Source organism: Geotrypetes seraphini, chromosome 8 (assembly GCF_902459505.1).
Source record: "Geotrypetes seraphini chromosome 8, aGeoSer1.1, whole genome shotgun sequence".
NCBI classification, from domain to species: Eukaryota; Metazoa; Chordata; class Amphibia; order Gymnophiona; family Dermophiidae; genus Geotrypetes; species Geotrypetes seraphini.
This window is the reverse complement of record NC_047091.1, coordinates 104,400,439-104,544,617: the sequence shown is the minus strand read 5'-3', so window position 1 is coordinate 104,544,617 and position 144,179 is coordinate 104,400,439. Positions and strand designations below refer to the sequence as shown.

At 44.8% G+C, this 144,179-nt stretch overlaps 2 protein-coding genes and 1 long non-coding RNA gene across 3 annotated transcripts; 1 reads left to right on the top strand and 2 right to left on the bottom strand.

Moving 5' to 3' along the window:
• Nucleotides 1-20,451: 20,451 nt before the first annotated feature.
• LOC117365864 lies at nucleotides 20,452-24,125 on the bottom strand. The gene is made up of 2 exons (XR_004540464.1): nucleotides 24,069-24,125; nucleotides 20,452-24,010 (listed from the first exon to the last, which is right to left on the bottom strand). It is a non-coding gene; the product is annotated as an uncharacterized LOC117365864 (long non-coding RNA).
• Nucleotides 24,126-24,453: 328 nt separating this feature from the next.
• On the bottom strand, nucleotides 24,454-44,367 carry LOC117364551 (40S ribosomal protein S27-like). The gene is made up of 4 exons (XM_033953840.1): nucleotides 44,211-44,367; nucleotides 40,544-40,652; nucleotides 28,120-28,230; nucleotides 24,454-24,682 (listed from the first exon to the last, which is right to left on the bottom strand). The coding sequence occupies exons 1-4, from the start codon at nucleotides 44,214-44,216 to the stop codon at nucleotides 24,654-24,656; spliced, it is 255 nt and encodes an 84-aa protein (XP_033809731.1). The 5' UTR covers nucleotides 44,217-44,367; the 3' UTR covers nucleotides 24,454-24,653.
• A 13,578-nt stretch (nucleotides 44,368-57,945) lies between these two features.
• On the top strand, nucleotides 57,946-131,881 carry RAB8A (RAB8A, member RAS oncogene family). Its single transcript, XM_033957274.1, is given in 9 exon segments — nucleotides 57,946-57,972; nucleotides 57,974-58,070; nucleotides 60,951-61,011; nucleotides 81,901-81,961; nucleotides 97,362-97,439; nucleotides 105,599-105,688; nucleotides 114,992-115,057; nucleotides 116,421-116,471; nucleotides 130,401-131,881. Coding segments are annotated over 9 exon segments (624 nt in total). The 3' UTR covers nucleotides 130,494-131,881.
• Nucleotides 131,882-144,179: the final 12,298 nt, after the last annotated feature.

The following is a 144,179-nucleotide window of genomic DNA, read 5'->3' as shown; positions in this document are numbered from 1 at the left end:
AGTCCAAGCATTTTTTGCCATTGAAACCTCCTAGACATCCTTCAGGGCAACAGCTGGCATCAACCAGCCTGCTTCCTCATGCTGCATAGCTCAGTTTCTACAAGCCTTTCTCAGGAGAGACACTCACTACATTCTCTTCCCTGAATATGAGCAGCAGCGACAGCAAATTATGACAGACTTATTTAAAGTGGCACATTTCCCTTCAGCACTAGGGGCCACCTGTCCCCACACTCTACTGTAACGCCAGATCAGTCTGCAACAAGACCCAAATAATAAAAGACCTACTCGGTGACTCTGATCCGGGTTTCGTGTGCATCACAAAATCATGGATCGGAAAAGATGATACTTTCACACAAAACGAACTCTGCCCCCCTGGCTACCATCGCCTTTTCTCACCCAGAATCAATCGGAAAGGAGGAGGCCTGGCTCTGCTTTACAAATCATTCTTCAATGTTCAGCTCCTTGAAAAGGGCAGCCATACCTCTCTAGAATTCTTACTAGCTTCAGTTAACGACAAGATCCACCCCCCACCCACTAGGCATCTTGCTTCTTTACCGCCCTCCTATCCCCTGGAATAAATCCTCAGAACTTGTCCTAGAGACTATAACAAGAGCCTTTCTAAAATTCCAGAGACTACTGATCATAGGAGATATTAACCTCCACCTTGACGATAACACCAGCAAGGACACAACTGAATTCAAAGACTTCCTTACCTCCCTAGGCTTCACCACTCCTTCACCCATACCTACCCATGATAAAGGACATACACTAGACATCATCAGCTTCCTCGACCTGACTGAGCAAAAAACTTCTGCCAAAGAGGCCCGCTGGGACCTTGTCCCATGGTCTGACTACCTTCTAGGCTCTTTCTGCCTCCCTATCTTCATGTTTCATTTAGGTACTCCACCCCGGCCCACAAAATCTATCACCTACCGCAAAAAAATCACGAGCGAATTGTTCTGGACCCAATTTCTTAACCAACTTCCCCCTTCTCCTAAATACGCAGACCCAGAGTCCAACTGGCATAATTGGGTTACCCTTTCCGGGACTACCTACCTCGCTCTGGCCCCTTTATCTACAAAATCTATCTCCCTCTCCCACAAAGCCCCCTGGTACCTTCCATACCACAGGGAACTAAAACAGAAATGTCGAGCCCTGGAACGGAAATGGAAAAAATCGAAATCCCCCTCAGACAAACAATCCTGGCGAGACAACATCAAGTACTATAACACAATACTAAAAAAAGCAAGAAAGAATTTCTATGGAGATAAAATCACCAGATCAAAAAATCAAAATAGCACTCTGTTCTACATCTGGCGAAACTTAACCTTAAAAAATGACTCCACCTCTCCCCTCTCCCCTCCATCCGCAAACGACTTAGCCAAATTTTTCAATGAAAAGATTTCCACCATAAGGAGCTCTTTCCCCTCAGCAGTCTCTTACAATTCTCTTCCTCCCAATGACTCAAACCCTATCCCAGCGGATAGATCCTGGACGACATTTGAACCCATATCTGAACCCCAGATCTCTAAACTCTGTCTCAGACTGAAATCCTGCAAATGCATCTTAGATCCCTTCCCATCCCACCTTTATGAAAACATTCCTGCACAGGCCATCTCCTCCCTTACGAGACTTATTAACTCTGCTCTACTATCAGGCTTGTTCTCCACAAAAATGGGCCACATTGCCTTGTCACCTATTCTGAAAAAAGCCGATCTCGACCTCTCCTTACCATCAAACTACCATCCCATAGCAAATATCCCTCTACTTACCAAACTTCTAGAAACCATAGTTGCTACCCAGCTCTCTTCCTATCTCGAGAGATTCTCCATTCTTCACCCCTACCAACATGGCTTCGGACCCAGCTTTAGCACTGAATCCCTCCTAGTTTCCCTAATTTGAAAGATACAACAACTATACTCACGTAACAAATTCGCTGTCCTATTACAATTTGATCTTTCTGCTGCTTTTGATGTCGTCCACCACGACATACTACTTTACCAACTTTCCGAGATTGGAATCGACTCCACCATCCTAATGTGGTTCTCAAACTTCTTACGCTCCCGCTCCTACACCGTCAACACAAATGGCACCATGTCCACTCCTTGGACTCCATCTTGCGGTGTCCCTCAAGGATCACCCCTTTCCCCTATTCTCTTTAACATCTACATGTCCTCCCTGAAACTCTTTCAACTATCCCCCCTGGAAACAATCTACACTTACGCAGATGACATCCTTGTCCTCCTTGAGACTGACCAGAACCTCATCAACCTCCACGAAAACATTACAGCTTGCATAATGAGACTCCGTGCCTGGTCCCTTTCGGTACAGATGAAACTAAACGAATCAAAAACAAAACTACTCTGGCTCGGCCCAAAATTCGAACACCTGCCCACCCTTTTCGCACTACCCACAGGCGATACACTCCAGCTCGAATTCTCATGCAAGGTCCTTGGTATCATTATCAATTCCTTTCTCTCCCTCAATGACCACCTCAACTCCTTGGCAAAATCATGCTTTTTCAGCCTCCACATGCTGAGGAAAGCTAGATTCTACTTCAGCCAACAACACTTTGCCATCCTGGTCCAATCCATCATCCTCTCCAAACTAGATTACTGCAACGCCATCTACTTAAATCTATCAAAAAAAAGTCTTCTAAGACTCCAGCTAATCCAGAATACTGCAGCCAAACTGATCTTCTCAAAATGCAAATCTGACCATGCCTCCCCACTCCTTGCCAAACTTCACTGGCTCCCAATAATCTCCAGAATCCATTTCAAATGTTCCTGCCTGGCTTTTAAGATCATTCATGGCATCCTCCCTCCTCTTATCCCACTGTCTTTCAACTCTTCCAGTCCCGACTCCTCCAGAACTGCCCAAAGGTATAAACTAGCCTTCCCCTCCCTACGCGGCATCCACTATGCAGGCAAACTGGGAAAATCCCTTCTCTTCAAAATCACAGGTCTTTGGAACAACCTCACCTCCCCGTTGCGGAACCTGAGCTCCCTTCAGTTATTCCGCAAACAACTGAAAACCTGGCTTTTCAGCAAATTGTAACTCTATCCTTCCTCCCCTTTTTTCTCCCCCCTTCTTCACATAAGTTCATGTAATCCTTTTTCTTCTTCTCTACCTACTTTTTTAAGTTCTTGTAAACCGTATCGAGCTCCATACTCATGGAGATGATGCGGTATATAAACTTACGGTTTAGATTAGATTAGATTGACAGCAGGCACATTAGTATTAGACCATCTGCTGGCAATGAGCCATTTACTGGAACCACAAGTTATACTATCCCCTTAATATGCAAGTGGTCTGCATTGCCTCTGACATCATAACTGATGTGTGTGCCTATTACCCAAGCTCCTATCATGATGCCTACATTCTGTTACAATCTGGAATCAATGACTGTTTTGAAAGTAGCAAGATCACTGGGAACTGGCTGCTAAGCTCACTACACCTTACAGTTACTAACCTAATCTTTCTCTCCCCATAGATGACTTCCTCCATTTGCAACAACTAGCTCTGTGGGCCTCTGGGATCAGCAACCCCCAGTAGATACCAGGACACACATACAGTCTCTTTTTCTCAACATAAGAACATAAGCTGTGCCTCTGCTGGGTAAGACCTGAGGTCCATCATGCCCAGCAGTCCGCTCATGCAGCGGCCCATCAAGTCCAAGACCTGTATACTAGCCCTCTATCTATACCCTTCTATCCCCTTTTCTTTCAGAAAATTGTCCAATCCCTTCTTGAACTCTAATACCGTACCCTGTCCTATCACTCCCTCTGGAAGCGCGTTCTAGGTGTCCACCACCCGTTGGGTGAAGAAGAACGTCCTAGCATTGGTTCTGAATCTGTCTCCTTTTAATTTTTCGGAATGCCCTCTCGTTCTTGTAGTTGACAAAAGTTTGAAGAATCTGTCCCTCTCCACTTTCTCTATGCCCTTTGTGATCTTATAAGTCTCTATCATATCCCCTCTAAGTCTCCGCTTCTCCAGCAAAAAAAGTCTGTCTCTCTAATCTTTCAGCGTATGAAAGGTTTTCCATACCTTTTATCAAACACGTAACTCTCTTCTGTACCCTCTCAAGTATCGCCATATCCTTCTTTAGGTACGGCGACCAATATTGGACGCAGTACTCCAGATGCAGGTGCACCATCGCCCGATAAGCACAGTTACTTACCGTAACAGGTGTTATCCAGGGACAGCAGGCAGATATTCTTTACGCATGGGTGACATCACCGACGGAGCCCACGGTACGGACCTTTTTACTAGAAAGTTCTAGTTGGCCGCACCGCGCGTGCGCGAGTGCCTTCCCGCCCGACGGAGGAGTGCGTGGTCCCCAGTTAGTATAAGCCAGCTAAGAAGCCAACCCGGGGAGGAGGGTGGGACGTAAGAATATCTGCCTGCTGTCCCTGGATAACACCTGTTACGGTAAGTAACTGTGCTTTATCCCAGGACAAGCAGGCAGCATATTCTTTACGCATGGGTGACCTCCAAGCTAACAAAGAGGGAGGAGGGATGGTTGGCCATTAGGAAAATAAATTCTGAAGTACAGATTGGCCGAAGTGCCCATCCCGTCTGGAGAAAGCATCCAGACAGTAGTGAGTAGTGAATGTGTGAACTGAGGACCAGGTGGCCGCCTTGCAGATTTCCTCAATGGGTGTGGAACGGAGGAAAGCAACAGAAGCGGCCATAGCTCTTACCCTGTGGGCCGTGACAGCACCGTCTAGTGACAGACCGGCCCGAGCGTAACAGAACGCGATGCAAGCTGCAAGCCAGTTGGATAGCGTCCGTTTAGAGACCGGTCGACCCAAACGATTCGGGTCGAAGGTCAGGAAGAGCTGAGGGGACAAGCGGTGAGCCCTTGTACGATCGAGATAGTAAGCTAGGGCACGCTTGCAGTCAAGACTGTGCAATGCCTGTTCTCCGGGATGTGAATGAGGCTTCGGGAAGAACACAGGCAAAACAATGGACTGGTTGAGGTGAAAGGCTGAGACCACCTTTGGAAGGAACTTTGGATGGGTGCGCAGAACCACCTTGTCATGGTGAAAAATAGTGAACGGTGGATCGGCAACCAGTGCATGAAGCTCACTAACCCTCCTGGCAGAGGTGATGGCAATGAGGAAAAGAACCTTCCATGTCAGAAATTTGAGCGAAGTTGTGGCAAGAGGCTCAAAGGGAGGTTTCATGAGGGCAGACAAAACCACATTCAGGTCCCAGACGACCGGAGGAGGCTTCAGAGGTGGTTTGACGTTGAAGAGGCCCCTCATGAATCGGGAAACCAGAGGGTGAGCCGTGAGAGGTTTTCCTAGGACAGGCTCATGGAATGCCGTGATGGCACTGAGATGGACTCTGATTGAGGTAGACTTGAGGCCTGCGTTGGACAGGGAGAGTAAGTAGTCCAGGACAGTTTCCACCGCTAAGGAGGTGGGATTGTGATGATGACGGAGGCACCAAGAGGAAAACCTGGTCCACTTCTGATGGTAACATTGGAGGGTGGCCGGCTTCCTGGAGGCGTCCAAAATGAGACGGACAGGCTGAGACAGATTTCCTGAAGAGGTCAGCCCGAGAGAAACCAAGCTGTCAGGTGGAGGGAAGACAGATTGGGATGTAGTAGAGACTGATGTTGCTGTGTAAGTAGAGTAGGAAACACAGGTAGAGGAATGGGCTCCCTGGAGCTGAGTTGAAGTAGAAGGGAGAACCAGTGTTGACGAGGCCACCGGGGAGCTATGAGGATCATGGTGGCTCCGTCCCTGCGGAGTTTGGATAAAGTCCGCAACATCAGAGGTAGAGGAGGAAAGGCATAGAGGAACCGATCCGTCCAGTCGAGAAGGAATGCATCCGGGGCCAGACGATGAGGAGAGAAGAGTCTGGAGCAGAACTGGGGCAGCTGATGGTTGTGAGGAGCTGCAAATAGGTCTATCTGCGGAGTGCCCCAGCGAGCAAAGATGGAGTGGAGCGTGGGAGGATCCAAAGTCCACTCGTGAGGTTGAAGGATGCGGCTGAGATTGTCGGCCAGGGAGTTCTGTTCGCCCTGGATGTAGACAGCCTTGAGGAAGAGACTGCGGGCCGTGGCCCAGGTCCAAATGCGAAGAGCCTCCTGACAAAGGAGGCGAGATCCGGTGCCGCCCTGTTTGTTGATGTAGTACATGGCAACTTGGTTGTCCGTGCACAGAAGCAGAACCTGAGGGCAAAGAAGGTGCTGGAAGGCCTTGAGAGCATAGAACATGGCTCGTAGTTCCAGGAAATTGATGTGATGGAGACGCTCCTGCGGGGTCCAAAGACCCTGGGTGCGAAGGTCTCCCAGGTGAGCTCCCCATGCATAAGGGGAGGCATCCGTGGTGATGATCATGGAATGCGGGGGCAGATGAAAAAGAAGGCCCCTGGAAAGATTTGAGGAGTCCAACCACCATTGTAGAGATCGCTGAAGAGACGATGTCACAGAGATGGGATGAGAAAGAAGATTCGAGGTCTGTGACCACTGGTTGGCCAGAGTCCATTGAGGTGTTCTGAGGTGGAGTCGTGCCAGGGGAAGCACATGTACCGTCGAGGCCATGTGGCCCAGGAGGACCATCATTTGTCTGGCAGAAATAGAGTGATGAAGGAGCACCTGACGACACAGGCGTAGCAGAGTTCGCTGACGATCGGAGGGGAGAAACGCCCTCATTAGTGTGGTGTCGAGAACCGCTCCGATGAACTGAAGTCGCTGTGTGGGAAGCAGATGCGACTTGGGGTAGTTGATCTCGAACCCCAGAAGATGGAGGAGAGAGATGGTATGATGAGTGGCTTGTAGCACAAGTGGAGACGTAGGTGCTTTCACTAACCAATCGTCCAAGTAGGGAAACACCTGGCGGTTGTGAGACCTGAGGAAGGCCGCCGCCACAATGAGGCATTTGGTGAACACTCTGGGAGATGATGCCAGGCCAAAAGGTAGCACCTTGTACTGATAATGGCGATGGTGCACCTGGAACCGTAGGTAGCGACGTGAGGATGGATTGATTGGGATGTGAGTGTAGGCCTCCTTGAGGTCCAGGGAACATAGCCAGTCGTTCCGAGAGAGATGAGGGTACAGCGTGGCAAGGGAGAGCATTCTGAACTTCTCCTTGACGAGACACTTGTTGAGGTCCCGGAGGTCGAGAATGGGACGCAGGTCTCCTGTCTTTTTTGGAACTAGAAAGTAACGGGAGTAGAATCCCCGGCCCCTTTGTTCCAGAGGTACTTCTTCGATGGCATTGAGTAGAAGGAGGGATTGGACCTCCCTCAGGAGGAGGGGGGTTTGAGTTGAAAGAGAAGCAGACTCTACGGGAGGATTGTCTGGTGGAAGAGTCTGGAAGTTGAGAGAGTAGCCGTGGCGGATGATGTTTAGGACCCACTGGTCCGATGTGATGACCTCCCAACGGCTGATGAAGATGCGGAGCCTGCCTCCGATTGGCTGAGGAAGAGGCAATGAGGGTGGAAGACTGGCTAAGCCCTGGAGAGAGGAGTCAAAAGGGCTGAGAAGGTTTGGCAGGAGGAAGAGCCTTGGCCGGTTGGTTAGACTGGGCACGAGCCTGGGCGTGCTGGTGTTGGCGGGCCCGCCTGGGTTGCTGTGGAGGTGGATTGAGCGGCCTAGCGGAGAACCTGCGCTGGTATGAGGTCTGTGGCCTGTAAGGGCGAGCAGGTGGAGCCTTTTTCTTAGGTTTAATGAGAGTGTCCCATCTGGTCTCATGGGCAGAGAGTTTTTGCGTGGTGGTATCCAGGGACTCTCCGAACAATTCATCACCAAGGCATGGGGCGTTGGCTAATCGGTCTTGATGGTTGACGTCCAGATCAGAGACCCTGAGCCAGGCTAGGCGGCGCATGGCCACGGCAATGGCAGATGCACGGGAGGTGAGCTCAAAAGAGTCGTAGATAGAGCGCACCATAAATTTTCTTAATTGAAGCAGGCTGGAGACATGCTGTTGGAAAAGTGGGACTTTATGCTCTGGCATGTACTTTTGCATGGCGGAGAGTTGCATTACCAGATGTTTGAGGTAGAATGAAAAATGGAACGAGTAGTTGTTTGCCCTGTTGGCAAGCATGGCATTCTGATAGAGCCGCTTGCCAAACTTGTCCATAGTTTTGCCCTCTCTGCCAGGAGGGGTGGAGGCATAGACACTAGAGCCCTGAGTCTTTTTTAAAGTGGACTCCACCAGGAGAGACTCATGAGGGAGTTGGGGTTTATCAAATCCTGGGATTGGTATAACCCTATAGAGGCTGTCTAATTTACGGGGAGCCCCAGGAACAGTCAACGGGTTCTCCCAATTTTTATAAAAAGTTTCCCGTAAGATATCATGCACGGGCAACTTTAGGAACTCTTTGGGAGGTTGATCAAAATCTAATGCCTCCAGGAAAGCTTGTGACTTCTTAGAGTCAGATTCCAGTGGCAAAGACAGAGCACCCGACAACTCCCTGAGAAATTTTGAGAAGGAAGATTGTTCAGGTTTAGATGCGGTATCGGGTGCCGAAGGCTCTTCGTCCGACGACAATGCATCCTCCTCGGTACCGGTGGGGGATTGTTCCCATAGGTCCGGGTCTCTGACATCGGTATGTGCGTGTCGAGAGACTGGAGTGGAAGGCTTGGCATGGTGAGTTTTAGACAAAGATTTGCCTGAGCGTACCGAGACGTTACCGGGTGATGTAGACCTGTGTCTGTCTCGGTCCCGAGAAGTACGGTGCCGATCAGAGTCGTGAGGAGACCGGTGCCCTGCCCGGTCCCGAGGAGGATCGGTCGTCGTCAAGGCCATAGCCTCGGCATGGGAGTGGAGATGCGGTGCCGAGAGAATGGGCATGGAGGAGTCCATAGGTACCGAGGGAGTGGATACCGGTTGGACGGTATGGGGCTCGGGCCGGTCTGGTACCGAGAGCAGCGGTGCCAAGATAGAGGGTAAGAGCTGCTTAAGTTGCTTGTGGAGTTGTTCCTGCAACTTGTCCTGGAGGATGGCCGCAATGCGGTCATCCAGGGGAGGCACCGGAACCACTTTTTTCTTCTTTGGTTCCATAGGTGCCGCTCTACACTCCGGCGATGAGGGGGCCGATGACGAGGCACTCACCGAAATCGGAGTGGAGCGTTTTTTGGCTCGGCGTGGAGCCGAAAGGACTGGTGTCGTCCCCGAAGAGAGAGGGCGCTCAAGGGTGGAAGGCTTCTTAGCCGGCTTACCTGGCGCCGGGGGCGCCGATGTCGACTCAGGCGGTGTCGAAGTGGTCGGTGTCGATTTCGACAGTGCCGCAGATGAAGAGGTCGAATCCATAGTCGGGCCGGTGCCGAAAAGTAGATTTTGTTGGATTTGACGATTCTTCAAAGTGCGTTTTTTAAGAGTGGCACAGCGGGTGCAGGAATCCGCCCGATGATCCGGTCCCAAGCACTGTAAGCACCAGTTGTGTGGATCAGTGAGGGAGATCGGGCGTGCACACCGCTGGCACTTCTTAAAACCGGGCTGCGGGGGCATGAATGGGAACACGGCCTCCGCAAAATCAAACCCCGAGGCCTGGATCGTGCTAACAGGCCCCGCCGGGGCAGGAACGAAAAATAAATCAAAAGAAAGAAATTTTTTTTTTTTTTTTTTTGTAATAGAAAGAAAAAAGCACCCGAAGGTGAAAAAATCGAAAAAAGAACGCGAGCGGGAAGGCAAAAAGGAGTATTTCAACGACGTTGAAAAACACACGTCTTCTTCGCTCCGCGGAAACGAAGAAACTGGGGACCACGCACTCCTCCGTCGGGCGGGAAGGCACTCGCGCACGCGCGGTGCGGCCAACTAGAACTTTCTAGTAAAAAGGTCCGTACCGTGGGCTCCGTCGGTGACGTCACCCATGCGTAAAGAATATGCTGCCTGCTTGTCCTGGGATAACAACAGTAACAGAGCCTAACTTTTCAGAACATGGCTGATGATGCCCACAGTCTACCCCAAGGGCCCAGCAGAAAAGAAATATAGTGAGGTGCACAGGAATACCAGGATTGTCATAAAGCAAACATTGGACATGTTAAAATCCTGCTTCAGATGCCTGGACAGGTCTGGTAAGGAATTTCTCTACATTCCTGGCAACCCATGTGACAGCTTCCAGGCTTGCTTCCTGCTCCACAACTTGCAATGAACCAAGCTTGCCTGAACTAGAGTCACTGATGCTGGCAAGCCAACAATGAGGAGGGGGAGGCTGGTCAACTCAGAATCCTTATAGCCCCACAGGCCTACCAGCAAGCAGTGGCAGCAAGGAACAAAAGTCATCAAGTGCATAAGTGAAAATATTTATTACAAGTACCCCTGTAAACAGAACAAACCAAACAGTGTTTTGAACAGTGTCAGTGGCGAATCGAGGGAGGGTGGACTGCCACAGACGTTGTCATGGCAGGGGGGCTAGAACCTCTCCTCTTCTCAACCCACCCATCTCTTCAAAATCTTCACCAGTAGTTGTTAACCCCAGCTTCAGCTTTCCTTCTGACGTCACTTCATCTGAAAGGAAGCTTCAGAATGAGAGGGCATAGGATGAAGTTAAGAGGTGATGAGACTCAGGAACACTTTGTTACAGAAAGAGTGGTAGATGTGTGGAATAGTCTCTCGCTAGAGGTGGTGAAGAAAAGACTGTGTCTGAATTCAAGAAAGCATGGGACAGGCATGTAGGATTTCTTGGAGGAGAGAGTGGATGCTGTGGATGGGCAGACTGGATTGTCCATTTGGCTTTTATCTGTCATGTTTCTAACTGTTGCAGCTTAGAGACAAGAAGCCAAAGCAGTGGTTCTCAAACCAGTTCCGAGGGACACAAAGCCAGTTGGGTTTACAAGATGTCCATACTGAATATTCATGAGATAAATTTGAATACACTGACTCCAATGTATGCAGTTATCTTACAAAATTCAAAAATAAGGACTGAAGATATATGTTAACATAACCACTTACAAAAACTTTCAAACTCCAGTAAAATACCTACGAAGGATGACACAATATTATTCACAAATAAAGGTAAAGAAGGAAAAAGCCTCAGATGTTACAGAGGCAACTGCCACCAATAACAACCAAAAGTAAGCAGAAACTGCATTTATAGCTTAGCTCTACTTTTACAACATCCTCACAGATGAGAGGTGCAGTGTGAGCAAGTTATGCCTGATATGCGTCATATTTTGGCGCTGAGACAGTTACGGTGATTATTTGGACTTTGCAGAGGATCCCATGAGCCTTGAAGCAGCGGCCAAGTTTGCCGCAAAACAATGGCCACTTTCAGGGGATCAAAAATTTTCTTCAGTTAAGCACTGCTATTTAAGTTTCATTTCTATCAGCATCATTATTATTGTGGTATACCAGTTCTATTTGCCGGGCAAAATGGTAGAAACGATTATAAAAAATAAAATTGTGGAACACATAGACAAGCATGATTTAATGAGATGGAGTCAGCATGGGCTCATCAGAGGGAGATCTTGCCTGACAAATTTGCTTGACTTCTTTGAAGGTGTAAATAAACATGTGGATAAAGGTGAGCCAGTTGATATAGTATATCTAGATTTTCAGAAAGATTTTGATAAAGTTCCTCATGAGAGGCTCCTGAGAAAATTAAAGTGTCATGGGATAGGTGGCAAAGTTCAGTTGTGGATTAGGAATTGGTTATCGGATAGAAAACAGAGGGTAGGGTTAAATGGTCATTTTCCTCAATGGAGGAGAGTAAACAGTGGAGTGCCGCAGGGGTCTGTACTGGGATCGGTGCTATTTAACTTATTTATAAATGATCTGGAAATTGGAATGATGAGTGAGGTGATTAAATTTGCAGATGACACTAAACTGTTCAAAGTTGTTAAAACGCTTGCGGATTGTGGAAAATTGCAGACGGATCTTAGGAAATTGGAAGACTGAGCGTCCAAATGGCAGATGAAATTTAATGTAGACAAATGCAAAGTGATGCACATTGGGAAGAATAACCTGAATCACAGTTACCGGATGCTAGGGTCTATCTTGGGGATTAGCACCAAAGTAAAGGATCTGGGCATCATCGTAGACAATACGATTAAATCTTCCGCCCAATGTGTGACGGTGGCCAAAAAAGCAAATAGGATGCTAGGAATTATTTAAAAAAGGGATGGTTAACAAGACTAAGAATGTTATAATGCCCCTGTATCGTTCCAAGGTGCGACCTCACCTGGAGTATTGCATTCAGGTCTCTTTATCTCAAGAAAGATATAGTGGCGCTAGAAAAAGTTAAAAGAGCGACCAAGATGGTAAAGGAGATAGAACTCCTCTCATAAGAGGAAAGACTAAAACGGTTAGAGCTCTTCAGCTTGGAAAAGAGACAGCTGAGGGGAGATATGATTGAAGTCTACAAAATCCTGAGTGGAGTAGAACAGGTACAATTTTCACTTTGTCAAAAATTACAAATACTAGGGGACACTCAATGAAGTTACAGGGAAATACTTTTAAAACCAATTGGAGGAATTTTTTTTTCACTCAGAGAATAAAGCTCTGGAACCCGTTGCCAGAGGTTGTGGTAAGAGCAGATAGCGTAGCTGATTTTAAGAAAGGTTTGGACATGTTCCTGGAGGAAAAGTCCATAGTCTGTAATTGAGAAAGATACGGGGGAAGCCACTGCTTGCCCTGTATAGGTAGCATGGAATATTGCTACACCTTGGGTTTTGGCAAGGTACTAGTGACCTGGATTGGCCTCCATGAGAACGGGTTACTGGGCTTGATGGACCATTGGTCTGACCCAGTAGGACTATTCTTATGTGTGCAAATTGGCATATTGTGATGAGGCTTTTTCTGCCTGTGAGGGTATTGCAAAAGTAGAACTATGCTTTAAATGCCATTTCTGTATACTTTATTCTGTTATCAGAGGCAGTTGTATCTGTAACTTCTGAGACTTTGTTCTTCTTTACCTTTCTTTGTGAATAATGCTGTGTCATCCTTAGTAGGTATTTTACTGGAGTTTGAAGTGTATTTGTAAATGGTTAATAATAATAATAATTTATTTCTTATATACCGCCAAAGCCATAGTAGTTCGAGGCGGTTTACAATGAAGAAGGGCTGGACAATCAGCGAAATGTTACAATGGAACAATCAGAGAAACTAGGTGCCAGAGAAAATTGGAGCAATTAGGGAAAATGGTACAATCCCCCCCCCCTCCCGACAAAACCCCGAACCGGCAAGAGGGATCCCAAGCCCTCCTGCTGAAGCCTCCCCCCCAGTCCCACCCCACTTCGTGAATACTGGAAGGAGAAAGTCCAGGCTCTCCTGCCGAAGATGGCACCCCGATTCCCCCCCTGTGAATACCGTCAGGAGGGATCCCAAGCCCTCCTGCCGACAGCGGCCTCCCAAACTGCCCCCCTTTTAAATTGAACATAGCAAGGATATCTCAACTGGAGCCTGGTCTGGACTCTGGACCATTTTCCCCCTAATTCCCGGAGCACCAGATTCATACCCTTTTAGATCCAGAATAGGCCAAAAGGACCCCTCTTTCTTGGGCACCACAAAATAAATGGAGTACCTCCCCATGCAAAACATTTGATGGGACACTAGAACCACTGCTTTGAGCTCCACCAACCTCTGAAGCATCTGATTAAATACCCGCTTCTTCCAAGTGGACTGACTAGGGGAAGAGAGAAAAAGATCTGGCATGCTCATCTCGAGCCACCTCCAGGACCCACTGATCTGTTCTGATCTCAGTCCACCCCCGATAAAACTGCCGTAATTGGGCTTCCACTTGAACAGGGGGAAGAACCCGCACACCGTCATTGTGCAGGTTGAGAGGAGGAGGAGACCCTTCCTCCCCCATGAAAGCACCAAAAGGACTGCATACGCTGCTAGAACTGAACTCGTGAGGAAGCACCCGCAGCAGTCTGCGAGGCTTACACCAGCCAAATTCATAAAGATGTCTGCGACCCAATCCTCCTCTATCAGACTGCCAAGGCTTGTCCTCTGGCACTGAGGCACCTTGGAATCACCTAAACTCTGCACCAGCTTGTCCAAGTCCTCGCCAAAGAGGAAGAACTCTTAAAGGGAAATTTGCTAAGTTTGGATTTGGAGGCGGAGTCCGCTGATCAACCTTGCAACCACAAAGTATGTCTTGAAGCCAACCCTAAGGCCATAGCTGAAATCATACAGGGCATCAGAAAGATACGAAGAACCAAGCTCAATATTAGCAACCTCCTGCTGCGCCAGAGCCCAGTCATTAGACTCCCTATCCAACACATGCTCAGCCCACCAGAATCAGTCTCTGGCTACCAGACCACCATATATTGCCACCTGGACTGCCAGAGCCGCTACATCAAAACTCTGCTTAAGAAAAGACTCCATTCTCCTGTCCTGGGGGTCCCTCAGAGCTGAACCCCACTCCACAGGAACAGTATACTGCTTAGTGATAGCCGAAATCACTGCAGCCACAACTGGTGGTTGAAAGAGTCTCTTATCAGTTCAGAAATTGGGTACAAGCGGGACATGGACCACACCACCCGAAATGGGCTGTCCGGGGTCTTCCACTGAGTGTGCATGATATCCCAGAGATCTTGATGCATGGGGAAGGAATGGGAAGCCATCTGAATCCCTTGAAGAAGATCCACCATACAAGGAGACTCTTTGGAATCATCCTCAAAATGCAACACAGAGGACACCTGAAGAATGAGCTCCTGCAGCTCCTCCTGGTGAAAAATGTGCACCACTGAAGTATCTTCCTCCGTGGGCAGCTCTGACACCCAGTCACCTGCATAATTCCCCCCTTCAAGGGTCCTGCAGGTCCCCAGAGAAACCCAGGTCATCCAGTGAAAAATCATCATCCAGGAAAGCTGTATCATCCAACGAGAGATGCTGGCGCTTAAGCGGATAGGGGGTGGAGGAAGGGCTGGCATTGAAGAAGACTCCCCAAACCAAGCTGAGACCATTGGGGGATTCAAGGGACCACCAGCCGCATGCAGGCAGTATGTCTTGTACATAGCCAGCAAAAATTTCAGGGAAACCCCTCCATGGGATGGAAGCATGCTCAAATGCAGATGAAGAGGCCTGCTGGACCTGTTCTTGCCTTTTTAATCTAGGCACTCAGATGAAGACTCAGCTAAAATGGCGGAATTTCTTGTCAAAGAGGAAAGGCCCACCAAAAAAGGCTCCCCTAAGGTCAAAATCATTGTTGAGGCCTGAAAAGAACCAGCCGCAATAAGAGAATCCCCAGAAACCCCTGACTCAATGCAAGGAAATCCAGAGTACACATGGCGGACAGGGAACCTTGGGCCTTCCCACTGGCAGAAGCCGCAACAACTGGGAATCCCAGGCCTTCCCACTGCTCATGGCCAACTTTCCCTTTGTCGCTGCAGGTAAATCCCTCCTGCTGGTATCCAAATGCTGATTCTGAAGGTTCCCCTTTGCGTGGCCATGAACAAAAAGAGCACATGCCGGCCATGTTGAGACCTCAGCGGGAGCACACTGCCAAAAAGTGCTCATTGTGAATCACCAGGCAGACTCAAATAAACTGCCGGTTAGCTAAAAGGGAGAAAAATTAATGAAAGAAAACTTCCCTTCAGACCAACATTAGAGAAAATCAATGGCTCTGCTTCAAATTTTTTTTTTAAATTAAACTTTAATGATTAAAGAAGCAGACCTCATTGGCTCTCCAAGCTGTAGTCTTTGCCCCCTGGAAAGGCATACAGCTGAGGCACCTCTAAATAAAAATTGAAGTGAGGGAATGGGGAAGAGACTCAGCCACTCGAGTGCGACACCCCCGAGGTTTAACGGGACTCCCGCAAGAACCAAGAATAAAAGGCCTTGCCTACCCTCTCCAAAGGTTCCTAAGGTAGAAAAACAGAAAGGACAGAACAGGCTTACCACTCCACCTGCTGGAGACTGAGAACAGACTGTTTCTATGAGGGACAGCACAGCCCACTTGTACTTTTAGAATTCAGTGTGCGCTCTGGCAGAGGAGTGTAAACCCATTCGTCTGTGCCAGTCTGGAGGGACGCTAAAGAAGTGGCCATTATTATACTGCCTTGGATGTCCATTTTCATATCTTTTATTGGAACTTGCCTCTGTCATTTGGCCTAAAACTTACGCTGGGCCAAAAATACTGCTTCACTCATGTTTGTGAGAAAATCTAGCTGGCTGTCCTCAGATACTAAACATCACCATCTGTGATAAATCTAGTTTTCTGGGATGAAAATGATTTCTAGACCTCTAAGCTTTGCTCCGTGACTTGAAGGGAAACCCAGGCAAGCCATAAAAGGTGTTCTACCCATAAGAAAATCTAGCCCAATGGGATTTGGGTCGTCAGTAACTGCCACCCCCTTTCCCACTTATTATGAAATTGAAGACCAGCTCAAGTCAGGCACTGCTAGCTTTATTTAAAATAATAATTATAATAGACAATACAGTATTGTACATTCATAAATGATTTTTGTTGAGACATTTTTATAGAGGATTTTAAAATCATTATAGCCACAGTTTCAATCATACAACCAAAAGAAACAATCAGCTGTGCTGAATTGCTGAGCTAGAGATAGAAATCTAAATATTAAAAATAAGAATTAATAATCTTGTTTCCCCCCCTCCTAGTTACCAACACCAGTATGTGCTGGTTCTCTAACACCCTACTGGTCCAATCAAGAACAGTGATGCTTCAGGGATTCAATAAATTGCTCCAGCAGGAGGGTAAGGGTTGTCAGAGAAACTAGCACTCTCTCTTCCCTACCAGTCGCCCTTTCATTTTTTTTTATTTGCAGGTAGCATAATTTGTATTGATTTCCCCCCCCCCCCATTTCTCTTTGATGCATGCAGTGTACTCTTTTAGGGCTCTGGAGGTCCTGGCAAGAGCAGGGTTCCTGTTTTCTTTACGCTGACCAAGCTTAACAGCTAGCTTAACTATTAAAAATAAAATAAATCATAAAACCAAATCAAACAAATGCAAACATGCCACATTAGAACTTCCATTAAGATATACTGTGGGAGTCAGAATTAACAGACTATTCATTCCCATCACATTTACACACGGGTAATATGCAGAGCTTTATATTTATGTAGTATCCAACAATATTCTCCAATCCCACAAAGAAAAGAGTTTAAACCAGAAAGGAAGCAACACTTGGCTTGCACCAGGAAGCCATTCATAGCCGCAGGCTGAATTAACCCTGGCTATTCAATACCTGGGCATGCATAGCTCCCAGCAATGAATACCTAGATTATGTGTGCTGACCTGGAAGTTAAACCAGTCTTTTTGCTGTCCTAGCTATATGCACTTACTTAACCAGTTAGCAGACTGAGCCATCACCTCTAACCAGCTAGGTAATTGTTCCGCACAAGCTTCACCCCCAGACCGCTCCTAACCTAGCCAGTTAGGAAAAGGTCGGTTAACCAAGTAGTGTTGCAGATATCACTACTAAGTGTCACTGAATATTGATGGCCGGCCAACTCGGCAGGGTTTAACCAGGCACGAGCCTCTCTTGCCCAGTTATACCCTTTTAAATACCAACCACAAAATATTTAGGGTCCGGTGTTCATCACAACTTCACACTGAACAAGTCAGAGATATTCAACCGGACATTGTTGCTTTGTATTCCCGCTGACTGCTGTGGAACTGTCTGTTGAGTGCCAGGGTGGAATCTGGGCAGAACCAGTTTTGTGGACACTGATAATTAATATTCATTGTCAATGACCAGGTAACTAGGTAAGTAGGACTGAGTAATAGTAGTCCTCTTTTCGCCCCGTTTGCTATGCAAGCACATCACCGACTATCGGCCCACATAACTTCCAGGTACTGTCACTGACCCACATAATCAGTGTTGATACCTGCTGCTGGATCAATATTGAGCCATTAGTAAATAGGTGAATTACAGTTTCTCTCTTCTGTGTTTACTGGAAATGAATTGTACAAAACCAGGACCTGAGTTTCTCTGAATGAGCTCCCTCTTCTCTCATTAGCATCCAGAAGCCACCATTATAGCCTCTTGCAGTGCTATTCTAAGCACAGCACAATGATATCAGCAATGGGAAAGCCATATGAGGTGACCACTTTAAGTATCCTCTTAAAGAGACAAGGAAAGGGGTTGTTGGTTTTTTGTTTTTTTTTTAGAAGCAGAGTACTTCTCCAACCACACCAAATTTCAGATCTTATACAAGTAGAAAGAAACATTCTGTATGCCTAAAATATACCACCTGGGATAATTTTCTAAAAGTCCTGTTCCATGAGTAAAACTTAAATCAAAAATTTCCAACAAAACTTTTTTAAAAAAAGAGGAATCAGGGCAGGCTAAGAAGACAATGACTTACAATTCTTTAAAGATTCATCCAATAGCACATGACTGGCTGACTGGGGACATCACATAGGGTTCAACTTATCTTTAAAACCTAGACTGCTCGATCTGAGAGGGCATGACAGGGGCCAGACTGCTATGCACCTACTGAAACTTAGTAGGTGCATAGTATCTTAGTCCTGTCAACCTTCCATTTTTTAAAATAATTCCTAGCATCTTTTTTGCTTTTTTTGGCTGCTGCCATACATTGGGCAGAAAGTTTCATTATATTGTCTACAATGATCTTTTTCTTGACCTCAAACCCTAAGGTGGACCCTAGCATCTGGTAACTGTGATTTGGGTTATTCTTCTCAATGTGCATCACTTTGCATTTGTCCACATTAAATTTCATCTGCTACTTGGATGCCCAATCTTCTAATTTCCTAAGGTCTGCTTGCAATCTTTCACAATCTGCATACATTTTAACAACTTTGAACAGTTTAGTGACATCTGCAAATTTAATCACTTCACTGTTCCAATTGCCAGATCATAAATAAGTTAAATAGCACCGGTCCCAGTACAGATCCCTGCGGAAACTCCACTGTTTACGCTCCTCCATTGAGAAAAATGACCATTTAACCCTACCCTCTATTTTCTATCTGATAACCAATTCCTAATCCGCAAATTAACTTTGCCACCTATCCCCTGACTCGCTACTTTTCTCAGGAGCTTCTCATGAGGAAATCTGTCAAAAGCTTTCTGAAAATCTAAATACACTACATCAACTGGCTCACCTTTATTCACACCTTCAAATAAGTCAAGGAAATTAGTGAGGCAAGATTTCCCTCGGTTGAACCCACGCTGACTCTGTCTCATTAAATCATATTTGTCCATGTGTTCCACAATTTTATTTTTTATAATTGTTTCTACCATTTTGCCCAGCACGGAAGTCAGGCTTACTGGTCTGTAATTTCCCAGATCTCCCCTGGAAACCTTTTTAAAAATTGGCATAACATTGGCCACCCACCAATCTTCAGGTACTACAGACGATCTTAGCAACAAGTTACAGATCACTAATAGCAGGTCAGCAATTTCATATTTGAGTTCTTTTAGTACCCTGGGATATATACCATCTGGGCCAGACAATTTATCACTTTTTAACTTGTCAATTTGGCTTAGTACATCTTCCAGATTTACCGAAATTTCTTTCAGTTCCTCTGCATCATTACCCTTGAAAACCATTTCCAGTTCAGGTATATCTCTTACATTTTCTTCCGTAAAGACCGAAGCAAAGAATTCATTCAGTCTCTCCGCTATGACCTTAGCCTCCCTGAGCGCCCCTTTTGTTCCTTGATCATCCAACGATCCCAAGGATTCCCTTACAGGTTTTCTGCTTCTGATATACCTAAAAATGTTATTAGGAGTTTTTGCTTCTTTGGCAAGTTTCTCTTCATATTCTCTATTAGCTTTTTATTATCAATGCGTTGCATCTAACGATTGTATTTCGCTGAATGTCCAGCTCTTTTTAGTGTAAATCTTTGGTTATGGCAGTATAAATGAATAAAATTATTATTGTGTTTGTGTCTCTTCTTATTTCTTCATTCAGATCCTTTTTCCATTCTTTAAAGGATGTTTTTTTGGCTCTAATAGCCTCTTTCACTTTACCTTTTAACCATGCCGGTTCTCGTTTCCTCTTCTTTCCGCCTTTGCTAATAAGTGGAATACATCTGGTCTGGGCTTCTACGATCATATTTTTAAATAACATCTACGCCTGGTTTACAGTCCTAACCTTTGCAACTGATCCTTTTAGTTTCTTTTTAACCATTGTCCTCATTTTATCATAGTCACCCTTTTGAAAATTAAATGCCTGTACATTAGATTTCTTTTGCAATGCCACTCTCAGTATCAACTCAATTTTGATCACATTATGATCACTGTTTCCCAGTGGACCCAAATCTAAAATAGCTCCCCCTCTTGTCAGTTCCTGGACTAGTTGCTCCAAAAAGAAGTCATTTATGATGATTAGGAATTTTACCTCCCTAGCACTTCCTGATGTAACATTTAACCAGTCCATGTTGGAGTAATTGAAATCACCCATTTTTATACTGTTGCCCAATTCTCCAGCTTTCCTAATCTCTGAAAACATTTCTTCATCTGTTTGCTCATTTTCTCCCAGGGGACGGTAGTATAACTCTACCTTTATATTCCTTCCCTTCACACGTGGAATTTCTATCCATATGGATTCCATACTGCTATCTGTCATGCAGAATGTTTATTTTATTTCAGTTCTCTCTTTTTTTTTTTTTTTTAATTCTTTATTTAATTTTCAATTACAATTTCCAAGCATACTCATCTTGAACAGAAAGATTGACAGAAATTAAACATACCAATAGTGTGAATCAAAATGACACTAAATCAAAATTAAAGAAATAACAGTATTTATATCATTCTGAAGTCCTCAATTGTAAGGGTCCAAGATTCAATCAAGTGACAAAGCTCAATAAAGAAATATTTAAGTCAAGGGAAAAAAATAAACACAACCTATAATGGTGGGAGTTTATCTTCATTTAGAGTTGTTATCACTTATTCTTTGTCAAGGCGTTTAAAAGACAAAAATCCAGTCAACTGGGATGGATCATTCAAAAACATATTTAAGGGATTTATATCTAATTATGCACTTGCAAGGGTAGCGTAGGAAAAAAAACTCCACCAATAGATGTTACTGCGGATCTCATCAACAAAAATTCTCACCTTCTTTTCCGAGTATCTTTAGAGACATCAGGAAACATCAATATTTTTTGTCCAAAAATTTTTTTAAATTTATTTTTACAGAATAACCTCATTATCCATTCTTTATCAGGAGCTAAAGCGACTGTTACTAATAATGTTGCTGGTTTCACAATTATTTCCTCTGAGGTTTCCAACAATTTGGAAACATCAAGAGGCTTGTCCTAATAGTTTTGTTCTTGATCTGGTTGTTCCTGGCTTTTCTTATCTGGAAGGTAATATACCCTAACAAAAGGGGGTAATGATTGTTCTGGAACATTCAGAACTTCCAGGAAATCTCTCTTCAACATATCTCAAAGAGTTGTCATAGGATTTTTAGGAAAATTTAATATCCGCAAGTTGTTAGAGTGATTATAATTTTCAAGAGTTTCTAATTTTCTCCCTATGTTGTTGCTATCTTTAACTTGTATCTCTTGAAAATGTTTTAATTGTTTTCAATTCTATAGTCATTTTTTGAGTTTCACTTTTACCTTAGTTAATTTTTTGTTTCAACTGTAATATTTCTTCTTTCTGCACTTTTAATTTTCCTTCTATCTCTTCAACCTGTGGGGAAAGAGTTTTCCCCAGGTTTGCAACTAAGTCCCAGATGTTCTCCAAAGTAACTTCAGGGGGTTTTACCAATAAGGGAAAATCTTGCAGTGCCTTTCCAGTCTTACCAGTTGCTGGTTTTGTGTCCAATACTCCTTGTACCAGCTCCTCCATTGATCTTCCGGCCACAGGTAGCTCCAAGGAAACAGGTTTCCCCGCTGAGTCCAAAGATAAGCCCTCAGATGGACAGTGAGCACTGCCTCTTTGGACATGCTCAAATCCTGTGGAGAGCTTGCTTGCTGTGGCTGTGGGGGCGGGACTCTGTGGTCTGGGCTCAAGAGTAGCATCAAGACCCAAATCGTCCGCTACGGCGTCACTCATCGCCGGCAGCAGATGATTCCCAGACAGCTCCAAACCTCCGGTAAGGCGCCGCAGAATTTCATTGATTGTGCTACTCGAAGGGATCTCAGGTTGTCGGGAGGCTCCACCAGTTCCTTTTCCCCTTCTTTTCAGCATAGTAAATAGCGATAGTAGTAGAAACGGCCATCTTGGATCTCTAGGATTTTCACAGTTCTCTCTTTAACATATAGCGCAACCCCCCTCCAGTTTGATCTATTCTCCTTGCGATATAATTTGTACCCAGGTAATACAGTGCCCCATTGATTGTCCTCCTTCCACCAGGTCTCTGAGATGCCTATTTTATCTACCTCATCATTCAGTGCTATATACGCTAACTCTCCTATTTTATTTCTTAGGCTTCTAGCATTTGTATAAATCTGCCATCATGTTTCTATTGGAGGCAGGATGCTGGAGAAGAGAAACCTTTCTTCTGACCTACCACAGCTATGGTGGTCATTTAGAAGTTATATTCCTGTTTTGGATGTCTGAAAGCCAGCATTTAGATGCCTATAGTGTGTGGACGTCCAAACCCCGATTTTATAAAGACAGAATATGGATGTCTAAAACTGCAGTACACCCATATGACAAGGGGGTGTAGTTTGGGCATATTTTATATGGGATTAGGGAGTGGCCAAAAGATGGATGTCCAACTCCACTTACTGAAGGGGAAAGGATGTTCATGTAGTTAAAAAAAAAAAAAAAAAAGGATGTTATTTAGTCGTGGTACTTAGCATGTCCAGGTTAAAAAAAGGTGCTCCGATTGAGCAGGTCTCCTCTGGAAGGAGCAAGGAAGTTTCAGTAGGTATTTTTCTGTCAATAGAGAGCTCACAATTAAATGTAATCAAAAACAACTACAGTTGGGATTTGAACAGGCAGCCTCTGGTTCTCTGCATTCTGCTGTAACTGTTCGGCTCCTCCCCTACACAGCTATCCTTGTGGCAGCATAGGAATGTTCATATTGTAACATATGCATAATCACTCAAAACACACACAAAAATTGTTTGAGGGGATAGATGATTTTACTGTTTGTTTGTTTTTTTTTGAGTGGATGCAGGTTTTTTTTCCTAGGTACAGGCAATGAATTCTCCTGAAGAAGCCACTGGTAAAACGGACTCCAGCTGGAACATCTACACTAAGATAACTGCTGCCTGGTACATTTACAAATTATGATGAACTTGTGGTATATTGCACATCAAACATTAAATATTGGATAGTGTGATGAACGTTTAACCACAAATATTATTGGGTGGAGTGGAGTGACCAATGATTATATTCAGCCTGTAAAAGATTACAACCAGAGAGAAGTATCTTATTATATGGTTGTTAAATCCTTGGCATCTGAGGTCCTTTCCCTCCTCCCATTCTTGGTTCACTCCTCTTTCATTTATATATAACTTTTTGAAACATTAATTCTTAGATCTTGTTTTGGAGTATTAAAGTGTGTGGATGCTGGTCTTTTTTTGGGTGTTTGGGTGATCGTGGTTTTTGATCAGTGTCTCCTCAAAACAAACGTTTGGTGCATATTGTAAAATGGAAGCTCTATGCTGCATGAAGCCAGCAAATGAAAGTCCATTTCTTGTGAATTTTAGAACAGGGTATATAATCAGCAGATCCTGTTCGATAATATGGACATCTTTATCCACTATACTGACTTGATGTCTCTTCTAAAATTCTGCACCATTATTTAAGCAGAGAATACATGCAGACGGATAGCAAGTTGCCAGCATGTGGCACCTATGTGCAGGTGGAGAAATTCCAGAACAGAATAAATAGTCTTTACGGTGCTTTCAAGCCAAGAACCCTCTTTACAAATAGCATTATCATGCATTATCCAGCACAAAGCACGCTGCATTAAATGCACTTTATAACAAATAATGGATAATGCTAAACATGTATAGATAGGGTCCAAAAACTGGATAATATATCCAGAAAACCTTCGTTATTGTGAAAATGATTAGCAATAATTCCCTCTGCTTTCCAAATTCATTTACAATGCAGTAATTCAAGTTAAGTGCTACACTTCTCCCTCGTTATTCGCGGGGATAGGGGCAGAACCGAACCGCGAATGGCGGAAAACCGCGAATATCCGGCTCTAAACTAAACTAAACTAAACCTTAGGTTTGTATACCGCACCATCTCCGCACCATCTCCGCACCCACCCCCGCCTCCATTCCGTCTTCCCCTGGCATCCCGGCCTTACCTGGTGGTCTAGCTGGTTTTCGGGGCAGGAGCGATCTTCCTATGCTCCTGCCTCGTGCAGATAGCCATTAGGAAATGGCTGTGGGGAGTTCCTGTAGTCTCTCGAGACTACGGGAAGATCACTCCTGCCCCGAAAACCAGCTAGACCACCAGGTAAGGCCAGGATCCCGGGGGGAAGACAAAAATATGGGGTTTCTTTTTCCCTCCTCCCCCCCAAAAAAAATCACGATTATGTGAAATTGCGAGTAGGGAAACCGCGACTGGGGAGGGGGAAGTGTATTTTGCATCCTTTTTTTCCTGAACATTGGCAAATCTACAGAAGATCATACTATAATTAAGACCTTTAGAAAAAACATGCAGTCAGGAGGGGTTTTTTTTTTGTCATTCCATAGGAAAGTAGTTTGTCCTAATCTCAGATGTTCAGGTCAAAACTTCAGTACGAAAGAAAGTAAAGATTAGGTTTGCACCCTTAGGGTGAGGAATAAATTGAAGACGCTCCTTTCCTTTTTTTTTTTGCTCTGCCGTCTCATTTCAAGGATAACTAATGCGGTTTTCTTCTGAAAGAACAGCCTGAAATGAAAGGAAAAACAAATTTTTATATTAAAATACATTTCTAGACCGCAATACCTTCCAGATCGATGCAGTTTATACATTATCAAGAGACTGTACACCACACGACAAAAAGAAATATTATCTTCCTTACTTTCCTAAGAATTTTACAAAAAGAGATGTCTAATAGTTTTCGGAAATGCATATATGAAATTGAAAAAGCAAACAAAATACGCAGTTGCGAATCCCATCTAGCAGCCTGATATGCAATTGTTCAATGCAAAAATTTATTGTAAAGACATCCTTGTTCTGAAGGGAACACAAACAATGAAGTTATCCTTAGTTGACGGACCGCCTTAAAAAATGTACATTGTTCTAGTAAGTAACCAGGTGCCTGACCATGTATGGTTTTATGACAGAGTCCCAAATTTAAACCAAACCCTGGCCAATAGGCAGCCAATGTCTATAGTATAGAGTAACATGATTTGATTTCTTTATATCAAAAACTAAATGCACAGCAGCATTCTGGATTTTGTGCAATGTATGCAAATTTGACTGAAAGAATAAACAAAACTGACAACCAACTCAGGTGCAGGGCCATCTGTAGACACCAGTGGCCAGCTGATGGATTAAAAAGTAGGCCCTTGGCACTAGATAATGGTGGGGAAGGGGGCGGGTACAAAATCCCTTGACTGTTGGGAGGTTAAGAAGCATGCATCCAGAACATTTGCCTGAGTTTTTATGCCATAGCATTGTAGTTGCACATTCCAGCTGCAGAGTAGAAGTTTTTTTAAAATATAGAACAGCATACCCAAAGTCACTTTCTTCTTTTTTTTTTTCTACTTGTACTTCTATGGGGGTTTCTTACCTGTTCAGCTATAGTGAACTAGGGACACAAGTCAAATGTTGCAACTGCTCTAAGTGATATGAACCAGGAATCTTATTTGCTGGGCACCAGCAATGCAGGGACCATGTCACTCCCCTTCTACAGAAAGCTCACTGGATTCCAATAGAACATGGGATCACCTACAAAATTCTTTTACTTAATTTTAAAACCAGAGCAAATAACCAACCTGAATTTATAAACAATTTACTTATTCCGTATAATCAAACTAGGACGTTAAGGTCCACAGCTCACAACCTTCTTACTATTCCCTCGCTGAAATATCAGTATAATGAGGGCTACAATTTTCACCGTTAGTGCCCCCTCTCTTTGGAACAGTATCTCAAATCACTTGTGCGAAATAACAAGTCTTGCCAATTTTAAGGCGAAGTTAAAGACATTTTTATTCCTCGATGCCTTTGTAACCTTCAGTTTCCCTTCCCTTTTCCTTGAATATTCCTTTTCTATCAATTGTGGTTCTAACCCTTCTTCCCTTTCGTTCCCGTTCGTCAATGTCTATAAAAATTTGTCATTTTCCCCGATTTGTCTTTGTTTATATTGTAAATTAATTTGGTGTAGGGTTTTGGCATTTTTGTACACCGCCTAGAAGGCTTGATCGGGACAGTAAGGGAATTTCTAAGTACCTATCTTATTTATAATTTTATTAGACCTAATGTATTTTATGTAAACCGCTTCGAACCTAACGGATTAGCGGTATATAAGAAATAAATTACATTACATTACATTACATTAGGCGGTATAAGAAATTTTAAATAAACTTGAAACTTGACAGGAACAGAGGACATGGATAGACTGGATAGGCCAAATTGTTTTATCTGCTGTCGTCTACAACCAACACTCGGATTCTATAAATGGCGCACAAATTTAGCTGCACACGTATCTTAGCCACTATCCTAAGATACATGTGCAACTACATTGGCTAATGAGCCAATTGGCATCAATAACTGGGCGCTATCAATTTACTGATGTTGGTACACCGACAAATGAGTGCAGGACAACTGCGCTCTGACAAATACGGGCCGACAATTGTGGCCCGTGAATCTGGAAGGCCCTGATTTGCTGAGACTCCTCAGGCCCCGTCCCTTGGGAAGGGCTTGAGGTGCCTCAAGCCCCTCCCAAGGGATGGGGCCTAAGAAGTCTCAGCAAATCAGGGCCTTCGTGTTAGGGTAAGGTTTATATCATGATTATGGTTCCCATAATCATGATATAAACCTTACCCTAACACTAGATAGCAAGTGAATATTTAAAAGTGTAGGGGGGGTCCCCCCCCTCAAAAGAGAGTTACTTTGTAACCCTCAAAAACACAAAATAGTATCCACCACTGCAATTGTTCATGCGTGCACTTGTCCCTGTGCGCAATTGTCCTGCGCTCATTTGATGGGTCACCACTGACGTTATTTGACAAAAATTTTGGATTTGTGCACGCATCTTGCTAAGCTCTATTCTATAAAGATCCATGTACAGATCTTATAATGTGTAACTCAAAAGGAGGCATGACCATGGGGCATGGGCAGGTCAGGGAGGTCTACTAAAGATGCATGCAGTATCAATGTTATGTAATTATGGAGATCCGTGCCTACATGCTATTCTGTACAAGGCATGCAACTCTATCTCCCTCTTCTCCACCACCACATCCAACAATTCTCCCTCACCCCCTCTGTACAGCATTTCTTTCTCTCTTCCCTCCTGCCCACCCGCAAGCCCAACAATTTTCCCTCTTTCTTCTTTTCCCCTTGTGCACCATCTCTCTCTCCCTCTGCTCTATATCCCAACAGTTCTCCTCTTCCCTCACCACCATGCAGAATTTCTCACTCCCTCCATGGCCAAAAAGTCTCCCTCTTTAACAGTCATTTAACGCATCAGAGGGAAGGCTTCCAGGTCAGTCGCCAGCAGCATGTAGGAATGCAGCCCGCAGCCTTTTGAAGAGAGATGCCGGTTAAGGGAAGAGCCAAGTGCAACCCTTAATTACTGAAGAGAGGAGAAGGTGGTACTTGAACATCTTGGAGGACCCTGAGCAGGTATACTCCATTAGGAATCTCGCAAGAACTATTTCCATTCCCGTGGAATTCCTGTAACCATGGAGGGATCCCTGTGGGATTCCTACCACCCTATTCATGTGCAGCTCTCTATTTTACACCAGTCAATATTTTATAAGAATCTATTTAGAAGTGAACATGGCCATATACGCAAGGCTGTAATGTCAATATACCAAACCTTCAACTTAGACTGACTTCAGTTCCTACTGATATTAGGCTTTTAAATTTTTGTCCTGAATCTAAAGTACTGGTAGATATCACCTATATTTCCCAGTATTTTAGATCCATGACAAATTTTAAAGTATTAAATGATAATTTTACCATACATTATAATGTAACTTTTTATTTTGAAGCTGGAATCAGTCAGTATATCTTTACCAACTCCACACAAAACTTCTTCCAACTCTGACTCCACAGCCCTGCATGTACATGTGAAAACGATTTTATAAAACTACCCCCTCTGTCTGTAGGAAGTGTACTGGCAAAAAAGTTCTCCTGCTGTGTCATCAGAGACTTACCCTCTGTGAGGCGGCACTTGCCTCCAGTTGGCTGACAGAGAATCGTGGAGCAGCCAACACATAGCACGACGCTTTGAGCATGGCTGAACACAGTTGTGATTTTATAACAGCCTGAAGACATGAAACAATGCAGTTAGCAAATGGTGTTTACACTGTTCTTTCTACAAGGGAACAGTGAGCTAGGCTGGTCATACTACATTCTCTTGAGTAAGGAACAAGGGGTGAGCAATCAGCTCTGGATTTTTCAAGACAAAGTGGATCTAGTCCTGATCCCACCCCACTGCATGCATGGATTACAGTCCTGTTTTTCTCCCCAGAACTCAAAATAAGACCATAAACAGCAGGATCAAAAAAATGAAGCCAGCCTCTAACCCTGCTTGGGAGTGACTTCCCTATCAGCTCTTTCTAAGGTAATCACACAATATGCAATACCTGATATGCTTGCAAACCTGCTGCATTTTTTCCTGTTTTTCTTAAGCGGGCGCAAATGCTAATGTCCCTTGCCCTCATGCACCAATAGGGTTTATGTTCAGGAAACCACCATGAACATTTGAATAACTTAATCAGTGAACCAGGTTAACCCTGTCTTTCTTGGTGAATCCAAACACCACACATGTGGTTTTCCCCAAGCCCATTTGGCCAGAATTAAGGGGTGTTAACTCTCTCAGCTGGATGCACCTTCAGCAAAATGTAAAGAAATGTGAACTGAAGCCCTGGTAGGTCTATATAGGTTTCTATATCTAAAGATTATGTTCTGGCATACCCTATGGGGAATTGTTTGATAAAGAGTGTTAAGCCCTTAACACGGACTAATAGGGTTCCCCACATGACAACATTAAATCATTCTGAGGAAATATACCTGTTAGTAAGCATTAAGGAATTTTTTCTGGAATAATGCATATCATGGACGTGAACATTATCCTACTAGTATGTCCTAGGTAGCATGCACTAAGCCACAAATTCTATACAAGGCGTCCTAAGCTTCACGTGCAATTTTCTGCACACAGCCAATTTGCACACACAATTTGTTTAACAAGCCAACTGGCATAGATAATTGGCAATTAACACCTAGTAGACACTAGAAGTGCCCAATTCTCAAATCGATTCACCAATTCACTTTGATGGAATTGATTCAATCAATTAGTTTTTAGAAAAAAATTGGACTTGCTATTTCATTAGCACTGGCGCCAGCCCCCTTGCTGCCAATCTATTTTGCAGAGGCCCGCTTAGGCTTTCTCTCGGTCAGAGCCTTTCCAGCTAAGGTAACTTCCTGTTTCGTGAAATAGGAAGTTACATCAAAAGGAAGGACTTCGGCAGAAGGAACACCTGAGCGGCCTGTCTGCGCAGATTGGTGGCAAGGTGAGCCCACATCTCCCTGGCTTTCTATATTGAGAACATTGGGCAGGACTTTCTGCCTAGAGCCCAGACCCATGCCAGTTCCTCAGCCCTCAAGGACTCTGAGGAGGCAAGGCCCGAAGCTCCCGCCTCCTTCCCCAGCTCTGTGTCACAAGGTACACGGACGCTCCTCCACAGGTAATTCAGCGCAATCATAAGAACAGCCTTACTGGGTCAGACCAATGGTCCATCAAGCCCAGTAGCCCATTCTCATACTGGTCAATCCAGGTCACTAGTACCTGGCCAAAACCCAAGGAGTAGAAATATTCCATGCTACCAATCCAGGGCAAGAAGTGGCTTCCCCCTGACTTTGTCAATAACAGCCATGGACTTTTCCTCCAGGAACTTGTCCAAAACTTTCTTAAAACCAGCTACGCTATCCGCTCTTACCACAACTTCTGGCAATGTGTTCCAGAACTTAACTATTCTCAGAGTGAAAAAAATTTCCTCCTATTGGTTTTAAAAGTATTTCCCTGTAACTTCATCGAGTGTCCCCTAGTCTTTGTAATTTTTGACAGAGTGAAAAATCAATCCACTTGTACCCGTTCTACTCCACTCAGGATTTTGTAGACTTCAATCATATATCCCCTCAGCCATCTCTTTTCCAAGCTGAAGAGCCCTAACCATTTTACTCTTTCCTCATACGAGAGGAGTACCATCCCCTTTATCATCTTGGTTGCTCTTCTGTGAATCTTTTCAAGAGCCACTATATCTTTCTTGAGATAAGGAGACCAGAATTGAATGCAATATCCAGAAGAGGTCGCACCATGGAGCGATACAGGGGCATTATAACATTCTTAGATGTTTGACAGATTAGGGGCTGTGGAGTCCATCCCTATCAATTTTAAGCAAAATCAAGGGGTTTGAGGCAGAATTTAAGCTTAGAAAAAAAAGATCGCTAAAAATCCAGGATGTCTACCGCCAGCGAATTTGCGCCAAAAATAAACAAATTTCAAATATATAAAAAAATAGTGACTTGGGGTTTGGAGGGGGGGGGGGAGACATGAATCCTACCCTCAGAATCCCTTAAAAACATGTTTTTCAGACCACCCCCGATGCTCCCATGTGAATGGGTCGAATGGTCATTGCCCTTCACTTCTCCTGTCCTAGGTGCTTCTGGTCTTCCAGGCACCGTTCTTATACCTCTTCTGTTCTTCAAACAGCCTTCCTGGTCTCTCAAACTGCCAAAGATCGTTTCAGCTTTTACCGGTCCCTCTGGTTGCCACCGGTCCCTCACTCTAGTCATCTCCGGTCACTCTGGTTGCCAGCCTTCCTGGTCCCCACTGGTCCTGGACACCACCACTCCCTATGGTACCTCAGATTCCTCCACTGGTTGCCACCGTCCAAGCCGGTCCCTCTGCCAGATTCTCCTTAGATCCTGGCCAATGCTCCCAGGGTCTCTCAGGCTGCTTCACCTGGGAGTCTTCTTGGTGACACTGGTCTCTCTGCTGGTCACCACCGATCAGCCGCCTGACCCCATTAGCCTTGAACTCTGCCAGCTCTTCCAGCTGCTTCTAGTGGGGCTACTACCAGTTCCTTATTCCTTGGCCTCTTGGGTCCCCACTACCTAGATCTTTCTTCACCGGTCCCTCCGCCTCTCATCAAGCCTGAGCCACTTCCTCAACTCCAGGCTCTTCCAGGCCCTCCAGCTACTCTTTAGCTCTTTCCTGCCGGTGTATAGGTCCCCGTGGACCCTCCCATCACTGGGCTTCCCTCTGCCGGTGTATAGGTCCCTGTAGAACAGGGATCTCAAAGTCCCTCCTTGAGGATCACAATCCAGTCGGGTTTTCAGGATTTCCCCAATGAATATGCATTGAAAGCAGTGCATGCACGTAGATCTCATGCATATTCATTGGGGAAATCCTGAAAACCCGACTGGATTGCGGCCCTCAAGAAGGAACTTTAAGACCCCTGCTGTAGAACCTCCCACCACAGGGCTTCTGTTCCCCGCTACAACAATCCCCCCTGTCAGGACTGGTCAGCCTGGTCACTCTACTCTGCTACACCTGGTGCCCTATCAATGCTGGTCAGCAGAAGCCTTCAGAGCTTATCTGGAATTAGACCAGAGGCCAGCATTCCTCCCCACAAGGATAACCCAACTCCTGAAAGAGCTTCTTACCTTCTGAGCTTGCTGCTGCCTTGGAACTGTCCTTTTCAGCACCACAATCCACTCAGGGTGAGTGGACAGCTCCCAGCAGCCCTTATGCAAACCATCTCTCCTCTTGATGCTCAGGCTCCCTCCACTGGCCAGTAACAGGTACTCTACCCTGTCACATCCCATAGGAAATAATGGAGATGTACTCACAGTCACTGAGGTGCCTTGTTTGTCAGCTGGAGGAAAATAATTTTCTGCCTCTGAAATGCTCCAAAAGGACCCAGCTTCAAGATCTTCGGACTGCCAGTCCGGTGAACCCCAACCGAAACCTCCGCATCCTTGGAACCTCTCCACGTGACCAGGGATGGGAAATGCAGCCTGCACCCTGAAACCCCGAGAGATGCACCTAGCCTGCACTTAAACCTCTGACAAGGTCAGAAGGCAAGCTAGCTCTCAGGGGGATGGACCCCGAGTTTGAAAAAGGTGTAACATAGCAGAATGGTGTAACATAGCAGGCCCACCAAAGTTTTTCTTTGAAGCTACAGTCCGGCTCCGCAGAAACTGCTTCCTTTACTCTGGCAGAAGACCACCACAATGGGGTCTCATGGCACCCAAGCCATTAAAAACGAACTTTAATTGAAAAAAATAAGAAAAAGATGCAAAGCAGATCAAAAAGACTTAAACCCTACTAGTCCGCACATATCAGGGTAGCACGGGAAGGTAGCAAATATATACCACAAAGCCAGGCGGAAGAAGTAGCCAGAGCTGGCTGAGAGACCAAAAGACCTCCTGTAAAGATTCAGAGAGAAGGTCTGTCAAAGCCACAAATTCAAATAGGCACAAGCTCGCAAGAGCATTTCCAGGCTCCCAAAACCCCAAAGGGATCCACAGATCCAGCACACAGTCCCTGATCTTCCATCCCGGGAAGTGCTGCATCTGTAAATAAGGGGTCAGCAAGCAAATGATATGCATCCGTATCCCCCAGATCAGGGTCAAGCAGCGCAAGCATAGCGGCGGGGTGAGTCTAAAATGTGTCCAAAGGAGTAATGGCACTGAGAGACGCCATGTAGGTGTACTGGGACTGCGCAGGGGTAAAAAAACAGTGGTCCGAAATCCAGAGCACAAAAATATAAAAAATGTTCCAAAGGTGGCTAAACTGATCTTTTCTGAGGCTGCGTAGGGTCCGCAGCCTGGCAGAGGGAATTACCAGCTTTGTTTAGCCTCAAAACACATGAAAGGCACCCCGCTGAACTATCTGAGCATTTGTTCACCTACTTCAGCAGAGGAAAGGTTAAGCCAGAAGCTGTGCCCTCCCCGCCCCATGACACATGGCGCCAAAATGCTCTAAAAGCACTAAAATTGCACAGTATTGGTAAGAATTTACAAGAGAGCCCAAGGACTTCATCCCAGCAAGTTTCCAGGCAAAACTTGCAGTTTTGAAGAAGCAGGGAACTTTAGAAAATAAAATCGAAAAAATACAAGATGGCCGCCATCACAAAATTCCCACCGAAATCATGATTTTTTCACATTTCCCAAACATAGCATCGGATGCACACTGGAAATGGTGGAGGCGCGACAACGCAGCCAGCACCCTGCAAGACACTGCCGAGTCTCCTAAGGGCGCCTAACAGCCTGCGCTTGACCCCTGATTAAGAGAAGGTGAGACTACCTCAAGGATGGCTCTGAGCTCCAGAGAAAACTATTCAGGCTGGCCAACAGGTACCCAGATGAATCTGCCTGTCAGTTACAGACCGAAGTCTGAATTCTCAAGCAGACAGAGCTTTAAAATTGCTCCAAGCACTAAATTACCTGAAAAAGGGATGAAATTAAATCAAATTAAATTAAAACAATAAAATGAGGAAAGCAGAACACACAACTGCATATATGCATGCAGAAAGAAAGGAAACAAACAAACAAAACAAAACACCCTGTAGAGGGTGCTAAACTGCACATTGAATTACTACAGAGGCAGAGTGAAACATCCAGAGTAGATTCCTTCTGCAGCCATGTGACTAAAGGGAAATAACCCTTGTGTCTAGAACAGGGCTGCCCAAGTTCGGTCCTCAAGATCTACTGGCAGGCCAGGTTTTCAGGATATCCACAATGAACATGCATGAGAGAGATTTGCATACCAAGAAGGCAGTTCAGGCAAATCTCTCTCATGCATATTCATTGTGGATATCTTGAAAACCTGGCCTGCCAGTAGATCTCGAGGACCGGACTTGGGCATCCCTGGTCTAGAATGTCTCACCTATTACACTGGAAAGTTGATTAGATTAAAAGTGAAAAGGAATAAAGAAAGAGTTACATTTGAGTGGATAACAGACAGAAAAGATAAAAATGGAAGAGAGCATTTTAAGAAAAAATGCCATACTAGAATAGCCATACTAGATCAGATCAAAATGTAAACCACATAGATACTCTCAATTCAATAAGTGGGCTAGTAAATTCTATAATAAACAGTATTGGTTTTGTGATTTAACCCCCCCTCCCGAAGAAAGAAGTCCCAATGAAGCCAGGAGAGGAGTCAGAGGAAAGAAACAGCAGGAGAGAGACAGCAGGAGAAAGCAAGGGGCAAGCAGCGAGTTAGCTCCACCCACCCCCCAACGTCATCCACCGTAACTTCCCCTTAAAAGGGGAGGGGCCAATGGCAATCGAGTAGAGGCTTGTGAAAGAAGCCAGGAGAGGAGACAGGGGAGAGACAGGAGAGAAACATCAGGGGAGAGAAGGCAAGAGAGTGCAAGGGGTAAGCGGTGAGAGTTAGCTCCGCCCACCTCAACATCATCCACTGGAGCTCCCCTTAAAAGGGGAGGGGCCAACGGCGCTCAGCTGTTCGGCAAGCAAAGGCGAGCATTAAAGGCACTCGCCTTAGCGAGAGTGCCTTTGCGAAGGGCCTTGAGAAGGGACAAGTCACTGCAAAGGAGAACAAAGGGCAACCACAGCAGACACAGAGGACACACAAACAAGCAAGGACAGCAGAGGGCAACCGTAGCAGACACAGAGGACAGCCACAGCAGACAGGCAAACAGGCAGCAAAGGAAGCAGCAGACAGAAGCAGGAAGTTGAACTACCCAGTTTTCTGCATAGCCCCTCTGGGAGGCGGTCTTATGTATGCACTCATGCGGGGAACTGGAGAGCCTGAAGAAACAAGTCAGACTCCTGGAGGGCAGAATACTGGAACTGGAAGCACTTCGAACAGTGGAGGAGGAGGACAGGGATGCACAGAACATCAAGACAGAGGAAACCATCGAGGAAGAAGTCCAGGAGTTAGAGAAGTTCATCGAGGAGGCATACAGGGAGGCCGTGGAAAATCACCAGCAACAGTGGAACTGCCGAGATACACATACAGAGAGTGAGGACCATCTGGAGGACGACCACAAGGAAGAAATGGGAGACACAGCAGCAAGATCTGGAAACAGCGGAGGGAACCCACAAGAAGATGAGTCCGGTGCAAGCCAACGCCAGGATGAGGGAAGATGAAGTGCATAGAGGACACGGACCTACGACTGGAGAGATGGACATACACCAGGGATACGGACCTGCAGCTAGAGAAATAAGAGAAGATGGAGAGGACAGAAATTGTCGTAGGAAACTCCATTATCAGACAAGTTGACAGCCACATTGCGGGAGGAAGACAAGATCGGCTGGTGACCTGTCTACCAGGAGCCAAGGTACAAGACATAGTGAGCCGCATTGACAGGATCATCAATAGCGTGGAAGAGGAAGATCAGGCGGTGGTGATCCATGTGGGGGACAAACAATGTGAGCAACAGGAACTATAACAGAGAAGTACTGAAGGGCCAGTTCCGGATGCTAGGAAGGAATCTGAAGGCCAGAACGCAGAGGGTAGCGTTCTCTGAGATTCTGCAGGTACCCAGGGCCGACAAGAAGAGGCAGACAGAGTTGGAAGCAGTCAATGCGTGGATGCGGTGCTGGTGTGAGGAAGAAGGATTCCACTTTGTGCGCAACTGGACAACGTTCTGGGGGAAAAGCAAGCTATTCAGGAAGGATGGACTCCACCTCAGCAGAGACGGAACGAGGGTACTTGAAAGCAACATCAAGAGTAAAATTGAGAAGTTTTTAAACTAAGAAGAAGGGAAAAGCCTACCGTCGACAGAGAGTTGATGGTTCGAGAACCAGTATACCCAGAGGATACCATGCAGAATGATAGCGGGGAAGACTCACCGGATCATAAGCATGACAGAAATCCTGACAGATCGAATGGGACACAAGAGGGAAGGAAATGTAAGAGTAACAGGCCACAAACTCAAGTGTATGTACACGAACGCAAGGAGCCTAAAGAATAAGATGGGTGAATTAGAAGCTATGGCATAAAAAGATAATCTTGACATCATCGGCATCAGGGAAACATGGTTGAACGAGGAAAATGTCTGGGAGACTGTGCTACCGGGATACAAGCTATACCGCAGAGACAGAGTGGCTTAAAAAGGTGGGGGCATTGCCCTATACGTCAAAGAGGGAATTGAGTCTACCGGAGAGAATACGAAAAATAAGTTGGAGTCTCTATGAGTCAAAATTCCGGGAACGGAAACGAAGATCGGCATCTACCCCCAGGGCAGTCCACAGAAATTGATGGAAAAATTAAATGCAACTGCAAGGGAAGCAACACAGTTATCATGGGTGACTTCAATTATCCAGACTGGAACCTAGGCACCTCCAGCAGCGGTAGGGAGACCAAGTTCCTGGATGCTGTAGGCAATTGCTTCCTGGAACAACTTGTCAAGGAGAATACAAGAGGAAACGCAATTCTGGACTTAATTCTAAATGGACCACGAGGACCAGCACAATGTGTAGATGTAGAGGGGATGCTGGGAACCAGCGATAACAATATGATCCGCTTTGACCTGGACCCAGGGGCGAAAATCGATCCAGAATGACGGGCACGGCGCTGAATTTCCGAAAAGGGAATTACGAAGGTATAAGACTCATGGTGGAGAAGATTAAGAAGAGGATAAGCATTGTAAAGATGCTATAACAAGCATCTTACCTTTTTAAGGACACAGTCACTGAGGTGCAAAATCTATATATGCCGCGTATCGGCAAGTGATCCAAGAGGAAAAAGAATAAGGAACCGGCGTGGCTCAATGTAATAGTGAAAGAAGGGATCAGAGACAAGAAGACTTCGTTTAAGGAATGGAAAAGGTAAAAAACGGACGAAAACTGGAAAAAGCTCAAACAGCATCAAAGCAGGTGCCATAAGGCAGTAAGAGAGGACAAAAGAGACTATGAGGAAAAAATAGCTAAGGAGGCGAAAAACCTCAAGTCGTTCTTTTGCTATATTAAGGGGAAACGACCCACGAAGGAAGCCACTGAACACATTTTTTGCGTCTGTGTTTACCGAAGAGGATATACACAACATACTGGAAGCCAATAGGCTATACGCGGGAAACTAAGATGGGGAAAAAGGTATGCAAGCAGATTGGTAGACTTAAAAATGATAAATCCCCAGAACCGGATGGCATCCATCCGAGGGTAATTAAGGAATTGAAAGGGGCTATAGCTGAACTTCTTCAACTAATAGCCAATCTGTCGATCAAATCGGGAATGTGGCGAATGTTACGCCGATCTTCAAGAAAGGTTCGAGGGGTGATTTGGGAAACTACAGACCAGTGAGTCTGGCCTGAGCACCTTGATGGACACGATCTGATGAGGACCAGCCAGCATGGTTTCAGCAAAGGAAGATCTTGCTTGATGAACTTGCTGCACTTCGAGGTAGTAAACAGGCAGATAGACAAAGGCAACCCGGTCTACATTGTATATCTGGATTTTCAGAAGGCATTCGACAAGGTTCCGCATAAAGGACTACTTCAAAAAATTGCAAGCCATGGAATCGAGGGTGAAATACTCACGTGGATTAAAAACTGGCTGGTGGATAGGAAACACAGAGTGGGGGTAAATGGACAACACTCGGACTTGGAAAGCGTCACCAGTGAAGTGCCGCAGGATTCGGTGCTTGGACCCGTGCTCTTCAACATATTTATAAACGATCTGGAAATTGGTACGACAAGTGAGGTGATTAAATTTGCAGACGATACCAAGTTATTCAGAGTAGTGAAGACACAGGAGGATTGCGAAGATCTGCAACGTGACATAAACACGCTTGAGAAATAGGCTGCGACATGGCAAATGAGGTTCAACGTGGATAAGTGTAAGGTGATGCACGTCGGTAACAAAAATCTTATACACGAATACAGGATGTCTGGGGCATTACTTGGAGAGACCCCCCCCCCAGGAAAGAAACTTGGGAGTGCTGGTCAACAGGTCAATGAAGCCATCCGCGCAATGTGCGGCGACAAAAAGGGCGAATAGGATGCTAGGAATGATTAAGATCGGAGAAGGTTATCATGCCGCTGTACCAGTCCATGGTACGCCCTCACCTGGAATACTGCGTCCAGCACTGGTCGCCATACATGAAGAAGGACACGGTACTACTTGAAAAGGTCCAGAGAAGAGCAACTAAAATGGTTAAGGGGCTGGAGGAGTTGCCATACAGAGAGAGATTAGAGAAACTGGGCCTCTTCTCCCTTGAAAAGAGGAGACAGAGGGGACATGACTGAAACATTCAAGATACTGAAGGGAATAGACTTAGTAGATAAAGACAGGTTGTTCACCCTCTCCAAGGTAGGGAGAACGAGAGAGCATTCTCTAAAGTTAAAAGGGGATAGATTCCGTACAAACGTAAGGAAGTTCTTCACCCAGAGTGTGGTGGAAAACTGGAACGCTCTTCCGGAGGCTGTTATAGGGGAAAACACCCTCTAGGGATTCAATACAAAGTTAGACAAGTTCCTGCTGAACTGGAATGTAAGCAGGTAGGGCTGGTCTGAGTTAGGGCACTGGTCTTTGATCTAGGGGCCACAGTGGGAGCGGACTGCTGGGCACGATGGACCACTGGTCTGACCCAGCAGCGGCAATTCTTACGTTCTTATCTTTGTTATGATAGACTGCCTTGGTTAAATAAAATGTTTAAAATGTTTTAGCTTAAAAAGCTGTGTCACTAAAAGCGAATTGAATTGAAACATCGATTCAACAGGGTGAATCAGATCAAATTGAAATTTTTTTCCCCTGAATCAGATAACTTGAAACTTGACTAACTGGCACTAATTAACAGTTATGCGCATAACTTTGTAGGAGCATTCTATGAAGTGGTACATGTCAGTTCTAGTGTTCAAATCTCAAAAGGGGTGTGGCCAAGGAAGAAGCATTGGCAGATTGTGGGCATTCCTAAAAGTTATGTGCACTGGTAGAGATGCAGAACTTAGATGCAGTCCTTTAGGCCTGTTTTTTCCTAAATGAGCGCCCCTAAATGTTATGCCAAGTATGGCCATTTTAACATGATGCTGTATATAGTTGGTGCATTTTATAGACATTCTGATTGGCACAATTTTTTAGGTAAATAGCATTTGCGGTAACTGGAAATCAACCAACATTGGATCACTTAGCAGGAGTCGCCGAATGCTCCAGCGTTAAATCTTAGCAGTTACCATGCACTACTGGCTACACTAGCATACAACCTGCATAAAAAATGTGCCCTGAAGAAAAAATGTGTTCGGTTTGCAGCTAACATGTGCTCACATCTGTGCTAACTCCAAATCTTAACGCCCCTTAGTAAAGATGCCACTATGCTGTTTCTTCAGCAAATAAAAGGCGAGCATCAGAAAAGGAAAAATAAAAAAAAGCTTAACAGCTGTATTTTATTGCTAAATTCACCAAGAAATAACAGCATGGCTGCAGAGTGGATACACCAAACTTTTTGGCTCTGTTCCGACTGACTTCCACTCCAACTGATATTAGGCTTTAAATTTTTTGTTCTGGATCTAAAGTACTGGTAAATATAACTTTAGATCCAGGACAAAGAATAAGTATAAAATTATAAATTTACCATATATTATAACTTTTTTTTTATTTTGAAGCTGGAGTTGGAAATGGAACATTTTTACAAACTCCAGTTCCACCCAAAATTGCTTCCGCCAATGACCGACTCCAGAGCCCTAAATGACAAAATGTTAAGACTTCCCTACCAGTTCATCTGTTACTGCTGTTGGCTTGCAGCACCATTATATTAAAAAAATAAAATAATTTTAATTTGTCTTGTTTTGAAAGACTTTTTACTGGCCACCTTAGTATAAAAGTGAGGATGTCCAACAAAGGCTGACTCTAGAAACAGAGAAAGTACCTGTATATAACGTGTCTAGTAGCAGCTTATAACTCCATATATAAAATTTGTGGCTTATTGCATGCTACTTAGCACATGCTAGTAGGATAATGTTTCCACGCTCCTGCTACACTTTCTTCCAGAAAAATTCCTTAATGCATGCTACAAGGTATATTGCCTCAGAATGCTTTAATGCTGTCATGTGGTGATCCCTATTAGTCCAAGTTAAGGGCTTAACACTCTTTAGTGAACAATTCCCCATAGGGTATGCCAGAACATAGGGCTCCTTTTATGAAGCCACATTAGCGGCTTTATTGTACGCAACATTTTAGCGTGCGCTAACCCCCGAAAAACTACCTCCTGCTCAAGAGGAGGCGGTAGCGACTAGCGTGGCTGGCAAATTAGCGCGCATTATTACGCGCGTTAAACCGCTAACGCAGCTTCGTAAAAGGAGCCTGTAATCTTTAGGTATACTAATAGAAATAACTATTAGTAGTAGTAGTAGACATTTGTGTGCACACTTTTTCACACTGCAGAACGTCACGTATACAAAATACCAGTAGTTGGGAAATAGGACTGGTGTTGGTTAAGCTTCTACAGTCTGTGCCCCAATGGAGAGACAGAAATTAAGTATACCAGCATTTAAGCATGGAGAAGTGGAACGGAGTACTATACTAGATATTAGATTATATGGCAGGCTGGATGGACATTTACTATGTTACTGTGAAAACCTCCTTTTCTTCAGAAGGGCTTCCCATTACCTGGGCACTTGACATCCATGAAGTAGGAATTTGGACTCTGAACCAGGCGTTTCTTCTTGTGCCTCTGCCTCTCCCTGTCGTGGAGAGGGTGCAGGAAATCCTGAGCAAGCTGCAAACCCAAAGAACATGATAATAGCTTTTAAAACTCATGGAGCTAATAATAGGTATTTTTCAAGCCCGACAAGGATAGGTTGAGGACTGGGTGCTGCAATTCAATAGTACAAGTTAGATCAGTTCAACTTTGACAAATCAAAACTGGCAAAGTTGAAATGTTGAATTTATTTTTCTGAATTGCCTATTTGTTAGTCTGGAAAACCAGAGTAAAGCAATTTGCGTGCTTGCCCAGGCAGATAATGTGGTTTGCCTTAAGTCATCCAGAGAAATCAGCTGCATAAGGAGAGACTTGGATTTCCCCTGAAACTTCAGGTCCAGTGCTCTGTCCACTAGATGACTCTCAAACACCGCCCCCCCTACCCCCCCCCCAGACTACCACATAGAACACAAACAGGAAGAGAGGAGTTGTATAGAGAGATTGGTGACTTATTATGAGATCATATAAGCCTGTGTGCTGCTCATATAATAAATCTGCTGAAGTGTAGGCATAAGTGGTGGGGATCAGGCAAATAATTCACACATCAAACCTCTTTTTTTTTTTTTTTTTTTTTACCTATACCCAACTCGAGCTGTCTGAAAGCAGGAAATTTCCCCAGAGGAGATCAGAAAAGTGCAGGAGGATTTTCTCGATTGAAAATAACTAATCTAATCTGAATTTCTCATCGCACTTATCCAATACAGGTTCAAGGCAATTTACAAGTTAAGAGGCCCATAGGAAGTATGGGGAATAGTAATTACATCACATCAATGAGTACAAGATACATTACTGCAGGTAGGTAGGGCGAAGGGAGGAATAGGTTACATTAGCACAGAGGGTAGGGTTAAACAGTAGCAGGGAGAAACAATTGCAGATTCACAAATGGAATGAAAGGAGTGAAAATAAAGTCCAAAGGAGTAAAAAAAATATGTTGACGATTCTTAGCTTGGCAGGTAGGCTGAGTTACAGAGTTGTAAGAAATTTATCAAAGAAGTATGTTTTCAGCCTTTTCCTGAAGGTAAGCTGGTTTGTCTCAGGACCAAATTCTCAAAACTTACCATGCCGATAATGATGGTTGCTAAACCGGTTCCAACCAGTTTAGCGTGCCAGTATTTTACTAGCCAATCATCAGAACTCCTCACCATAGGAGGGGCTTTAGGTGCCTGGGCCAATCATGGCCTTAGGTGCCTCTCCAATGCATCCCAGGATGCACCGGGAAGGCCCGACATTTTGAAGAGGTGGGCCTGCCGGCTGGAAGGAGTAGGCATCCCTCCCACTGGCCTTCGTCTTACGGTATGGGGTGGGAGTGGGTTGTCGAGGGGGAGCAGGGTACCCTGGTGGCAGAAGGGACTGGTCATCCCTCCGGCCAACCTTCAATTTAAAGGTGGTGGGGAGGTCAGGTGTCAGGGGATGTGGGGACCCTGGCAGCGGAGAGAGAGGGCATTCCTCCTGCCGTCCTTGTGGGTGTGGGGTCCAGGCAGTGGCAGACGAGGTGGGGTGTCAGTGGGAGGGGGAAAAGCGGGAGGGGGAACATTTCCCTCTGCTGCTCTCCCTGTTGGTCAATCAGTTGAGCCAGCAGGACTCGGGGAGACCTGTGGCTCAGTTGATCAGGGCAAGGAGAGCAACTTTGACAGAAGGGAGGAGCTATGCTTAGCAATTGCTCTTCTGAGCAAGCACCAGGCACAGCTCCTACCACTCTCTATTCTTCGCATAAATAGCGTGCATATAATTTGCATACTACTATGCTGAGAATCACCCGTAAAATAAAAATCGCTCCCACTATGGCCATTACATCGGCTCGCTGGATTTTACTGGCGAGTTTTGAGAATCCAGCCCTTAGGGCTAGATTCACGAACCTGCCTGATTGGGCCTGATCTGGGTACCTTGTTCGTCTGCTGAAAAAGCATGAACAGGGGCAGATTTGCCTAGGGAAACCATTGCAGATGAGCCCTGGGCAAAATGATGGATTTTGAAACAGAAAAAAGCATTTTGAAAAAATGATCAATAAAAATCCAAGATGGACACCACCAGTAAAATCGCTCCAAAACCAACCCATAGCAGCTTTCCTGAAGACAAAAAACATTTAAATAAAGGTGCTTTGGAAGTGGGGGAATCTAACTCTAACCTCAGAAACCCTCAGATCTACCTTTTTCAGACACTCCCCCCCCCCCTCCAATTTTCCCCATAGGGAATAATTGGAGTACTTACTAAGACTTCTAGTGCCTGTCTGTCAGCTTGCAGCAGCCTGCCTGCAGGGAAAGGATGTCTGCTTTAGAAACTGCTGGGAATGATCCATCATTGGAAATCTTCTGGCTGCCAGTCAGGAGGACTCTAAGAACTCCAAACCCCAAAAATCCACAAAGAGCATGGGGGAGATAATTCACAGCTGGCTCCCCAATACCCAGAGGGTTGTTACACATGGGCCCCACAGCCTGCACTCAAGCCTCTAATAAATCAGCAAATGAGCAAGCTCCCAGAGGAATGAACCCTGAGCTCTAGATAGACCAAAAAGCAGGCTGGCTCCACAGGTACTCCTGTGAGCAGCAGCCCATCCTCACAGATTTGAGCCTATTCCCAGAATAGTAAGCCCATGAAGACCTCCAAGCACCAAAGCTATGCAGGAAAAAAGAACCAACAGACAAAAATGCCTGAAAATAATGAAAAAAAGAGCAGATCATAACACACTTTCTCAGTTCGCTTGCAGAATAAAAACTGAAGAGGGAGGAGTTGAAAGATGAATGACAGTCTTCTGCAAAGTTTGCTACTATAGGAGGGGACAACAGAATCCTGTCTTTGCAACAGAATTGGAAGTTAATGTTTTTTTCTTCTCATGTACAGTAAGACTGAGGTGTGTGTTCCTCTTTGATTTAATTTTTTGGTAAGTTTTCTTTTCGGTTTGGATTTTTATCTGTTTCTGCTGTCTTGATTATTTTGTCCATCAAAATCTGTGCCCCCATCCGTTATTCTCACCAACTCCAGTACCCAGGCTTTGATTTGATGATACTCGGTGACCAAGCTGCCTGCAAACTCCAGGCTTCATTCCAAAGTCCTGTTGTTACAAGGATAACTATTTATAGTACACCCCAACGCACAGAAGACACGGCACCAAACCTCTCTATCCGGATTCGAAACTAGTTTACCCTAAAAAAAAAACAACTAAAAAACCCCTCCCCATCACACCCCAACCTCTCCCTTTCTTTCTCTCATTCGGCTTGCAAACAAGACTTGCCCGGGCATGCCCGCACATGTCCTACAGCGCCCAACATGGCTTTTTTTTTTTTTTTAAATAAACTTTCACTGGCCCACTCCCAACAAATCCCTTACCAGAGATCGGGGGGGGGGGGGGCGCACGACGGAGACAGCGGCACAGACACTACACGAGCGGGTGGGAGTATATACTCCCTTCTTTAACAAACCACGAAACAGTGCACACAGAAGTAGGAGAAGGCCAGGATCCTTCCATCGTATTAGCTATGTCTCTTGCACAAATAAAAAGTACAGATCCTAGCTCCCCCTGTGTATGTAATAAGTGTACCCTGGCGATTGTTTGCCCCCCGCCCTACCCCCTCCACTCACAGGCATCTTTGGATGAGCTCCTATGAATCCGGTCTCCAGCTACAGATTTCAGCTGTTTACTCCAGCTGTAAGGGGACGGCAACGTGGATTTATTATGTTGCTACTTAACAGGGGCTCCCGGGCCCAGCTTCAGGGGCTGTCAGGGCCGCTGACAGGCATTGCCTCCGCCCTCGTCCCCGCCCCTTTTCCCCACTGTGTATGATGTAACCCGCTGCAACCTGGGTAATTCAAAGTGAAGACTTTCCCTGGCTTTACTGAGATCAATGCAAGCTCGTGAAATTGCGTGCAAGCGGCCAGCTCACAGCCTTTATCACAAGTCGGCTGGATTTGCAGACCTTGTTGTGAAGGCTTTTGGAAACGACTTGGTATGTCCCCCTAGCCTCACTAACAAAACGTAGGTTGTTTGGTGTTGGTTTTTTGTTTTGTTTTGTTTTTGTCTGTCGGGGCAAGGCATACAGGCATTATATATGCTCCTTGCATTTATCTGCCTTTATAGAACAGCTTGGGCACAAAATTACATGTATTTTAAGATATATACGTGCTTCCAATTCTACCTCTCGGTCCTAGTTTGCACAGCCAGCATTTCCCCTTTACGTGGTAAGTATCTCCCCTTCCTCTCTCCTACCACCACTATTACCAGCGTTGCAGACATATTTTCCCCCTCTGGCCAACATCTCCCCTTCCCTTTCCCCTCTACCCCACCCCCCAAGATGGCCATCATCTCCCCTTGCCCTTTCTATACACCCTAGTTGACCAACATCTCCCTATACAGTACAATCCCTTTCCTGTGTCCATCATCTGCTGCCTTTTTCTTCTTGCTTCTGAAGTACTGCTGTATCCTGCCTTGCATGATAGGAAATATGCCTCTGAGGGGAGCAGTATAAGGCAACACTTGAGTGTGAGCTTGAAGAGTGCTCGCTCTTCACAAGCTCAAGGCTGGCACGGGGTGGGGTGGCAGTGTCAGGACTGGTAAGGGGAAGTCTGTTGCATGAGCTGGAGCCGTGCCGCTAACCCCTCAAATCCTACCACCTTAGGCTTATGCCTAGTCCACTTGTAGCAGAGCTGGCCTTATAAATTGCTAAAACATATACAAAAGATGGTGCAAGCTTAACAGAGAGTCTTTTAATTCTTTTAGTACTGGACCCTAACATGGTCTGTGTTTCGGCTTAGAAAGCCTTCCTCAGGGGTGTATAAAAGAATCCTATAAAACAAAACATATATGGTTTTTCATTTTTATGTGTACTGTATATATATTTTTGCTGTACTAAACCGCATTGATCTGGAAGGTTTTGCGGTCTAGAAATGTAATGTAATGTGAAGTGTGAAAGTAAGTTGCGAATCAAGGATGACACCTAGATATCAGAAAGACATGATTGGTTGAAAGGTTGTGTCAGAGAGTTAAAGGATTTGAGGGAGGGGACAAGCCCCTAGTAAATCAGCAAGAAATTATATTTTCTTTGTCTAGCACCAGTTTGTGCTCAGTAAGCCATGTGGACACCATAACTTTATTTTTCTATACCGCCAACACCCAAAGAGTTCTAGGCGGTTCACAAAGTAAGAGGACTGAACAATTCAGTGATTAAACAGAACACATAAGAAGCACAGTATAATATACCATTTTATAAAACTATAGTATGAATACTATGATATAATCATCAATCAGATAACAAATTTTTTAAACAAATAAGTCTTAACTAATTTCCTGAAAGTGCAGTCTATCGTCGAATCATATCTAACCAGACTTGAACTTTACCTGCTTGATAGGCCAAAGTTCTATCAAAAAACTTTTTATAATGGCAGTTTTTGGGATTAGGAAAAGTAAATAAACCAGAGCACCGACTATATAATTAATACTATTAATTGGACTATACAATTCAAAATGAGATAAAAGGTAAGATGGAGATAGTCCAGATAGCAAATTATAACAAATGCAAGCAAATTTGAAAAGTATTATGGCCTCTATTGGCAACCAGTGCAGTTGACGGTAATAAGGGCTGACATGTTCCTGTTTTTTCAATCCGAAAATTAAACGGACAGCGGTATTTTGAATTAGCTCTAGTCTTCCTAGGATTGTTTTATAGGATCCCAAATAGATTATATTGCAGTAATCGAGAATAGACAAGATTAATGCCTGAACTAATAGTCTGAAAGAAATAGGGTCAAAATATTTTTTAATGGTACGCAATTTCCATAATGCAAAAAAAAAACCCAAAAAAACATTTCTTAACAAGCATATCAGTATGTTCTACCAGAGTTAAATGATGATCTAGTGTAATTCCCAGAACTTTAAGAGAGGGAAGTATTGGATATTCTTGCCCTCTTAAAGAGTTTTATCCAAGATTTTATCATTAGGACTAGCAAGAAAAAAAAATCTAGTTTTTTCAGTATTTAATTTCAACTTAAATTTAATAGTCCATTGTTCAATCTGATTTAGGATAAAGGTGATCTGAGTTTTTATTTTTGTAGTAAAAGAGATGACTGATATCAGTATCGTGATGTAATCAGCATAAATGTAAAATATTCCATTTAGACTTTGTAATAAATTGGCCAGAGAGGCAACATGGATGTTAAACAAGGGTTGCTCCAAGAATTGGAATATTGACAATTGCTGAAAATTTGATACAATCTTTTTTTTCAAAAAGCCCTGAAGTCAATCTCGAACTTTTCCAGAGATACCCGTAGCATCCAAGCACCACAGTAGAATCACATGGTCCACTAGGTCAAAGGCACTACTGGAGGTGTGCAATATTCAGATTAAAAGATATAGTGGGGAAAAAGAGAAGAATGTCATAAGAACATAAGAAGTTGCCTCCACTGAGTCAGACCAGAGGTCCATCGCACCCAACGGTCCGCTGCCGCGGCGGCCCATCATGTCTATGACCTGTGAAGTAGTTCCTGACCATTTTTATAACCTACCTCTACTTCTATCTGTACCCCTCAATCCCCTTAACCTTTAGGAACCTATATAAACCTTCCTTGAACCCCTGTACTGTGTTCTGGCCTATCACAACCTCCGGAAGTGCGTTCCATGTGTCCACCACCCTCTGGGTAAAAAAGAACTTCCTAGCATTTGTTTTAAACTTGTCCCCTTTCAGTTTCTCTGAATGACCCCTAGTACCTGTGGTTCCCCACAGTCTGAAGAATCTGTCCCTGTCTACCTTCTCTATGCCCTTCAGGATCTTGAAGGTTTCTATCATGTCTCCTCTAAGTCTCCGCTTTTCCAGGGAGAACAGCCCCAGCATTTTCAGCATGTCATCCATGTAAAAGTGAAATAAGATACCTGTAATTTGGATCAAAGTGCAAGTGTACTAATAAACAGTTTAAAGAGCAAAGGGGATAAGACTGATCCTCAAATCTAGTCCTCGAGATCTACAACCCAGCCTAGTTTTCAGGATTTCCATATGTATGAGATCTGCATGGCATTCACTACTCCCATTGCATGCAAATAGATCTCATACATATTCATTGCACTGCAGAAATCCTGAAAATTAGGCTGGGTTGTGGATCTTGAGGACTGGATTTGAGGACACCCTTCTCTAGATATTTCCCACTCACTGCAGGGTTTACCATTTATGGGCCCCTTTTGCTAAAAAGTGTTAAAATCTGGGTTTAACTCAGGAGGATTTAGGGCTTTTCATTTATATATTTACTGGTCTTGTGCTAATTTTTCCATTAACGTGGACTATCAAAAAAATTGGGCCCTCTTTTACTAAGACGCAGTAGAAGTTTCTACTGTGGCCCGGAGTCCTAAATGCTCTGATGCTGCTTTGACACTCATAGGAATTCTATGAGTGTCGGAGCATTTAGCACTCCAGGCTTCTACCACGGCTTAGAAAAGGGAAGGGGGGGGGGGTAATATGTAAGCACTTACCACTTCCTATTTAGGAGGTATTAAATGCTCCCAAATCTGAATTATCCAAACACACTAACTGCCCATAACATACCCCCTCCCAAAATATTTTCATAAAAACAAGCAAATGATAGCATCATGTTTTAACACTTTTGCAGTATGCCTTTTTTTCAAATGCTAAATGTGCAGTACGGCCTAACACCCTTTAATAAAAAGTCCCCTAAGTTTGGAACCGAGGCAATGGATGGCAAGATCACAGTCATTAGAGCACTGCACAGGCCCACACTCAAGCACTGCCTTGTCCTGCTCCCCTCTGAAGCATTAATCCAGTGCAGACCTGTACTACACCTATGTAACCCCCTCCTTTACAAAGCCCCCTCCTTTACAAAGCCCCCTCCTTTTAGCGCCAGCTACTGTGGTAAGAATTCCGACACTTATAGAATTACTATGAGCATCGGGGTCCTTACCACCGCGGCCAGCGCTAAAAACGTTAGCTTTGTAAACGAGAGGGTAAGTTTCTAAAATTGCCTTTCAGAAAATTCACAGTTATGCACAAATTTACCCATTTCATGCACATACTATAGAAAAATTAAAGTATGTTAAAAAAGAAACAGATAAGAACAAGACTTGCCACACTGGACCATACCTAAAGCCCACCTAACTCATTATCCTGCATCCGACAGTGACCAAGTCAAGTTACAAGTATGGCGGAATCTCAAAAAGTAGAAAAATTCCATGCTACCAACCACAGGGTTAGGGAAGAGAAAATAAAACAATATACATACTTTAAATCCAAAACAAAACAATATAAAATTAAACACATTTTTTTTCAATGATAATCCCTAACTAAAACCAACCCCCAAAATCTCACTCAATATCAGATTGACGGGTATGTCAATATCAGATTGACGGGTATTTGGAATGTCTATGAGAAAAAAAGAGTCAGATATCATTGTGTAATAATAAACTTTTAATGATTTTGACTGGAGTTGCCATCCAACATATTACTAATAACTGGAAAGATCATAGTAGGCTTAATTTTAATTTTTGGTAGAATTCAGTATGTCACATATATAGAATGGAAAGATCATTAGCGGTACAGAATGGAAATTATAACAATTTAATTAAAATATGGGAGCCATTAACATCTTTTTGTCATGATTAAATGCCATTTTTCTATTAATTATACACCATTAAATATTGGGTGGGGGAGGGTTTCAAGTATATGATCTTATAATGAATAATGGGCTTTGAGGGAGGGTGGGGAGAGGGTTACATTTGTATTTATAGGTTATAATGATAAGATGTTCAAGTGCTCGGATTAATTGTGTTTATTATGAATTTTTGTACACTTGATGAAAGTTTAAAAATGAATAAAGAATTAAAAAAAAAAAAAGATTGACGGGTATGTTTTCTAGGCACTGGTTCCTCATACACCTCTGTCAGTACCTTATTTCAATAGAAAAATACTTTTAAAAAATAATTTGAACAGTTTTTGCATCTGAACTGTACTTTTATACAAATTGACAGAATTTTCAGCAGCCAATTCTGAAGCAGAGAATTTTCCAGCCCTCATAACAAGAAACCCCTTGACAGACATCTGAGAATTCTGTTTTGTCCTGATACCGCACATTAGTTCCAACACTTACCCCCTCTTTTACTAAGGTGCGCTAACCGATTTAGCGTGCACAAACTGATTTAGTGCGTGCTAAACACTAACACATGCATGTTAGTCTATGGACATGTTAGCGATTAGCATGCGCTAAATCGGTTAGCGCATCTTAGTAAAAGAGGGAGTTAGAGTATTGTGTTCCGACAACAGAATACTGGTGAATGGAATTTGCCCAGAAGAAAGAAAAGTGAGTAGTGGTGTGCCTCAGGAATTGATATTGGGGCCCATTCTACCAGTGTCAGAGTGAGGATAAGTGGCACCACCCTGCCCCCCACTCCTTCCCAATCCCCCCACCACGTGTGCGCACCCCTTCCCCCGTACCTTTTTAATTTTCCAGGTGAGAGCAACAGCACAAACTTGCTGCCCACTTCGTGTCCATCACTTCCTAGGCCCAGGGCTCGGGAGTGATGTCAAAGAGGTGACACTAACGCAGGCCGAAAATTCATAATACTGCTCGCGCAAGAAAAATTAAAGAGAGGGAAGGGAAGGGGCGCAAGTGCTTGGCAGAGGGGTCAGAAAGGAGGACAGGTTCCTTCATCCTTTACAAAGACCGTGCCCGGGGCAGACCGTACCCCCCTTTACTACACCAGTGCATTCTGTTCAAAATATTTGTGAGTGATATTTCTGAAGGATTATAAGGGAAAGTGTGCCTTTTTGTAGATGACACGAAGATGTGCAACAGAGTAGCTACACTGGAGAGAATAGAAAACATGAGATCTGCGAATGTTGGAAGAAGGATCTAATGCTATGTTCCCTATAATGTGAGACAACAGCAAAAAAACCTCCCAAACCCCAAGAATAGTAACTGGACAAGGGAGAGAGACAAGAGTAGGACCAACCACACTACATACTACAATTAGTTTTTAATACACGGGAGAGCCCTCAGTCACACAGCCACCCACTGGAAACACAGTGGAACAGGCTGTCACTTGGCTTACACTCAAAAAAGTGTTAACTGTGAAACATCCCCGGGCTCTACTCCGTGATTTTTTCAATAAAGTGCATCCAACAGTGCTAAGTGTGAAAAAAGATATAAATAAATCAAAAAAACACACTTTACCATTCACTACAATTGTCTCTGCCCCTTGTCTGGAACACTGCCCATACGCCGAGAGGTTGGATAGGCTGGGGCTCTTCTCTCTGGAAAAAAGGAGGCTCAGGGGAGATATGATAGAGACCTTCAAGATCATGAGGGGCATAGAGAGGGTGGATAGGGACAGATTCTTCAGGCTGAAGGGGTCAACAGGCACGAGGGGGCATTCGGAGAAACTGAAGGGAGATAGGTTCAGAACAAATGCAAGGAAGTTTTTTTTCACACAAAGGGTCGTGGACACTTGGAATGCGCTACCGGAGGAAGTGATCAGGCAGAGTACGGTACAAGGATTCAAACAGGGATTGGACGGATTCCTGAGGGATAGGGGGATCGTGGGATACTGAGAGAGGTGCTGGGATGTAACACAGGTATAGAAAGCTAACCAGGTAATAAGTATAGAAATCCAACCAGGTCGTGCATGTGCAAGACCGGAGGGTTAGGACTTCGATGGGAAGATAGGACTCAATGGGAAACCAAGGTGGCAAGGGGGCCCCTTCTGGTGACTCAGACAGGCCGTGACCTGTTCGGGCCGCCGCGGGAGCGGACTGCTGGGCGGGATGGACCTATGGTCTGATCCGGCGGAGGCACTGCTTATGTTCTTATGTTGTCCAGGGGGCCAAAACGTCCAAATCCAGCAAAGCAAAAAATACCAACAGGAAGTACTTAGCTCCTCCGTGGAAACAAACAGCCAGCAAAGATATTATTCGTCCAACGGGACTCCGTTTCGGGGGTGCACACCCCCTTCTTCAGGAACGGCTGGACTGCGCTGAGACCGACTCAATCATCCGGCACAGCATGGATTGCTGTGCCGGATGATTGAGTCGGTCTCAGCGCAGTCCAGCCGTTCCTGAAGAAGGGGGTGTGCACCCCCGAAACGGAGTCCCGTTGGACGAATAATATCTTTGCTGGCTGTTTGTTTCCACGGAGGAGCTAAGTACTTCCTGTTGGTATTTTTTGCTTTGCTGGATTTGGACGTTTTGGCCCCCTGGACAAGGGGCAGAGACAATTGTAGTGAATGGTAAAGTGTGTTTTTTTGATTTATTTATATCTTTTTTCACACTTAGCACTGTTGGGTGCACTTTATTGAAAAAATCACGGAGTAGAGCCCGGGGATGTTTCACAGTTAACACTTTTTTGAGTGTAAGCCAAGTGACAGCCTGTTCCACTGTGTTTCCAGTGGGTGGCTGTGTGACTGAGGGCTCTCCCGTGTATTAAAAACTAATTGTAGTATGTAGTGTGGTTGGTCCTACTCTTGTCTCTCTCCCTTGTCCAGTTACTATTCTTGGGGTTTGGGAGGTTTTTTTGCTGTTGTATTATTAGGTTTACCTTCCATTTTTTCGGGTTTTTTTTGACCCCTATAATGTGAGTGCATGAGCAATCGCTGATACTTTTTGTGAGTGTTGCTCACAGATTTTAAACAGTCACTTCTGCATGGGGCTGCTCTGCTCTGGCACTGTGTCAGCTGTGCCGGTCCTCCTCCCCAGAACAGGAATTGATATCAGAGAGGGCAGAGGACCGGCACAGCTGACAACATACCAAAGCAGTGCGGTCCCACACGTGAGTGAGCGTTTGAAGTCTTTGACACTCACAAAAAGTATGTTGCGTTTATTTGCTTTAATTTAGGCCATTTTCAATTATATTTAGGCCTGACGGGTTTCTTTGGCCTTCCAACACTCAAAACTGGTCTTGGCTAGGTAGCAATACCAAAAGCCTTCACGCACAACTACCCAAGGTATTTTGCTGCTTTTTATAATCTCCCCTAACTCAGCTATTGTAGCAGTGAGTCATTGACTGGGAGTCAAAGACAAATTCCCTCTGATATTGCAGTAGATGGAATGTTGTGTTCACAGTGCCTCTGATTCTCTAGAGCAGTGATTCCCAACCCTGTCCTGGAGGAACACCAGGCCAATCGGGTTTTCAGGCTAGCCCTAATGAATATGCATGAGAGAGATTTGCATATGATGGAAGTGATAGGCATGCAAATTTGCTTCATGCATATTCATTAGGGCTAGCCTGAAAACCCAATTGGCCTGGTGTTCCTCCAGGACAGGGTTGGGAACCACTGCTCTAGAGTAGTATGTAAGCAAAAACTTGTATGTAGGCTCAGAATACATCCTGTCCTTAAATTTGTGTGTATGAGTAAAGCAGATGTGATGTACCATACTTATCTGAAAACGGTGTAATAAAATGCAGGGTCTTAGATTTGCTCATCTTTCTCGTTTCTGAGGAAGCTAATTTTTTTTTTAAGTGGTTGGACATATACAATGTATATACTGTATGCTAATTTCAAAGTTGGGGTAATATTTGCAGAGTGTGCATCATAGAGAGGAAATTTCACAGCAGCACTGTTTGCCACAATAGAAAGCACAGAACACTAGATGCATACATGAGGGTCTTGGGGATTAGTCAAAGTTTAGGTTGATGTTTTGTGAGATTGTTTATATTATGTTCACAGAATAGTTTGTGATCCTTGAACTTTTGGATATCTTTAGTTCACATCTTTCCATGGTACAGCTGCACCTCGAATACTGTGTGCAATTCTGGTCACTACATCTCAAAAAAAATTTAATGTAATTAGAAAAGGTACAGAGAAGGGTGATGAAAATTATAACAGGGATGGTACGACTAAAGGTTAAAGTGGCTAGGGCTCTTCAGCTTGGAGAAGAGATGTCTCAGGGATGATATGGCAGAGGTCTATAAATACTGAGTGGAGTGGAAAGGGTAGATGTGAATCGCTTGTGTACCCTTTCAAAAATACTAGGACTAGGAGGCATGCGATGAAGCTACTAAGTAGTATATTTAAAACAAACCAGAGAAAATATTTCTTCACACAATGTGTAATTAAACTCTGGAATTTGTTGCCAGAGAATATGGTAAAATCAGTTAGCTTAGCGGAGTTTAAAAAAGGTTTGGCTAATTTCCTAAAGGAGAAGTCCATAGGCCATTATTGAGATGGCTTGGGGAAATCCACTGCTTATTCCTAGGATAAGCAACATAAAATGTGTTTTACTTCTTGGGATCTAGCTAGATATTTGGGTCCTGAGTTGGCCATTGTTGAAACAGGATACTGCGCTTGATGGATCTACCCGAAAATCATGCTAGGGCTTATTTTTGGGGAAACACAGTAGGAACCCCCTTTTTCTCTTTTGCATTTAGTTAGCCTTCCCTCTCTCTTTGCCAAGTCCTGTTTGTTTTTTTAGATCAGGGTTTTCCTTTATTGATTTGTTTATAGTCAGAGTAGTAGGAGCTCCATAGTGCCTGAGTCAATGAGCTGACTTCAGCGGCCAATGGAGATGCAGATGCCGAGGATCATGGTACCAAATGCAAGACAGCTGCAATGTTTACAAAGACTCTACTAGACTGGTAATACTTTGTAGTAGTGCTGCCCGATTCTCGATTCAAATTGAGGGATACGGGTAAACAAGGTCTTCAGCAGGGAACACCTGGATTGGCCTCCGCGTGTGCGGGTCGCCGGACTAGATGGACCTAAGGTCTGATTCGGTGAAGGCATTTCTTATGTTCTTATGATTTACCACGCAAAAAAATCGGCCTCTCGATTCGTTGAATGACCCTCGCCCCTAAAGCAGGAGCGGCAGCACTGCCTCTTGCTGGCCTGCCGCTCCTGCTTTAGAGGGCGAATGAGGGTCAATCGGGAAGTGGCTTCCCCGCTAGTGCCGGCTTCCCCGCAGCAACTTATCTAAATTCAGTAGCCTGCCCTGCAGAAGAAGATTGCTGCTGGCTCTAGCGATCTTTGTAAGATGCCATATGATGTCCGAGTCGTCTTCTCTCTGCAGCGGTTCCGCCCCTTCTCTGACAGAGATCGCTAGAGCTAGCGGCGATCTTCTGCAGGGCAGGCTGCTGAATTTAGATAAGTTGAACACGCAGGCCTTCCGGGGGTATAGTCCTTTGTGGGAGGGGGAGTGTAGTCCTTTGTGTGTGTGTGGGGGGGGGGGTGCAGGCCTTCGTGGGGGAGGGTGGTACATGCCTTTGGGGGGTGCAGCCTTCCAGGGGGGGTACAGGCCTTTGGGGGGATGCAGCCTTCTAGTGGGGGTACAGGCCTTCAGGGGTGGGGTGTAGGCCTTCAGGGGGGGACATGCAGGCCTTCAGGAGTGGGGTGCAGGCCTTCTGGGGGGAGGGGGTGCAGGCCTTCATGGGGGGTGGTACATGCCTTTGGGGGGGTGCAGCCTTCCAGGGGCGTACAGGCCTTTGGGGGGGTGCAGCCTTCTAGTGGGGGTACAGGCCTTCAGAAGGGACAGGCAGGCCTTCAGGGGTGGGGTGGGATGTAGGCCTTCGGGTGGGGTGTAGGCCTTCAGGGGGGGGGGTGCAGGCCTTTAGGGGGGTGCAGACATTCAGGGGAGGGGGCCCTAGTATAGAAGTACACAGAGGGAGGGAGGGAGTTCAAAGAGACTTGCATATGCCAGACTTTGGGGGGAAGAAATAATGGGTCTAAAAACAGAGGAGAGGAAGAGAGATGGTGGACAATGGGATTTAGGGATGAAAGGAACAGAAAGGGAGAGATGGTGGATCCTGGGGTGGTGGGGAAGGAGGGAGAGATGCTGGATAAAAGGGTAATTAAGAAAAGGTGGATCTGTAGAGGGAGACGAAAAAAAGGAAAGATGCCAGACCTCCGGGGGAGAGAAGGGAAACGGAAGGGGAGGACAGGGATGGCAGATGGATGGTTAGCATGGAGAAAGAAGAAAGAAAGAGACCCTGGCAAGCAAGTTATCAGAAGACAACCAGAGCCTGGAATCAACAAGATTTGAATAATGACCAGACAACAAAAGGTAGAAAAACTAATTGTATTTTCTGTTTTGTGATTACAATATGTCAGATTTGAAACGTGTATCCTGCCAGAGCTGGTGTTAGACCGCAAACGTGAGCTAGGATTTAACAGAGAGGAAAAGTCATTTTTGTTTCTTTATTTTGTTTACACCACGGCGCCAGTGTGGTTAGGAGATGGCAAAGAGGGTGAAGAGGCTATAAAAGGGGTGAAGAGACTATAAAATAAACCCACCAGGATGTTTTTAAAAAACACCCAATTGGGCAGGAAAATCAAATCGAATTGGAAAATCGATTCAATAGGCTGAATCGAATCAAATCAAATTTTTTTTTCCTGAATTGGGCAGCTGTACTTTGTACACACACATGTACTGTACAAGGCCACATTAATCCTAGGAAGACACACTTCAGATCTGTGCATTAAAGTTAATGATAATATGCATTGTGGTATATCTGTCCTAAGGCATACCTGTGGAATATGAATCTGCTGACACCTGTAGGAAGGGTGCTTGAGGGTATTTGTGGACAGGGGACCATTGTCCTAGCGTGTAGGGGTGACCACCACACGAGAAGAGGGACTTTTCAATCATCCCAACAATATCTTCTTACAATTCCCTCCATCTGACAATTGTTTTACAACACAACTTGCAAAACAATTTTTTCAGCGGTAGCACCCACGCTATGGAACTCTCCCAACAACTTTGAGGCAGGAATCTAATATGAAGACCTTTCTCTTTAAAAATGTATATGAAGTCTAGACTCGGAGATTAATCCAAGTCATTCCGCATGCCCTTGTGTTTTTATCCTCCCTCATTCAATTCTTTTAAGCAATGTAACCATACGTTCTCCCCTTTTGTATCCTGTCTAGTTTAATTATTTTAATCATTTTTTTTGTGTATTAATTTTTAATATTGTATGATGTAAACCACTTAGGAAAGTTAAGCTTTAATAAAGCTTAAGAAACTTGATCTGAAGATCAATCTTTAATAAAACTTGATCTGAAGATAGAATGTGGTCAGTTGAAACACTGGGTTTCAGTAGTCATATGGGTTTAGGGATAGACATGTGATACAGTTTTGTGTCTTGTTGCATTTAACCTAAGGTTATATGAACTTTAAATGGTAAATACAACATCCTGTTTAGCTTTGAAAGCTTACTAATCACTGAATGCTATCCAGCCTTACAAATTGGTACTTCCATGAAGAACTTACCTAGTGCTCTTCACAAAATTCTGCTCAATAAACTTTATACTTCTTTTCTTGTTGAATCCCTTGGTTGCGTGGAGTTATTTGGGAACCCTGTTAGGTACCATGACACTTGCACCAGTTTATATCTAGAGGTAGTTAACTATACCACTCCACCAACAAGGGGTCCACAATCGTTTGTTCAGATTTGCCCAAATTGATTCAGTTCTGATGCAAGCAAGAAGTAAAGCCAGAACTGGACCAAACTATCAGGCAAATCATAAACAAGTTGACAACCCTGTAGACTTGTAGGGGATCCAAACTCAGCCCTTGCCAGGTCAGGTTTTCAGGATTTACCCAATGAATATGCACGAGATATAGTTACATACAATGAAAGCAGGACATGCAAATTCATTGGGGAAATCTTGAAACCTGACTGGATTGCGGCCCTGAGGACCTACGTTGAACAACCCTGTTTGTAGAGCATGCTAAGAAGGAAATGAAACAAAACCAAAGAACATCCTATTTCCTGTTGCACTCTTCAAACGAAAAATGCTAGACAGGACTACAAATATTACAATTTCCTCCTCCCCTCATCAAGGAGTGATCTAAAACGTGTCAGCCTAGAATCAAGATGCCACAAGACTGTTCTGCAAGCTCCCTGCGCCTGCGTAGTAGCGTGACAGCTATGACCCGAGTGAAGTCATCGGACTCCAGGGTACTCGTTGCTTTGCCAATCCGAGACGCGCTTTTTATCTCCAAGCAATTCACTTTTCTCCTCCCCCTGTCCATAGTAGTCCTTTTATTAAAACAACAGTTGCTGGGCAGCCGACAACACAAGCCAATCAAAGGGCCTAGGCCGGTTAAGCGATGGAAGATTCAACCAATCGAAATAGGGCGTTCGCAGAGACCGCTGGGCAGCTTTTACTCCGCGCCTCACGGAGTCAAGTCTACTTTCGCCTGTGAGGCGGCAGGAAAAAGGGCGGGATTCCCTCCACAGTGACGATAAGGGCGGGGCTCGAAAGGAAGCCAATCGAGCGAACGGCGGCGAGAATTGGCGTTTACAGTGGCCAGTTGCCTGTTTCAGCCGCTATTTCCTGTTTCTGAGGTGGGTGGGGACGAAAGGGAGGGGGGCGGGAGGGGGAAACCTGTGTAATATGGCGAAGACGTACGATTACCTGTTTAAAACTGCTGCTTATTGGCGACTCTGGCGTGGGCAAGACCTGCGTGCTCTTCCGCTTCTCAGAGGATGCCTTTAACTCCACGTTTATCTCCACCATAGGTGAGTGGTTGAGACTCCCTCCCTTTTTCTCTCCAGAAATTGAGGGAGAGGTGGGTTCTCTTCCCCGATTCCACCGTTGAGGGGGAGGGGAAGCTCCGTGCGCCGGTCGTTACCGAGGAGAAAGTATCAGAATTACTGACTGGAACATTCTCGTCCGTTTAAGGTCCTCCCGCCTTTATAAAATGTTAGGGGGAGCAGTTAGTAAAGATCCCCGCCCCGACCCTGTTATCTCAGCCAAAGAGAGGGAAAAGAGTGGTCAGCTTTTCCGTCTCCAAGCTGTGCAAGATTTTAATATTGCAGTTTTTTATTTGAAAAAAAAACATGTTTGAATAGCAAAAGCAGGTATCTGGTGAAAGGAAGTATGTGTATTGTGGGAGGGTTGATTGTGATTAACGTAAAATTTGTTTTTTAACTGTATGTGTGTGTATATTGTAAACCTTTTTTGTTGGTTTGAATTTTTTAAATTGTTTTGAAACAATTTATCAAAAATAAACGCTCAAAATTTCACGTGCCCTTAGTTTTGGGAAAGTTTTCTAATGACACCAGTTTGTGACGAGATAAAACCAACGTGTCCCTTGTTTGTATTTGTTTAATCCATGTCTGTTATGTAGTTTAATTTTATGTATACATGTGACTGCGAACGGGATAAAGAGGAGACACTGGTGACTTTTGCTCGTCCGGATGGACTCTGGAGCCGATGTGAGAATGACAGCTTTCGGGAAGTGACGGTCTGAGGAGGAAGCTTTGCTGCTTCGTTGCACACAAATTGTTTTCAATGTTTCATCACGGTTTTTTTAATTTTTGATCCAATGGTACAACTAAATATTTTTGTAGCTGGGGAGGTCTGGTCTCCCAACGTGTGCCCCCTTCACCTTAATTTATTGTGACAGATGGCACCTGCCTGATTGCCCTGCCTTAGATAAACCATAGCTTGATGGCTTTTAAAATGTTTGATTGTTTCTTTTGATGCAGCACCACTTTATATATGCTAGTACTGTACAGTATTTCTAACAATGTTATAAGGTAGCAGTTGTAAGAAGAGGAAAAACTGCACTTAAAAAACTTAGATCTTCAGGAGTTTATATGGAAAGTTCCGAAAAAGTGCAGTGGCCAGGGTGCAAAATCTTGAATAAACTGTTCACAATAATGGGATTTTAACTCGTATTTTCCTTCAGGATCCACGTTAAGTGATTCCCTATTCCTAATATTTTAGAAGTCTCTCTCTCCATACTGGAATTACCAACTGTTCTCTTAAGGCTGATGGTTTGCTTCTGTGTGTATGTTGTTGGTGTTACTTCTAGTGTTATTTTCTGTGTTGTTAGTCCAATCTGTGTCTATCATTTTGCACTTTGTGAATGGCAAAATGCAGCTGATGATCCGGTTCCTATTTACATTAATTGTACATCATATTAGTTTGCAGTGCACAAATTATACTGCTCGCTCCTCTGTTTGGCTAGGTAAGTGTTTATTTAAGCATGGTGACTACAATTTCAAAGAAAAGGTGGTCTGAGATGGATATCTGTGTCTCCTTCCTCCTAATAAACATGCCCTATCCCTACTACATTGTGAGGACATGCTATATAAAGGACATGAGAGGTCTTGAGTGATATCCCCTCCCTCATGAATGGATAAATGAATTAAAACAGAGATCATGCAATGTTAAATTGAATGAGCTGATAAAATCATTTGTTGACAAGACCATATCATGGTCAATGAGCAATAACAGCATAAACATATCACAATGACTTGAATTAACAAAGACAACAATAATTATCCTGCATAGTCCAATACCCCAACCCCAGATCCCAACCTTCTAAATCCTTTTTATCCCATCTATAATGTTTGCTAACAATATAAATCAAAATATCCTTTCTGAAGATTACAACTCTCTCCCCCTTAATCAGCACCTCTGTTTCCGATCTTGCCTGACCGACACTTCAGTCCTATCACCTCCCTGCCCACTAACCTGCACTTCTGTTTATGCCCCCACCTGACTGACACTTCAGTCCTATCACCTCCCCACCTGATAACTGGCACATCTGTCCCTCTCTCCGGTCAACGGCACTATTCATACCGGCACCATTCTTTTCCTGTCTGAAACTGAGGCCAATGCTGTGTGTTGGACCGGAGCAGGGCCTTGGGCATTTGCGTGTGCTCAAGGCCTCTGCTGGTTCCTTTCCGAGATTCTCAGAGAGGTCAGGAATCAGCAGGCCTTGAACATGCGCAAATACCCAAGGCTCTGTTCCGGCCCAACACACAGCATTGGCCTCAGCTTCAGACAGTAAAAGAATAGTGCCAGTTGGGCAAGGGGAGGGACAGATGTGCTGGTCATCAGGTGGGGAGGTGGTGCTGGGCGGGAGAGAAAACAGAAATGCAGGTTAGGGGGTAAGGAGGTGATAGGACTGAAGTGCTGGGCGGGAACAGAAATGTTGGGGAGGGGGGAGAGCAATGTATCGGAAAGAGAGGGGGCAGAAGCAAGGAAGATCAAGACTCAAATATAAACAGAGACCCCCTATTTTTTTGGTCCAAAAATCTCAGTTTATATTAGAGTAAACAGTATATGGTATGTTGGACTGAGATGCATTATTGGTGTGTTGCTATTTTTAATTTTGGTCGTCTTTTACAAAATCGTGGTAAAGTTTAATGCTCTGACGCTCATAGGAATTCTATGAGCGTCGGAGCATTTAACTCGCCGGCCGCTGTAGAAACCTCTAAAACAACTTTGTAAAAGCCAGCTTTTGTTATTTTTTTAACATTATGCAGAACTATATGCATTATTATTGCCAAGCTCTTGCCATGCTTTAAAGTGCTAAAATTATATTGCATTAGATGCTTTTTGTCAAAAAATTATTTTATTAAAATGTTCTTATTTTCTTGCAGGTATTGATTTTAAAATTAGAACAATAGAGTTAGATGGCAAGAGAATTAAACTACAGATATGGTAAGAGTTTGCTTTACTTTAAATATTAAGAGGTTGTTAGCTTATTTAGTAGGTGCTCAAGAAACTAGAGCTATAATAAAAGTTTGAATTTGTTAGAGTCCATTTTAACCATCTGAATTTCTAATATCTAAAATTCTGATAATTTTTAGTTCAACCCCCAAGAGGGGGAAAAAAGGAACCACTTACGTACAAGCTTGAGAGAGAAAAAAACCCCTCTTTATTCAGGTGTTCTAGTGAACTAACTCTAGAAGTCTCTGAGGATTACTGTTGGTTTCAAATTTTCCTCTGGGAATACTCAATCGTGCATAGATTATATACTGAAGATCTGGAATATATTGAAGCCACCTCAAAGATTGGCTGCAGGGTGCTATCTAACCTTATATTCTGTTGGACAGAGCATTCTTGGCCTTAGGTACAGGCGAGAATGTGAGAAAAATTGGGAAATGCTGGTGAGATACATGATCCTTTAGGAGTAAGATATAGAAAGGAAAAATAGAAACCTAAGGAGTGAAGTCAGAAAAAGACCACATGGCCTGGCCTATCCAATCTATCCATCGAAAAACAACTAACTTAAACATTACTGACTTGCAGTGTAGCATGTGCCATGTGCCAGATCTCTCTAGTGGTTTATTGACTTCTTTCCGCCCCCCCCCCCCTCAGTCCTTACCAAAAATTCTGGACTATACTTTCTTGGATAGAACTCGGTTGGCATTGCACAAGCAGGAAAACACTTTGCAAATTAACACAGTAAGCAAAGATATATTTCATGGGCATAGTGGTGTATTCCAATGGCTACTGTTGATGAAATGTGCTAGACTATTTCTTTAAAAGAGAGAGCCATACATTTCGTGCATAGATATGCTTCTGCAGATTCTGTGGTCATGAAAAAAATATTTAGATTTTCTTCACATTGGTGGATCATCCTTGTCAAAGAGTTCTTGGAAGAAGTTCTCCATCCTATGAGTTTGTTTTTAAAGCCATTTTTTAATCTAAGGAAAAGTAAAATCTCTGTTACCACTGTGTGCTTTGGATGCAAAACTTTATTTATTGACCAGTCCAGTGCTTTCTCTCCCTATCATCACATCCTTTAGTCTGCTAGGAAAGAAGCATCTTGTTTGTCTTTTGTATTCCTGGAAAAAGTGAGGAAGGTAGAGAGGGTGAACCGAGAGCTTGTTAGTGCTATGCTGATGAAGATACCATATACAGTAATTCTAAAGTGTCTGTCACACTAATGCTTGCCTTTATCGTATTCACTAGTCAAGTACTTCATGGACAGATAAATGAGCAATGCTTGATGATTAACCTTTAAATGCTAGCCACCCTAATTTTAAAAGCTGTCGACTGTAAGCATTATAAATTGTTTTCCTCGTTAACAGGACTGACAAGAATTCATATTGAGCAGCATGTACAATTTGTGAATCCTGGCAGCTCAAATTTGCTTTTGACTTGATATAGCATATAACTTACAAATATCAAAGTAGTATACAATAAAAACCAAAAAACCCCCAGAGTAAAAAAAGAAGTAAATATTGGTATTAGAACTCAACATGTCGCATTGGTTAAAAACTTGTATTGAAAAAAGATGCACTGCCAAGCATAACTATGCAAATTGTAACCTGGAAATCTAATTGTTTGTACTATCGTGTTTCCCTGAAAATAAAACCTACCCCAAAAATAAGCCATAGCACGATTTTCGGGGTAGGTCTTAATATAAGCCCTACCCTAAAAATAAGCCCCAGTTAGATTATCCCTGAAGTCCCTTCCAAATGTCCCCGTTCTTCCCCCCACCTATCCCCCTGTGCAGCATCTTTACATCTCTCCCTCCCATCTGAACCTTGTCGACCTTTCCACCACAAGACCAACATACCTCCCTCCAAACAGCAGCGTTGGCAGCATTTTAAATAGGCTGCTTCATGGTCTTCTCCTGCCGGGTCCTACCCTCTGCCACATCACTGATGATGTCGTCGGTGACGTGGCACAGGGAAGGTCCCAGCAGGAGAAGGCTGCAAAGCTGCTGTTTGGCGGGAGGTATGTTGGTTCTGCTGTAGGAGGGTTGATGTGGTTCTGCTGTGGGAGGGTCGGTGTGGTTCTGCTGCATGGGGGAATGTGAGGGAGGCAGGGATAGAAAGATTCTGTGCAAGGGTGAGGGTGGGAGGGATAGAAAGATGTTGCTTAAGGGTTCTGCTGGTGGGAGGGAGAGATAGAAAGATGCTGCAGAGGGAAGTCACAAGGGGATGGGTGAGAGGAGAGGAAAGATGCTGCACATGTGGGGGAGAGAAAGGAAAGAGGATTGGGGTGGAGGAGAGGGAATAAAATAAGACATCCCCTGAAAATAAGCCCTAGTGTGTTTTTTGGACCCAAAATTAATATAAGCTACTGTTTTATTTTTGGAAAAACGCAGTAGATCCTTAGTTTTGTTCTGTAATTATGTCAAATTGTAACCTATCGATTATATAATATGTAAGTTTAGACTGATGGGGGGGGGGGCAAGATGGCGGCGTCGATCAGACGTTGAGATCGCAAAAAAAAAAAAAAAAATGCCCCACAAGAGGAAAGGGAGCATTAAAGCGCCAGCTTCCTCGACGCCGATGCCTCCAGCTCAGTCAGCAGACGATTGAGCAGTTGTTACCTGGAATCTGCATCCAGTGAGGCGAAGTTACTCCGGCGGTGGGGGAGAGTAGAGAAGGCTCCAGCCCACATAAAAACAAGATCTCACTTTCGCATCCCTTCACTGAACCTCCTCCCTGCCTGGCCGACTCTGCTGCTTTGGCAGTAAGAACAGAAAGTGTTGCCGAAGACTTCTACAGAGGTAAAAATCTTGACTAGTATAATGGACGATTTGACCAAGGCCCTGGAGCATTCAAATACTGAAGCAAAAAAAATCTTCACAGAAGTTAAAACGAAAGTGAAATCCCTAGTGGATTTTAAAAATACTGCAATTAAAGATTTAACGACTCTACATCGTAAACTTGACAATATAGAAAACTTTAATCGAAGGCTGAATGCTAGGATTTTGAATTTCCCCAAAGTACCCGGGATATTAGCCTATGATATGTTCAAGAAATATTTAGTGGAAATCTTAAAGTATACCTCGGATAATATACCTCCTTTAAATAAAGTTCATTATTTGCCTTGTTCACCTAAAAACCGGAATACAATGGGGGCCGGAGAACAGACTCCACAATTGGACCTAAATAATATTTCAGCCATCTTAGAGGAATATATTATAGATAAGACTCCAAGAATGACACTTTTGGCTTCTTTCATTTTCCAACAGGACATTGATTCTACAGAGGTAAAAATCTTGACTAGTATAATGGACGATTTGACCAAGGCCCTGGAGCATTCAAATACTGAAGCAAAAAAAATCTTCACAGAAGTTAAAACGAAAGTGAAATCCCTAGTGGATTTTAAAAATACTGCAATTAAAGATTTAACGACTCTACATCGTAAACTTGACAATATAGAAAACTTTAATCGAAGGCTGAATGCTAGGATTTTGAATTTCCCCAAAGTACCCGGGATATTAGCCTATGATATGTTCAAGAAATATTTAGTGGAAATCTTAAAGTATACCTCGGATAATATACCTCCTTTAAATAAAGTTCATTATTTGCCTTGTTCACCTAAAAACCGGAATACAATGGGGGCCGGAGAACAGACTCCACAATTGGACCTAAATAATATTTCAGCCATCTTAGAGGAATATATTATAGATAAGACTCCAAGAATGACACTTTTGGCTTCTTTCATTTTCCAACAGGACATTGATTCCTTCATGAAACTTTACTTTCATGTTTCTAAAGAACTGTTTTATGGAAAAAAGATATGGGTATTCCTGGATATAACTAAGGTTACCCAGGAAAGGAGGAAACTTTTCCTAGCTATGCGACAGGACACTAGGGCTTTGGGGGCATCCTTTTTGCTCGCATATCCGTGTAAATGTATTGGTTAAATATGCTCAAGCTAAGTACGTATTCTTTCAACCAGAGCAGTTAAGATCTTTTCTGGAGCTGAAGAAAATAGCTGCTGCTGTATAGGTGATAGTTTGAATTAGAATGCAGAATGTTATGTTATCGCCTTTCATAGTACTTTTTTTTTTTTTCAACATGATTTATTAACTTCATATTTACCTGCTTAGCCCCCCTCAACAGTTTTTTGTAGTCTAAGAAAGCATATCTATATTGCCTTTTTATTTTTTTATTTCTTGTAAAATGTGATGTTGAATAATTGAACATTTATTCCTGCTGTATTTTCCTAAGCAAGATGTACTTTCTTGTAAAGTTATAAAATTGAATAAAAATAAAAATGTAAGTTTAACTTGTAAGCCGTTCTGAGCTCTTCGGGGACAACGGCATAGAAAACAAATAAAATAAAAGAGAAAAATAGAAAGATAAGACTATATGTCCTGGATTCTGTAAACTGTTTCCCGATTGTAGGCAGCTGAAGGCATCCTACAGCAGTCTAATCAGCCAATCGGGGCACATGTTTAAAAAAAATTGCTCCCCCAGGCAGGCCTCCGGGAGCCTAGGGAGGCACGCCTAAGGCTAGACGGTAGCCTTAGGCGAACCTAGGTGGCTCTACGTGTCTCCCTAGTAGAGCGGGAGACAAATGCTGGCTTACATTGTAAGTAGGCGCGGCCGCTATACTTAATCGTGGCATAGAGCCATTGCATAGAGCTATTGCATAGAGCCCTTTATCAGCTTCCTCCTGTTAGATCTTGGGAGTCTTTATATGCCACCTGGGCACCCAAGTTGGGGCTCTGCCCTCGGCATTTGGACATTGGTAGATACATCTGCCGTATTCCTACTCTTTCGAGCTCCGCTGAATTACGAGAGTGTCAGTTTCGAGTTATTACCCAAGCTTATTTTACGCGGGTTCAATTATTTAGGGTGGGTTGTGTGGATTCTCCCCAATGTGAAAAATGTACTTTGGCTGCCAAGTCCTTTTTCCATGCTTTTTGGAGTTGCCCGGTGGTTATGGCTTTTTGGCGGAGGGTGGTCCATTATTTGGAATTGCTGTTTGGTCATTCGATACCAGTATCTCCGGCAGGGTTTCTTGTACTGAGGCAGCCATTCAGAAGTGGCGCCTGCCCACACAGCAACGCGTTTGTGCGCCACTGGCTGATGTGCCAGTAATCGGCAGGCAGCAGCCCTGCAAAGCACCAGCGACCGGCCCAATTAAGGAAGTATCTGGGCCCAGGCATTAGCGTGCTTGTACACCGCGGGCCCCGACAAGCAGCAGGCAGTTGTCCACTGACCTCCAACATTTAAAGGTACCGCAGGGGGGGGGGGCTGGGACAGAATTTAATGGTGCTGGGGGGCCAGGATTTTTATTTAATGGTGCTGGGGGTATGTAAAAATGATGATTGATTGGGGGTGTGCTGGGTCAGAATTTAAAGGTGCTGGGGGGTTGGGAATGAATTTAAATGTGCTGGGGGCATGTAAAAATGATGATGGGGGCTGGGATGGAATTTAAAGGTTCTGGGGGGTATGTGGTATGGGGGGATGATTTAAGGTACTGGGGGGATGATTTAAGGTACATGGGAGGGGGATGATTTAAGGTACTGGGGGGTGTGGGGTCTGCCTGCTTGCCTGCCACTAGGCCTGCCCGCTCTGTGCCTTGCCCTGGCCTACCACTAGACCACCAGAGGGTGGGGGGCAGGGTACAGAGCCTGGCAGGGAGGGGGGACAGAATGCAGAGCCTGCAACGAGAATTTAGTTTAGAATTTTTTTTTCTTGTTTTCCTCCTCTAAGGACTCCTTTTACTAAGCTGCGTTAGAGCATTAACGCGCGGAATAGCGCGCATGCTAGATGCTAACACCATCTACCAAACTTTTATGACTCACTTCAAAATATGAGAGAATAAGAGCCTCAATAATAATTGTACTCAGGGTACTCAGGGAGTTAGTTGTAGCGTTAGTTGTAGCTGCGTAGTGTCGGGTTAGCATGCACTAATCTGCTGCGTGCGCTAAAAACGCTAACGCAGCTTAGTAAAAGGAGCCCTAAATCTAGGGTGCGGCTTATGGAGGGAAAAATACGGTATACTAAAATGTTGAATCTGAGAATATTCAACTTTCCAAAAACACTAGCAATGTTTCCTAAAGATCTATTTTATAAATTTTTTAAGGACTCACTTAAATACTCAGAGACTGGTTTTCCTCCTTTACACAAGATTTATTATCTTCCAGTTTTTAAGAAGGCTTCTAAAACTGAGGCTTCATCTGATTCAATAAGTCCTATGAACATAAAAATCATTAATTTAGTGTTACTTCTTCTATATTACTTGGACTTTATTTCACTGTGGAAGCTCTGGAAAGTATTACTCCTTTTGCCTCAAGAAAAAATCATAACTGCGGGGGATCAAAAAAATATATGAATGTTGATCAAAATAGATCAAACATTTACAAGGGTATCTAAGCTGGAATTTAGCCCCCAAAGAAAAGTACAGATTGTCTTATTTCCAGGAACCTTTTCCTTCTGGATTGAGTTAATTTTGAAACGTCTAGGAACATGGAGATCTTAGAGTCCATAAAGGTCACTTCTTTAAGCCTAAAAAACAGCCTAAGAAGTGCCTCTTTGTCTTGTTGAAAGACAAATGTCACCAGAAGTGTAGAATGTGAAATAGTTTCATCTTCTGAGGTTTCCAAAATTTTTATTCTTTATTTCCTGTTAATATCAGATCCCATGATAATGTGAATTTTTATTTATTTATTTTAAAAATTTCTATACCGTTTACAACTAAACAGTTAACAAGATATGTATAATCTTAAAACACAGTAAAATAAACATACAAAGAAGTCTTAAAATTCATAGCTAAAAGATACTAATATAACTTTGCATAAAAACAGAACTTAAAAACAGATAAAAGTTAATAACATGTCATGAATACAGATTAATATTGAAAATGTGGATCATAAACAATTCATCAGGTTTACCCCCAAAAAAGTATGACTAAAAGAAAGCATCAACAAATAACTGGGATTTAAGTAATTTTCTAAACATACCTCTCTTGCAACAATTCTGTATCTGTCATACCAGAGAGTTCCAAATCTTGACTCCTGCACAGCAAATAATTTTTTCTCCTATAATGTGGGCTTTATTAGAGAGATTGTAATACTATTTGGAATGCTATTTGGCCCGATAGGTCATTTGATTTTTCATTTTCTTTTTCTTTTATATGTTATATCTGTCTTGTTCCTTATATATATATATATATATATATATATATATATATATATATATATATATATAGGTTTATGTATATTTATAAAAGTAAAACAACAACAGAATCCAACAAAGTCTGCAGTACAAGAACAACAAGCAAAAAAACAAGAAATAACTGCAGACAAATATGTACAAGGTGCAGGCTGTGTTTATTGTACCAAATATTAAGGGCTCCTTTTACGAAGCCGCGTTAGTGGTTTAATGTGCGTAATAGTGCGCGCTAATTTGCCAGCTGCGCTAGCCACTACTGCCTCCTCTTGAGCAGGCGGTAGTTTTTCGGCTAGCGCTGGGGTTAGTACGCGCTAAAAAGTTAGAAACATAGAAACAAGCAGCAGAAAAGGGCTATAGCCCACCAAGTCTGCCCATTCCAAGTATCCCCTCCCCTGAATTTACTCCCTTAAAGATCCCACGTGAGTATCCCATTTTCTCTTAAAATCCGTCACGCTTCTGGCCTTTATCACCTGGAGTGGGAGTCTGTTCCAATGATCCACTACTCTTTCAGTGAAGAAGTACTTCCTGGAGTCGCCATGAAACTTCCCTCCCCTGATTTTCAGCGGATGCCCTCTGGTGGTCGAGGGTCCCATGAGCCAGAAGATATCATCTTCTGACTCGATGCGTCCCGTGATGTACTTATATGTTTCGATCATATCTCCCCGTTCTCTTCTTTCCTCAAGTGAGTACAGCCGCAATTTTTTAAATCTTTCTTCATACGTGAGATCCTTGAGCCCCAAGACCATCCTGGTGGCCGTTCGCTGAACTGACTTGATCCTCAGCACGTCCTTTCGGTAGTGTGGTCTCCAAAACTGAACACAGTACTCCAAGTGAGGCCTCACCATGGCTCTGTACAACGGCATCATAACTTCAGGTCTCCTGCTGACGAAACCTCTGCGGATACACCCCATCATTTGTCTTGCCCTGGAGGAAGCCTTCTCCACTTGATTGGCAACCTTCATGTCCTCACTAATGATCACCCTTAGGTCGCGTTCCGCCATGGTCCTAACCAAGGTCTCACCATTTAGTACATAAGTTCTACGCGGGTTTCTCTTACCCAGGTGCATTATCTTGCATTTTTTAGCATTGAAGCCTAGCTGCCAAGTAGTTGACCATTGTTCCAGCAACAGTAGGTCGTGTGTCAAATTATCAGGTAATAAGCTTTTGCCTACTATGTTGCAAAGTTTGGCGTCGTCAGCGAACAGTGATACCCTTCCTCTAAGTCCTTGCGTCATATCTCTTATGAATAAGTTAAATAGAATCGGGCCCAGGACCGAGCCCTGCGATAAACCCTGCGTGCGATAAAGCCACTAATGCGACTTCGTAAAAGGAGCCCTAAATGCGGTCACTAATATCACCTTTTAACAAACCAAGGGTCCCGACACGGTCCGTGTTTCGGAGAACATGCCTTCTTCAGGGGTGCATAGTTGATAAGGTTTAGTACAAACCGCAATTAAAATGGTAATTAACTAATGCCTGTGTATGCACAATGGACACAAGCCAACGGTATAGCGCAAAAATGGATTCCAGTAGCCATTTTTACGCTAAACCTTCAGCTTGTGTCCTTTGTGCATACACAGGCGTTAGTTACAGTATTTTTCGCTCCATAAGATGCACCTGACCATAAGACGCACCCACCTCTAGAGGAGGAAAAACCAAGAAAAAAAAATTCTGAACCAAATGGTGTGCCCTGTACTCTGTCCCTCCTCTGGTGGTCTAGTGGTAGGCCGGGACGGTACAGGACACATCTAGTGGTGGGCACATTTAATGGTAGGCAGCCCCAAGCTAGCTCCAGACCAGCCAGCCAGCCCCAAGCCAGCTCCAGGCCAGCCGGCCAGCCCCCCGTACCTTTTAAAATTTTTCCTAAAGCTCCAGCCATCTTCGCTCCCTCTCTGCCTGCCACAGCAGCCTTCACTCTTCCGGGCTCCTTACAGCGGTGAAACAAATCAGCAGCGCGGCTGTCAGGAGCAAGCTTTACGCTCTCCTGCACGGCCCCGCGCTGCTTACCAAATGGCTGCCGTAGGTTCTCGCGAGAGCCATTCGGAGAGTAGCGTGGGGCCGAGCAGGAGAGCGTAAAGCTTGCTTCTGACGGCCACGCTGCTGATTTGTTTTGCCGCTGAGGAAATGAGCCGGCCGCACACTGGACCACCAGGTAAACAGGAGCAACAGCGACGGTAGGCGGACGGACCAGGGAAGGCGGGTAGAAGGACCCGGGTGGACGGACGGACCAGTGGGGTTTAAAAGGGGGAGGGGGTTAAAAAAAAAAAAAGTTGTGCGACAAGGGGCGGTCAGGTTTAAAAAGTAAGTGCGGTGGCAGCGGATGAGTTTAAAAAGGAGGTGCGGCAGCAGGTGGGTGGGTTTAAAAAAGAGGTGCGGCGGCGGCGAGCGGGTTTTACAATGGTACAGGGGGGAGGGTAACAAAATTTGTACCTTCACTTCATAAAACGCACCGAGATTTCCACCCACTTTTGGGTGGAAAAAAGTGCATCTTATGGAGCGAAAAATATGATAATTACCATTTTAATTGCGGTTTGTCCTAAACCTTATCAACCATGGACCCCTAAAGAAGGCATGTTCTCCGAAACACGGACCATGTAGGGTCCTTTGGTTTGTTAAAAGGTGATATTAGTGACCGCATTTAATATTTGGTACAATAAACACAGTCTTCATCTTAAACATATTTATCTGCAGTTTTTTCTTGTTTTTTATTTATAAAAGTATAAATAAAGAATAAGAAAAAAACACAAAGCACACTGTACTCACAGAAAATGTTAATTATCATTTATATTCATGGGGGTTTTTTTTTTCAAAGAGATCAAAGCAGATCAGTAACAACTATAGAAAAATAGACAAATATAGAGCGGCGGCTTCAGTGGGGGGCAGATATAAATTCTCAAAACTGACAAATTTTGATCACTAAATTGAAAATAAAATTATTTTTTCTACCTTTGTTGTCTGGTGATTTCATGAGTCTCTGGTTGCATTTCCAATATTTATTTATTTCTGCCTCCCACCCGCTTCCTTTCCTCCATACCCCATTCCCTTCCACAACTTCTCTCTCTCTCTCTCTCTCTCCTCCACCCCTATTGCTAAGATAAAATAGCTAAGAAGAAAAATTTAAAAATTTAAATTGAATCAGGTTGGGCAGACTGGATGGACAATTCGGGTCTTTATCTGCCGTCATCTACTATGTTATATTTGTTATATATATGTTTTGAGAGATCCAGGCAACTCTCCCACCCCCTCTGCTGCCACATCTAACATTTCTCCCTCTCTTCCTTCTATTCCCCATGCATCTCTACCTCACTGATTTCTCTCTGTGCCCAATTTTTCTTACTTCCTTTCCTTATGTGCACAATCTCTTTCTCACACACTCATGCCCATCAATTCTACTTTCCTATTCCCTCCCTCCTATGTTCAAAATTAGTGCCCCCATGTGTCGAGTTCGTACACCCTCCTCCCCCAAAGCCAACCAGTCCACAGAAGCCGCAGGCACCACCGGGGATCCCTGCTTGCCTCAAGCTGAAGCTGCCGCCCCTGGGGATGACTCCCTGTCTGCCTGCCCACTGCACCACCCCCAAAGCTGACCTGACACCAAGCCAGAGTTGATATGCTCCATTCCCCCTCCCCCAGCATCAATTCCGCACAGGGAAGGGCCACGACGGCACGTACAGCAACTCATACGCTGCACGCGGCCAGCTCACAAGCCTTCCCCCTGACGTCAATTCTGACACTGGCCCAGAACCTTTTCTCTGATGTCAGAATTAACGTGGGGGGGGGAGGGAAGGCTTGTGGGCCGGCCGCATACAGCGTGGCCCGTCCGTGCACAGAGTTGCTGCTGGGGGGGATCGGCTTGGTGGCAGGGTCGGCTTTGGGAGTGGGGGTGGTGCGGCGGGCAGACAAGGAGGCAGGGAAGGAACCCCGGCGGCTTCAGTGGGGGGCAGGCAGGGATGGGAGGCAGGAAGGGATCCCTGGCAGTGACCAGGCCGTGTACCCCCAACAGGCGGTCCACGTACCCTCGTGTACCGTGTGTTGAGAAACACTCTTATAGAGTACTGAGGATGCGTGTTCAAATTGTATGCTGAAAAATATACCTGGTTCAGCAGGCATAAATTCTAGTGCTAAAATTTAGGTGCGGAAATTGGTACTCTGTACTATTCTATAATGGGCCTTTACCTGAATGCCCATTATGAAACGGCATTGAGTGTTGGATCTTTTATTTTCTTTTTTTGTTCCAATTTTTGAGTGCCACTTATTGAATCTAGCTATGAAAGTCAATGTAAAAGCCAGTTTTTGACTTATATTTTGATTTTAGGGTAAAAGCGTACTAGTCTCAGTTCAGAAGGCATTGCATTAGAGTGAGGGAAGCAGAAAATGGTCAGTGTCATTTAATTGAAGTTTAGTGAATACTAGAATCTATCAGGAGATGATATTTGAGGGTCTAAGTGAAAGTAAAGGAACAAGCTGGATGTGAACATAACATATAAAATTGTATTTGTACACTGTGATATACCGTGAGGTTCGATGCAGTTAACAAAAACATTATTTAGGTGGTTAGGGTACAAATGTGATCATTACAATACAAATACAATCAGTACAGTACACATATAAGGAGCAGTAATTAGTCGTCGGAGGGGAGGAATGAGTGAGAGAGAGGTTCTTGTGACCTTGAAGTCACAGATCTTTTAATCAAAAAAAGGTATGCACTATAGTGGAAACTGAGGAATATTAAGAAGTATTTTGACATGGAATCCTTTCGGTTACTGGTCCAGTTTACAGTATTGTCTACCCTAGATTATTGTAATATCTAGAATTACCCAAAAAGATCTTATTAAGACTCCGATTGGTTCAGAATACTGTGGTTCGTTTGCTTTTGGTCTTAAAAATATGATCATGTAAGTCCTTATTATGCTAGACTACATTGACTGCCATTTGGGGCCACAGTGTTTTTTAAATTTGGGTATGTTTTGTTACAAGGCTCTTTTTGGACTATTACTCTCTTATCTGGTACCATATCTGAAACTGTTTAATTAAAAAAAAAAAAAAATACCAGAAATTTGGATATGTTTATCTTCCTTATCCCAAGAGCATATCGTTATAAAACATTCTTTGACAGAACTATAGAATATCAGGCAGGGAAAGTGAATTCCTGGATAAGCTCGTTGATTGCTCAGCCTCACTCTAACCCTATATTTAGGAAATTATTAAAAACTCATTTATTTGATAAACAAGAATGTTGATTTTTTTATTATAAGTTTACAAAGATATTTTTATTAGGCTGTGCTTGTTACTTTTTCCTCTAATTAGGTTATATTTAACTGAGATATTAATAGCTGTGTGTCTGAAATTGTATTTTAACCATGATGTATTAATTTGCTCATTAGTAGTGAGTATGTGATTGTATTTATTAATTTAAATGTTTTTTTTTAATTTCACTGTTGTGAACTGCCTAGAACTACTGGCAGGGCGGTATACAAGAAATAAATTATTATTATTGTTATTATTATTAACCTCCCATGCCATTATGCTACTTGCATAGCATTTTTTTTAACAATGTGTTTAAAACTGCCTAATTCAAGAATGTAAGTAAATCACATCATAGTAGCTGACACTGAAGACTGAACAGAGGACTCACATTTCCTTCCTTCCACCCTTTTGCTTACTCAACTGCCTGCCCTAGCATGGTTTTCCCTCTTCCTCTTAAATCTGCAGTGGGAATGTTGTGTTCCGGTCCACGGAAATTTCCTGCCGGTTCATAGGGCCAGCACGTGCTTCAGGCCCAAAACAGTGTTCTTCAGCTGCCGGTCCACGGTGCGATCGATGCGGTGTTATCTTCGAGCCAGCTCCCTCTTCCTTACTGATTCAGTGTACAAAGCCATGGGCAATGGCTCTTACGCGCGTCCTGCACCTGAACCAGAAGCCTTCTCTCTGATGTTGCAATGTCAGAGGGAAGGCTTCCAGATGAGGCGTGGGACACGTAAGGAGCCTCTGTCCGCAGATTTGTGCCTGCATTTGTGAGGAAGAGGAGCCGGCCTGAAGATAACACCGGGGCAGCATAAAATGGCCAGGCGGGAGCAAGCCAGAAGGTAAGGCATAGCATGGAGGGAGGGAGACAACAAAGGTAGGAGGGAATGATTTTATTTTTGAATTTAGTGATTGAATTATGTTAATTTTGAGAATTTACATCTGCTGTCAGTGTGTAGTTTAATTTTGTGGTTAACCATTATGTGTTGTTAATAAGATTCTATTGTGTATCTGTGAAGAATGAATGGAAAAAATAGTGTTACAATTAGTACTATTATGGGGGGCGGAGCCTGGAGTGGAGATGAGTGGGGTCTGGCCCACAACTTAGCCCAGTGTTCTTCAACTGCCGGTCCATGGACCGATGCCGGTCCATAAAATAATTATTTTATTTCTGCCGGTCCCTAGGTGTAAAAAGGTTGAAGAACACTGCTCTAGGGCATTTCTTGTCAACCCAGTCCTTGGGGAAAACCCAACCAGTCAGGTAGTTTTCAGGATATCAACAATGAATAGACATGGGAGAGAGTTTTGTACACTGCCTCCTTGGTATGCAAACCCCTCATGCATATTCATTAGAAATCCTGAAAATGCAACTAGTTGGGTGTGCCCTAAGGATTAGGTTAAGCAGTGCCCTAAGGGTGCACAGCCCACCTACCTTGCTACCGTCCTACCCTACAGATTGCACCATTTTCTCCTCTGTCCTGTTCTGACCTACTGTTTCTATGTGCTGGGATGTAGCTCTAGTGGGCATGTGCCCTCTGCTGGTCATCAACATGACATTATCTATCACCTAAGCATATTTTATAGAATGCGAGCATTCTGTCTCTTTTTGTCATTTATTTTTATTCATGCTTTATTTAATAATACAATAAGAACATAAGAATTGCCGCTGCTGGGTCAAACCAGTGGTCCATCATGCCCAGCAGTCCGCTCCCGCGGCGGCCCCTATGTCAAAGACCAGTGCCCTAACTGAGACCAGCCCTACCTGTGTACGTTCCTGTTCAGCAGGAACTTGTCTAACTTTGTCTTGATAGGTTAGTATTTGCAGAATGAGCATAATCCATGTTGCGTTTAGCAGATCAACTCATTGTTTAAGCAAGCTTCATTTTTTTTGGCATGAGTTCATGTTATTGTGTTATGCTGGACATTCTGTTTTTATGTAGTAGGCAAATTTAGCTCTAGGTTTTTTTATGTATACGATGTGCTATTAATGTGTTTATTTACATGGTGTTTGTATAATTATTTATTTTCATCCTGCCATACCAGTCCAGACCATCTGGGTTGTATCCTTTCCTGACCAGCAGATGGAAGTAGAGATCGTTCCAGTGACAACACCAATATAAGGTCTGGTGTAAAGCAATATTTCTCTACCTCCATAGGTGGGGCTGGTGTGGTGGGTTGATGTAGGCAGGCCTGAATCCCAAGGCACAGTCCACAACCTGTGTGTGGGGAGGTTGAGTCTTGGGATTAGGGCCATGTTTCACTGTATATTTGTCTCCATGGCCCTGGCTTGGCAAGGTGTAGTGGTTGAGATCCTTGTAGCCATGACGGGTGCTTTTCTCCTCACCCCGACCCCTTCCCCTATTTTAACTGTAGAGCCTGGAAGTAGAGAATGTCATGGGGACGGGTTCCCACAGTAAACTGGAAAAAATCTGCAGGAACAGGGGAACTTGTTGCCAGTTTACCACGGGAATGGGAGCAAGGCCTTTTACCACCCAGTGGGAGCGGTAAAAAAACATTGCCTGGATCAGACTTGGCATCTCCTCCACAGAGCAGAGATGCTCACTTCAGGAGGCCCCCAAAGGAGACCCCCAGATACCCGAGGCCCAAAATAATCGCTTTGATTGTATCAGCAAGGTGATGGAGGGAGAGCTTGGCAGGTGTGCTCCCCCCTTTCCCAGGGTTGAGATACCCGTTTTAGAGCCCCACAGCCCAGTGAAGTTATCTACAGATGGAGTCCCACTGCTGCCTTCATCCTCCCGCAAGGAGGGACTGGACCTTATGTGGAACTCCAAGGAAAAGGCAATTGAAGGACTTTCTGATGAGGAGCCTCCTCCCCCACCACCCACCCCACCTTGGGAGTCATAGACTTTCTCCCAGAAAAGAAAGAGGACTGCCTAGTAGAACTCGACTGAATCCAACATCTTCAGTTTCTGCCAGAACCTTAGAGTGCTCCTGGCGGATCCAAATTTGCACTGTGTTGCCTCCCTGGCCTCTAATTGACAGGGTCCTTCAGAAGGCAGCCAACCATCTGTTCCACCTGATCTTAGTGGCACCAGACTGGCCATAACACCCCTTGCATGCAAACTTTATTTGCAGGTCCTTGCTTCTCCTGTCCAGGGGTCAGTTGTGATGGAGGACCCAGGTCCCTCCTGGCCCTGGAGCTGCTGAGTTGGCCATTTCTACTCGGAGCTTGCTTACAGGCAGTTTATTTCCTTGGCAGACAATCAAGCAGTGGTGTGTAGAGCATAAACTGTCCTCCCTGTTAAGCTTGGCTGGGGTCTAGAATAGAGAGTTGCGCGGGGACAGAAATCCCACCCGTCCCCACCCGTCCCCGTGAGGAATCCCACCCGTCCCCACCCGTCCCCGTGAGGAATCCCTCCATCCCCACCCGTCCCCGCGAGGAATCCCCTCCGTCCCCACCCGGAATCCCCTCCGTCCCCGCCCGTCCATATAAACTTCAGAAATAGTTATTTCATTTAATTATGCTACTGAATTAAAGGCTCTGGTAGAAACCATTTACAAATAAGCAAAAAGACTTTATTAATTTGAAAATATTAATTGGGAAGAATACATACTTTGCAAATGGGTTTCTACCAGAGCCTCTAATGTTTATAAATTTTTATCAACACAACTAATATACTACTTTATCCTGAAGCAAAATAAAAAAAAAGAAATATAATTCTTTTCCTACCTTTGTTGCCTGGTTTCTGCTTTCCTCATGTTCTCATTCAATTCCTTCCATCCACTGTCTCTCTTCCTTCTGCATCTTCCATTTGCTCTGTTACTGTGCCTCTCCCTTTCTTCCCCCTTCCAAATTGGTCTGGCACCCATCTTCTTCTCTCCGCTCCCCCCATAGTCTGGCATCTGTCTTCTTCCCTGCCAGCGTCTTCTCCCTACTCTCTCTTCCCCATTTCCTTTCAGCGTCCTTCTCTCCCCATGTCCTGTCAGCGTCCTTCTCCCCCCCCTCTGTCTTCCACATGTGCTTTCAGTGTCCTTCTCCCCCCCTCTGCTTCCCCATGTCCTTTCAGCGTCCTTCTCCCTCTCTGTCTTCCCCATGGCCTTTCAGCGTCCTTCTCCACCCCCCCCGTCTTCCCCATGTCCTTTCAGCGTCCTTCTCCACCCCTTTGTCTTCCCCATGTGCTTTCAGCATCCTTCTCCCCCCTCTGTCTTCCACAAGTGCTTTCAGAGTCCTTTCCCCCCCCCGCCCTTCCCATGGCCTTTCAGCGTCCTTCTCCACCCCTTTATCTTCCCCATGTCCTTTCAGCGTCCTTCTCCACCCCTTTGTCTTCCCCATGTGCTTTCAGCATCCTTCTCCCCCCTCTGTCTTCCACAAGTGCTTTCAGAGTCCTTCCCCCCCCCCGCCCTTCCCATGGCCTTTCAGCGTCCTTCTCCACCCCTTTGTATTCCCCCATGTGCTTTCAGCGTCCTTCTCCCTCCTCTGTCTTCAAGTGCTTTCAGTGTCCTTCTCCCCCCCTCCTTCTCTACCGCCCCGGGTGCAGCACAGCCGGCCAGGTCCCCTTACTTTTGTGGCACTTCCCCGATCGACTGACAACAGCCCCGGTCCGACAAACCTTCCTGCCCTTAACTGCGAATCTAAATTACCTTATTACAGCTGCTGTAAGAAGATAATTTAGATTCGCGGCTACAGGGCAGGGAGGATTGTCGGACCGGGGCTGTTGTCGGTCGGTCGGGGAAGTGCCACAAAAGTAAGGGGACCTGGCCGGCTGTGCTGCAACCGGGGTGTGGCGGGGCGGACCGCCCCGTCCCTTGGTAGCCACTCGAACCGCGAGGCTACTCTCCTCCTTACCTGCACTGCCTGCAGCACAGAGCCAAACGGAAGTCTTCCCGACTCAGTCGCGCGGCTCTTCTCTCTACCTTCTCTGCTTGCAGCACAGAGCCGAACGGAAGTCTTCCCGACGTCAGCGCTGACGTCGGGAAGACTTCCGTTCGGCTCTGTGCTGCAAGCAGAGAAGGTAGAGAGAAGAGCCGCGCGACTGAGTACATCCAGCCCCGCAGGAACCCCGCGACCCTCGGAGGCGTCCCCACGGGATCCCCGCGACCCTAGGGGGCGTCCCCACGGGATCCCCGCGACCCTAGGGGCGTCCCCACGGGATCCCCGTGACCCAAAGGGGGAACCCGCGGGATGCCCGCGGGTCCCGCGGGATTCCCGTCGTCCCCATTCCCGTGCAGCTCTCTAGTCTAGAACAGAGGCTAGCTCTGAATTCATTCAAGATGCAAGTTGTGGTCCCTGGGTTCAATTCTCACGGCAGCTCTTTGTCACTCTGGGCAAGTCATTTAACCCTCTATTGCCTCAGGTACAAAATAAGTACCTGCATATAATACGAGTATGTAAACTGTTTTTACTGTAACCACAGAAAGTTCATCCACTTTCCCTTCCCCCTCCCTTTTTCCTGTTATTGAATAAGATTCAGGGTGCATCTCTAGTGGCATACTCCTACTCCAATATATGTGTAACTACCCAAAAAAAATCTCAGGAAGGAAATACAAAACTCCTAAAACTAATGAATTATGCCCTATTGGAAACCATAGGATGGAACTACCTAGACACTACCAGGTCCACCCACTGCACTCATACAAAGACCCGCTCATTCACTTAACACACAAACAACAAGAAAAAATTAAAAAAGTGGAGAAAAAGCCTCAGTTCATCTTCATATGGCAAAAAACTCCACTTATAAACAACCATTAAGCAAGGTCCAAAATGTATCAGTTCACTCAGCAGTGAGAAACACTATGGTAGCCCTCGTAGGAACCACCTCAAAAAAAAATCTAGCACGCCAAATAACAAAACTTCAATAAATGTGAGTAAAGCAAGCAGCACATATATGAGTCTCAAACACAGTCAATGGTAAGCAGGAAAAAACAAACAAACACTTAGCTGCAGACGGTGTCCAGGCTGTTTTCCATGCATCCAAAGAGTGCAAGCCTGCCTGGCCCCGCAGCCACACCTCCGTTTCGCTGAGCTGCGTCAGGGGAATGATTCCAGCCTAGTCCACCAGCAACTGTAGAGGCTCTCCAAGTGCTCCAACTGCTCACATCCACACACATAGAAGTAATTACATAAGCCCGTATAGTGGTAATGTCATTGGAATGATTCAGTATCTTTACCTCCATCTGCTGGTCGGGAAAGGACTCATCCCCAATTGTCTACACTAGTATGGCAGGATAGGAAATTAAATGGATCTGAATAAATTTCATCTTTCTGGTTTTCGTGATTCCTCAGAATATTTCATGATGTGGCATATCTATTTTTAAATAAACAGCTGAGCAAATTACAGGTATACGCCTAGAAAAAAATAAACTGTTTATAATGATTAAGAATTAGAAAATTAGGCATGAAGATTTGTTTTTGTACGGCATTTTGATTTTGGTTCTTAAGCAATGTGTCACTTCCATTGGTTCTTTTGTTGTGAACACTGAGCTTCACTACATAAAGCATTGCAAAATAAAGCCACAAATCTTGAAAAAAGTGTAATGTCTGCATTTGGAGGGAATTAAATCCTGTATATTAATGCCATTTGTGTGTATTTTTGTGTTTTCAATCTGTGAAAACACTCTATTTCAGTGTAACCTGGAGTAGTCTGCCTTCAGATCCAAATTTGAAGACACAATTTTGCTGTGTTGTTTTTTGTTTGTTTTTTTGCTTGCTTGCTTTATTTTAAAAAGCGCTCTTCTGAACTTTCTTTGCTTCCTCATAAATTTTATTTTTATCTCCATACATGAGATTTTGAAGTGACTGCTTCCTTAAAGAGATGAACCCAGCCCTTGATAAAAAAAGAACCCAATTCTGGAGTTTAAATTAAAGTTCACAAAATCTCTATATTATCACCAGAGCCTTTTGATGTTGTGCTGTGTGATGTTGAAGCATTGTATGTTATGCCTCTTTCAGTAGTTTATCCAGCATATTGAAAATATTGCTGAATGGCTTAGGAAAAAGCTTGGACACAAAACAAAATGGAGAAATTGAGGGCCAAGCATAGGAGGGGAAGTGAGGATGAGCTTGACGGTCTTTCTTTCTTTTGTCTCTCTGCATTAAGGCTGATGCAGTTTATTTTTAGTGGATCTATCTATCTTTTATTGTTAAACTGTCTATTTGAAGAGAGATCTGAGTTTTATCCTATTTACTAAAGGAGGAGAAGATATGTGGTGGTTATTCTCCAGTCACATGCTGCCAGGTGATCTGTGCAGCACACAGTCAATAGTCAAAGGCCAGAGGTCTTGCAGAACTTGACAAATAGAAATGCTAAGGTGAGCATAAGCCCTGGAGAGTTGTATAACCCTGATAAAATAATTAGGAATTGTTAAGCATTTCCTGCTGCCATCTGTTTCTTACACTTTGAAATGTGTGCATTTGAAAACCACCCCATAGTGGAACAAACTGGTTGAGCTGTATTTCAAGTATCATATAAATCAAAATGTTCCTTGTGGATTGTTAGCATTACTTATACACCCTTAACATAGTAACATAGTAACAAAGTAGATGACGGCTGATAAAGACCCGAATGGTCCATCCAGTCTGCCCAACCTGATTCAATTTAAATTTTTTTTTTTTTTCTTCTTAGCTATTTCTGGGCAAGAATCCAAAGCTTTACCCGGTACTATGCTTGGGTTCCACCTGCCGAAATCTCTGTTAAGACTTACTCCAGCCCATCTACACCCTCCCAGCCATTGAAGCCCTCCCCTGCCCATCCTCTACCAAACGGCCATACACAGACACAGACCGTGCAAGTCTGCCCAGTAACTGGCCTTAGTTCAATATTTAATATTATTTTCTGATTCTAAATCTTCTGTGTTCATCCCACGCTTCTTTGAACTCAGTCACAGTTTTACTCTCCACCACCTCTCTCGGGAGCGCATTCCAGGCATCCACTACCCTCTCCGTAAAGTAGAATTTCCTAACATTGCCCCTGAATCTACCACCCCTCAACCTCAAATTATGTCCTCTGGTTTTACGATTTTGTTCTACGTTAATACCCTTTAAGTATTTGAACGTCTGAATCATATCTCCCCTGTCTCTCCTTTCCTCTAGGGTATACATATTCAGGGCTTCCAGTCTCTCCTCCTTAGGCATTCAATGTAAAATTTGTAGCTTTTCTTTTAAATGTTACTTGCCTGACATGTTGAGGCGGCTATAACTCTTAGCTAGAATTCATCCCTCTGATTCCAGCAGAGAGAGAGAGAGGAATCCAAGACAGTGCATGCCACAAAGTACTGAGCGGCCAAATATTTTCTTTTGGCACATTTTTACTTCATATGATTATGGAGCACTAAATGACATAATTGCACACCTGTGGGCAGGTAATGCAGCAGTAAGAGTGTGAAATTCACCAGTCAATGTGAATTCTTATTTACAGTGCGCTGAAATCAATGACACATTAACTTAAAAATATCTTTTTTAATATTCTAGGGACACAGCTGGCCAGGAACGATTTCGAACAATCACAACTGCATACTATAGAGGTGCAATGGTAAGTAATAGCATAAGGAACTTGAACTATTTAGTAAGGGGGGTCACAAGTTAGGGAAAGGGAATGGGACTTGTATAACACTTTTTTATGGTTACACATTCAAAGCAGTTTACATTTGTACAAGTACTTATTTTGTACCTGGACAAATGGAGGATTAAGTGACTTGCCCAGGGTCATGAGGGATTTGATCTCACATCCTCAGGGTGCTGAGGCAGAAATAAGCAAATGTTGATAAATACCAGTATATTGAGGTGAAACAGGAAGAGGGAGGACTAGCTGGGTGGGAGACAGAGAGATAGGGATGGGTGATAGGGAGGTGACAAAGAATTTAAATTCATGGTTGCCCTCTGTTTCTCACCCCTCCCTCTTCCTGTGAAAATGTTACTGGAATGCTTTCATGTTTCATCTATATATACAGATATTTGTCAACATTTGCTTATTTCGTATCTGAAGAAAGGTTACCTTTGAAAGCTAATCATAAAATGCATTATCCCAGGACAAGCAGGCATGATATTCTCACATGTGGGTGACGTCATATACGGAGCCCCAGCGCGGACAGCTTTTCAAGCAAACTTGATTGAAGTTTCAAGTTTGCTACACTGCACCACGCATGTGCATGCCTTCTTGCCCACTAGAGGGCGCATCCCCACCTCGTGGTCCTCAGTTCATTCTCTTCCGCGGAGCCAGAAGCCCTGTGGAAATTGTGCTCTTAGTTTTGCCTTCTGTCACTGCGGCTGTGTCTCTTTTTTGACTCGGTCGCTGTGTTTTTCTCTTTTGTTTTTTTTATTTCTTTCAGTTTTCGTTGAAAAAAAAAAATAAAAAGTCTTTTTCGTTCGGCTCCGGGGGCTCCCGGTAGCCGCGGCCGCGGGACCTCGCTTGTTCTGTGACAGGCTTCAAAAAGTGCACCCGGTGCGATCGGCTCCTTTCAATTACCGATCCTCACCGGTGGTGCTTGCGTTGTCTGGGCCCTGAGCACCCCACCGACACTTGTTCCCGGTGCTCCACTTTTCAGAGGAGAGCTCTCCGCCGCCGTCAGGCGCGTATGGCGGAGCTCTTTGCAGTGGACCCCGTGGCGGGGAAGGCCTCGACGTCGGCCCCGGCCTTGACCTCAGCCTCGACTCCTTCGTCCTCGCCCCGGGAGCCATCGACGTCGAAGCCGGTGTCTTCGACTCCGAAGTCGGCGAAGGGTAAGTCCTCACTTCCTTCTTCTGTTTCAGCCTCGAAGAAGCCATCCTCGAGTTCCTCGGTGGGGGCGGGTGGGTCGTCCTCGGCCCCGCCCCGAGCGCCGCAGTCGGGTGCCCCGCGGGAATACTCGGTACCGAGGTCGCCCTCGAGGGAGCACCCGACGGCCCCGGATCTGCCGGCTATGATGGGAGTACCCGTCTTCCAGGACTTCCTCCGGGCTCTCATCGCCTCGGAGCTGTCCGGGGCCCTCACGCACCTTCAGCAGGCTTCGGCCTCGGCTGTCCCGGCGTCGGTGACCTCGGTCTTGGTGCCCTCGACTTCGGGCCCGGGGGGGTTTCGGCCTCGGCCCCGACCTTGCCCTCGACCTCGGCGGACCAGCCTGAGCGGAGCGTGTGGCCTCGGGACAAGGTGCAGCGAGTTCGGAGGATCTCTTTCTCTTCGTCCTCGTCGAGGTCCTTCCGGGGTTCCTCGCCCTCTGGTCGGCCTTGGGCGAAGCGTCGATCGAGGAAGCCCAAACGCCAACGGGCCTCTCCTCGACGCCGCGGTCGCTCCTCGCCGACTGGGGTGGAGACCCTGCGGGTCTCCGAACTACGCCTCGACAATCCAAGGCTGTTCCGTTCGTCTGAGGTTGAGTGCTCGAGGGACTCTTCGCCAAGACGAAAGGGGCGTGCCTCGGTGCCACATACCCCGGGGACTTCCCGAAGGGGTTCCTCGGGGCATGGGCGGTCCCCGACCCCGCCTAGATCGCTCGGTGCGGCTTCTTGGGGTTCGGGGTCTGGCACGGGAAGGGAACCTCGTTACTCACGCGAGGCTTCTCCTTCCTTCTTGGCGAGGCGCTCGTCTCGATCACCATCTCCGCCTTCGAAGCCCTCCTCATTCTCTAGATTTGTTCTAGATATGGGAAGGGCTTTGGACCTTGACCTGGGAGCAGGATCAAAGTACACCAAGGAGTTTTTGGAGGAGCAGGATTTATCCTCTCCCCAAGAGAGACGCCTCGTCTCCCTCTTAATAAGGTTCTAAACCAGACCTTTTTGAGGAATCTTGACTCCCCTCTTACAGTCACAGCGGTGCCTTCTAAGATGGAGTCCAAATATCGCACTGTCCCGTGCAAGGGCTTTGATAAGGCACAGCTGTCCCACCAGTCCCTACTGGTCGAGTCAGCTTTGAAGAAGTCGCAGCCCTCCAGGGTCTCTGCGGCGGTTCCCCCCGGACGGGAGGGACGGACCTTGGACAAGTTTGGTCGTCGCCTCTATTCCAACTCTTTGATGGCGACCAGGGTCCTAAATTACGCATTCACCTTCTCGTCTTATCTGAGACAGATGGTGAAGTCCTTGCCGAGGTATTATGGAGTCATGCCGGATTCCCATAAAGAGGATTTTGGGGCTTTTATGTCCAATTTGTCCCAGCTGCGCGTCTACCTCTTCCATGCTGTGTACGACGCATTTGAGCTCACCTCTCGTGTGTCCGCCTTCTCGGTGGCCATGCGCCGCCTGGCATGGCTCCGTACCCTGGATATGGACCAAAATTTGCAAGAGCGTCTGGCCAATCTTCCATCTTTCTGGCAGCTCGGGCGTTCGGTCATCTGCTGCGCAATCAGGTGGTCCTGGTACGGACGGACAACCAAGTGGCAATGTATTATGTAAACAAGCAAGGGGGAACGGGCTCCTGGTCCCTGTGCCAGGAGGCCTTGCACCTTTGGGAATGGGCGACTTCCCAGAACATCTTCCTGCGGGCGGTTTACATTCAGGGAGAGAAGAATTGTCTGGCCGACAAACTCAGTCGTCTTCTCCAGCCGCACGAGTGGTCGCTAAACTCCCGAGTTCTGCGCGAGGTCTTCGACCGCTGGGGAACGCCTCAGGTGGATCTGTTTGCCTCCCCGGAGACTCACAAACTGCCCCTCTATTGTTCACGGATTTACTCCCAGGACCGTCTCGAGGCAGATGCCTTCCTTCTCGACTGGGGAGGGAGATTCCTTTATGCGTTTCCTCCTTTTCCTCTGATCTTGAGGACGTTGGTTCACCTCAAGTCGTCCGGAGCCACTATGATTCTCATCGCGCCTCGTTGGCCTCATCAGCACTGGTTCTCCCTGCTCCTTCAACTCAGTGTCAGGGAGCCTCTACTTCTGCCTGTGTTTCCCTCTCTGCTGTCTCAGAGTCGGGGTTCGCTGTTGCATCCCAATCTGCAGTCACTACATCTGACGGCGTGGTTCCTTTCCCCCTGACTTCGGCGGTCAGGGAGGTGTTGGAAGCCTCGCGCAAGGCCTCGACTCGGCTTTGTTATTCCCAGAAGTGGACCAGATTTTCATCCTGGTGTACCTCGCCCCATCTGGATCCATGTTTGGTTCCGGTGTCCTCGGTTCTGGAATATTTGTTGCATTTGTCTGAGTCTGGACTGAAGACAACTTCCATCCGGGTGCATCTCAGTGCTATTGCTGCTTTCCATCGGCATTTGGAGGGACGTTCCCTCTCTCTTCATCCTCTGGTGGTTCGTTTCATGAGGGGTTTAGTCAATATTAACCCTCCTCTGAAACCTCCTCCGGTAGTTTGGGATCTTAATGTGGTCTTGGCTCAGCTGATGAAACCTCCTTTTGAGCCAATGGACAAGTCTCTTCTTAAGTTTCTCACTTGGAAGGTGGTCTTTTTACTTGCGCTCACGTCTGCTCGTCGGATTAGTGAGCTACAGGCTTTGGTTGCGGACCCGCCCTTTACTGTATTCCATCGCACCCATCCGAAATTTCTACCTAAGGTTGTGTCTGATTTCCACCTCAATCAGTCTATTGTTCTTCCGGTGTTCTTCCCGAAGCCCCACTCTCATCCTGGTGAGGCGGCGCTTCACACGCTGGACTGTAAGAGGGCGTTGGCTTTTTATCTCCAACGTACCAAGTCTCATCGGAGGGTTCCTCAATTGTTTTTGTCCTTTGATCCTAATCGATTGGGACATCCTGTTTCCAAGCGCACCTTGTCCAACTGGTTAGCTGCTTGTATTTCTTTTTGCTACGCTCAGGCTGGTCTCACGCTCCATGGTCGAGTCACGGGGCATAAGGTCAGGGCTATGGCAGCTTCTGTTGCTTTCCTCCGGTCTACTCCTGTGGAGGACATATGTAAAGCTACCACTTGGTCTTCGGTTCATACGTTCACCTCCCACTACTGTCTGGACACTTTGTCCAGAAGCGACGGCCGGTTTGGCCAGTCGGTGTTACGTAACCTGTTTTCCTAAATTGCCATCCTCCCACCTGCCCTTTTTTGGTTGGCTTGGAGGTCACCCACATGTGAGAATATCATGCCTGCTTGTCCTGGGATAAAGCACAGTTACTTACCGTAACAGGTGTTATCCAGGGACAGCAGGCATATATTCTCACAACCCGCCCTCCTCCCCGGGGATGGCTTCTTTGCTGGTTATGGAACTGAGGACCACGAGGTGGGGATGCGCCCTCTAGTGGGCAAGAAGGCATACACATGCGTGGTGCAGTGTAGCAAACTTGAAACTTCAATCAAGTTTGCTTGAAAAGCTGTCCGCGCTGGGGCTCCGTAGATGACGTCACCCACATGTGAGAATATATGCCTGCTGTCCCTGGATAACACCTGTTACGGTAAGTACAAGCAGGCAGCATATTCTTAACTGATGGGTGACGGCACCAACGGAGCCCTGGTAAGGACAATTTTAGAGTGATTGCACTCTAAGAACTTAGAAAGTTCTAGTTAGGCCGCACCGCGCATGTGCGAGTGCCTTCCCGCCCGACGGAGGCGCGCAGTTCCCAGTTTCTTAGTTTCAAAGGAGCTAAGAAGATGCGTGTTTTTCAACGGCCGTTGAAATTTTTTCGCTTGCCTTCCTGCTCACGTATTTTTTTTTCGAAAAAGTTCTTCTTTTTTCCTAAGTTCACGACTTCCAAAAAAAAACAAACAAAAAACAATTCTTTTATTTTATTTTTTCTCAGGTTCGCCCCGGCGGGGCCTGTTGTCATCATCGAAGCCTCCGCTTTCGATTTGGCGGAGGCTGTGTTCACCTTCATGCCCCCTCAGCCAGGATTCAAAAAGTGCCAACGATGTGCGCGCCCCATCTCGTTGACCGACCCGCACAATTGGTGTCTGCAGTGCTTGGGTCCGGATCACAGGGCTTCCACCTGCACCCGTTGTGCTACTCTGAAGAAGCGCACTTTAAAAACAAGGCAGCTTCAGCAGAAACTCCTTTTCGGTGCCGAGATGACTGACCCTTCGGCATAGACACCGGCGTCAGCAGCTTCTCAACCGGCTCCCACTTCATCGACGCCGCGTGACACCACTCCGGCGTCACACCCTCCAGGTAAGCCGGCTAAGAAGCCTTCCTCCCTGGAGCGTCCTCCGGTCGCTGTGGCAGAGTCCAGTCCTGCCGACCTCGAGGCACCCCCGTAAACGCTCCGCCCCTATGGAGGTGAGTGCATTCTCCTTGGCCTCCTCATCCTCTGGGCGTCGAGCAGCACCACAGGTACCGCAGAAAAAGAAAGCGATACTGGTGCCTTCTTTGGATGACCGTATTGCGGCTGTCCTTCAAGTCCAACTTAAGGAGCAATTGCAGCAACTCCTTCCTGCTCTGTCTAAGCCGCCGGTACCGACCATGGAGCAGCAGCTATTGTCGACTTCCACTCTTTCGGTACCGGTCCATTCTGCCTCTTCGACTTCCATGCCAGTACTATCTGCGGAGCCGAGAGGTCTTCATCGGGCTGTTCAAACAACTGAGCCCTTACTTATGTCCGATCAGTCCCGACCCCGGCAACCTTTAACTTCTCCAGGTGCCGCCTCCTTGCGTTCCGGGAAGTCGGTACGCAAGACCCGACCCGCTGAGCCTTCGACATCGGACTCCCGGGGTCATGTTTCTCAGGTACGAGATCCTGATCTCTGGGATGACTCTGAAGAGCCCTTGCTCTCTGAGGATGAGGTTTCGTCGGGTGAGGAGGACCCCTCTCTGCAAGAACCTTCTTCTAGGCCGGAACATTCCTCTTTAACATTTTTTTTAAAGGAGATGTGCGAGTCTCTTTCAATTCTTTGGAAGCTGAATCCAAGAAATCTAAGGCATTCCTTGACGCTTTGGACTTTGATCAGCCTCCAAAGGAATTTCTTCAATTGCCCCTCCATGATATTTTGAGGGAGACTTTCTATAAAAATCTTGAGACTCCCTTGACCATTCCTGGGGCCCCTCGAAAATTGGATTCCTTATATAAAGTCATCCCAATTCCAGGCTTTGACAAACCTTAGCTCCCGCATGAGTCTTTTATTGGTCGAGTCCACTCTCAAAAAGTCTGCGGGCACTAGTGTCTATGCTTCGGTCCCTCCTGGCAGAGAGGGGAAGGCCATGGATAAATTTGGCAAGCGTTTATACCAAAATGCTATGCTTGCCAATAGATCCGGTAATTATGCCTTTCATTTTTCCTTTTATTTGAAGCACCTCATTCAGCAACTGGCTTCTTTTGAAAAATACTTACCTGACAGAAAACTCTTTGCTTTCTGCCAATGCTCTTCCAGTCTCTTGCAGCTTAGAAAATTCATGGTTCGTTCAATCTACGACACCTTTGAACTCACCTCGAGAGCTACGGCGATGGTTGTGGCTATGTGTCGTCTGGCTTGGCTTAGGGTTTCGGAGCTTGATAGCAACCACCAAGATCGCCTTGCTAATGCTCCATGCCTCGGAGATGAGTTATTTGGCGATTCTCTCGATTCCACCACACAGAAATTGTCGGCCCATGAGACTTGCTGGGACACTCTTCTCAAGAACAAGAAGAAGCCTCCACCTGTCCATCCCTTCTGCCAACAATCGGCCTATCAGCGCCGTTACTCTGCTAGACCCTTACCATCTGCTCCTCAACAACCTAGATGCCAGCGTCAGCAGCAACGCCAACAGCCTCGTGCACAACAGCAGCAACAAGTGAAGCCTCCGGCACAACTGAAGTCCACTCAACCCTTTTGACTTCATTCTCCAGGGCCTAGCCAGTCTTCTACCATCGACTCTTCTACCTCAACCCATAGGAGGCCGTCTTTCTCTTTTCATCAGCCGTTGGGAGACCATTACTTCAGACCAGTGGGTTCTAAACATCATTCGCTACGGCTATTCTCTCAACTTTCAGACTCTCCCTGCCCAAAATCCTCCAAAAGAGTCTGCTTTGAACACACCTCAGTCCTCCCTCCTTCTTCAGGAGGTCCAATCCCTTCTTCTTCTGAACGCCATAGAAGAAGTTCCTCTAGATCAGAAGGGGCAGGGATTCTACTCCCGCTATTTTCTGGTCCCCCAAAAAACCGGGGACTTCAGACCCATACTAGATCTTCGAGATCTCAACAAATGCTTGGCCAAGGAAAAGTTTAAAATGCTTTCTCTGGCCACACTTTATCCTCTTCTCACTCAGGGCGACTGGCTATGCTCCCTCGATCTCAAGGAGGCCTACACTCACATCCCGGTCAATCTGGCCTTCAGACAGTATCTCCGCTTCATGATCAATCGCTGCCATTACCAGTATAAGGTGTTACCCTTCGGTCTTGCCTCCTCTCCCAGGGTATTCACCAAGTGTCTCATCGTGGTGGCTGCTTTTCTGCGCTCTCACCATCTCCAAGTCTTCCCTTACTTGGACGACTGGTTGATCAAGGCTCCTTCATCTCGGGAAGTGCTTCATGCCACCAACCAGACCATTCTATTTCTCCAACTTCTGGGTTTCGAAATCAATCTGCCCAAGTAACATCTCATCCCCACTCAGCGACTTCAGTTCATTGGAGCGATCTTGGACACTGTTCTCATGAGGTCGTTTCTTCCATCCGACCGCCTTCAGACTCTTCTTCCTCTGTCAGCAGGTGCTTCCACAGCTTTCCATCTCTGCCAAGCAAATGATGATCCTCTTGGGTCACATGGCCTCAACGGTTCATGTCATCCCCTTCGCACGTCTTCACCTGCGCACTCCTCAGTGGACCCTAGTTACCCAATGGTCCCAGGCGACGGATCCTTGTTAGCGACACATATCTGTGACATAGTCTCTTCGTCAGTCTCTGCAATGGTGGTTGAAATCTTACAATCTCTCCAGAGGCCTTCTGTTCCATCTGCCTCCTCATCATCTAGTCATCACCACAGACGCATCCCCTTATGCTTGGGGAGCTCACGTGAACGATTTCCAAACTCAAGGTCTTTGGACAGCCCAGGAAAAGAAACATCACATCAATTTCCTGGAACTCAGAGCGATGTTTTATGCCCTCAAGGCTTTTCAGCATCTCCTCTTTCCTCAAGTTTTACTACTTTGCACAGACAATCAAGTAGCAATGTACTACATCAACAAACAGGGTGGGACAGGCTCTCGCCTGTTTTGTCAGGAGGCCCAAAAGATTTGGTCTTGGGCAACAGCTCGCCATTTATTCCTGAAAGCTGTCTACATCCAGGGAGAGCAGAATTCCTTAGCAGACAATCTCAGCAGAATTTTCCAACCTCACCAATAGACTCTCGACCCCATAACTCTCCAGTTCATTTTCACTCAATGGGGCACTCCTCAGGTGGACCTTTTTGCAGCTCCTCAAAATCATCAACTGCCCCAATTTTGCTCCAGACTCTACTCCCCTCACCGTCTGGCAGCAGATGCGTTTCTCCTGGATTGGACCAATCTATTCCTTTATGCATTTCCTCCTCTGCCTCTCATGTTGCGGACCTTGTTCAAGCTCAAGAGGGAACAAGCCACCATGATTCTCATCGCTCCACGGTGGCCCAGGCAGCATTGGTTCTCCCTTCTGCTTCAACTCAGTTCCCGGGAGCCCATACTTCTTCCACTGTTTCCTTCTCTGCTTACTCAGCATCAGCAGTCCCTCCTACATCCCAACCTACAGTCTCTGCACCTGACAGCTTGATATCTCTCGGGCTGACCTCAGCTTATTCACTTCTTTCTCAGCCTGTCCGTTCTATTCTTGATGCTTCCAGGAAGCCGGCCACTCTTCAATGCTATCAACAGAAGTGGACCCGGTTTTCTTCCTGGTGCCTTCTGCATCATCATGATCCAACTTCGCTAGCAGTAGAATTAGTGTTGGATTATCTCCTTTCTTTGTCTAACTCTGGTCTCAAATCTACTTCTATCAGAGTCCACCTCAGTGCCATTACTGCTTTTCATGAGCCAGTTCACAGAAAACCTCTTACTGCTCATCCTTTGGTTTCCAGATTCATGCGGGGACTTTTCAATGTGAAACCACCTCTCAAGCCCCCTCCTGTGGTCTGGGATCTTAATGTGGTTCTTTCCGCCATAATGAAGCCTCCTTTTGAACCATTGGCTACAGCTCATTTCAAATTTCTCACTTGGAAAGTGGTCTTCCTTATTGCTCTCACCTCTGCCAGGGGGGTCAGTGAATTGCATGCACTAGTTGCCGATCTATCTTTCACAGTCTTTCACCATGACAAGGTGGTTTTGCGTACACATCCAAAGTTCCTCCCTAAGATTGTATCTGACTTTCATCTTAACCAGGCCATTGTCCTGCCTGTATTCTTCCCGAAACCTCATTCTCATCCTGGAGAACAGGCTTTGCATACTTTGGACTGTAAGCGTGCTTTGGCTTACTATTTAGAGCGCACTAAGCCTCACAGATCGTCTCCCCAACTTTTTCTGTCCTTTGATCCAAATAAGTTGAGACATCCTGTTTCTAAACGTACGTTATCCAATTGGCTTGCTGCTTGCATCTCGTTCTGTTATGCTCAGACCGGACTGCCACTGGAAGGTTCTGTCACAGCCCATAAGGTTAGAGCTATGGCAGCGTCTGTAGCTTTCCTCAGATCAACTCCTATTGAGGAAATCTGCAAGGCTGCTACTTGGTCCTCAGTTCATACTTTCACATCTCATTATTGTCTGGATGCATTCTCCAGACGGGATTGACACTTCGGCTAATCTGTTTTACAAAATTTATTTTCCTAATGGCCAACCTTCCCTCCATCCCTCTTTTTGTTAGCTTGGAGGTCACTCATCAGTTAAGAATATGCTGCCTGCTTGTCCTGGGATAAAGCACAGTTACTTACCGTAACAGGTGTTATCCAGGGACAGCAGGCAAATATTCTTATGTCCCACCCACCTCCCCGGGTTGGCTTCTTAGCTGGCTTATCCAGACTGGGGACCGCGCGCCTCCTTCAGGCGGGAAGGCATTCGCACATGCGCGGTGCGGCCTAACTAGAACTTTCTAAGTTCTTAGAGTGCAATCACTCTAAAATTGTCCGTACCGGGGCTCCGTCGGTGCTGTCACCCATCAGTTAAGAATATCTGCCTGCTGTCCCTGGATAACACCTGATATGGTAAGTAACTGTACTTTACGTTAGTTTTATTTCTATATATTAAATGTTAGAACTTGGTGGAGGATCTGAAGTGGTAGAATTGAGCAATTCCAGTACACCTCATTTCCTTTTGGATTGGAACAAGCTGAAGTAGTATTTGTTTGTTTTTCTGCTACTGATATATAGACAACCCAGTAATCAAGAATATTTCTTAATTAATTCACATACCAACCAATCAGAATGACATTTATTCAGAGCAATTACTCTTTGCCCATAATTGCTACACTTCCTGTAGCAATTATGGGCGAAGAGTGAGGAAGGAGTTTTACTCATCTGTTATAGCCAGCGTGAGGGGGTTCTCTGAGGAAGCCACTGGCGAAACGCGTGAGGCCCGCTGGAGTGAGACAACTTCCTAACTACCTCACCTTTATTGTCAAGTTAAGTTCTTCAACATGTTTGCACTTTTATTGAAGATAAGTTTCATTAAGAAATGGACACTTTAAAATTATATAATTATTCAGACACAATTTAAACCTTTCTACCGATTGAAGATGGTGCGATGATAGACTCTTGAAAGCACTTACAGGGGTTTGTCCCCAGTTTGGCGATTTTCTTACCATTCATTGGTTCTGAGCACCTTCTCGGTTAAAAAGGATTCCAAATTTGCTCATTGTCCCTTTGCTTTGTTTTGTATTGTGTTCAACAGAAAAGGAAATGCATCTGCTTTATACATTTCCCAAAGCTAACTATTTCAGTCAATAAATTCCTTTTTTTACCTTTTTGTTTTCTGGAGATTTATTTTTCCATCAAGTTGGTTCCAGTTTCTCTCTCCTGCTTTCCTGTCTTCTGCAAATTCTTCTTCAAGCGGTTGCTGTCCATTGGTCCTTCCTAACAAGGTCCAGCATTTCTCTCTCTTCCCTCCCTTCCATTGTACAGCATCCTCACTCCCTTCTATCCTGGATCATTTTCCCTCTTTTTTCCCTCCCCACTCCTGCACAACATTTCTTCCTCTCTCCTCCACTCTCATGTGCAACTTCTCTGTCTGTCTGTCAGTCTCTCTCTCTTTTCTCCATCATCTTTCTTTCTCTCATTCCCTCCCTTGCTGCAAATGGAGTGGGGTGAAAGAGAGCGAGAGGGATTCAGGGTTCATCTCTCCCGCCACATCCTACATTTCTCCCTCTCTTATCTCCCGGACCAGGTGCAGGATCTTTCGCCCCTGCCCACCAGCTCCATGCCCAACATTTCTCCTTCTATTACCCCTCTCCAACACCATTCCACATCTCTCCCTCAATTTCCTCCGCCACCATGTCTAACATTCCTCCCTCTTGCATCCCTTTCAATCTGTCCTACTGATCCCTCTCCATCACCATATCCAACATTTCTCTCTCATCTTTCTCTTCCCTATGCATCTCACTTTTCTCCCCATCACCATGTTCAACAATTCTCTCCCTTCCAATGCTCAATACTTCTTTCTTCTTTTCCCCATGTGTACCATCTTTCCCTCTCACTCACATACCCATGCCCAGCAATTCTCCCTTGCTATTCCCTCCCCACCTCATTCCCTTCCCTTTCTCCTTCCCTTCTGTGTCGCAAGTTCATGCCCCCTTCCTCCTTCCCTTCTGTGGCCAAACATGCTCCCTCCCTCGCTTCTGTTCATGCCCCCACCCTCCTTCCTTCTTTCCTTCCTATCTTTGTTCCAAATTTGTGCCCCTCTCATTTCCCAACACACTTCTTCCCCCTCCCTCCTTTGTCCCAAGTTCATGCCCTCTGTCTCCCTTCCTTGTCACAAAGTGTGCGCTCGCTCATTCACCTCCTCCCTTCTGTGTCCCAAGTTCATGCTCCCCTCTCGCGGGTGTGTACCAGAGCTGTCCAAGTAGGCTTCCTTCTTCCTGCCGCACTTCTTCACAAAGCCGCAGGCAATGGTTCCTACACTCTGCACAAGGCTGACCTGGAAACCTTCTCTCTGACACCAGATCTAACGTCAGGGAAAACTTCTGGGTCAGCTGCAGCTAGCATGCAGGAAATGCTGCCCATGGCTTTGTAAAGAAGGAAGTACGTCTGGAAGGAAGGAGGCACTGCTTGGATGTGAGATAACACACCCATGGGAGCCCTTCATCCCCGCTAGATCCCCACTGACCAAGGGGGGGACCCTTACAGAATCCCCACGGATTCCGCAGGATTCCCGTCTGCCCCATTCCCATGCAGCTTTCTAATCTGAAGATGATGAAATAGTGTGACATGGTGGTTGTAGCCAGAAGGATGCTAGGCTGTATAGAGAGAGATGTAACAAGTAGAAGAAAGGAGGTGTTGATGCCCCTGTATAGGTTGTTAGTGAGATCCCACTTGTAGTATTGTGTTCAGTTTTGGAGGCCATATCTGGCTAAGGATATAAGAAAACTTGAAGCAGTCCAGAGGAAGGCGATGAAAATGGTATGGGTTATGCGCCAAAAGACTTACAATGAACATGTATACTCTAGAAAAGAGGAGGGATAGGGTGATATGATACAGACATTTAAATACTTGAAAGGTACTTTTAATATAGAACCAAATCTTTTCCAGAGAAGGGAAATAGGTAAAACTAGAGGACATAAATTGAGGTTGCAGGGAGGTGGACTTAGGAGTAATGTTAGGAAATTCCTTTTTACAGAGAAGATGGTGAATGCCCTCCTGAGGGAGCTGGTGAAAAGGAAAATGGTAACAAAATTTAAAAAGCGTGGGATGAACACAGAGGATCTCTAATTAGAATATGAGTGATATAAATTGAAGAATTAAGGCCAGTAACGAGTAGACTTGCATGATCTGTTTCTCGTATATGGCAATTCAGTTTAAGATGGGCTTGGGAGGGCTTCGATACAATACTATACAACTTCTTATATCCCACAATTTTCAACAGGGAATCATTGTGGCTTACAGCAAGATGGTTACATTTGTGGTACAGTGTTGTAGAGAGGTGAGATTAACACTGCCGGATAAGCTTAAGGGATGGCAGTCTGCAAGAGGGCTGGGGCAGAGTAGAGTCTACTGGGGGAAGAAATATGTTTTTAATTTAGTTTAGGGAACAGGCAATGTGTAGGAAGTCGTTGCAGGTAAGCTGGTAGACTGTTCCAGATATGTGGTCCTAGGAACTCATCGTACTCCTTGAGAGGATGGAAATGGTGTTTTAAATTGCTGTTGGTCCTGGAGTTAAGGAAGGTGTGTGAGACTAGAATGGGAGCCCCAGCAATTTGGAACATGAGGACAGTGCTAGACAGACTTTCACAGTCTGAATCCCGCAAACGATGAGATGGTTTGGATAGGCATGAGTGAGCTTTGGCAACTCCAGTAGTTGGATCCTAAGGACAGTACCGAGCAGACATCTAAGGTCTATGGCCCAGAAATAACAAAGAAAAAAGACACTTTGGGCTCCTTTTACATAGATGTGTTAGGGCCTTAACGCGCGGAATAGCGCGTGCTAAAATGCCGCACAAGCTAGCCACTACTGCCTCCTCTTGAGCAGGCGATGGTTTTTCGGCTAGCACACACTATAGCGTGCGCTAATCAGGTGCATGCGCTAAAAACCCTAGCGCACCTTTGTAAAAGGAGCCCTTTAATTTAATCATGAAATTGTAATGCATGTAATTTATAGGGCAAATTGGATGAACCATTCAGGTCTTTATCTATTATCATTTAGAACATAAGAACATAAGCAATTCCTCCACTGGGTCAGACCCGAGGTCCATCGTGCCCAGCAGTCCGCTCACGCAGCAGCCCAACAGGTCCAGGACCTGCGCAGTAGCCCCCTATCTATACCCCTTTATCCCTTTCTTCAGCAGGAAATTGTCCAACCCTTTCTTGAACTCCAGTACCATACTCTGTCCTATTACGTCCTCTGGAAGTGCATTCCAGGTGTCCACCACACGCTGGGTAAAGAAAAACTTCCTAGCATTTGTTTTGACTCTATCCCCTTCCAATTTTTCAAAATGCCCTCTTGTTCTTATATGTTTTGAAAGTTTGAAGAATCTATCCCTCTCTACTTTCTCTATGCCCTTCATGATCTTGTAGGTCTCTATCATGTCTCCTCTGAGTCTCCGCTTTTCCAGGGAGAAGAGCCCCAGCCTCTCCAATCTTTCAGTGTATGAAAGGTTTTCCATGCCCTTAATCATTCGTGTTGCTCTCCTCTGGACCCTTTCAAGTATTGCTGTACACCTGTTAAATTTGCAGTACTAACCCAGAGAGGACAATTCTTCCTGGCTGGCTATTGTTTTTCAAGGATTGGTTCCCATTGTCAGGTTCTTCGTAAGATCCTGCAAAAATCTGTTACCTCGGAAACAAAACTGTCTGCATTCGGGGATTAATTTTTAATGGGCATTTATTTGGGTATAACAGTGGGTTAAACACAGAAATAGCCTTAAATAAAAAATTACATACACATAGTCTGGGTAAACTTTTGTGCACAAGTTTATGTCCTGAGAGGGGCTAATTCTGTGCATGTGCTTCGTAATATATGGGTGGGAGAAAAAGCTAGGACATTTTTGAAAATTATTCCACATACAATATATCTTACAGTTAGTATACACATATATTTAGAAAGTCATATCTTTGCACAAATTTTCTGCCTGTTAATTTTATAGCAAGGCACATAGATACATATACTACTTTTTTTTTTTAACTAGCCAACTGGAAAGCTGCCATACCAAGTTACACCTGTTCCTGAGTAACTTTGTATATGTGCTTCTAAGAACCTACAGTTATAAGTATAGGAGTTCCCAGAAATAGGATGATAACTTAGATCTTAAAAAACAGAAGCACAATGTATTAAAACAGTTTACTCAACCAAATCACTTTATAAAATTAACCCTGGAATGACCATATGTAAGTCACTTTTGAATTAACACTTTTGAATTTGGTTTTGGCCATCTCTGCTCTGCCATATCCGTGTTTAGACCCAGTTGTCTCCATTTTTTTTTCTCCTCTTCTCTCTGATATTCTACAGGGTATCATGTTGGTATATGACATTACAAATGAGAAATCTTTTGACAATATTAAGAACTGGATACGAAACATTGAAGAGGTATGTACTGATAGCTAGGTCACCCTTATACACCCTGAAATGTCATGCATACTTGATTACCTGATGTAGTCAAGGAACTGAAACCAAAACCTCAGCCAGTGATATATGAGGCTTCATTCAAGAGTCAGTTTACTACATTGGAGAGTGGTATTAATGGAGGAAAGGAGAAATGGAATGGGATTTGATATACCATCTTTCTGTGGTTACAATCAAGGCAGTTTACATATTATATACAGGTATTTGAGTACCTGGGGCAATGGAGGGTTAAGTGACTTGCCCAGAATCACAAGATGCTACAGTGGGAATCATAACCAGTTCCCTTAGTTATCAGATGACAAGCAGGCAACATATTCTCACAGGTGGAAGACGTCATCCCTGGAGCCCGTCACAGTGCAAAAGTGTACTGTCACTTTAAAAGTCTTGAAATTGCCCATACCACACATGCATTTGTGCCTTCCCACCCAATATCGGCTCATGGGATCTTCAGTTCTCAGTTTTCTGTGGTGCTGAAAAACTGTTTCTTAGAAGTTTGATGCACTTAGAGAAACTATGTTTTTTGTGCATTCACATTGTTTTTCACCCATTATTTTTGTCATTTTTTAATTTTATTACTTTCATTCAGTGTAAAAATTTTAATTTTTGTACCAACTCTTTGTTTTGGGTTTTTGGACCCTTTCCAGCCTGTTTTTAGGCCGGGAGCATCAATCTATTTTCAGCTTACCATCAACTAAACCTCCTTGGACCATGGACTTTGACCTCACACAGGCGGTTTTTCCTTCAATGTCAGAATTTCCTGGTCAAAAGACCATTTCAGGTACAGACCTGCATAATTGATATGTCCAGTGCCTAGACAATTCCTGTTTGTTCTGCTCTAAAGGCCTCTTTTACAAAGCCGCGCTAACGGCCCCGAAGCCCATAGAGATTAATAGGGCTTCAGGGCTGTTGTCGCACAGCTTTGTAAAAGAGGCCATAAATTGCAGAAGAAGCCACTTAAAGCCAGGAAGTCACTGTATGAAAAACTTTGGGGGTCAGCTTTATCTGTATCGACAAACCCGTTCCACCTCTTCTTGAATGGTGCTATCTGCTTTGGGGGAAACTCATAAGAAAGCTAAGAAGCATAAATGCCTTTCCTCCTCAAAGCAGGTATCAACATCATCTCAAGAATTGTCTCAAGCATAGTCAACCATCGATGTACTCCCAAGTGTCGACGTTCCAGTGCCAAATTGCCTTGCTTGTAGTTGGTGTCTCCTCTGAGGCAAACCTCGACACACTAATACAACCAGTGCCTAACGTATTCTTGCCAACATCAGACATCGGTACCAGCGTCATCTCTGCAAGAACAGCTTTGTATGCCATTGCAGAAAGAATTAGCTGGGCTACTGCAGATGCATTCAGTACTAATTTCTGCTTCCAAAGCCTCAGCCTCAACTTAGTCTGAGCAAAGCCCTAGAGCTCCATCGAGGCATCAAGCTCGGACACCCAGGACATCAAGGTTCTACATCAAGGCATACATCGTCAACTAAGGAACGCAGTTTATCATCTCACTCTCAATGCTCCTCTCAACATTCATCTCGATACTCACATCGACAGTCGACTCTGAGCTCGCCTTGACACATTACTCTCCTCTGTCGATCTCTCTGCAAGGCCTGACATTAAAGACTCTGACTTGTCTATAAGCTCTTTTACTGATTATTCAGAACTTTCAGCAGATTAGTCTTATGGGATGCCTTCAGATTCATCTCCAACATTGCCTTGTCGAAGGTCACCCCCAGAGAGTCTCTCCTTTACAAAATTCTTACAACAAATGGGCCAAGCACTCCCAATAAACAGGAGTCAGAGACAGAGCTGTGAACAGAGCTTATGAATGCCCTCAATTACAAAGAGTGGTCCAAAGACTACATTAAGGTTCCTCTTCACAACCTCATGAAGGAAGCCTTATTTAAGAATTGGTAATCTTTACTTTCAGTTCCAGTGGCTCCACACAAATTGGACACTTTACCAATCCAGTCTTGCCCTGGATTTGACTAACCACAATTGCAACATCAGTCTTTGGTATTAGAGTCTGCCTTGAAGAGAGCAAAGAGTTCCAGAACTGCTGGAAAAGGGGATAGAAGGGTATAGATAGAGGTTTACTGCACAGGTCCGGAACCTGTTGGGCCGCCGCGTGAGCGGACTGCTGGGCATGATGGACCTCAGGTCTGACCCAGCGGAGGCATTTCTTATGTTCTTAACATATGCCAGTACTCTTTTGGATAAATTTGGCTGCAGTGTTTCATGGCTCTATGCTGGCAAACAGGATATTAAGTTACAATTTTTACATTATCTTTTACTTGAAGTCTCTCATCCTAAAGATGTCCCAGTATGATAAATACATGCCATCAGAACATCTTCCTCCTTTTCAACACCTGATGCATGATCTTCTAGAAACCAGAAAGTACATGGTTTGCTCTACATTTTGAAGCATCCAGTATTACATCTCAAACTGCTGCAGTCTCCATCACCATGCAAGACAAGCATGGCTAAGGATCTCAGATTTAGATTCTTATCGTTCAAGACTGTCTCTCTAACATATCTTGTACAGGAGATTATTTGTTTGGAGACTGCTTAGAGGAGGCCACATACAACATCGAACGTCTTACTGATTGCATAACAAACTTATTCTCCTCAAAATCAGCCTCAGCAGCCAAGGAAATATTCAAATATTTCTAAATGTTTAACCTCTTTATTTGAAGCATAGGTTTCACCAACCTTCTATGTCCACTTGCCCAACCGCTCAAAGGCGACTCAGGCAACAGAGCCACCATCTCAGTCCAAAGAGCGGCAGTCTATCTGACTTCCTTCTAGAGAGCATGGCCAGTGTTTTCTCAACCATCCCCTAAGACTCTGCCATAGAAACTCTGCAGGAGAGGGTCCAAGGATTCTACTCCAAATATTTTCTCATACCAAAAAAGACTGGAGGCATCCATTCAATTCTAGACTTCCAAGCTCTCAACAAATATTTAGTGAAGGAGCAGTTTTGCATGGTCTCTCTGGGAACCTTATTACTACTATTTAGAGAAGAACGACTTGTTCTACTCCCTACACCTCAAGGAAGCCTACACACACATTCCCATTCACAGGGAATATGTCTCTTTCAGTACAAGGTGCTTCAATTTGGTCTGGCATGTGCACCCAGAGTTTTCACGAAGTGCTTAGTAGTAGTAGCTGCATTCTTTCACTCGTACAATTTTCACATGCTCCCTTATCTGGACAACTGGTTGATTAAGACTTCCAGACCATAAATGCAACAGTTCATCTTCTGGAACTCCTGAGATTTTCAATCAACTAAGAGAAATCCTATCTCAAAATCACACAAAATCTAGAGTTCATCAGAGCCCTCATGGACACAACTTCAGATCTCATGCTTTGCTACTTCAACAAATACTCAATACTCTGTTTTGCCAAAAAGTTTCCTCTTGCTACGACTCATTAGCCACATGGCCTCTGCAGTACACATAACTCCTTTTGCCTGTCTACATCTCTGGGAACCTCCAATGGGCATTTTTGACCCAATGGTCTCAGGCTACGAGACTGCCATCCCAAAAACTGAGAGACATTACATCTCCACCATCGGACCCACACTACTTTCAGGGGAGGAGTGGTAAGGGGACACTGCTGCCAGACTCGGACCCATGTGGGGGTTGTGTTGCTGCTGCCAATGAACCTGGTGGGGAGGGAAGCTGAGGGAAGATCCAGAAGGGGGAGAGAATGTTGGACCTACAGGGAGGGAGGAGCAGTTTGACTGGTTGAAGCTGGAGCTGGTGGAAGTGTGCTAGGCATATGGGCTGGAGGGAAGGGAAGAGAGAGAGGGGGGTGCTGGCCACATGGGGTGGGGGGTTGGAGAGAAGAGAGAGAGTGTGCTGGCCCCTCACAAACTGCTAGGGGTAACTGGGGGCAGAAGAGGACATGAGAAGAGGGGTCAGGCAGAAATTTTTCCTTATGACTGTACCCTTAGGGGGTGCTGGACATGCAGGGGGGACGAGAGAGAAAGGAAGGGGAAGGTACAGCGATGGAAGATGGATGGTGAGCACGGAGAAAGAAGAAAATGTCAAATGGGCAAGAGACCCTGGTGAGCAAGTTAACAGAAGACAAAAAGAAACCTGCTCCTGGGATCGACATGATTTAAATAATAAATTACCAGACAACAAAAGGAGAAAAATAATTTTATTTTCTATTTTGTGATTGTAATATGTCAGATTTGAAATGTGTATTATGCCAGAGCTGGTGTTAGACAGCAAGTGCAAGCTAGGACCTAACCGTGTTTGTTTTGTTTATACTTGACAGTGCCAATATGGAGTTGGAGAGGGCAAAGAAGGGGTGGGGGTGAAAAGGCTGAAAAATACTGTATTTTTCGCTCCATATGACGCACCTGACCATAAGATGCACCCTAGATTTAGAGGAGGAAAAGCGAAGAAAAAAATTCTGAACCAAATAGTGTACGCTGTCCCACCACCCTGCCTTGTCCCCCATCTGGTGGTCTAGTGGTAGGCCAGGACAGGGCAGGCAGTTCTAGTGGCTGGTAGGCAGGCAGGTATTGGGGCACCCAGACTGCCAGGATATCTATCTTTATACCACATTTTCAACCAAAATTTAATCCAAGTCCAAAACGCCCAGAACAAGACCATTTGGATGTGGTAGGGGCCAGTCCTGTAATGGACTGGCCACCCAGACATAGCAACAGAACAGTGGGCACTGCCAGCTTTTATCTGATTGAACCTAAATCCGTAGCTAATTTTAAAACTATATCATAGAAAGTGAATCGTATTGAATAAAAAAAAATTGATTTTAATTGGCAAAATCAAATTGAATTTAAAAATTTTTCCTGAATCAAACAGGATCCACCTTATACTGTATACCTTATGTGTAGATCCACCTTATACTTTGCATTATCTGTCCCGATGTCAGCCATCATTGAAGCCTCTAGGAAGCCTTCCACACATCGCTACTCATTTCACCATCTGGTGTAATAAGTGACTGGATCTGATTAACTGTCCTCTTCCATCAATCCTAGATTATCTTCTACACCTTTCTAACTCTGGATTTAAAACAATTTCAGTCAGAGCATCTCGGTGCTATTAGTGCTTTTCATACTCCACTCTGAAGTCTCCTTTTGAACCACTCATCTTCATCCCTTAAAACATCTTACTTGGAAAGCAACCTTCCTTATTGCTATTTATTTATAAATTTATAGCCCGCTGCATTCACAGTTCTGCGTGGGTTACAAATAAAACACACAATAATCAGATTGTAACAAATGAACAACATATAATAGAATAAAACTCCTGTAAAATTACTCTAGTATTATCTCTACTCATTTTGCAGAAATACAATAAAAAGAACCTGCCTTCAATAAATGCAAGGACTTACTTATATTCTCTCAAACAGCAGCGTTTTCACTGGATGTTGAGTCAGCGAACTTCAAGCTCTTGTGTAGATCCACCTTATACAACATTCTTACCATAACAGAGTAGTTCTTCGCACTTATCCCAAGTTCATTTGGTTGTCTCAGGCCTAGATTATCAAAAAGTCATGTTAAAAACCGACAGGCCTCTGTCACAGCTGTTATAGTAGCAATTTTTAAAAAAGCGAGCCATTCTCCAAAAAAATCTCATGCAACTGAGATTGACAGAGAATAGTGAAGATTCGCTAAATTTGCATGTGCCCACCATTGGTGATAGCGATGGGCACATGTGCAGAATATATGCAAAAAGAACCCAGAAAAACAATAAATCGAGCTGCCAAAGTCAAGCAACCAACAGCGAGAGAGATGACCACTCTCTCCTGCCACCAAGCAGCACACCCCGGCAGCAGGAGAGATGCCCACTCTTTCCTGTCGCCAAGCAACATACACCACAACAACCCTCCAAGTTCAAGTTCCATGTTTTATTAAAATTTGATATTCCGCTTATCAAACTTCTACAATAAAGAGTATAAAAACGGGGAACACATACAGACTTAGTGGTGCAGTGGGATTGCTGGGGAGAACTGCTTGTCAAAATAGGACAGAGAGCCATTTAGGGGTAGTACATTTAGGGGAGGGGCCTTAGGCGCCTTGTCCAATCAGAGCCTCAGGGGGAGGCCCACCATTATGAAGAGGCAGGCCTTCTGGCCAGAGGGAGTAGGGATTCCTCTGGCCAGCTATCTAAGTAAGGTAAGGGGGAGAGGGCGGGGGTCATCTGAGGCATGGGGGGGGGGGTTTGCATCTCTCCCGCTGTTGGGAGGTGCAGTTGCTTGTAGGCGGGAAGGAGTGGGCATCTCTTCTTCTGCCGGGGGGGGGGAGTGTTGTCTGGGTGTCTGTTGCGTGGCAACGGGAGAAAGCGGGCATCTCTCCTCCTGCCGGGGGGGGGGGGGTTGTCAGAGTGTTGCTTGGCAGCGGGAGAGGGGGTTATTAGTGTCGGCAACAGGAGAGGGGGTTATTAGTATTTGTGACATGGCAGGAGAGAGTGGGCATCTTTTCTGCTGAACTTCAATTTAGGTTTTTGGGGTTTTTTAAAATTATTTTAATTTGCGTAGTGGTGGGGATGCTTAGCAGTGCAGAGTAATTGTGCAATGTGGCAGGAGAGAGTGAGCATCCCTTCTTCCAATGTTCAATTTGGTGGGGGTTTTTTTTGTTGTTTTTATATTATTTTAATTTGCGTGGGGTGGGGGATCTGAGCTATTAAATCTTCCTTTCCTGTCAGTGCCTGAGCCAATCGGCGCTCGAGCACCGATCAGAAAGTAAGGCAACGACAGCTCAGACCTGTCGGTAAATTTTGGCTGCAAATGTGGCACAACGAGGTTAGAGAATCACTCGGTGATTTATAGAGAATCGCTCTGAATGATAATTTTAATATTAATGACCTTGTTGTATTACATTTGCATGGCAGTATCGGAGACTGTCAGAAAACTCGGAAAAGACCTCGCTAAGCCATATTGATGATCTGCTAAAATACATACATGCTAAATTGGCTGGAACCGGTTTAGCGAGTACATTAAAGGCAGATTTTAGTTTTGAAAATCTGCCCTTCAGAGTTTTATCTAAATCAGTCCATAGTTCTCCCGATCTTCTTTCCAAGACCATATTCTCACCCATATTCGACACTCCTTACATTGGATTGTAAATGTGCTCTTACCTATAACTTATATCACACCAAATCTCAGAGATTCCACTAATTGTTCTTATCATTTGATCCAAACAGACTTGGAACTCCTGTCACCAACAGAACCATACATGGCTGGCTGATTGTATCCCATTAGTTTATGCTCGGGCTGAGGCTTGGAGACTATGTCATGGCACACAAAGTTCGAGCAATGGAGACTTCAGTAGCTCATCAACATTCTACTCCTGTTGAGAACATTTGTAAAGCAGTCACCTGATCTCAATTCACATCCCACTATTGTTTGCAGAATCATTCCAGATGGGATGGTCAGTTTTGGCCAAGCAGTTCAAAAGTATTCTCAACTTGGATGCCAATTTACCTCCAACCCATTAGTTTCGCCAGACTTATGGTAGTTGTCAATAACCCTCTTCTCAGAGACATGATCCTAGCAGTTAGGAAATTCCACATGTGAAAATATGTTGCCTGCTTGTACTCAGATGAAGCACAGTTACTCTCAGATAACACCTACTACAGGTAAGTAACAGGCAGATGCTGAACTGAATTCAGGTCCTGCAAACCAAAATTGGGCAGGAAGGCACAAACGCATGCATGGTATGGGCAGTCTCAAAGATTTTTAAAGTGACAATACACTTTTGCACTATCTGTGCCGGGCTCCGTAGATAAGGTCACCCCTATGTGAGATTAACACCTGCTTACAGGTGCTTTCTTGGGCTACTGTACTAAACATTAGCCTTCACCTCCACTCCAAAAGCATTTGCTTTTATGATGCTGCAGACCATGTGAATTCAATTATGATTTGTTTTGATGTTTCTAAGTGTTGTGTAATAACTTTAATTCAATCTGCAGAATGAAAAAGATGATCTTTTAATTATTTCACTGGTTTTGAGGATAACCAGCTTCCATAGACTAAATCATCCTTAATATGGAGGAAGCTGGAAATTGTATTACAAATGGCTCATTAACTGACCGCCTCCCCTTTAGAAACTATTTTCAATTTTTTTTTTTTTTTTTTAACCATAGCATGCATCAGCTGATGTTGAGAAGATGATACTTGGAAACAAATGTGATGTGAATGAGAAAAGGCAAGTCTCCAAAGAGACGGGCGAAAAGGTGAGAATGCTACTGTGTTGGTTTTATATTACCTTGTTGGGGTAGACCTGCTTAGTATCAGGTCCTGAGGCACTCCATGAGATAAAGATTCACTCAGCCCAGAAAAATGAACCAACAGAGCAAACAAGCTATAGATATATTTTTTAAATACAGTGCTGCCCCGCGAATTTGAGCGGTCCCGGTCATTCGCGGTATTTTCTGACCACGAATGACCAGGCAGGAGAGGGCAGCCGAAGAGCCGGCGAGTGAAGGAAATCACTCATGGTGTGCTCCAACTGCCTCTTCCTGTACTAAAGTCGGACTTCACCAATCAGGAGCTGCTTTGACACGCAGCTCCTGATTGGTGAGGCCCGACTTTAGTACAGGAAGAGGCGGTCGGAGCATACCGCAAGTGATTTCCTTCACTCGCTGGCGCTCCGGCTGCCCTCTCCTGTCTCCCCTGTTAAAACCGTATTCGTGGTTTTTCAACATTTGCAGGGGTTCCTGGAACGGAACCCCCACGAATATCGGGGGAGTACTGTACTCCAAATATGATGAGGAGTTAGGAAATATTTTGATCCTGGTGAAAATGGATTTCTTTGCAGGTAATAAACCAAATCAAATAAAATTTTCCTTAGATATACTTGAGATTTGAAGACCCCTCTATGATTCCTTGTTTACAAAACAGGAGCACTCTTTGCATATAAATCCTACTGTACCCAGGAGCCCTGCCCCCCTCTGTCACCAAAGTTCTAGGCCCAGATGCACTAAAGTCAGCAATCGTCTAACGATTGTCGCTAAACCAGTTTTGACTGGTTTAGCGACGATCAGATTTGCCAACCCAATGCACAAAAAGCTCACTGTGTGGTTTTGTGCACAATCACTCAATCTCCTATCCGGCCATGCAAATAAGGTCATTAATATTGAAATGCCACGTAAACTAGCAGAGCGATTGACGTTCTAACATGGCTTCCCGATGCACAAAAAAATGTGATCACTTTTAGTGATCCAAAAAAGCGACTGGTCAAGAAGACCAGTTATCTTTGGGACAGTGTTGTGAACAAGGCTGCCCTGTGAACTTCAATAAGATAAGTTGCTCAACATTTCATATTCTGCTCTTTTCACTGGTTTTCAGCATTGTATCTGCTTAATTTCTCTTCTCCTCCCTGTTTCTTACTTAAAAAAAATCAAAAAAGCACACACACAAAAAATAAACCTTTCTCTATCCTCTGTTAAATCTTATTTCCTCTTCCTCTTCATAGGAATAAGGGTAAGACTTTATTAACTCTAATTAAATCCTGGTGCCTGTGGCTCAGGGTGACTAAAGTAGGGAAAATCCTGTTATAAATCCTGTGTTTTAGGGTAGCCACTGAGGTTCTGCTGTTGGGAGATTTCAACCTGCCGGATGCGGACTGGAATGTTCCGTCTGCAGAATCGGAAAGAAGTAAGGAGATTGTGGATGCCTTTCAAGAGGCTCTGCTCTGACAAATGGTGACGGGACCCACAAGGAAAAAAGCAATATTGGATCTGGTCCTCACAAATGGAGAGAGTATCTCTAATGTTCGAGTGGGTGCTCACCTGGGAAGTAGCGATCATCAAATGGTTTGGTTTGATATATCGGCTAAAGTGGAGAGCGGCTGCACGATACTTAAAGTCCTAGATTTCAAACGTACGGACTTTAATGCTATGGGAGAGTACCTAAAGAAAGAGCTGTTAGGATTGGAGGACATAAGAGAAGTGGAAAGACGGTGGTCTAAGCTGAAAGGAGCGATAAAAATGGCTATGGACCTTTATGTGAAGAAAATCAATAAAAACAAGAGAAAAAGGAAGCCGATATGGTTCTCCAACCTAGTGGCTGAGAAAATAAAGGCGAAAGAGTTGGCGTTCATGAAATATAAAAAAAACCAAGAAGAGGAGAGCAGAAAGGACTACAGGGTGAAACTGAAAGAAGCCAAGAGAGAGATATGTCTGGCGAAAGCACAGGCAGAAGAACATATGGCTAAAAATGTAAAAAAGGGAGACAAAAATTTTTTCAGATATATTAGTGAAAGGAGGAAGATGAAAAATGGAATTGCTAAGCTAAAAGATGCTGGGAACCAATATGTGGAAAGTGATGAGGAGAAAGCGAATGTGCTAAACAAATACTTCTGTTCTGTGTTCACAGAAGAAAATCCTGGAGAAGGACCGAGATTGTCTAGCAAAGTTACACGAGAAAATGGAGTAGATTCTGCGCCGTTCATGGAGGAGGGTGTTTATGAGCAACTTGAAAAACTGAAGGTGGACAAAGCGATGGGACCAGACGGGATCCATCCCAGGATACTAAGGGAGCTCAGAGAGGTTCTGGCGAGTCCTATTAAAGACTTGTTCAACAAATCTCTGGAGACGGGAGTGATTCCTGGGGATTGGAGGAGAGCGGATGTGATCCCTATTCATAAAAGTGGTCACAGGGATGAAGCAGGAAACTACAGGCCGGTGAGCCTCACTTCAGTTGTTGGAAAAATAATGGAAGTTTTGCTGAAAGAAAGGATAGTGTACTTCCTTGAATCTAATGGGTTACAAGATCCGAGGCAACATGGCTTTACAAAAGGTAAGTCGTGCCAAACGAACCTGATTGAATTTTTTGATTGGGTGACCAGAGAGCTGGATCGAGGACATATGCTAGATGTAATTTACTTGGATTTCAGCAAAGCCTTTGATACAGTTCCTCATAGGAGGCTGTTGAACAAACTTGAAGGGCTGAAGTGAGGACCCAAAGTGGTGAACTGGGTCAGAAACTGGCTGTCGGACAGATGCCAGAGGGTGGTGGTTAATGGAAGTCGCTCGAAGGAAGGAAAGGTGAGTAGTGGAGTCCCTCAGGGATCAGTGCTGGGGCCAATCCTGTTCAATATGTTTGTGAGTGACATTGCTGAAGGGTTAGAAGGAAAAGTTTGCCTTTTTTCAGATGATACCAAGATTTGTAACAGAGTAGACACCGAAGAGGGAGTGGAAAATATGAAAAAGGATCTGCAAAAGTTAGAGGAATGGTCTAATGCCTGGCAACTAAAATTCAATGCAAAGAAATGCAGAGTAATGCATTCGGGGATTAATAATCGGAAGGAACCGTATATGCTGGGAGGAGAGAAGCTGATATGCACGGACGGGAAGAGGGACCTTGGGGTGATAGTATCCGAAGATCTAAAGGTGAAAAATCAGTGTGACAAGGCAGTGGCTGCTGCCAGAAGGATGCTGGGCTGTATATAGAGAGGCATAGTCAGTAGAAGGAAGAAGGTGTTGATGCCCCTGTACAGGTCATTGGTAAGGCCCCACTTGGAGTATTGTGTTCAATTTTGGAGACCGTATCTGGCGAAGGACGTAAAAAGACTTGAGGCGGTCCAGAGGAGAGCGACGAAAATGATAGGAGGCCTGCGCCAGAAGACGTATGAGGAGAGACTGGAAGCCCTGAATATGTATACCCTAGAGGAAAGGAGAGACAGGGGAGGTATGATTCAGACGTTCAAATACTTGAAGGGTATTAACGTAGAACAAAATCTTTTTCAGAGAAAGGAAAATGGTAAAACCAGAGGACATAATTTGAGGTTGAGGGGTGGTAGATTCAAAGGCAATGTTAGGAAATTCTACTTTACAGAGAGGGTGGTGGGTGCCTGGAATGCGCTCCTGAGAGAGGTGGTGGAGAGTAAAACTGTGACTGAGCTCAAAGAAGCGTGGGATGAACACAAAGGATCTAGAATCAGAAAATAAGATTAAATATTGAACTAAGGCCAATACTGGGCAGACTTGCACGGTCTGTGTCTGTATATGGCCGTTTGGTGGAGGATGGGCTGGGGAGGGCTTCAATGGCTGGGAGGGTGTAGATGGGCTAGAGTTAGTCTTAACAGAGATTTCGGCAGTTTGAACCCAAGCACAGTACAGGGTAAAGCTTTGGATTCTTGCCCAGAAATAGCTAAGAAGAAAAAAATTTAAAAATTTAAATTGAATCAGGTTGGGCAGACTGGATGGACCGTTATCTACTATGTTTTCTGTCCTATCCATAGTTCAGCTGTATCATACTTTTTTTTGTTTTATGGGCAAAGATGCTACACACGCACAATATATGCCCCATTAAAATCCAAAAACGTGAGCCGAGCCACCTCACCCCTGACAACTGCGGGTCCTTGTTGATGGCTGCCCTTATGACGGTGAAGCACCCAGAGGGACGGGAGTGATGCCCACTCTCTCCTGTCTCAGCAACCCAGTTGTGTGTCCAGGCCACCTGGACCCCCCCATGCTCCCCCCACCACCACCGACACCCCTCCATTTTACACAAAGATCCCCTTCCCACCACCCCACAAACAAGACCCCAAAATACAGCCCGGAGGGGGTCAGCTCAAGCAACCCTCCACCAGCCCCTCCCCCGTACCTTGTTGTAGAAGCCAGCAAGAGGTATGCCCACTCCCTCTTGCCAGTAGGCTTGCCTCTTTGAAATAGCGGGCCATCCCCTTCCTGGGATGCACCAGGTCAGGGCCTGAGGCTCTGACTGGTCTGGATATCTATGGTAGAGGCTGTAAATATCCGGACCAGAGTCTCTTAGGCCCCTCCCCAGTGCATACCTCTTGCCAGCTTCTGCAATGAGTTAGGGGGGGGTGCTTGAGCTGGTGAGGGGGGTTCTGAGCTGACCCACCAGATCTGATTTTTGGGGTCTTGGTGGGAGGAGGATCTTCGTGTAATAATGATGATAATAATAATAATTTATTCTTATATACCGCCAAACCCTCAGTTCAAGGCAGTTCACAGCAAAAACAGTTGAACAAACAATGAATTACAAGCATAGCATCAAATGTTTCTCAGAAAATACAATTAATAATAATAATTTATTTTCTTTTATACCGCCCAACCGGAAGTTCCGGCGAAAGAGAACTGAGACATTTTAATTAAGTCAGGTATTGGTATTTTTCAAACAGATAAGTTTTAAGAATTTTATGAAATAGATAATAAGACTAGCTTGAGGAATTAGAGCATTCCAACATGAATTCATTACGCTAGCTTGAAATGCAAGGGTTTTTCCCAAGAATCTCTTGCTGCGGCATGCTTTTACTGATGGAAACATAAACCAACAAGTTCTTCGTGTATTCTTATTTAAATTATGAAATTCAAAGTGGGAAGAGAGATAGGTTGGAATCATTCCAAATAATGCTTGAAAACAAAGATGACCAAATTTAAACAAAACCCTAGCCTCAAATGGCAACCAATAAAGCTTTTGGTGGTAAGGACTATCATGATCATATTTTTTTAAGGCCAAAAATCAGATGAACAGCTGTAGGTTGTGGGAGAATATTGTGGGGGTGAGGGAAGAGTCCAGATGGCCCAGATGCACAACCAGGTTGCTGAGGCAGGAGGAAGAGAGCATTCCTCCTGTTTCTGGGTGTGTTGCAGTTGTTGCGGCAGCCATCATCATCAGGGGGGTTCAGGGACCCGCAGTTGTTATCACGGTGTGGGGCGGAATGGCTTTCTTAGCGGGTCTCTGGGACGAGGGAGAAAGATGCCTTGACCAGTGCCTCGAACGAGCCCGTAGGATGGTCGACTCAGAGGCACAAGATGCACCAGCAGTGCGGGTCAGTGATCGAAATCACCCGACCGCACTGAGTGCACTTTTTAAACCTGGTCAAGGGCCGGGACATAAGTCAAAAAAGAGAGCCGCGGCCACACAAGGCCAGGCGGCCAAGGCAAACCGGGAGCCCCCGATTCGCCGAATACACGAAACTAGAAAAACAACAAAGAAGAGCACAGCGACTCCCGAACTAAGTAAAAATACGAAGCCACGGTGCAAGAAAGGCACGTAGAAAAAATGCAGAGAAGAGAGACAGGGCTTTTTGGCTCAGCGGAAAACTAAGAACTGAAGACCACGAAGAGGGGACGCGCCCTCTAGTGGAGCGGGAAGACACACGCATGCGTGGTACAGCACTAGCAAACTTTGAGATCTTCAATCAAGTTTGCTTGAAAAGCTGTCCGCGAAGGGGCTCCGTGGATGACATCACCCACATGTAGAGAATATCTGCCTGCTGTCCCTGGATAACACCTGTTACGGTAAGTAACTGTGCTTTTTGTGCCATGTTAGAACATTGATCAGTCGGCTAGTTTGCATGGTATTTCAATATTAATGACCTTATTTGCATGGCTGGATTGCAGAATGAGTGATCGCAGGAAAAAACATGCGGTGAGCTGTTTTATGCATCGGGTCAGCAAATATGATCGGTCACTAAACCGATCAAGCCGGTTTAGTGCCGACCGGAGACTTCGGTGCATCTAGCCCCAGCCACTGCAGTTGAATTGTGCCTGGATATTCAGTGCCAGAATCTATCTGGGTACTGACACTGAATTTCTAGGTAGAGTTATCCAGGTACCACTACTGTGTTTCCCCGAAAATAAGACACTATCTTATATTAATTTGGGGTCCAAAAAAGACACTAGGTCTTATTTTCAGGGTAGGTTCTATTTTTTTCATGTACAATGATCATCTCTCCCTTCCTCTCCTCCACCCCAATTCTTCCTGTTTCCTTTCTCTCCCCCACATGTGCAGCATCTTTCCTCCCCTCTCACCCATCCCCTTGTGCTGTATGCTTCTATCCCTCCCTTCCCATCCAAGGGCATATATTAGGACCTACCCTGAAAATCATGCTAGGTCTTATTTTTGGGTAGGTCTTATTTTCGGGGAAACACAGTAGTATTTAACTCTTAGGTTGTCTTAATTGCATAGCTGTTTGGGTTCTTCTGCTGAATATCGGTGGTACCAGATAGTTCCACCCCTGGCACTAACCAGATAATGCCACAGATGTCTCCCTGGATTTTCAGTGGCTCTATACAGTCATGTGCTACTGAAAATCTGGAGATCACTCAGGTCACCTCTTTATTTCATGGTAAATATCAGCCCTTAGTAGGTAAAATTTGGTTGTACAAGTAGAAATAGCTTTTTATAAAATGTGCTACTGTATACATGTATAAAAGTATACAATGGGAGCAGTTTGATATTTGTTATTAACATATGGATCTGGAATGGTCAAGTTGTTGTCCCATCTCACCCCATCTAACCCCTTCCCCAACCCCATAATTGCAAAGCCCCTCACAGCACTTGTTATTCAGCACATATATCCTCTGCAATAATGTCAACGATAAATCAACCACAGACACTTTATTGATGGTAATAATCAGGCCACAGCTTTGTTTATTGGTACAACCAATAAGCAATGAACAATTGCTTCACCACCCGAGCTACAAATATTGCAATTTGACAAAAATTCAAAATTATATTCCCCTGACTCTGCCATATCAGCAAGAGCCTAGGGGGTGGCATGGACCTCCATGCTCCTATTCCGTGCCATGTGCCTCAAGGCATATTTGCTCACTTGAGCTCGCTTCCCCTTAACTGCTCATCCCCTAATGAACCTGGGGTGGGAGGGGGAGGCATGGACCTCCATGCCCCCCTTTCAGGGTCACCTGACCCGCAAAATCTCCACTTAACTGAGCCGATTGCCCAAATAGCCGCTCATCTTCCGGTGAGCCAAAACCTTGTAGCTCGGGTTACCGCCGCTGCGACAGCCCTAAACCCCCATATCACCCGAACGAACCCTATAGCCAAGGGGCGGGAAAATTGCCTCCGAGGGACAGGGAAGCACACTATTCCTCGGAGGCATGAAACCTATAACCCCCACCTATCATGCCCTGCTTCCCCTGTTGAAGCCAATCCGCTTCCAGCCCTTTGGCGGGAGCAGAGTCCCTCCTTATCTACCTTTGACCTCCCCTCTCTTAACCCAACTACCTCCCCTGTGCACCTGCAAGCCGTCTCAGCCTGGGCGACCAACTTGGACAATCCAGCCCATTGTTATAGTCGCCTGGCGAGACTATCTCATGGACTTTTTTATATTTAAAGTGAGCATTCCTGGGGCAGAGTTGTTTTTTTTTTTTTTTTTACACTCAGCACCACTAGCCTCACTGTAGATTTCAACATAGGTTCTTGTGCTAACTACTTAGCAATTGGGTGTTTGTAATTTTAGATTTCAAGTGGAAATCTATAATGGCTTGATGTCATAAATATTGAAAATGTCTTTAGTCAAATTGTGTTTGGAATTTGGCTAATTCTTAGCTCTGTGTCCCTTTTGCTTTGTATTTTTGGGTCTCTCTCTAAACTTTCCTTTAATGTATATTTGTTAATTTTCTTAACTAAAAATATTGTGCCTAAACATACTGGTGAAGAAATGCTTTCACACAATGTGGAAGCTAAGGACTATTAAAAAATACTTTGACACAACATCCTTTAGATTACTGGTGCAGTCACTGATCCTATCTACCCTAGATCACTGCAACATCGCCTACCTGGGTATCCCAAAAAAATCAGTACAAAAATAAAGATTAGTGCAAAACACTGCAGTTAGCTTGATCTTCGGATTGAGAAAAAAAAGACCACATTAGCCCCTACTACAAAAAATTGCACTGGCTACCTGTGGAGGCGCGAATACTGTTCAAATTTGCATGTATCTTTTCCAAACAAGTCTGGGGCCTAGCACCTTCCTACCTGCAAACACACTTCACTCTACACAACCCCACACGAACAACCAGAAACAAAAACATCTTTGCATACCCAAAGATCACAGGATGCAAATACAAATCCTTCCTAGACAGAACCTTCATGTTCCAAGCAAACAGACAACAATCCTGGCTGGGAAACCACATAAATAAAGCCAGACAGACCTACAACGCATTCCGAAAATCAATTAAAACCGCTCTATTTGACAAATTCCTTGCCTAATCAGATGACCTCTCTCATGTATTCTTTCCCCGTGTAACCCCAATATATTATGTAACATCTTTCTTCATGCATTCTGTAATTCGCTGATTGTCCAGTCTTCTTTCAATGTGAACCGCCTAGAAGTCATTTGACTGGCGGTATAGAAAAATAAAATTATTAAAAGTATAAATATATAGGATAAGGGAAGGAGATACATATATACTTTGTTATTTTGGGGGTGGGGGCTAAAAACCGTGACAACATCACTTTGGCAGAAACTTACTTAGTTAATTTAACTTTAACATGAGATTTATATGTTTGAAATAAGATTTCAACCAGATGAGCATAGTCACTCCAGAGATGTCGACACAGCTGGTTCCTTTCCTTTGGCTGGCATCTCAAGGCATACCACAAGAGGCCATTATTGGTGTGCTATGATGCAGATTCTGTCAAGTCTGTACATGATTTGAGAGCAAAGAACAGGGGAAGTGATAATAGGAGAGTGGTGTTTTGGGGATCTATTTTGCTGCTTGTCTGAACTGATGTCTGGTTTTTGTGTTCATTTTTAGCTAGCTTCAGAATATGGCATCAAATTCATGGAGACCAGCGCAAAAGCGAACATTAATGTAGAAAATGTAAGCATATAACTACCTCAATTCTCACTGGCATTTCCATTTCTTCTTATGATTGTTTTTTGCTTTCAAGAGCCTCTTTTACTAAAGGACATTAAGCAGTTAATGTGGGAATTAGCACATACCTTAGTTGTCATTTTGCTGTTAACTATTATGCAGTTAACATGACAATTAGCATGAAGTAGCATAGAATGGGCAAACATAGCTCCTTGCACTCAATTAATGATAAATTGCTGTACATCAACTAATGTGTCAGATAGATAGCGTTAAGTGCATACCCATTATGGGCAATGCAGTTAACACACTTACTCCCCCCCTTATCAAGTTGCACCGCCGAGCCGCACATTCTAATCCTATGGGTGGCTTGGCATTTAGCTTGCTCTGCTCGGCAGCATGGCTTGATTAAAAGTGGGGATATGTTAAGTATATGGAAGGATTCAGGGCACATCCTTAAGTTTTAACTTGGAGGCTTTGGAGTTACTGTACACTGTTTGCAACAATTAACACACGTTAACCACAAAATTTTTTATTACAGGCTAGTAAAAGGGAAGGGGGTGTATTTTTGGTTTATTTTTTTTCTTGTAATATAAGATTTTTAAGCAGTAAATACAATTTAAAAAGAATTAGATTCTCTTTTTTAAAAGATTTTAAAATACTTGAGAAATTTTTAATTTGAACAGAACTGATTTTTATACTCCCCTTCTATATTTGCGGGGGTTAGATTTACAGCCCTCTCGCGAATAAGAAAAAAAATTGCAAATAATTTTTAGGGCTGACTCTGAGCCACCCTCGCCTCTCACCTGCCTCCTGGACCTTTTCACCCCCCTCTCCACTCCTTACTTTTCAATCCTGATAGTCTAATGGTGAAGCGAAGCAGGAGTGATCTTCCAATGCTCCTGCCACTGTGCAGAGCCATGATCAAAAATGGCACTGTGAGTTCCTGCAGCAGTCTCGAAAAACTGTGGGAGCTCGCAGCAGCCATTTTTTATCATGGCTCTGCACAAGGCAGGAGCGTTGGAAGATCGCTCGTACCCCGCTTCACTGCTAGACCACTAGGATTGAAAAGTAAGGTGTGGATAGGTCTGGATGGAGAGACTTGCAAATAACTGAAGTCGCACATGCCGATCCCATGGATATGGAGGGGGGAGTGTATATTTAAAGGAGTCCTGCAAGCTACACCACCGTGTTTTTACCTTCCTCAGGTTTACATTACGAGTTCCATGGAAGAGTCTGTACAAAAGCTCAGAAGGCTTCTGGGGTCTGCATTAAAAATAAATGTGCATTCTCAGAAGAACTGAAGCATTTGTCCCTCCCTAATTATGTATTCAGCTAACTTGTTTAAAAGTTTTGTTTACTTTTTCTCCAGGCATTTTTTACACTTGCAAGAGATATTAAAGCAAAAATGGACAAGAAACTGGTGAGTATGTAGAATCCAAACAAAGTTGCATAAAGAAATATAATGAGTGAATTCTGGGTTCCCTATGCCCAGGTCTCCATTTGTCTTAGTGCTATCTATTAAACTAAAATCTAATCTAATCAGGACTTCTTAATTGTACTTTCCCAGTTCAGGTTCAAGGCGATTTACAGGTTGAGGCCCATGTAGCGACATGGGGAGAATACATAGCATGTAGAAGGGAAATACAGTATATTACTTGGGAGGGTTACATTGTTACAGGAAAGGTAATTGAGGTAACATGGGGTAGTTATACAGTATGTAAAGGGAAATACAAAATATTACAAGAGAGATTACATTGTTATAGGAAAGAAAACACCTAAGATACTGCACGTAGGACTGCTGCTTGTGGAGAGAGTGTGAAGACTAAGTTACAGGGAGTTTGCCAAATAAGTAGATTTTCAGCTTCCTCCTGAAGATGAGAGAGTTTGGCTCAGTTCTTCTGGAGTGCGGGAGAGAGTTTCAGGTTCTTGTGGCATTATTGGTGAAGAGAATGTTGAAAATTTGTTTGAATCTCACTCCTTTGGATGAAGGGATGATCAGCTGGTTGGGTTTGCTTACCCTATTTGCTAGTTAAAAAAAAATACATATATAGATATCTATATAAGTAAAATTTATACTTGTTGACTAGGTGCCAAAATTGTGTGGTTTCTTGGAGTGTGTTTGGGGTGGGGGGGGAAGAGCAAATGCTTGCATACTGAGATTTGGCAATCATTACAACATGTTTCTGACTCTTGTCAGTTCAATCATTTTTAATTGGTAGAGATCATCCTGATCACTCCACTGGCAGGAAAAGTATAATTGCCTCCTGATGGACAGATGACTACTTCATGTCTGTTACATATACACAGGAGTCTGTAATTTTGCTGTTGATTTCCACTTCCCATGAAACAGCAGAAGGGTATCATTTTAAGATCTTGAACTCTTCTCCTTCTACATTGGAGAACTGCTCCCTCTTCAGTTTTTCCTTGTGCAAGTGAACTCAGAAGGTGTGTTCTGATCTGCTCTGCTTCTTTTTTATTTTCGGATCTTTTTCCAAAAGAATTTTGATTTTATTTGTGGCTTTGGTGCTCAGAGGACCCCTTCTTGAGCTTACTCTGCCGAGGAAAGGACGCAGTCCCGTGTGGATGGACTGTTGCTCCTAGGCCGATCTCATAGAGTACCTGTTGAGCCATCCTGCTTTGTGTTTCTTGAAGAGCTCGGGGTCTGTACCCCTGGGAGTGGTTCGCCTGCTGATTTTATCAGGCTTGAGTGCAGGCTGTGTGGCCCCTTTTTAACATCCCTCTGGGTATCGGGGAACTGGCTGCATAGTTTTTCCCCTGTCACTGTGTGAGGAATCTCAGGGGTGAGAGTCTGTGGTTGTGATCCATCCTACCAGCAACCAGAAGAATTCCTTTGATGGTCGAGGTCTGACAATTTCTGAGGCAGAAATCCTTTCTCTGCAGACAGGTAGATTCAAGCAAACAGACACCAGAAATCTAACCTGATCAGAATTTCTGAATCACACTAATCTAATACAGTTTCAAGGCAATTTACAAGATAAAAGACCCATGCAGGGACATAGGGAACGTTTAAATTACATTGTAGAAGAAGGTTACATTGTTGCAAGATGCTGTCCAGAGAGTGCAGGGCCGATTTGCTGCTTTTGAGGGCCAGACAGGTCAAGGGATAAGGACAAACAATTTCATAGACTAAAACTGTGTATAGTTGCAGGGAGGAGATGGTTACAGATGTGCCATTGGATTAAGGAACATGCAAATGGGCCAGACAGCAAGGATAGTTGTACAGTGAGTACCCCCATTATTCCCTATGGGGAAAATTTTGGTTTTTTGTTTTTTTTTCCAAAACATCCTGGTGGGTTTATTTTATTGCCTCTTCACCCCCTTTGCCTTCTCCTAACCACACTGGCGCTGTGGTGTAAACAAAATAAACCAAAAAAGACTTTTCCTCTCTGTTAAATTCTAGCTCACGTTTGCGGTCTAACACCAGCTCTGGCGAGATACAAATTTCAAATCTGACACATTGTAATCACAAAATGGAAAATATAGTTAGTTTTTCTACCTTTTGTTTGGTCATTATTCAAATTTTGTTGGTCCCAGGCTTTGGTTGTCTTCTGATAACTTGCTTGCCAGGGTCTCCTTCTTCTTTCTCCGTGCTAACCATCCATCTGCCATCTCTGTCCTCCCCTTCCGTTTCCCTTCCCTCCCCCAGAGGTCTGGCATCTTTCTTTTTTTTCGTCTCCATCCACAGATCCACCTTTTCTTAACTACCCTTTCATCCAGCATCTCTCCCTCCTTCCCCACCACCCCAGGGTCCACCATATCTCACTTTCTTTTCCCAACTACCCTCCTGTCCAGTATTTCTATCCCCCCTACACACCATCCCTTGTGTCCAAATTCTCTCCCTTTCTGTTCCCTCCCTAAATCCCATTGTCCATCATCTCACTCCCTCTCCTCTATTTTTTGACCCATTATTTCATCCCCCCCCCAAAGTTCGGCATATGCACGTCTCTTTGAACCCCCCTTCCCTCCCTCCGTGTACTTCTACACCAGGGCCCCCATCCCCTGAAGGCCTGCATCTGCCCCTTGAAGGCCTGTACCCCTTTTGAAGGCCTGCCTGTCCTCCCTAAAGGCCTATGCCACCATCCCTGGCCTGTCCCCCCCTTAAAGGCCTGTCCCACCCCTTGAAGGACTGCCCCCCCCCCCAAATACTGCGCACCCCCTCCCCCCAGGAAGGCCTCCGTGTTCCCCCTGGCCTCCCCGAATCATTTACCTTTATAGCTTCAGCCTGCAGCGAAGATCACAGTTACAGCATCTTTGCAAAAGTGCTTTAAGCTGTTTCCTCCGCCACAATCCTGCCTCTGATGTCAGAGGAGGGATGTGACCACAGCAGAGGAAATAGCTCAAAGCACTGCAAAGACGCTGTAACCGCGGTCTTCAGCTGCAGGCTGAAGCTATAAGGTAAACAGTTCGGGGAGGCCAGGGGGAACATGGAGGTCTTCCCAGGGGTGGGGGGTGTGCAGTCTTTTGGGAAGGCCAGTAGGGAAGCCTTACAGCAGCATTTCCCGACTGACCCTCCCTCCTCGCCCTCTAAAACAGGTGCGGCAGTGGCCAGCCAGCAAGAGCAGCACTGCCGCTCCTGCTTTAGGGGGCGAGGAGAAGGTCCTAATCGGGAAGCTGATTTTTTTAAAATTTAAATCAATTCGAATCGATTCACCGAGAATCGGTGAACTGATTCGAATCGTGAATCAGGCAGCACTACTGACTTCTCTCGATCTGACGGAGGTCTACTTGCATGTTCTGATGCGCGCCTCCCATCAGCGGTTCCTTCACTTTGTGATCTTGGGTCAGCACTACCAGTTTTATGCTCTCCGCTTTGGTCTGGCCACGGCTCCGCGGATGTTCATCAAGATGATGGTGGTTGTGGCAGCGGCTTTACGCAAGGAGGGCATTCTGGTTCACCCCTATCTGGATGACTGGTTGATCAGAGCAAAGTCTTTTCAGGAGAGCTCCCTGGTTACGGCTCGAGTTGTGGTATTCCTGCAGTCGCTGAGGTGGGTAGTCAACCTGTCTAAGAGCTGGTTGGCTTCATCTCAGCGCATGGAGTACCTTGGAGTTCTTTTAGACACCAGCTTGGAGAAGGTCTTCCTGCCAGAGGCCCGCGTGGTCAAGTTGCAGTCGCAGATTCGCCTTCTGATGGCATCCCCGTGTCCTCAGGCTCAGGGTTTTCTCCAGGTCTTGGGGTCGATGGTGGTCTCCCTGGATGTGGTTCAGTGGGCCCAAGCTCGCATGCACCTGCTTCAACATGCTCTGCTTCAGCGGTGGTTGCCCCAGGTGCATGAGTTAGACTCTCCCGTTCCTCTTTGGGGGTTAGTTTGTCGCAGTCTCTTTTGGTGGCTACTGTCTTGCAATCTGGTGCAAGGGGTGAGTCTGGATCAGCCCCAGTGGACAGTTCTTATCACGGATGCCAGTCTCGGTTAGGGAGCTCAGTGTCTTGGTTGCTCAGCTCAGGGCTTCTGGTCTCAAGAGGAGGCTTCTTGGTTGATCAGTGTTCTGGAGACCAGGGCCATCAGGCTGGCATTGCTAGCATTCCAGACATTGTTGATGGGCAAGTCTGGGTTCTCTCGGTCAAAGCCACAGCTTATGTCAATCGGCTGGGGAGTCATCTGGTGGTGCTGGAGGCAGCTCTGCTCATGGTGTGGGCAGAGTCTCATCTTCTGGACATCTCAGCTTCCCACATAGCAGGGGTGGAAAATGTCCAGGCGGACTTCCACAGCCATCACATGCTAAATCCTGGAGAGTGGTGTCTCGGTTCCACTGCCTTCTAGTTGATTGTGCAGGTTTGGGATCAGCCAATCCTATACCTGATGGCCATGAGTGTCAAAACAAAGCGCCTCAGTTCTTCAGTCAGCATAGGGATGTTCAGGCCAAAGGGTTGGATGCTCTGGTGCAACCCTGGCCGACAGCGGGTCTCCTGTATGTATTTCCTCCGTGGTCGATGGTGGGCAGAGTTCTTTGCATTGCATGGCACCCCGGCCATGTGATCCTGGTGGCTTCGGACTGACCCAAGCGCCCATGGTATGCAGATCTAGTTCATCTTCTGGTGGTAGATCCTCTTCCACTGCCTCTCTCCCAATCGTCTGTCTCGGGACCCCATTCCAATGTTCGATCCAGGTCCCTTTTGTCTTACAGCTTGGCTATTGAGAAGGAACTCCTAGGTAGGAAAGGTTATTAAGATAAAGTGATTTCCACTCTCTTGGGGTATCAGAGGCTTTCCACTTCTCAGGCTTATGTGCGTGTTTGGCATATTTTTGAAGAGTGGTATGCTGCGCAAGGGGTGGTTTCTTTCGCACTTCTTTACCTCACATCTTGGATTTTTTGCAGAATGGCCTGGATAGGGGCCTTGCCTGGTCTTCTCTCCAGGTTCAGCTAGCAGTTCTGTCTGCATTTCCTGGTTTGCTGCACGGTAAGCGTTTAACTTCTTTCCCGGACATGGTTTGCTCTTTGCGGGTGGCCAAATTGATTTGGCCTCCTGTTTGGCCTTCGGTTCCAGCTTGAGATCTCAGTCTGGTCCTGTCCATGCTCGTGCGCCCTCCTTTTGAGCCTCTGGGTTCCTGCTTATTAAAGGATCTTACTCTCAAGGCAGTGTTCCTGGTGGCCATTACTTCTGCGAGAAGAGTTTCTGAGTTGCAGGCTTTCTCTTGTAGGCCTCCCTTCCTGGAGTTTTCTAGGGAGCAGGTTATGCTGTAGCCTGTTCCTTTCTGCCAAAGGTGCTCTCACCTTTTCATGCCAACCAGTTCGGGGTCCTCCCAGTCTTGGGTAGCCGGGAGGGTTCCTTGGAATAGAGACAGTTGCGCAAGTTGGATGTCTGTCGGGTTCTTCGCTTTTATATTCGGCAGACCCAGGAGTTCTGGATGTTGGATCATCTTTTTATCCTCTTGGCGGGCCCTCGTAAGGGGGACAGCGCTTGCAAGGTTACCATTTCATGCTGGATCAAGGAGACTATCACTTCCATATATCTTCTTCAGAAAAAGCCTGTTCCAGAATTCTCAAGGCTCATTCCACTCGGGATCAGCTTCTTGGGCTGAGTTTTCTCTGGGGGATATCTGTAAGGCCGCAGTTTGGTCTTCTCTGCATTCCTTTGTACGTCACTACCGGGTGGACATTCAGGCGCGTCGGGATGCTGTGTTCGGTGATCGTGTTCTGGTGGCGGCCCTCCGGGGGTCCCACCCATGATGGATACTGCTTTGGTACATCCCATCAGTGAAGCTATACCAGTTTGGAGAGATGCTAAAGAAGGAGAAATTAGGTTCTTACCTGCTCATTTTCTTTCTTTTATACTCTCCAGACTGGTATAGCACCCCATCCTGTCTGTCTGTCGTTCTTGTAGATTTTTTTTTCATGTAAAGATTTTGCTTTTTCTGTGGGTTCTAGTATTTTTCTAGGGCTGGGGAAATCAAAGAACAGCAGCTATGGCTCAGCTGGCATAGCTGGTGAGCTGGGGGGACACTTTACTGCAGGGGCTTGTTCTTGTTCTATGCACTTTCCAACAGTATTCCTATATGTTTAGTTTATTTCTTCTGTTCGGAGTGTTGTTACTGTTAATTATTAGCATTTAGTTCTGCTTGGCTATTCGGCAGACTGGTTTGCTAGAGGGAGCTACAGCTATTAATACTACAACCAAAGTTTGGTCTCAGTCTCCACCTACTGATCAAAGTGAGCTATTACCCATCAGTGAAGCCTAGAGAGTCTAAAAGAAAGAAAATTAGCAGGTAAGAACCTAATTTCTCCTTTCTGCCTCAAAACTGCTTGATTTTACTAGAACCCATCTCTCATGGATGCTCCAGTCCATTCTAGATCCAGAGTGTTTTGTGCAGAGTTGGCAGTTGAGGAGCAGCCGTGTTCCACGTACCATGGGATGTGAGAGGAAGGGGCAGGAACTTCGGGCTCAGCCCTTATTCAGTCCTCTAAGGCCTTGGAACCTCTAAAATTCCAGAAAATACAGTCTGAATGGAAGAGATCCTGCTCAAGATGAGTCAAGCAGCAATGGGGTGAAACACAAGCGCATGGTGGCAGATGAATCTTCTCTTCCCCAGACTAGGGGTGTGCAAGAAGCCTCAGGTCCTCTGATGCAAGGCTTGATTTTTGTCAGCCTCCTAAGGAAAGCCTATGGTGTAGATAGGATGACTCATATGACCAATTTTGAAGAAATTACACTAGTTATCAGTTTTATTTCGAGTACAACACAAGGTTATTTCTGTGATCCATCAAGCTGTTTTTCATTAAACACTATGGTATTTTCAACAAGTCATTGTGAACTATAAATCAGGCAGATCTTTTTGATCTGAAAATAAAAATGTATTAACCTTAAGGAAGCAAGGTTACAATGCAGATACCAGAGCAATGACATTCTGCATAGCTGGTGTTAAGATGTAGAATGTTTTGGTGGATCAGTTGTGACAATGTATTTGATCGGTTTCAATTCAAGAAACAGCTAAAAACCCAATTTTGTCACCACATTCTTATGACTTAATAGTACTTTGGAAGAGAAAAGATTGTTCTCCCCTGTTGGTTTTAAGATTTTAGTTTGTCATAATTATTATGTTTGTTTTAATTCTTGTAAACCATTTCGTTTTTAAGCGGTATAGAAAAATGTTAACAGGACTAGGAAGTGTTGCAATGACTATGGGCATGCTGACTCTGCCTCAAGGGAATCATTTCCCAGGCAGGCATCCTTGCTTCATACCACGCCCAGCTCCCAGTGTCAGTGACCCTTCGGAGCAGGACTGGGATGATTGGAAGTCCCTTTCAATGACTTTATTATCGCAGGACTCTTCTGCATTGGTGGATGATTTGGGATCCCTGACAGGGTCCGGTAGCCAGGAGGCAGGAGGGATGGTCCTTCAGTGTGTTGCCTTTTGAGATCAGCTTCATTTCCCATGTCATTTCTGATACCCTCTCTACATTGAAGCTTGATGCCCAAGAGCCCTCTACCTCCAGTGCTCTGTCATGTGTGACACTAATGCACAGACAAACATTTTTCCTGCTCATCCAGATATCACCTCCTTAGTCATTGACCAATGAGAGTTGCCTGAAGGTTCTCTAAGGGTGGCCAAAGCTATGTTTAGGCTATATACCATAGTTCTAGATTTTCAACTGCTTTTTGTTCAGCCGAAAGTGGACTCTGCAGTAGCGCAAGTGACCAAACACAGATTCCTTCATCATGAAGGTGGAGTGATGCTAAAGAACGCACAAGACATTAAGGTGGCTGTAATCCTTAAGACAGTTTGAAGCACTGGCTTTAGGTATCAAAGCTGCAGCAGCTGCCTCCTCCGTGGCACAGGTCTGCCATACCAGATTGCGGACTAGTCCCACAGAGCTTGGGGACGCCTGTCCCCCCACGTGTTTAAGGAGGAAATGGATAATGATCTTTATGACATTGTCAGAGTCCTGAGTAAAGTTTCAGCTTACTCCATTTCTGCCCTTCGGATGCACTAGATCAGACAATGGGCGGGCAACTCGGCCTCCAAAGCCACTCTCAGCATATTACCCTTCAAAGGGCAGATGCTGTTTAGCAAAAGGCTAGATCACCTTATGGCTATTGTAGCGGTTCGCTGTCCCAAATCCCTCCCAGACAGTAGGGATTGTACTGTAACTGAAAATGTTTTTATGTATCCTGTCTTGAACTATTGTGAATGTTTTACTGTTAACCGCTTAGGGATAGGTGGTATAGAAATTTTAGAAAAAATAAAAAGGAGGGGACAGCAGAGGCAATTTTCTTGCTTCCAGGAGATCCCGCCAGTTTTTCTCTGGTTACTCTTCTCAGAGGCCCTTTCAGGGGTTCAGAAATAAATTTGGCAGTTACAGGCACCAGCAGCCTGCTGGCTCCCACAGTGGCTTGGCCTCCAAGAAGCAACAATGATGCCAGGACAATGGCTTCATCTCCTTGTATCAGAGGGTGACTGTAGGCATTCTGAGAGAAATGGGAACAGATTTCATCTGACTGCTGGGTTCTGGACACTATCCAGGAGGGGCACAGGATCAATTTTTCTCTACCTCCTCCAGATTTGTTCCCCAACTCACCAGCTGGATAGCTGGAGAAGGAGGCCAGAGTCCAAGCCACAGTGCAACGACTCTTAGACATTCACACCAAGGAACTAGTTCCTGAAGAAGGATCAGACTCAGGCAGATACTCTTTATACTTCTTAGTGCCCAAGAACACACAGAAGATTGGAGGCCCATTCTGTAAATGAGGCTATATGGGTTCCTCGCTTTCACATGGAGATGGTCTGCTCTGTCATAACGGCAGTGGCTTCAGGAAGATTCCTTGCCTCTCTGGATTTGACAGAGGCGTATCTTCACATCCCCATCTTTCCGGATCACAGGAGGTATCTGAGATTTCAAGTTCTGCAGCGACACTACCAGTTTGTGATACTTCCTTTTGGTTTGGCCACAGCTTCCCGTACCTTTACCAAGGTGATGGTGGTTGTAGAAACCCACCTGCACAAGATGGGTATTCAGGTGCATCCTTACTTAGACAACTGGCTGATCAGTGCTCCCTCTCTAGAGGATAGCAAACATGCGGTTCAGCAGGTGATGTGCCTCTTACAAAACATGGGCTTGGATAGTCAAATTTCAAAAAAGTCAACTGCGGCTGACTCCAGTGCTTGGAATATATGAGAAGCCCCTTTGACATGGCACAGAGCTGTGTTTTTCTTCTTGAGCCATGCAAGCAGAAGCTCAGGAAGCAGTTCATGGAGATCTTGGCTCTTCCGATCCCCACGGCCTAGCATTACCTGCAGGTGCTGGGCTCGATGGCGGCCTTCCTGGAGGTTGTTTCCTGGGCGAGAGCTCATATGTGCCTACTCCAGTACTCCCTTCTGTCCAGATGGCCTCCGAGCACCACTCTGTGCAGCCACTGCTCCCCTGTATTGTGGAGGCAAAGCCTGCGTTGGTAGCTCCAGGGAAAGCCCTTATCGAGGGGTATGCCTCTCAGAATCAACACATGGGTGACCCTCAAGACTGACGCCAGCCTCAGCAGCTGGGGGGCTCACTGCTGCGGTTGTCCCCTCCAGGGCAGTTGGTCCCCATTGGAAAGCAAGTGGTCCATAAATTGTTTGGAACTGTGAGCCATTTGGATGGCCTTGCTGGAGTTGCAATCTTTCCTGACAGGGAAGACTGTTGGAGTGTTTCAGACAATGGCTTATGTGAACAGAAAGGGAGACACCAGAAGTGCTTTCCTTCACTTAGAGGCAAGGATGTTATTCTAGTAGGCAGAACTGCACTTGTAAGCTCTCTGCTGCCCACTTGGCAGGCGTAGAGAACATCCAGGCTTACTTTCTCAGAACACAGACTCTGGATCCTAGGAAGTAGGCTCTATCCAAGAGGATGTTTTTCCCTCATTGTTCAGACTTTGGGCAAACTGGACATGGATCTTATAGCTACAGCCAAGAATGCAAAGGCAGTCCACTTCTACAGTCAAAGAGCCAAGTGGGGAAGCACAGGGCTATACACCCTAGTTCAGTCCTGGCCCTCGGAGCAGCTCCTCTGTGTTTCTGCCACGGACCATGGTGGGTTGGATCGTCCACAGGATAATGAACCATCAGGGGCTGGTGATCCTAGTGGCCCTGGACTTACCCAATAGCCTTTGGTATGCAGATCTGGTGCATCTGCAGAGAGACAGGTTCCTGAAGCTGCTGGTTCATCCAGGGCTACTCAGTCGAGGCTCAATTCCAATGGAGAAGCCGGAACACTTTGGTCTTAAGTCATGGCTCTTGAGCACACAGCCTTGATTCAGAAAGGTTATTCAAAGGTTGTGGTTATGATTCTCCTTAGAGCAAAGAAGTCTGCGACTGTTGCGGCTTATGCTAAGACCTGAAAGACTTTACTGTTATGGTGGGCAAAGCAGCAGGTGGAACCAGAGAGGACTTCTATTCCTGCGATCCTTGCCTTCCTGCAAGCTGGTCTTGAAAAGGGCCTTGTGGTTTTGTTTCTCAAAGTGCAGATAGCTGGTATCTCGTGCTTTCAGGCTCAGATCGACCTACAGTCTCTGGCATCTCACACAGTTGTCATTTGGTTTTTGAGGAAAGGCTTTCAGGTTGAGACCCCCGCTGCAAAGACCATTCCCATCTTGAGACCTCAATGTGGTCTTGAAGGGCCTGACCCATGCTCCGTATGAGTCTCTTATGGAAGCTTCCTTGCTAGACTTTACGCTTAAGACGGTGTGTTTGGTTGCCATAATCTCGGTGAGAAGGATCTCAGAATTGCAGGCCCTCTCTTGCAGGGAGCCTTTTCTCCATTTCATGGAGTTGGGTATTTTTCTGCGCACAGTTCCTTCTTTTCTTTTGAAGGTAGTTTCTGCCTTCCAAGTCAATTGGGAGCTTCATTTGTCTGCCTTTCATCCTAAGGTATCTGCCAAACAGTTCAAACTTTTGTGCAAACTAAACTAAACCTTAAGCTTATATACCGCATCTTCTCTATAAATATAGAGCTCATCACGGCTTACAAAAATTAAAAGGGAAGTACAGTGGGAGTTGGTGGATGTGCACAGAGCCCTGCTTATATACCTGAAGAGGACTAATGATTCCAGGCTTTCTGATCATGTTTTTGTGCTGACCAGTCACTCAAGATGTAGCATACCAGTTTCCAAAGCTTCTATTGCCAGATGAATCCGCATAGCAATTTCATCTTCCTACATTGCTTGTAGGAAACAGCCCCCTATCTCTATTGTAGTACATTCAACAAGAGGTGTAGTGGCTTCCTGGGTGGACTCCCAGGCTGTTTCGCCTGATGAAATCTGTAGGGCAGCTACTTGGCTTCTCTTCACACTTTTACAAAGTTCTACAGAGTGGATGTGTGGCTCGAGTCGAGAGGATGCTGTTTTCGGGTCCTCTTTTCTGTGGGCAGGCTCTATCCTTCCCTAGACTTCTGACACTGCTTTGGTATGTCAGCTAAAGTACGGACTGTGTTTGTAACAGACAGATTAAGTTCTTACCTCAATCTGAGTTCTGTTAAGATATACAGGAGTCCGTACTGCCCACCCTATGCAAACTTTTTGATTCATTTGATTTCTGCCTTGGACATTGCCAGCATCTGTCTTGAGACCTCTTCTACAGTTCCTAAGCTTAATCAGAGAACATAAGAATTGCTGCTGCTGGGTCAGACCAGTGGTCCATCGTGCCCAGCAGTCCACTCACGCAGCGGCCCTCTGGTCAAAGACCAGCGCCCTAACTGAGACTAACCCTACCTGCGTACGTTCCGGTTCAGCAGGAACTTGTCTAACTTTGTCTTGAATCCCTGGAGGGTGTTTTCCATATGACAGACTCCAGAAGAACGTTCCAGTTTTCTACCACTCTCTGGGTGAAGTAGAACTTTCTTACGTTCGTACAGAATCTATCCCCTTTCAATTTTAGAGAGTGCCCTCTCGTTCTCTCTACCTTGGAGAGGGTGAACAACCTGTCTTTATCTACTAAGTCTATTCCCTTTAGTACCTTGAATGTTTCAATCATGTCCCCTCTCAATCTCCTCTGTTCAAGGAAGAAAAGGCCCAGTTTCTCCAATCTTTCACTGTACGCAACTCCTCCAGCCCCTTAACCATTTTAGTCGCTCTTCTCTGGACCCTTTTGAGTAGTACCCTGTCCTTCATGTACGGCGACCAGTGCTGGACGCAGTACTTCAGGTAAGGGCGCACCATGGCCCGGTACAGCGGCACGATAACCTTCGCCTATCTATTCGTGGTCCCCTTCTTTATCATTCCTAGCATTCTGTTCTCCCTTTTTGCCGCCGCCGCACATTGCGCGGACGTCTTCATCGACTTGTCTATCAGAACTCCCAAGTCTTTTTCCTGGGAGGTCTCTCCAAGTACCGCTCCGGACATCCTGTATTGGTGCATGAGATTTTTGTTACTGACATGCATCAGTAACACTTTACACTTTACACTTATCCACGTTGAACCTCATTTGCCATGTCGATGCCCATTTCTCAAGCTTGATTATGTCACGTTGCAGATCTTCGCAATCCCCCTGTATCTTCACTACTCTGAATAACTTTGTGTCGTCTGCAAATTTAATCACCTCACTCATCGTACCAATGTCCAGATCATTTATAAAGATGTTGAAGAACACCGAGCACCGAGCCCTGCGGCACCCCACTGGTGACACTCTTCTAGTCCGAGTATTGTACATTTACCCCCACTCTCTATTTCCTATGCTCCAGCCAGTTTTTAATCCACGGAACCTTGTCAAACGCCTTCTGAAAATCCAGATATACAATGTCGACCGGGTCGCCCTTGTCTATCTGCCTGTTTACTCCCTCGAAGAAGTGCAATAAGTTCGTCAAACAAGATCTGCCTTTGCTGAAACCATGAAGGCTGGTCCTCATCAGACTGTTCGTCAAGGTGATCAGTGATGCTGTTATTTATCAGCGCCTCTACCTGAATTGAAGGGTTACCTAGCAACCTTTAGAGGGTTCACTAGCTCACCACCTGCAGGACCACGCACCTGTTAAATGTTGTATTGATCATTATTCTACAGTAGACTCTCTGTTAACCAGAACTCTCGAGCAACCAGAAAAAAAAATCTAAGAAATACTATAATACTTTAAATAAAAATGAAAATAAAATCAATTTCTGACAAATTTAAGTGTAAACTTGGCATGCCACACCTAAGTATGGCCATTCTTTGCCTACCACATGTCCAGTATTTGTCTTGAACAGTTTATGGTATGGCATAGTATGGGATATAGTACTAGTTAAGCCTGTTTTTAATAGTAACTCAAACTCTGAAGCAACCAGAAACTACATTTATCCGGCATCTATCGATCCATATGGGTGCCGATTAACTGAGAGTCTACTATATTTCTGAAGTTTAAGAGCAGAGCAGAATGTTTGCCGACGAGAAAACTCCCTGTGTGCCTCTCCTTCTTTTCTTCTGTATAAGTGGAGTTCGTTTGGTTGGGTACCAACTAAAGAGGGAGCTTTTCTTCACTACAGAAAGGGAGGAATTCTAAGATATTAAAGTGATACCCTTCTGCAATTTTGTGAAAAGTGGGAATCGACAGCTAAAGTACAGACTCTTGTGTATTTTAACAGAACCCAGATTATCAAGGTAAGAACCTAATCTGTCGTTACTGCATTCCAGCCTATAGCTGAAAAGTTAAACCAAAAAAAATAACCTTTTATCATGTGTTTAAATACAAATGATATAGTTTTGACTTTAATTTGGTTCCTGAATTTCATTATAAATTTCAGTTGTGTTCTCAGATGCCTGATTTTACCAGAACATCTGCTATAAAGGTCTCTCTTAGAAATGGGGGTGGGAGGGTAGGGAAACAAGTGAGTCAGTTCTACATCTTCATTAAAAGACTCTAAAACTGTTGCTAATATGTTTTTCTCTAGGAGGGCAATAGTCCCCAGGGCAGCAACCAAGGAGTCAAAATCACACCTGACCAACAAAAGAAAAACAGCTTTTTCCGATGTGTTCTTCTGTGAAGGACATTGCCTTAATCTGAGCGTCTGCTCGCACTGAACTGGACTGTGCCTGTTCTAGAAGTTTGCTTTCCTCTGTGGGACTTTGATAAACAAGAGAAAAATTGCCGTCAGCCAAGCCTCTGCCAGACCGTGACCGTCAGAATGAGATGGAATATGTGCTTTAAATGTTCAGTTGTTCTTTTTGGAGATGGAAGGAGTTTATGAATAATCTGTCCTTCTTCTAGGACCCTTCTTCATTTGTTGTCATTTGGCACATTAATTAGTCACCGGGAGGTCATTCAACAGGAGTCTGGTCCATCTTTTTTTCTCAACAGATGTTGGGCTTTTTTGTTTTTTTAAAATATATACCTGTTTCTTCTATAGGACCAAGAAAAACTTGGTAGTTTTCTCCTTCAAAATAATTTTTGGTGAATTTTACCATGAAAGTAACATTGAGAATTTAAAGCTAGTTGTCTTTATGGCAATATACAAATGTAATGTGTAATTATATTTATACCACATGCATGTAACCTCAGAACATCAAGTAGGCTCGTTTGTGAATAACGTTCATCTTTACAATAATCCCCCCCAAACTTTTCTTTTCCCCCCAGATTTTAGGTGTCTCCTCTTTGTCACTATTTACTTTGACTTACTTTAAAAAGATGTTTTTCTTAGAGGTGGAACCAAGTGCAAATTATTTTTTGGTTGAATTGCTGTAGTATACAGAGGCATCATTGAATGTGGTATAAATATATGCACTATGCTGGGGTTGGAATAAACCTTTCCAGTTTTCTTCTTTGTTTACCTTTCTTGCTTTTTTGTTTTAGAAAAATGTTTTTCTATTGAAAAATCTGATTTATGAAATTGAATTAATGTTATCACGTACCCATTTCTCACACATAATGTTCTTATATGTGATGCAAAGTTAAAAGGTTGGGATGCTATAGGCCAAGGCTGTCCAAACCTGCCCTGGTGATTCCACAGCTACATAAGTGCTCAGAATATCTGCAATAAACTTGCATCCACTAGAGACCCAAAATACATAAGTTTATTTTTTGACTACTCATATTTTGGCTAATCTGAAAATGCAGTTGGCTGTGGGGTCACAGGATGTGTTTGAGAAGGCTATAGGCTAAACTTGAGTCTGAATGTGTCCTAAAGATCTTATTTACCTAGATAGTTGAGTACAGTCAATGGTAGAATAACTTTGATGATGACTGATGACATAAAGCTGTTCCAGTGAGCTAACATTAGCAGCCAAGCTGAAAGAAGAGCCGTGGTACTAGGACTTGTCTTAATAGTTGTTTATCTGAGGAATATGTCTTAAGATCAATAGTGGCTTTAAGCAAAGACATTTGTAAATTGGGTATCACAGGGTTTGACTAAAAATAAAGCTTTATTTTCACTTGGTAAATTTTATTTTTCCCCTCTAAAATACACTTATAATGGAGCCAATTCAGGGTAGGGCTTCTAACACCTGTATCTTATGTTTTGCTGGCATAACTGTCTTATTCCCTATGTACAGTTTTATATTTGTTTAAAAACTGACATATCGCTCACCTTTAGCAGACCAGAGAGACTTACAATTTATTAAAATATGATATGGATTTAGGAGGCTTACATTATAAATAAAAAGTAATGCCTAGACCTATTTCACACAATCATAAAAAGAAAAAAAATCCTTTGCATGTGTTCTAGAGTGCTAGTATATCTTGCTATCATCCTCAGTGTGTGCACCAAATGCTAGTTTAAAGAAATATTGAGTTTTTAATAAAATTTTGATTTGATCTTTTTTTTTTTTTTTTAAGAACCAGTTCAGTTCAAATATCTTTCAGAAGGGAGTTAAGAGAGTAGGAACAATTCATGCAAGTACAGTTTCTTGTGTCAAAAACCCACCTGGCACTCAAAACTGATTCAATACTTATACAGAAAAGAATGCTATAAAACAATACATAGGAATGATCTTTTTCAGGCTGGAGTCATAGTCACTCTCACTAAGTCATATTCTAGGATAGTTCTCTAAAAGAAACAGATTAGATCTCTCCTTTCTACTCAAATGCTTGCAGAGGGATTGTGAAGATCTGCAATGTGACATAATCAGGCTCGAGGAATGGGCGGCAACATGGCAGATGAGGTTCAACGTGGATAAGTGTAAAGTGATGCATGTAGGTAACAAAAATCTCATGCACAAATACAGGATGTCCGGGGCGGTTCTTGGAGAGATCTCCCAGGAAAGAGACTTGGGAGTTATGATCGACAAGTCGATGAAGCCATCCACGTAGTGTGCGGCGGCGGCAAAAATGGCGAACAGAATGCTAGGAATGATAAAGAAGGGGATCATGAACAGATCGGAGAAGGTTATCGTGCCGCTGTACTAGGCCATGGTGCGCCCTCACCTGGAGTACTGCATCCAGCAGTGGTCGCCGTACATGAAGAAGGATACAGTACTACTCGAAAGGGTCCAGAGAAAAGCGACTAAGATGGCTGGAGGAGTTGCTGTACAGTGAAAGATTAGAGAAACTGGGCCTTTTCTACCTCGAACAGAGGAGATTGAGAGGGGACACAAGGGAATTCAAGGTACTGAAGGGAATAGACAGATGGTTCACCCTCTCCAAGGTAGGGAGAACGAGAGGGCACTCTCTAAAATTGAAAGGGGATAGATTCCGTACAAATGTAAGGAAGTTCTTCTTCACTCAGAGAGTGGTAGAAAACTGGAACACTCTTCCGGAGTCTGTCTTGAGGAAAAACACCCTCCAGGGATTCAAGACAAAGTTAGACAAGTTCCTGCTGAACCAGAAAGTACGCAGGTAGGGCTAGTCTCAGTTAGGGCGCTGGTCTTTGACCAAGGGCCGCCATGTGAGTAGACTGCTGGGCACGATGGACCACTGATCTGACCCAACAGCGGCAACTCTTATGTTCTTAAAAAAAGATACATCTTCAACATGGCACTGAACTTGTAGATAACTTCATTAGAAATTTCTTACAGTAAACCATTCCAAAGTATAGGGGCAAGTCAGATTACCCTCTCCCTTGTGGCTGCCCAGTGTGCCTTAAAAACATGTGGCATCAACAACCTATAGTCTTGCAGTGGTCTGAGACACCTAATAGGTTATAGACTAGGCTTTCCACTTATACATGTATAAAGATTGCTGTCCCCACAATGATTTGTGTGTCAGGTAAAGAATCTTAAATATACTCCTATATGGCACAGGCAGCCAATGATAAGAATTACCATTGCTGGGTCAGACCAGTGGTCCATCGTGCCCAGCAGTCCGCTCACACGGAAGCCCTTAGATCAACAGAGGAGCAACATGATCAGGTACGCATTACCAAGATGCCCAACAGCCATATTCTGAAGTGTTTACCAAAGTTGCAGACTAGACGGTTATAATTCAGTGTAGACTGCATTACGATAGTCTGGTAGTAGAGAGGGTATATAAATCTTAATTGATCTCAAGAAACAAAAACCTCTCTTCACCACTGAGGATAGTTTGGTCCTCCAAAAGAAAAGGCTGAGTCAAAGATAACCCCTAGGTATTTAAAATGATTGACCGGTGGGATTGGCTCACCAAATAATACTGAGATCAATTAGGGATGGGCAATATTTATTTATTTGTTTGTTTATTTATTAAAATTTCTATACTGTTTTTATCCAAAACGGTTCACAAGGGGTTACATACATAAAATGTTAAAAGTCTATACAAAATAAGAAAATAAAAAGACATATTCAATGTAGCATAAATTCAATGTAGTATAAGTCAATTGCTCAGAAAAATGCATTAACAAATAGTTGAGTCTTCAACATTTTCCTAAAAGAATTCCTCTCTCCACATTTTCTAATCTGGCCAACATGTCATAGTCTTACTTACATTTAGGACTAATTGATGCTGTTGTAACCATTCTGCGGCTGCTGCCAATTCTTTCTGAAGAGAGAACAAGTCCATAGTAATAGATAATATGTTAGCTAAAACATGGATATCATCTACATAACAATAAATGTCTAGTCCAGGTTGTTGAATTAAAGCTATTAATGTACTTGTTTAGATATTAAACAAAAGTGATGAGGGTGTTGAACTCAGAGGCTCTGCGTTGTGAGGGTATTTTGTTCTGAATCCTTCACATTCACTGTGTATTTTCTATTTGATAGTATTTTTAACCATGACAAGTCTAATTCTATAATTCCTACAGTTTGCAGACAGTGGATCAGTAGATCATAATCCACTAGTTCTGTTGCGGATACACAGGAGTCCAAACTTGAGCTGTTGAATTCCCATGAACAGTAGAAAGATATCCCTTTAAGAACTTGAGAACTCCTTCCCTTTTGCAGTGGAGCACAGCATCTTTCTTAGTTATTTCTTCTGCAAGCGAACTCAGGTGTGTTTTGTTCTGTTTTGTTTTTTTTTCTTTATTGTTTTTGGTGGGTTTTTTTCTTTCAGATTTTTTGAGGTTCTTCATAGCTTCAGTGTTTGGAGGTCCCTTGCTCAGGCATACTCCACCAGGGAAAGGACGCAGTCCCGTGTGGGAGGACTGCTGCTCCTAGGATGATCTCTGAATTTCAGTGAAGCCAGCCTTCTTTGGGTCCCTTCAGGAGCTCGGGGTCTGTCCTCCTGGGGAGCAGCTCACCTGCTAATTTGGTCAGAAGCTTGAGTGCAGTTTGTACGGCCCCTGAGTAAGAACCCTAGGGGTATCGGAGCTGGCTGTGTAATTTCTCCCCTGTTGCTGCATGAGGAATCCCGGGGGTGGGAGTTGGTGGTCATGGTCCATCTGACCAGCAGTCAGATGATTTCATTCAACTGAGCAATTTCTGAGTCAAAAATCCTTTTCCTGCAGCTAGGCTGCTTCAGATACAGGCACCTAAATTCACAGTGAGTACTCCCATTATTCACTATGGGGAGCAAAGGGGGGGGGGAGGTTTGGAGTTTTAGTTTTTTGCATGTAGCTCCAACAGCCGGCTTCTGGTGCAGTTTTTTTGATGGTGGCCATCTTGGATTTTTAGCAATCTGATATTTTAAACTCTACTTCAAAACCGCTCATTTTGACAAGTGACAGTCTCTGATGGATGTCTCAGGCCTTTCTAGTCCCAGTTCCTGCATCAGTTGCACAGAGTTGCTAGTTGAGGAGCAGCTGTGTGCCGCAGGGAGAAGAGGCAGGAGCTTTGGGCTTAACCTCCCGCCCCCATCAGTTCTCCAAGGCCTTGGAACCCCCAAAATCCCAGAATAAGCAGTTGAAAGGGAAGAGATCCTGCTCAGATGAACTGAGTAGTGATGGGGCAAAATCAAGCGTGTGGTGGCGGAAGATGCATCTCCTCTTCAGTCTGGAGTTATACAAGAAGCCTCAGTCTCCTGATGCAAGGCTTCTCAGATTTTGTCAGCCTTTTATTGAAAGCCTATTTAACAGGACTGGGAAATGCTGCGCTGCCTACAGGCGTGCGTACTCTGCCTAAGGGGGATCTTCCTCCCAAAAAGGCATTCTCACCTCATACCACACTGTTAGGATTGGGATGATTGGAAGTCCCTTTTTCATGCCTTTGTTTTTGCTGGGCTCTTCTGCAACAATGGATGATGGATCCCTTTCACGATCCAATATTCAGGGAGAAGGTGCAATGGTGGACCATAGTGATGATCCCACCATGTGTAGCCTTTTCAGGTCAACTTCAGTTTCCCATATCATTTCTGATGCCCTGTCTATACCGAAGCTCAATGGCCTGCAGACTTCCACATTGCAGTACTCTTGTCATATGCATCACTAATACACAGACAAACTTTTTTCCTGTTCACCTGGGAGCACCCTGAAGGCTCACTTAAGGTGGCCAAAGCTATATCTTGACTCAATCTTATATCTTCAAACTTCCAGCAACTGTTTGTCCAACAAAAGTTGGACTCTGCAGTATCGCAAGTGATCAAGTGCACCTCCATTCCTAGTGAAGGTGGAGTGATGCTGAATAACACACTGGACCATAGAGTAGATGCGGTCCTGAAAAGACAGTGCTCTGGCTTTGGGTATCAAAGCTGCAGCAGCTGCCTTCTTTGTGGTGTGTGCCTGTCATTCCAGGCTGCAGACTAATCGAAGCTTGGGGACTCCTGTCCCCACATGTTTAAGGAGGGAGTGGATTATGTGGCTGATGCTCTTTATATACAAACAAGAAAATCTAATAATCATATAGAACAAAATATATGTGTGTTGAGGTTGTGCTCAGTCAAAGATTAACACCATCCCCACTGGCAGTGGTGTAATCAAAACATCACTTATCTTTTTAAGTCTTGTGAACCGGAGGCAGGGAGGCGAATAGAGTTGAAAAATTCTTCATGAAAACCCTGCCAGCGTCTTTCACTCCACAGAGTGCAAAATCCAACAAACATGAAAAGATGTGAAAGTAGTGATGAAAATACTAAATCTCTTACTCTTTATGACATCATTAGAGTCCTGGGTAAGGTTTCAGCTTATTCCATTTCAGCCTGTCAGATCAGACAGTGGGCAGGCAACTCAGCCTCCAAGGCCACTCTGAACAGATTACCCTTCAAGGAGCAGAAGCTGTTTGGCAAAGGGCTAGATGTGGCCAGTGTGGCAGATCGCTGCCCCAAATCCCTCCTGGATAGTAGAAGCAGTCAACCTGCCAGAGGCAATAGAAGCAATTTTCATGCCTCCAGGAGAGCTCACCAGTTTTCATCCAGCTACTCTGAGACTCTTTCAGAGATCCAGATGGAATTTTTGGCGGTTATCGGCACCAGCAATCCACAGGTTCCCACGGGGGCTCAGCCTCCAAGAAGCAGCAATGACGTCGGAAGGACGGCCGATATATCAGAGGGTGGCTGTCTGCATTCAGAGACAAATGGGAACAGGTCTCATCCAACTATTGGGTGCTGGACATTGTCAGCTTTGGGCAACTTAAGTTTTATCGGCCCCCTTCAAATTTGTTCCTCAACTCCCCAGCCAGTCAGAGTCCAAACGACAGTGCAATGATTCTTAGACATTAGTGCAATAGACCCAGTTCTTGAAAAAGAATCGGGCTCAAGCAGATGCTCTTTATACTTCATAGTGCCCAAGAAAAGCATAGAAGATTGGAGGCCCATTCTGGATTTGAAGTCTGTTAACAAGACCCTGAAAGTCCTCACTTTTGCAAGCAATGGCGCTGGGAGAATTCCTTGCCTCTCTGGATTTAATGGAGGCATATCATCACATCTTCTGGTTCACAGTAGATATAAGATTTCACGTGCTTCAATGCCACTTCCAGTTTGTGTCGCTTTCCTTCGGTTTGGCCATTGTTCCCCATACCTTTACCAAGGTGATAGTGGTGGTAACAGCCTACCTTTGCCAGTTGGGGGACCAGGTGTATCCTTACCTGGATGATTGGCTGATCAAGGCCCCCTCGATGGCAGACTGCGAGCGCACAGTCCAGCAAGTGAGAAGCCTCTTACAGGTCCTAGGCTGGGTAGTCATCTTTTGGAAAAGTCAGCTTCAACTATCTGGTAGCAGGTGCTGAGCTTGATGGCGGCTTCTTTGAAAGTGGTGCCCTGGGCGAGGAGCTCAAATGTGCTCTCCAGTGCTTTTTTCTGTCCAGATGGTCCCTGCAACATCACTCCCTGCAAATGCAGCTCTCCTGGATGGCGGAAGTGAAGCACAGTCTGCGTTGGTGGCTCCAAGAGGAGAACTTGGCAAGTGACATGCTGCTTCAAATCGATGCTTGGGTGACCCTCACCCTGATGCCAGCCTCATTGACAGGGTGGGGGGCACTCTGCCGCATTAACCCTCACCAGGGCAAGTGGTCTCTGTCGGAGAGAGTGGTCCATCAGTCATTTGGAACTGAGAGTCATTTGGTTGGCCTTGCTACAGTTGCAGTTGTTCCTGACAGGGAAAGCAGTTGGGGTGTTTTCAGACAATGCCACTGCGATGTCTTACATAAACAGGGGGCACCAGAAGTGTGACCATCTGGAGGCTCGGATGCTGTTCCTGTGAGTGGAACTTCACTTGCAGGCCCTCTCCGCAGCCCAAATGGCAGGAGTAGAGAATATCCAAGCTGACTTTCTCAGCTGGCAAACCCTGGACACTGGAGAGTGGTCTCTGTCCCAAAAAGCATTTTCCCTCATAGTCCAGACTTGGGGCAAACCGGGCATGTATGTCATGACCACGGCCAAGAATGCAAAGACAGCTCACTTCTACAGTCACAGAGTCAAGCGGGGAAGCACAGGGCTGGATGCCCTGGTTCAACCTTGGCCCACAGATCTGCTTCTCTCTGTGTTTCCCACCTTGGGCCATGGTGGGTTGGATCATCTGCAGGATAACTATCCATTGTGGTCTGGTGATCTCGGTGGCACCGGACTAGCCCCAAAGATTTTGGTGCACAGATCTGATGCATCTACAGAGAGGCAGACCCCTGAAGTTGCCTGTTCATCCAGGGCTTCTCAGTCAAGACTTAGTTCTGATGGAGGAGCCAGAATGCTTTGGTCTTATGGCATTGCTTTTAAGCATGTGGCCTTGATTCAGAAGGGTTATTCAGAGGTTGTGGTTATGACTCTTAGGGCCAGGAAGCCGGCAATGGTTGCGGCTTATTCTAGAACCTGGAAGACATTCCAGTTATGATATGCCAGGGATCAAGTAGAGCCAGAGAGGGCTCCTGTTCCGGTGATCTTTCTTTCCTGCAAGCTGATCTCAAAAATGGACTTGTGGTTTCATCCCACAAGGTGCAGATAGCCAGTATCTTGTGCTTTCAACTTTGGAATGGCCTTTGGTCTCTGGCTTTTCAACTGGACGTCACTTGGTTTTTGAAGGGGGGTGCTCTTAGGTTGAGGCCCCTGTTGAATAGACCATTCCCATTTTGGGACCTCTGTATGGTCTTGAAGGGCCTGGCCCATGCTCCTTACAAGCCTTTTTCAGAAGAGACCTTGCTAGACTTTACGGTCAAGACACTGTTTATGGTTGCCATAGTCTTGGCAGAAGAATCTCAGAATTGCAGGCCCTTTACTGCAGGAAGCTATTTCTGTTTCACGGAGTCGGGTGTTTCATTACGCACGGTTCTTTCCTTTCTTCCAAAGGTGATTTCCACCTTCTGGGTCGAGCAGGAGCTTCATCTACTCGCCTTTCAGCCTAAAGGTTTGGCCAAACAAGATAAGCTGTTCAAACTGGACATGCGCAGGGCCCTGCTAATCTACCTGGAGAGAACTGACTCCAGGTTTTCTGATCATCTTTTGTGTAATGACCAGTCACTCGAGTCGGGGCAGGCCAGCCTCCAAGGCAACCATTGCCATATGGATCCGTATGGCAATTTCCTCTTCCTACATTTCTGCTGGGAAATAGCTGCCTCTTTCCTTGGCACCACATTCCACCAGAAATGTAGTGACCTAGGTGGAATCCCAGGCCTTTTTGCATGATGAAATTTGCAGAGCTGCTACTTAGGCTACTCTTCACACTTTTACAAAGCTCTACAGAGTGGATGTGGCAACTTGAGAGGATGCCACCTTTGGATTCTCGGTACCGTAGGCAGGCTCATCTGTCCCTCACTAAACGTAAGGCACTGCTTTGGTGCATCAGCTCAAGTGTATCCACAACAGAATGGCAGATTAAGTTTTTACCTCTGTAATTTGGGTTCTGTTATGATACACAGGAGTCCATTTTGCCCTTCCTATGAGGACTTGTTTTGATTTACCTGATTTCTGCTTGGACATTGCTGATACCCATCTCAGAATCTCTGCTATTATACCTAAGATAAAGAAAAGATGTGTGTTCAGGTATTGGGGGTTTCCCTTTCTCTTCCCTCCTAGAAGGGTCCCATAGCTCCTCCTTATTATCCATAGCAAGTTCAATCTGAGTTACTCATGTGAGTGTTATTACTCTCTGTGTACTTGTTAAATGTTCGATTGTTCTATTTTCCAGTGGCATGCCTAGCATATGTGACAATTTGGGCCCATCATTTTTTTGACATCCCCCTCATCTATTTGAAAAACATGATTTTTAGTAACAATCCACACATTGCACAAGAGTGTACCTAGGGAAAGACAGCATCTTACATACTGCAGGGAGCAGTAGAACATCAATACGCCCATTGTAAAACTAAACAAGCCAGACTAGTACAGATTGATTCTACACAGTCAATGCTAAAAGACACAGAAAACACATTCGCCCAGTATGGACCATGTAATACCAGCCATGGCAGTAACAGATCCGACACGCCTCTCAAGGGTCCTAATCCTCTTGGAAACTATTGTTGATCAGTCATTCACTGACTCCTAGTGTTTCTCTCAGATGTGTTTATATTTGCCTGTATGAGTAGAGTACTTACACGTGTATGAAAATATTTTTCTACTGTATCATTCATACCTTTGCATCATTTCTTTGTCATTAGGCCCTGCCTGCTCCCTCCAGAAGGGAATAGAATACATGTACATTTCCAGAAGCATAGCAGGCACAGATAATTATTCTAAGGTAATGTATTCATACCAACCTGTGACTCACCCACTGAGAAGAATTCACTCTTCATTATGCCGTTTCTCAAAATGGAATACCCCAAGTAGCATCTTGAAAAAATGGTCAAACTGCGTTTAGGTGATAATTAATTCACTGCTTCCCTGAGCCCTCTTCTAGCACAGTGAGAAAAGGATCTGCTTCTTAACTAAGGTTATCAGTGGCTAATAGAAACACATAATTCCAGCTTTCTCACGTTACTTCCTGATACAGTAACATGTGCACATTTTGATAGGTGATGATTCTTACGTGACTAAGAGACAGAACCAAAACCGTTGAGCTAGAGTATGAGGAAAGTGAAATGTGTTGAGCTCTGTGACTAGGTGTTTACCCCTTCTGTTGTAGAGAGTGCTGTGAGAAGTTGGATAACTTTGGGGATCTTAAAGAACAGGCAAGTATATACATGCTCTGGGCTAGAAAGTGTATCCGTATTATAGTTGGAGTATATCGGGACTAGCTTAAGCTTCCCAAACCTATCTGTATTCAGCATTTAAAGGAATTGGTTTTTCTCTTTAACAGTGTTTCTGGTGCTGTACAAATGTATAGTGTTCAGCCTGATACAGCTGCATCTTATCACTTAGTTACACAGCAATATGCAGTAGTAAATGTAAAAGAAGCTAGAAAAGTTTTTTTAAAAGAGATCATAGCCTTGCTCCTCCAGATGTTTTATAGTTGTAAGCTGGATATGATGCTGGTGGCATCCTATAGAACCAACTTTCATTTGTAAAGGAAACATTTGAAAGATTTTGCCTGCAGCCAAGCATCTGGCTTATCTGAATCTAGGGGCCAAGCCACAGTGGTGAGGGTCTATTGCCCTTTCCGGGACTTCTTCATAAGAATCTCAGAAATCCTTTTGTATATAGCCAAAGTCTGGCAAAATAGAAGATGGTTCACTGGGAATAAAGTGAAGCTCCTCCAGCCTGAACGAATTTGAAGCTGATCTCCATTACAGTGATTGGCAGAATAGATTATCTGCTATGTTTGCTTATATGCTTGCTTACTGCTGAACATTTTTCAACCATGTCTATTAATGATCGAGAGAAAATACTTACGTGCTCTTTAATTTTCCTTTTTTTTCCCCCCTTGGTGTTTTATTTTATTCTCTAAGCACAGGTTGGAATGTTTGTACTCAAAAGAGAACTTTTCTGAAATACCTCAGCCCCACCACTCCACCGCTATAGTAGTTTTTCACAGACTTCAATCTTGTGAGTCGGATGACTACGGCCACTTAGGGAGACCCTTGAGACAGCACCGATGGTGCGAAACATGTCGGGTCGTACTCCCTGGTTGAGCTGTGTGTAGAAGTTAAGTATACAAATTCTATCTACTTTTACATCTGCTTATTTACCTATTTATTGCGAAATTAATACGAAAACTAACTAAAAAAATTTAAATAGAAAAAGGAAAAGAAAAAAATATATACTCATGGCACTTTAAATGATCTACCAATGATGAGGCACCACATAAATCTCCCGCTTAAAAAACTACTATAGCGGTGGAGTGGTGGGGCTGAGGTATTTCAGAAAAGTTCTCTTTTGAGTACAAACATTCCAACCTGTGCTTATTTGGTTACATATGTTAGTGGGTTGGCTACTTTTCTAATAGATACTGGTTCTGAAGGAATTATTTTATTCTCTGACACCACCACCCTCCTCCTACTTGTTCTGTTTGTTAGATAGATCAGTGTTTCTCAACACACGGTATGCATACCCTTAGGGGTAAGCAGCACTGCATGGGTCTCCTGCCCCCTTCTTCCTTAATGGCCGCCGCCGAGGATCCCATGCCCTCCTTATTGCTTGCTCTCCCGCACCCTCCCCCCTACCAAAGCCGCTGCTGCCACTGAGGATCCCATGCCCTCCTTCTTGCCCACCTCCCTCCACCAAAGCTGAGCCAGAAGGCTTCCCTCTGATTAGAGAATGACATGGGGACAAATTTTTCCCCGTCCCCGCAGGGACTCATTTTCCCATCCCATCCCCGCTAGTTCTTTTCCTGTCCCTGCCCCATTCCTGCAAACTCTGTCCTCATCTGCACAAGCCTTAAATACTTTAAGTGTTCAAGGCTTGTGCGGTTAAGGCAGAGTTTACAGAAATGGGGCAGGGACAGAAACAGCAACAAAACTCACTCACTCACTCACTCAAAATTGAGTGCCTGCGGGGATGGGGACAAATTTGTCCCCGTGTCATTCTCTACCTCTGATCTCAGAGCTAACATTGGAGGAAAGCCTTCTGCATTAGCGGGGGATTCTAGTTACCTCCTTCCAGGTGGGTTCCTTCCTGCCTTTAGCGGCTCTTGTTGCAGGGACACAGCAGCAGCTCTTTCATGCTGCAGGTGGCTGACCCGGAAAGTAACCTCCAACATCAGAGCTGACAGAAGGAAGGCGCTGTGGGTCAGCCACGTACAGCATGTGAGCTGCTGCCCGCACATCCCTGCAACAAGTGCCGCAGAAGGAGCAGCTCAGCTGGACAGCTCTGAAGGAAGCGAGTGCAGCCCTGGAGCGAGCAAGTAAGGGAGAGAGGGGATATGATCTGGGAGAAAGGAAGGGGGGAAGAAGCATGTTGGTTAATGGGAGGAGCATGATTTGGGGAGAAAGACTGGAAGGCCAGGAGGAGGGCACAAACGGCATAGAGAGAGGGGGGGAGCGAGAGAGATGCATGGGGATGGGGATGGGGATGAGAGGAATAAATATTGTATATGGTGGTGGAGAGAGATAGATTGAATGTGATGCAAGTGGGAGGAATGTTCTAAATGGTGAGACCTTGGTTAGGACCACGGCGGAACGCGATCTAGGAGTGATCATTAGTGAGGACATGAAGGTTGCCAATCAAGTGGAGAAGGCTACCTCCAGGGCAAGACAAATGATGGGATGTATCCGCAGAGGTTTTGTCAGCAGGAGACCTGAAGTTATGATGCCGTTGTACAGAGCCATGGTGAGGCCTCACTTGGAGTACTGTGTCCAGTTTTGGAGACCACATTACCGAAAGGATGTGCTGAGGATCGAGTCGGTGCAGCGAGCGGTAACCAGGATGGTCTTGGGGCTCAGGGATCTCACGTATGAAGAAAGACTAAAGAAATTGCGGCTGTACTCACTTGAGGAAAGAAGAGAACGGGGAGATATGATTGAAACGTATAAGTACATCACGGGACGCATCGAGACAGAAGAGGATATCTTCTGGCTCATGGGACCCTCGACCACCAGAGGGCATCCACTGAAAGTCAGGGGAGGGAAGTTTCATGGAGACTCCAGGAAGTACT

Coding starts and splice junctions, on each gene's coding strand:
- LOC117364551 (XM_033953840.1), bottom strand. Junction 28,231..40,543: donor CATGGATGTCAAGTGCCCAG/GTAATGGGAAGC, acceptor TCATGTCTTCAG/GCTGTTATAAAATCACAACT. Junction 24,683..28,119: donor CAAGTGCCGCCTCACAGAGG/GTAAGTCTCTGA, acceptor CTTTCATTTCAG/GCTGTTCTTTCAGAAGAAAA.